The sequence below is a fragment of the Dicentrarchus labrax genome, unplaced genomic scaffold (assembly GCF_905237075.1).
Source record: "Dicentrarchus labrax unplaced genomic scaffold, dlabrax2021, whole genome shotgun sequence".
Classification (NCBI taxonomy): domain Eukaryota; kingdom Metazoa; phylum Chordata; class Actinopteri; family Moronidae; genus Dicentrarchus; species Dicentrarchus labrax.
The window spans coordinates 12,474,268-12,614,789 of NW_026136716.1; the positions used below are offsets into that span (position 1 = coordinate 12,474,268).

At 42.8% G+C, this 140,522-nt stretch overlaps 3 protein-coding genes across 15 annotated transcripts in view; 1 reads left to right on the forward strand and 2 right to left on the reverse strand.

Moving 5' to 3' along the window:
- Positions 1-927: 927 nt before the first annotated feature.
- Positions 928-54,939, reverse strand: mbnl2 (muscleblind-like splicing regulator 2). 13 transcript variants are annotated; one of them, XM_051428260.1, is made up of 10 exons: positions 54,674-54,936; positions 44,189-45,099; positions 19,918-20,082; positions 18,630-18,833; positions 16,252-16,512; positions 12,878-12,931; positions 12,285-12,435; positions 10,422-10,457; positions 9,137-9,189; positions 928-4,877 (listed from the first exon to the last, which is right to left on the reverse strand). In XM_051428260.1, the coding sequence occupies exons 2-10, from the start codon at positions 44,360-44,362 to the stop codon at positions 4,863-4,865; spliced, it is 1,113 nt and encodes a 370-aa protein (XP_051284220.1). In that variant the 5' UTR covers positions 44,363-45,099; positions 54,674-54,936; the 3' UTR covers positions 928-4,862. The 13 variants fall into 13 exon arrangements, with proteins under 13 accessions (XP_051284220.1, XP_051284215.1, XP_051284214.1 ...); XM_051428255.1 differs by having other exon boundaries at positions 9,137-9,231; positions 54,674-54,935; XM_051428254.1 differs by lacking the exon at positions 9,137-9,189 and having other exon boundaries at positions 18,630-18,830; positions 54,674-54,939.
- A 19,131-nt stretch (positions 54,940-74,070) lies between these two features.
- LOC127378893 (zona pellucida sperm-binding protein 3-like) lies at positions 74,071-80,255 on the reverse strand. Its single transcript, XM_051428244.1, has 11 exons — positions 79,806-80,255; positions 79,611-79,713; positions 79,055-79,173; positions 78,857-78,975; positions 77,867-77,970; positions 76,999-77,176; positions 76,670-76,787; positions 75,354-75,445; positions 75,061-75,155; positions 74,395-74,520; positions 74,071-74,226 (listed from the first exon to the last, which is right to left on the reverse strand). Exons 1-11 carry the CDS (start codon positions 80,223-80,225, stop codon positions 74,099-74,101), a joined length of 1,602 nt encoding a protein of 533 aa, XP_051284204.1. The 5' UTR covers positions 80,226-80,255; the 3' UTR covers positions 74,071-74,098.
- A 30,542-nt stretch (positions 80,256-110,797) lies between these two features.
- Positions 110,798-140,522, forward strand: part of pard3ba (par-3 family cell polarity regulator beta a) — a 156,172-nt gene continuing 126,447 nt past the window's right edge. Inside the window, 3 exon segments of the mRNA XM_051428214.1 lie at positions 110,798-111,280; positions 119,569-119,670; positions 139,200-139,377. Of these exon segments, the coding sequence (XP_051284174.1) occupies positions 111,164-111,280; positions 119,569-119,670; positions 139,200-139,377 (397 nt within the window). The 5' untranslated portion in view covers positions 110,798-111,163.

The following is a 140,522-nucleotide window of genomic DNA, read 5'->3' on the forward strand; positions in this document are numbered from 1 at the left end:
ATGACATTTTACTACCGCTACCACCTGCAGGGTGAGGGGTCATGTGATCAGCTAGCATGACTGCTAGCATTTTTATTCCATGCTAACTACTACAAAATGTGTAACAGAACACTTTGAGGGAGGCTAGATCTTCCATTTGTTTTGTAATGGACCTTTTTCACAGCAGCTGTTTAGACGTGAAATAGTAGGGTAAACAGGTTGACTATATTGCATGTTGGCTTGCTAGAAATGCCCGCAACACTAAATGGAATTTAACTTTACTTAATATAAAGTTGGTTACACCTGTGTTTACCCTAGTATTTCATGTCAAAATGGCCGCTGTGAAAAAGGTCTATTATAATATGGTTTCTAAATAGAGATGGGTGAGTACAGTACTCCCTGCTGTCAACAGAGACATGGCCCTACTTTTTCACACATCAGGGTTGGGTAGTATGTCAACTGTACTACAGCTATTAAAATAGGGGTATTAATGACCCCTCATATAGATATTTTTTCAAAAAATGCTCCACTGCAGTAACAGGAAATGACATACAAAACAACAAATAAGAGTTAGCTTCTCCCAGTCCGAGGCCTTATCATTATGTTTATCATCTGTGGCAATAAATGTCATTCTAGAGACCGACTTTAATAAAAACAGTATAGTTTTTGTGTATTTGGAGAGCTGGTTGTTCTAATTAACCTGTGATCTGCTGTTTATTTACTTCTATGGCAGAGGTTCCCAAAGTGGACTTCAGAGACCAACAGAGGTCTTTGAGGGGGCCCTGAAGAAAGACTAGGGGTCAGAGATAGTTCAGTCAAAGGACGTTTAGCCTTACACAGTTACATTCCTGCAACAAGTTAAAAAGCTAATGTGTCGTTGGGGGTCACTGAAATGAGTCTGGGACACAAACGGGACATTTACATGACACAAATAAGAGCAAAAAACAATTCATTTCATTTTCTTTATTTCTTTCTTTCAATAGATTTTACACTATCTTGCTGGAACCAAAGAAACATTTGACTATAGAAACATAAAATAGCACAAAATATATGCAAAAAGAATACATTGAAAAATGATTACATTAAAACTATAAATCCGATGAGGGTCTTCTTGTCAATTTAACTTTACTTTGTTGGTAGGGCGCACTGCAACCATGATGGCACAGGCAGTCACCGGTCCTAACCTGCAGTCTCCAGTGTAGTGCACTCTGCTGGCTAAAGCTGTGAATTACAAGCTCCGAACAGTTCCATTGTAAGGCAATGGAACAGAAAGATCTCACTACAGATTTGGGAGACGAGAGGTAAAGATCAATGACTGCTCACTCTGTCGCAGTCGCCCGTTTTGGCCTTGTGATGCGCACATTAAAACTTTAAAAAATGGTTTTAGATATAAAGATACATATTTGAAATGAAACTGAGAAGGGATTTGAGAAGAGAGACCCGGTTCAGGTCTCTTGAATAAATTTCTTTAAGAGCTCCTTAAAACATAAAACCTTAAGCACGATGGACTCAAGATAAGGCAAAGTGTTTGGATAAGCTGAGTCTGCTCAGTTGACCAACTGCTCAGAAAGTGCTTACATTTTTCTTTTTACCATCAATCATTGCGAACACATTTTCAAAAAAAGACGTTACACCTCGAGAGGATTCCATACACAAGGGCATTGTGGGTCACCAAATGAGGACATTTTGTGTGTACAGACTTTTTTCTTTTCACTAGAAACATTCAGTACGTTATCATTTAGTAAGAAAGGAAAAATATTGTGTCTCATGCAACATGTTGAATTAAAGTTATTTACTGGTAATATCTGCTTTTGATTGATAAACAGATTTACTGGAGTAGCAGGGGGCAGAAAACCTCGAAACCCTTAAAGGAAATGAAAAACAGATCACATCTTTGAACAATATGAAAAGTGCAATCCTTAACTCTAGTGATACATACGCCTCGAATAAAATGTCTCGGTGTGGAACCTAAAGGTCCTTTGTCGGGGGAAGAGTTGTACATCTGAACTTATTAATTTATAGATTATTTAGTTCTTATATATATATATTTATATATAATCTATGTAACATTGATGACTTTAAATCTATTTAAGTGTTACAGTCACAGCACTATAGAGGCTGTTATTTGCTAATGAAAATATTAGGTCATTGTCATAATCTCAGTGAAGAATAAGAAATGTTCATATCTTCTTTACAATCTACCTTGTGTACAGTGTTCTAGCAAAAAGAAACAAAAAATCAACTTAACAATGTCATTTACAAAAATACCGAACTTTAGTAATTGCAACATTTGGTTGCCACAGCAACAACTTAATATTGTTATGAAATACTATTATACTAGAGTGAAAAGTACATCTTTTTTGAATTTTTCTTCTCTTTTTTTGGTAAAATGTCATCTATACAATAAACATTTTTTTTTCCAACAACACAAGCAACTCTATAACTATGCTCATTACTGCAACACCGTGATCTTTTTAATCAATGAGAAGGCAAGAAAGATCCAGTAGCTTTCTATTGGTGGGTTGACTTTTAAGCCCCACCCCTCAGACGTGTGCGACTTCTCATTCGCTGACCTGACAGGTTAGACCTTGAAATGACCAACCGTGCAGAATGTAGCACAGCTCAATAAATTACATTCATTTCAAAATAGAATAGTTAACAACATTGTTTTTGACTAAAATTTGACCAAGAGTAACATAAGATAAATTACAACAAAATAGAACTTTTACCACCTTCCACAAATATTACATACAAATCATAATGCATGTGAAGACAATCAGAGTGAATGAAACCAAAGTGTGAAACCCAGAGTGGAGCACTCTCGTTCCAAGGTATGATTGTGGATTGTCAATGTTAATCAAGCACCATGAATTTACATCAGAACGTTTGGAATAATGGAAAATAAGATTTAGTATCGTGGGTTAAACCTAGATAAAATGCAAAAAAAACCCCAAAAACTAAAGAGATTTATGACCTTGGCTGAAGGACAAATGATTGTTCTGGGTGGAGGTGGAGATGGTGTGAAGGGTGGGTGGGTTTTTTTGGGGGGCGGTTCAAACATACCTTGATAATAGACACAACACAAATTTTAAATAACTTTGAATACATTTCTAGAACCGTGAATATAAACTCTCAAAATAAGAGACACTTTACATACATTACACAGTTTACAATACATTTTTTTTCCTCACTCACGTTCCTCATGTAAACTACTCAAACCATGGTAAGAAACGATGGTACACCATGAAAGTCACCACACATTCTACAAAGCTATTTTTGATTTGTCGTTTCTTTAACTTCTTTTTGTTTTTCGATAAAGTCACTTGTGATGTTAACGAACCGTCGCTAGAAAAACTGCTTCCAGTAACGGTTCGCAAAAAAATGTGATGTCTTTCCCGAAAAGGTCCGTGTAGCTTCCGACAGCCAGTGTTTTTTGTGTCTGTGACTTTTTAGTGATACACTCTTGGATGCGTGTGTTGTTGATGAGCATTTTTTAGGCACTTCTACAGTTTTTTCTAAAATGGAACAGGATTATCGGTGATAGTAGGGTTGGACAGGACAACCGACGGTCACAGATAGCCCTCCAGTCGAAGTTCAAGTCATCTTTTGCTTGACGGGCATCGTCAAATGCACTGTTTTTTTTTATTTTTTGTTGTTGTTGTTTTTTTTTGTTTTTTTTTGTTTAGTCTTAGCACTTAAGTCCCTCACCCACCGCCTGAAAAACCTCTCCTACCAGGCCTGGTGTTATCATCACCTGCTAGACCTCGCTTCAAGTCCCAGTCTGCCGGCAGACCATCAGTCTCCAGGTACGAACACACATGCACGCACACACACACACACACACACACACACACACACACACACACACAAGGCTTGGTATGTCTGGAACGAACCCTCAAGCTCTGTAAAGCCCTTGGCACAGACCCGAGCCTTTAGGCTTTTCGGTAATGGCCACGACTATCTTCTGTCAACACTGGGCACTGTCTCCCCCAGTCCCGACTACATGCAAAAATCCGTGCACAATCTCTCTCCCCCCGCGCTGCCGCTCCTCCCGAACAAAGAACTGAACCCAGCACCGAAACAAATAAAGGGTGCGTTCCGAGGAGCTTTCGCAATGGCAGGAGAGAAAAACGAAAATAATTTATCGGGGTGTTAAAAAAAAAAAAATGTGGCTCTGTTTTCTGGATTCCGCTGACTTCCTCCAAACTGCGACTTTGGCAAGATGTTTCCCGGGGATGAAAAGTTGGTGGGGGAGGGAGGATAAGCTTCATCATGGCATCTTAACAGCATCTGGGGCAGATGAGGGTCACGGCTGTACCCTTGCAGGGGCCCCGAGGACATTCAACTTTTGTATAGAGAGAAAAAAAAACCGCGAAGACGAAAACCTTCTTGAAAGCGACGAGTGCGTTGGTGTGGTTGTGCACGGGTTTTTTCTGTGACTCTTCCTGTTTTCCACTTCAACGTTAAGCACTGTAGTTTTCACGTAGTGCAAATCGAGCGTCTCTTTTTTTTCCGAACCAAAGGGATGAACGTTGTGCAGCGGTTTTTAGAATAAATATGAAAGAGAGGGGATCCACGGTACTTTGGGAGAACAGGTGTTAAAATGACCTCTATAGTGTGTCTGCTATGTATGTAGTACTATACATAAGAATATTTTTGACTTTTTCATGTTAATAGTTTTTTTTCTAGCAATACATACAGGATATATCTTTTTTTTGTGTGTGTGTTACACCGGCACTGCAGTTCTTATGGTTAAATTGAAGTGTTACACTCTTAGCATGCAGGTTGCTGGACCTCTATGGGAGAGGTAAGGTAGTATTTACACAGGGGCTGTTTTGGGTTTCCTAGTGCAGCTTCGTGACACTCAATTCCCTTCCTGACGCTTACTTCAGGATGATCTGCAAGTAGAGAGACAGAGAGGCACACACAAGAAAGGGAGGGAGAGAACACAAGGAGAGAGAAAGTTTAGTTTACCTGTAGGAGAGAAATTTTATTTACTCACATGAATAATGTAAAGTACTGAATCTGCATTGCCAGGGCTCAGTACACGAGTGTGTGACAACTGATTTTGATTTATTTAAACATATAATAATATTGGTAACAACACGAGTAGATAACACTGATGCTTTTATTGTGTTTGGTGTCTCCTAGAGATCTGGGTCAAACAGTATTTGCCTTTTTCTCTGCCTATTTAAGGCCTCAGTGTGCTTCAGACAAAGTGCTTGTCAGATCATCTAACAACGCCTCAAACCACCTTAAGGACATCGCAATATGTCCACCAATTTAATGTAACTTCCAGAAACAGAAAATCCGACAATCTTTATGTAGCGAGTGGTCAGGTGTGGAGGAGTGAATTTGAAGTTCTGCTCCGGTACGAATCGGCAGATGAGCCGGAAAACGTCTTGTGTTGTGCCGTTTAATTTGGAAAAAATAAAAGCGGACCAAAATGCATCTCTAATGTCCACTGTCCACTTGTCCACACCCAAAGTTGTAGAGAACGGCCTGTAGTAGTCCAATCATCTTCCACTACAAACAAACCACTCCAGAATTCTTTTGTAACCGGACCGAGAACACTTCCTCTAAAAGATCTCGGTGCAGTTGTTTTGGTCCGCACCCGAGTACGATGGCTGTGTTTGTACCAAGGAAGAAAAACAAACCAGAGCCTAATTCAACCAGACTAAATAACATCTCTTTGATTACATTCTTTACGTTACTATTTCAGTCACTAGTTGTGTTTACAGCCAAGTGCCTTTGGTTGGAAACTGTCTGAAAGTTATCCTCTTTTGTACATTGCGTCGAGACTCTGAAGACATGCAAAAGACAGAGTTCTTGGAGAGAGATCAGGTTGGCAGTGGGATGCAGCCGGCAGGAGGCTATAATCTTATTTCCACTGCACGGTATGGCTCGGCTTGACTCTACTCGACTTGTTTTGGGTGCCGGCTACTTGTCTTTGACGATTCTCCCTGAACAATCAGTCTGCGGTGTTTTGACTACAACTATTGCTGATGGACAACCAAAAAAAGACGGTTCCAAGTGAGTCGAGTGGTACTGTGCCATTCGAAACAAACACTTTTGCCTTAAGGCGTTGTTGGACAACACAATTGTACTTTGTTGAAGCATTCTGAGACATTTAGGCATCAGCTGTGTAGCGCAACAACGGTCTCCCAGACTGTTGAGACAATGACAGATATATTTGTCCATGAACAGGACTTTTCTGCCCGTTGTTGTGTTGTGTTCACGCCACCTGTCTTGGTGTTTCGTGCAGATAAGAGCTCCTAATTATTTGCACATAGCATTTGACCCAGGCCTGGTTACCTCTGTGTGTATTCTCTCTTGAGGAGATAAAGACTAATCCAAAACATGACAAAGAGCGAGAGAAAAAGACGAAGAGAAAGAGAGAGAGATTGTCTATTGGGGGGGGAGACAGGTAGAAGAGCTGCTGGCTGCCATCATGTGGTTGCCACTGGCAGCAAGCCGACACAGAACAAAGCTGCATGGTGCTTGTTAATAGACAATAGACAGCCAGCAAAGGACAGAAGCCACTGGTCACATCACACATCACAGAAGGTCACTGCATGTGCAAGAGCGTGTGATGTGCACGGGCTGAGAGGAAAGCCCGCCCGATGGAGCAGTATGGAAATAGGAAAATGTTCCTGGGTGCCAGATGGGTGGGATCAGCCAGATAGGATGGTACACCCCGCCCATCTGGTACCACAGGGGGGGTAAAAAACAAACACAGAGAACTGTTTGCAGGTCCTGTTTGTTTTAGATTTGGCGCAGTAATACTAGCAGCATGTTTCAGGCCAGAACGAGGCAGGAAGAAGACACAGTGGTTGGGTCATTAAATGTGTGTTACAGAATCATGGTGGAGGTCTGAACTGTTTTAAAGATTAACATCAGATTATTATTCTAATTGCACCGGATCTTAGTGACCTAGTCTGTTCATTTGAATAAATGTGATAAGAATAATGACAGGTTCCCTCCACAGGGAGCTGAGAGCTAGAACCCTGGTCCTCTAGCAGAAGAGGTTCTCGATATAACAATCTCTAATTCTATTTAATTTTAACATCGTCCTATCAGTTCAGTAAAGTATGTGGTGTAATGCCATGTTCAGACAGTCGAGGGCGCTCCTACTTCACAGTCTCCAGCGAGAGCAGTGACGTTACCAGAGAGCCCAGCACTGTTAGCACATGGTTTAGATGAGCTGGAACATGGAATGATGTGATTGGTTACTGCGTGTCATGTCACAGTGACAGTTTGGAGGGTCATGAGTTGACCAGACTCTGAACCTCTCTGCAACACCCTGTCCCTAAGTGCGTGTTTATCACTCACTATTTATCTCATTTTATTTACATCTGAGCTCATCAACACATTTGTCTTGCTATGTTTATATCTTCAAGCACGAGATACAGTATCATTTAATTCTCCTCACTGCGTTCTGGCTGAACTGTCTCGGGCCAGGGTATACGTGTAAGAAGGCACGTAACAATTGGGGGAATGCTACTGGCTGAAGCTAATCAGCTAGCATTGGGACTAACTCAGGATTTGCTGCTCACAGTTTGGGACTGAGAGGTTGTTTTTCAGCTGAAACAATGACGTCTGCAGCGTGTGCTCTTAAAGAAAGAAAAAGAAAGGGAAAAGAATCTGGGTGTAATCATACGGTGGGGATGACTGTAGTAAACGAGGCGTGTACTGTATGCAGTACAGCTGGTGATGATACAGTGAGTGTTAACTGTGTCCTAGCTGGAAGGATCTTTATGCAGAGCGGGGAGGGTGTTGGGGTGGGTGGGAGAGAAACAGAGAGGGGGGACAGAAGGAGACAGACAGCGAGGGCTGACGTCAGTGTTTCTCCGGCTCCTTGTCCCACATGCATCTTTAAAGAGCAGCTCTGCTTCCTGCTGCTACTGCTGCTGCATGCCAATTACAGGAAAGAGACGGTGACTCACAGGAAGTACACACACTGCTGGCCTATGAGGGGCAATAAAGCACAAGGTACCGGGGGCCGGATCTTTGGTTAATGATAGAAGGGGAATATCAGAGAAATTAAATTTCTTTTTTATTTTATTTTAAAATGAACCTGTGATTTTTATTTTTTACACCCTGAGCTTCCATTCTCATTTTATTCCCTCCAGATGGGATATAGCAACTGTTTTTAAAAATATTGTTAGACGCTTTAATTCAATAAGAACTAAACACACATGCAAGGAGACTGTATTTCCATAATACTTTTGTACCTGTAGAACACTTCTCATCTGTGTGTCCTCAAGGCACCTCTATACTGAACTACCAGTAAATGATTGCCAGCTGTGTGAGGCCAGAGTGCCAGCATTGTGCTGAAATTTCCAGGTTTAAAATGGGGCACACATGCGTCACTCTGGTATTCAAACCTGGCCCTGCTTCCCTGGCTCCTGCTGACACGCAGCAACAGGAGAGCCGCCGATCAGAAGCCATTTTTAGACAGCTTCTGTGATCATTTTTCCTGTGTCTGTCTCACCCTGACAAGCGCGGCACGTAACTGTTTCCTCACATGATATATCCTCCCTTTTCATCCGACGACCAGGGAAAGGTAAAAAGGTGAAACTGGGGACGAGTAGAAACAGGAGAAAAGGGGGAAAAAAAACAACATCGCAGCTGTGAGTGCTGCAGAAACTGTCTGTATGTATTTGCTTGAATTGTGTGTGTGTGTGTGTGTGTGTGTTTGCATAGCACACAAGCAGTACAAATGATGGCCCCTATTGCAGATGGAGAGGCTTATTTGACAACAACGAGAAAAGTGGAAAATAAAACTTAAAACAGAACATGCAAAACAAAACCAGGAAGAAGTGCAACACAACACAACTACTACTTTGCAAATGTGGGAGCTCTGAAGAAGTGCTGGTTGGGAGTGCCTAATGGAGCTGTGCACGGCGTTTTTACAAGAAATACAATACGGTGCACTTGCTGAGGTAGCCCCCTCAGCTTCAAATTCTCTGGAAAATACCCACTCACGGGCTTTGGTGCCAGCGTGAGTTTGGCCCGGTGCAGGCGGATGGATGGATGGACAGGGGGCTGGGCGTGGGCTAAGGCTCAGCTGCAGGTTATAGCAGCACATTATTAGAAGGCAGTACTTATTCAGAGCTCCAGGGACTGATGAAAGAAAGCTTTAAAAGGAGCAAACCTGATTGGCTGGTGCTGTTGCTGCGTAGGGGACACTTGTGGCAGGAGTTGTTGCTGCAGAGACAGTAGCAGGCGTAGCACTGTACATCATTGGGACTTTGTTTGGAGGGTGGGAAAGGGCAGGTGGGGGGAGGGGAAGGGGGAGGAGGGAGGAGGGAGGAGGAATGGGGGGGGAGGAGGTGGTAGCAATGGACAGGTAGGTGGAGCATTATGGTAACCGTTGTGATGTGTGTGCGTGTGTGTCGACGGTATCGTTTTGTTGTTGTTGTTGTTGTTGTTGTTGTTGTTGTTGATGGTGGTGGTGGTGGTGGAGGTGATGGTGGTGGTGGTGGTGGCGGATGTTACAGAGAGCCAGCAAGCCATCGTTAGGGTTACACCGGCAGATGGCATGCAACCATTCACAATGCAAAGCAAGGAGGACAGAAAGAAAGAAAGAAAAAGAGAGCATGGGAGAAAAAATAACAAAAAAAAACAAGAGGAGAGAAGCTGATTACAATCACAAATAAGGAAATTTATACGGAAAATCAGTTTGCTGTTTTTCCCAGAGAAGTTGAGCGGCACAAGACACCAATTAGAGTGAATTAATCCCATTTTTGGCATCAGGGATGGGAATATTATTTTTCAATCCATGTGGGCTGACAACAGCAGGAAGATGCAAAAAAAAATAAAAAATCCAGCCGGCTACTGTTATATGCTAAAAATCATTATTCCCAGTAATCATTTTTCCATTGTAGGGCCTGCTGGTTAGCCGACTGGGACTTTTTCTAATTCCCATCCCCTTCTAGCGGAGACAAATGCTCCAGCTATAATGCGGCTGAGGTAATTTCTCTGGGAAACTGATTTAAATTTCCTGATCAACACAGCACAGCAAACAGACAGTACGCTATCCTACAGCTAAAGAAACAGATCAGTCTGCAGTATTTAATCCACACTACCATTTCAATTATAAACAGTCATTAGCGAGAAAGTCAGTAGGGAAAACAAGAACTGAAAGTTACAACTCTTTCAGGTGATACAAAATGGAGATTTTTTCCTATCATATCACACAGCCTACAGAAACAGTTTGATGAAAATCAATCCAACACATTTTTTAAAAAGAAGCTTCATCACCGCTGCAGGAGGTGATGCGGCGGAGGGATGACCTTTTGTCTCACCTGCAAGGGCTGCGGATATTGCCCACTCATCCCACTTCAACCCTCCCCCTCTCTTACATATCAAACAGTGTGTGTGTGTGTGTGTGTGTGTGTGTATGTGTGTGAGAGAGCAAAGGGAAGGTCAGGACCTACCAAGACTGCTAGCAGGAGTCATGCACAAGACTGACCCTGTTGTGTACATGCAGAGAAAGACAGAGAGGGAGAGGGAGGGAGACAGAGAGGGAGATAGAGAGAGAGAGAGAGAGAGAGAGAGAGAGAGGAGGAAATAAATGGGTTAATTGAGGGAGGAGAACAACAAGGTTAGACAAGACAAAAAAAAAAGAAGCTAGAAGACTTCACTCAGCTCGGGTGCTACCGTTAACAGTGGTGCTGTCAGGCAGCTATGAATGCAGTTAACAGTAGCAAGCGGAGGAATTCCCTTATTCAGTTACAGCATTAGTGAGAAAATACTCTCTATATGCAGCTACATCTAACACAGAGCAAACTAAGGTATACTGCGGGATACTAAACTGTGGCCAAGTTTAGCATGTTGCAAAGCCGGCTCCTTGAGTTTATTGGTTACTGTTTGCATGATGAGTACTTTATTTACTAAAAATTGTTATCCTTATCTCAGGTCTAAGGACAGAGTGTGTTATTTTTGTATTTGTAGAGGCCACTTGGAAATATTTGTGAAATAAAATTGACTTAGATCTTGCCCATTATCCACTGATCCACAAGCAGCTAAACTCTTCACACTGGATTGAGTCTAAAGATTATTTATATATTCCACCTGTCTACTTCTTCTGCGGCCACAAATCTGCAACTGCAACTACTGTCGTACATTTATAATATATGCTGAGGAAAAAGGATCAAATGAAAACTAAATGAGTAATTTCTAGAAAAGACAGAGAGGACTTAATGACAGAGAGGCTAAAGCTAAGGAGGTGATAGAGCCAACCACCATGCAGTGTCAGTACAGTGATGTGCACAGGCTTTCCATCCAGATCTGAACAATTCATATAAGTGGAGAAACCCCACTCATCTGAAACTTAAACAGATTTGTATAAAAAAAAGATTTGCAAAGATGACTTTAACCCTGGGCTACTTCCCACACACAGATACAGAGGGAGGGAGGGAGGGAGGGATGAGAGGCTGTCAGGCATCTCACACCGCAGGGACACAAAAAGAGCAGGTAGAGAGAAGAGTGAGGGATGGGAGTCTCATCCTCATGACTCAGTGTGGCTACAGGCCACCGTATTAGCTGCAGTTAACTCATTTAGCGGCTGGCCCGAGGGGGCTTAAGCGACTGTTAGTGTCTGTGAGAGGAGTAGACAGAGAGAGCGTTTTGTTTTGGGGGGGAAAACTGAAGAGGAATAAGGGAGCGGACTTGAATTAATTTGGGAAAATTGGAACAAAATTGCTTTTTTAATATTTTTTTTCAATATCGATGTCTGTCAAGGCAGATTTAATACACACTGAAAAGTCTGCGTTTGCTCTAAACTGTAAGTCATTATTTCCTTTAAAGGGCTTATAGTTTTTCTGGTTTCCCTCAAGTTGGAGCCTAGTTACAGAGCCTTTGTGTTGCGAACAACTGGGCTTGTGGCCTTACAGAGACAGGTGTATCATATTCAAGTGGTAATATATCATATCTTTTATTGCTCTGATCAAAGCCTGCACTGGCCTTCCACCTGGCAGCATTTACGTGTTTATATTAGCAGGCACCAGATCAAAGTTCAGGCGTGGTACGGTGGATAGTCGTAACATTAGCAGACGCCTTCACAGCGGGGCTCCTTATGTGCGTCACTCAAATGAATCCCTTTCAAAAGGAACTGAAAGGTACGTAGGTGATCATGAGGGGCGCTCTCACTTTAGCATGAGCAAAAGCTACATTTGTGATGGATAGGAGGTTAGCTGAGCACATTCAGTGAGTGTGTCTGTGTGCTTGCATGCTCCGCATACCTATGAGCGCTTCTATTTGCATCTTTGTGCCGTGTGTTATCGATCGGGAGCTCTTACCTGTGGGAAAGAAAGTGGGCTGCTGGAGCTGTGCGTTGGCCAGCGCCTGCTGGTAGTGCAAAACACTGGGGTTGAACAGGGAGCTTGCTCCGTTGCTCTTCTCAAGTGCTTGTCTCTTTGGTAGGGGCTGGAGGACGCCGTGGGGGAACGCCTATCCACCGAGAACACACACACACACACACACACACGTGCAAACAAAACACAGTAGATTTGAACTGTATACTCACACAAGTCAGCACTGATATTTGTAAATCTGTTATTTGTCTATGCACAGCACAACAAGGCAAACATGGAAACTTGCTGTAACTATCACAAGGACAATGAGAAACTACACCATAGCAAGGCAATCAACAACACATTAAAGAAAATAGTGTGATAGCTGGAATTATTTTAACATTACATTGTAGTTGTTCATTTCATAAATGTACAGTACAATCTAGAATTGCCACTGGTGATCATAAATGATAAATATTTAAACTTTAAAGTGTCTTACAGGGTTTCACAAAAACAAAAGAGCCAACTTAAATTTTGTGAGTGGCTACAGTACAATTAAAGAAGCTACATGCAAAGCAAAAGGTGAAAGGTCAAAGTACCAGGTCTACAGTTGCCTCGAGGGGTCGCTTCATTGCTTTGGCAGTCGACTGAGTCTTTAATTAGCAGGCAGCGAGCACATGATGGCAGTGGGCCAATGGGATTCAAGCGTATTAACATACAGGTAACAGCAAGCAGAGGTGCGTCATGGGGGACAGCATTGCATTGTGGATAGGTGAGAAGGAAAAAAACAAAAACAAAAATAATCTGAATGCAAGTATACCACATACAAAACAATAGGCATGCACATAAACAAAAAATTGTTTTGTTTACTTAAGAAACATTGCTACTTTTTTTTGAATTAGTACAAAAGCAAAAAAAAGCATCTACATTAACCTTTGGTTAAAAAAAGCAAGATTCTATGATGTACTTCAAAACTACTGGGAAAGCATTTAGTAGTAAACGTCAACTATTTCTGAACAAGTAAATCAACTTTTTTTAAATATCTACGCAATAAGAAAATGCAGTATTGTAAACACAGCTGATTCAGACTATCAGTTCTGGGCTGACACTTGATGTGAGATCTGAACACAGGTTCTCTACAGTTTTCAAACAAGTACTACAGTCCTACACACACAGTAATTACACTGCTCCTGGGAGTACTCTACTTGATGGTGTGAGGTGGTTTTGGGTCTGTCTAAACAACAGATTGGGGTGTGAGCGAGCTTTGGTTCAGAGCCCCTCGAATGACGGCCCTCACAACTGGCAGCGAGAACCGGACTCGTTCGTGTAGGCAGGTTTTAAACTACAGATAAACACTATTACTAGCGAGAGGCTGTTGGAGCGCTGTCACCCGTGTGGCAGATACAATAACTAGTCCTAACAATCAAGTGACAAATCCTCATACTAAATCTGCATCGTGAGCGCATGTGGCTTGTTAGTTAGTGTGATCAATGAACTCGGGGGAGGTGACGCAATGTGAGGCAACGTTATAGTTCAATCACAGAATGTGGAGCTCTGTTTATTCTTACATTCCTCCTAGATACGAAAAAATATGTTAAAATCTAGAAGCATGTGTTTACAAATCTAATATTAGTATGAATCCAGCCTAACGAGGTAATAATAAATGGTTTTACTTTGTTAATGTATTTAAAAACCTTACATTTGATGTCACTGCTGAGAGGACAAAAAAAGATGACATGGATGTGATGAGCACAGCACTTAAGGGGGGTCCATGCACAAGCCTCTTGCTTTATGTATGTGGATTTTCTGATAGTATATAACAATGTATATCCTACTAAAGAGCGACAATGCACTGCCGATGCACTGTGGTGTTAACAGACTGGAACACTGTGGTTAGTTCAAATGGAAGATGGTCTAGTAAAGTGACATGGAAAGCAAAGATGACTGCATTCGACTTGCAATGAGGAAGAAGATCACAGCATGGCAAGCAACACATAATGTGGCACAGTCAAACAACATAATCTCAATAACAGGATCTTCTTACTGTAACTGTATCAGTTAATGTGTAACCTTATCTACAGGACACTTTAGCCGATTTGCTTTAGATAAAAAAAAAAAAAGTGAATTATGGATAATGATGTTACCTATTTGCAGCAGTGCAGCAATACAGGTTTTATGGGTCTCTGCTTCAATAAAAGTGCTTCAGCTTAGGCTAAGGGCTAAAAGAAAATTGGATCAAAGGTGCTGACTAAACAACTCATTGTCCTAAGGTTAACCCTGCTCACCCCTTGCACAGCCTGTAACTGCTGATGGTAAATTGGGAATTAGGTCATAAAGTTGATAAACTGGGGCATATGAGGACGGATAAGCTGGTCAGGAGAATGCACTAAGAAGATGAACAAAATCTTTTTGTTTGTCGAAGCATCCTGATGTGGAACTTGTTAAGCTAAGGTACTCGGTGCACAGATAACAGCGCTGACAGGTCAACATCAAGTTATTGGTGTCAGGTTTATTTTATGCGTGTTTCAGTTCCTTGCTGTTTCCCTGCTTCTGTGCAGCTGCGACAATGTACACAAACAAAAACTGACCTGCAGTCACGGCCGCCTTTATCGCCCACACTGTGGACTTATGGAGAAAGGAACAGGGAGAGCAAGCAGCGAATGGAGCCAGCCAATGAGAGAGGGTATGTGCAACGCGTAAAGCATGCCCATGCCATGGAGAGAGAAAAGTCAGTCAGCACACTGGCGCAGTACAAGGTGTTGCGAGTGCAGCAGCCAAAGGACCATTCAAAAGAAAGCCACTCGAGAGCCCGGGGGAGGGTGGGGCACAGCCAGGACACACTGCCAAACCTTTCTCACATCTGTCTGCCTGTCTGCCTGCCTGTGTTTCCATCTGCCTGTCTGTCTTACTGTTTTTGTCTCTTCCTTAGCCTGTTGGGGGACTTTTCTGACTAAAGGCAGAGGAGGGTAAACCCCCACCCCTGTGGCTGCATCCTCATCCATCCCTGATTCAATTTGCACTGATCTGCAGAGAGCCGCACTTATCATTGAGAGCAGGGGGGGAGGTGGGATGGGGAGGGGAGTGAGCCAGCACATTGTCTCTGTATGAACCAAGGGCATTGGAAAATAAAAGCAGACTGCGGTGAGATAATAACAGATTGTTCTTGCGGCATTATACTGATGCGTTTAGGTCTCACTAAAGCCTGTTTATTGTATACAATGGCCTCACTTTGGGGTGACTATTGTTAGTGAATTGCACACTGGAGTCCACTAGAATAAACCAGCAGAGGTGGGTATGTTTTATACAGTAATAAAGCAGCGCTCCACATTTTATGTCACTATGGGTGTCATCATCAACAGCATGTGTTTACATGTTGTGTAAACCAAGATGGTTTGTAATAATGTCACGTGTATTCAGTGAGCCTATGTGTGCTTATGTGTATCTTAACTGGTTCAAAAGAGATCAAGAAAAAACAGCTAATGATTAGACTGTATCATACAAAGTGTTGGGCTGTGTTCGATCAGCTACCGGTTACATTATGTATTCCAATCTTTGCAGGTACCTAGGTTTGTACCAACACCGCTGTGCTAATATAAATGTTTTTTAGAGACTGAATAATACTGTATATACTGGGTTTGCTTACTTTTCCACAACCATAAAACCTCCAATAATAACTTTTTTATCTGTGCCCTACACAATCCTCCCTGGATATTATAAAGAAAGGCTAAGCTCTTATTGGAAAGTCCAAGGTACTCTGTATGTAGGTGCTATAAAATAGCCTTATGTCCCATCCAGACATTACAAGCTCTTCCTCTATAAGTACTCTAAACAAGCAGAAACATTGTGAGATTTGTTTGGTTACTACAAGGACGTGTGTGTGTGTGTGTGTGTGTGTGTGTGTGTGTTTCCTGCTCTACTGCTGTGTAGGAACAGGCTACAGTAGGTAGGTAGATCGGTAGTGCTGTGCTCTCACCATGGCTGCAGCTGTGGCGGCGGCTTGCGCGGCCACAGCTGTCTGGTTGGCCTGGTGTTGGGCGGCCTTGATCTTGGCCTGCAGGTGGGCCGGGGGGTGGAAGTACTTGCACTTCTCGCGGGAGCAGCGGCTCTTGATGTAGTCCATGCAGACGGTGACCGTGTTGTCGCTGGTGTCGATCATCGGGCTGTCGCTCGGGTGGGCGAAGCGGCAGTCGGTCTCCCCACGGGCACAGTTGCCCCGCTGGAACTCGCGGCAGACCTGAGAATGACGCCGCACGAGCAAACACACAGACACACGCACACACAGACACACAGACACACACACACACACACACACACACACACACACACAGATTGATGCATGCAAAAAGAGAAAACAAAGAAATAGACACAGACACACAAACTGTAAATACTTGAACTTTCAGTACATGTAGTCAGAATCACTGTATCCATCACTGTGCATTGGCTGCATTCAATTCCATTTATTTCTTGTCACCCTCTAACTGTAGTGCATGATCAAGCATCCACCACAGTAACTCATGCAGGGATCAAAATCTTGATTAAGATATTAGATTTTTTTAAAAGTATTTGGCATTCTGGTGTCTGACTGTTTTGAAAATGAGAATCTTAATACATATTTTAACACTGCACGTAGAGCCAACAAGCCTTGAGGCCTTTTCACACCAAGTCTGATACTCTTGCGCAAAAATATGTGTGTGCAACTCTCCTGAGAAGTAGCTTAAGTTAATAACTCTGCTCCAACCTTTACTTATATGTTAAAAGATGGTGAAGAAACCACCAAAATGCATAAATCAGGGGAACAAACATCGGAAGGCTGTGCCGTTTTTAGGCTTATCCACAGCATAGGAAGTGGAGCGTAGAAAGGTTTTATTTTATTCTGCTGCACCAGACTCACACCAACCTTTCTTTTTTCTCTTTTTTTAAACACAGACGATAAATTAGTTTTAGACTTGGTGTGAAAAAGCCTTAACGTCTAACTAAACTGCAGTGTGTGCCAAACCCAAATGATTGCGGAATCGGTGAACCAGTCAGTGTTCAACTGTTCAGAGGCCTCGGCGTAATCACAGGGGGATCTGCTTTTGACTTGCACTCTGGGACTGAGACACACAGTGTATGTGCGCACACACATACACGAGGAACGTTTGCACAAATTCACACGCAACGGTAAAAACAAGCACATACACATGTGCAAAAAACACAACAGAGACACACACGTGTGCACACACATGCTGGCTTTGTGTGGGAGTGTATACGTGTCTCAGAGGGATACTGTTTCATTAGAGCCAACTTCATTCAGTTGCTAAGTGATAGCACTCCCGGAGAAAAACACATACAGGCACACACCTACGCATCACCTCCAGGTCTTAGGGAGATTATTGTTTATCTTTATAAGTGTAGTGGAAAAAAAAACTCCCCCTTTTTGCACTGTTTCACAATCTGCAATCTATTCTCATTCAGAGCTGTTTGCCAGGGGGCAGATGGAGTCCCAGTCTAACTGTGGCTGTCTAACAAGTCCCAGTATGTGTTGAGCAAATTCCAATTGGACATAACTGTAATTTCACACTATCTCTTTTTTAATAATCATGTTTCTGATATGGGCCTTAATTATTTCTGTAAGGGGTAACACAATCAGATGTTCCTTAACTTCGCTCAAGGATAATGCAGAGGTAAAAAAAAAACCTATCAAGCAAGCTGATAATGTTATTTCGATGAAAAATTACTTTCAGGAGAGAGAATCATGTGTGCCTTTCAGCCTTTAGTTCAGATCGGGCAAATACAACAACTACACACAAAACCTGGTTGTGTAAACACACGTTTGACGAACCTGAACTGCTTTTTTCACCTTGAATGTGTTTAAGTCATTTATTTCTTGCTTATGAAACAGATTGTGTAAAACTTGCTTATCCTTTCAGGTCCTTCTCTGGGTGCCTTTTGTACCAAAAGAAGTTGGATTTAAAAAGTTAACTCAAAGGCTAAAGATGTGTTTGAATGCTGCTAAGAATCCCCATATAGCTGTATTTTATTTGTTGCTATGCCAACTCTTGTGGTAACCATGGAGGTGGTTAGTATGTTTTCACTCCACAGTATGTAGAGAATCTTTTCAGACGTTACACACGTATTTGCGCCTATTGTATCAAAACCATAATGCCCAGAGGCCTTCCTGTAAAAGCTCTGGAGCTATAAATGATGCTCATTAGCACCACAAATCTATTGCATCTCTTTCACGCCCTTAATCACAGCGAGATGTTACCATTATTATAATTACAATTCATGACCTCTAAGAGAACATTAGCTATGATTAGCTGGCATGCTGGTGTTGTCTGAGAGAGGGAGGACTGTCATTGGGTGGGTCACCTCCAGCTTGTCGGTACGCAGCAGTTTCTGGTTGGAGGAAGAGCCGGCGGTCACGGAGACGGGCGGGCTGCCGGGGACGATGCAAGGGGTGCTGGGCAAGATGTCTGTGGGCACCAGGCCCATGCTGTGGGACATGGGAGTCAGGTAAGGCGTGTAGCTCAAACCTGCGCTGGAGCCCAGGCCCTGGCTGACTGGAAACGTCTGCTGCACATGGAGAGAAAATACAGTTTACCAACAACAACTCCTCTCTGTTGTCATGACTGCTCTTTTCTTGTTTTAGCTACTTTTCACATTCTTAAGTAAAATTCTAGACAGGGACGAAGGCAATGGTTGAGCGGTGAAGATGAATGTGATATATGAAGGGAGGGACAACGGGAAGTGGAGGGTGAAAGGCAGAAAGAGGGTGCAGAGATGGAAAGGAAGGAGAAAAGTTAGAGGAAAGAGACACAAGAGGCAAATAAACGAAAGGCGCAGCTGTGCAGAGAGGTGAGAAAGATGAGAGGCGAGGGGGGGGGGGTGTGACAGGTAGCGAGAGAGAGAGACAGAGCCGGGGGAGCGGAGAGGAATAGGTTTCACAGAAAAGTGGCGAGAGAGGGAAGCGAGGGTAGAAACAAGAGATGAGGGATTTTTTTTTTTTTTTTTTTACCCTCAATGTACCCAGGGAAGATTTTAGCTGAGCAGGCATGTTCTTTTTCAGCTACACCCAGCCTTACACTGATGCAGTTAAACACGTTCACACCTGGCAGCTGCCCAGTGCAACCACAGTCTCCAAGAGAGTACTTTTATGCTTTGCTCAAGGGCATCTCAATAACTATTGTGAGAACAAATTCATGATCTATCTACTCCGAAATGTAATCTGAAAACAGGGTAATCTGAGAGGAAAGATTAAGTGTCTAATAGGAGGCTGTATGGATGCATTGTAACAGAATTCTCATGTTTTCTCAGTGAATCACGCCCTGCTTGTCAGTTAAAGCTTACGCCAGTTGACACTAAAATAAATGTATACTGGCATGAAGGGTAACTTTAGTCAAAGTAATGTAAGCAACATTTAATACCAACTTTTTAAATTAACCAATTAAACAAAAACATGTAAGTAACATAAACTATGTGATATTGCAAAATGTTGAATTCACTTGAACTGCTGTAACTTAATGTGCAAAGATGTTTTAACAGGAGCGAATCCAAACTTTTTACAGTGCAGCACAACAAAAAAGCGTTCACGGCTATTTTCTTAGTGAGTCACGCTGCACCGCCAGTCTATTCCCACAGCAGCGAGGCCAGCACTAACCACAGGTTGCATGGTGGTGCCGGGGATCATGAACTGCATCTGTTGAGCCAACATGGCGGCCGCTGTCTTCTGCTGGATCAGGTTATTTCGCCCGTTGATCTCCAGCTGGGTCTTCAGGTGAGCGGGCGGGTGGAGGTATTTGCAGTTCTCTCGCGTGCAACGGCCCTGAGCGGGAGAAAGTTGGTGGGGAGAGAGAGAGAGAGAGAGAGAGAGAGAGAGAGAGAGAGAGAGAGAGAGAAACACAGACAAGGCTGTTAACAGTCTGAAACCATGGAGTCTCTGATCAACAGAATGAACTGAAAAGCAAGCTTTTGATAATAAACCTGACGATGAAACAGGTTGTGTTACTGCCTGAGGAAATGGCATATATGTGGGCATTTGACTCCAAAACAAGTGCTTGAAGGTAGCATCCATATTCATACTTGGGGAGCGTGTGTCTCCCACATTATGAGAGCTAGGCATTGGGGAGTGCTTGTGACTAGCAGGTAGCTCTCAGCTCTGAGTAGAAACATTGTTGTGAGAGATGATTACCAGCTTCTGACTTGTTAGCTTGTGTAACCCTGGCAGGTCTTGGTCCTGCCTGCGCCCTGCACACACAGACCGGGGGCTCCAGTTTTGATTTTAGTTATCTAGCCATCAGGACTAAACCTCTGTAGCTTTCTGACGGACAGGTCGTCGAGTATTCTCTGTGGAAATGCAAATGCAGGGTTGGCAGGGTCAGGCTTACAGAGACCCTGCTGGAAGAAGGCAATTACACTGTCAAGCCAGAGGCTAATGGCAAACACAATAATCCAATATGGATCCTCATTGCAGTGCTTATTGCGAGGAGAGTGGGTGGAAGAAAAGAGAGAGGTCAGGAGGGAGCAACATAGTGAAGGGTAGGATACAGTAGTGGAGCTGTGGGGAAGATGGAAAGTTAAGGTGGAGCGGTGGAAAAGATGTGGGCAGAGTGGAGTGATATGAATTAGCACAGAGGGGGAAAGGGGAGAACACAGGGAAATGGCCGGCGTGACATGGCACGTCTTGGTGAATGTGAAGGAGGACGAATGGGGAGTAGAGTTAAATTAGAATCAGTCTTAGCGTGAGGGGGTCCAATTCCCCTTAACTCCTCGACACGTAAGAGTCAAATCGCAGCGGCCTGTTTAGCAATGACGTAGAGTCCTTTCTCTCATTTCCTCTCATGAGGAAAGATGACGCGTGGTGATGACTCAGGTTAGTTACTCAATTAAGTTGCACTCTGACAGCAATTTAAGTCCTGAATGAAACATATGAAATGACAACAAGTCACCAGACAGAGCCATTGATCTGGCAATGAACGAGAAGAGCCGGCTTTAACTAGAGCTGGAGGATATATTAACAATATATCAACATCCTGATATGTTTTTTAAAGAACTAGCTTGTTATCAAATAATTCTGTAGAAAAAAACATGGCGGTTGAACATGGCGGCCTCCATAGAGAGGACCCGCTCCCTCTGATTAAAACAGCTCATTCTAAGGTACCTGCCAATAGAGCCTCCTAAATGTTACACACTGGTTATGCTAACAAAAACTGTGATATTTGGTTTTTGCCAGTATTGCCAGGTGAGGTTGAGGTCTGGATGCAAAAAAAAAAACAAAACTTCTTCTTCTTCTCTTATACTATTCTTAGTAAAGCACATAACTGGAACACATCCCATGAGCCGTGATACAAATGAATAAAAGCATGATATGGATTATTTCTGTTAACACAACAGCTTTAAAGCCCAGAGTGTCCCTCATCATGCTACAGGGATTTGAATTAGCTACTAAACCTGTTCAAGTCTACGTAGCCACACTGAGACCTTTGTTAGGTGGGCAGGCAAACAGAGATGAACTTTTAATCAAGCACAGCTCAAGGTATAAGCCCGGCTCTCAGTGTAAATAACAAATAATCTTCAAGTCTCATCAAAGGGAAAACTAATAAAGCCTGGCTATTCGTTTCTTCCAGACAGATATTAAAGACACCCCACAGAGCATCTAACACACTATTTGTGTTGCTACAATTACTTTCCTCTCAATGATTTGAAGCCACCACAAAAGGATATTAAGCCTGTAGACACTATAGGCTTCTTTGTAATTTTTTGTTTTCACATTAAAAAAACACAAAAATAAGAATAAAGATGTTTTGCTTATGAGACATACGCTGGCGGCGCAAGAGTCAGATAACAGGTTCGACATTCACAGAGACCCTGGAGCAGCTCTGTAATGATGAGAGTCACGAGTCAGATGGGACTGACCTCCACACCCTGGAGATAAAGCTGCAGCAAGCCACTGATACCCAGCCCCCCCTTATGGTTCACATGCACAACCTCACACCTGCCCACACATATGCATACTAAATCACACGATCACAACAAGCATCGCCCACACGCACCAGCACAGGCATACATGCACACAGATAAACACACCGCCGCACACCAAACACACACAGATCTGTTAAGCCCTGTCCATACCAGAGGAATAACGTTAGCGCTGAACCCCGCAAACCAAAAACCTCAGAGGTGTCAAAACTAATTGGAGCCTTACAGTATGCACCGCCGCCGACACTGGGAAAAGGTGTGTGTGTGTGTGTGTGTGTGTGTGTGTGTGTGTGTGTGTGTGTATCTATGTGTGTCTCTGCATCCACGAGAGAGGATGCGTAGGCTGGTGTAACAGTGCATGTGTGTGTGCAGGAGAAACTGTGTGGGGGCGGGTGTGACTCTGTGTGAGTGTGAGAGAGGGAGCCGGTGCTGAAGCTGAGCTCTGGACGGCATCCCAAACCGAGTCTGCAGGGAAGCACAGCATCACCATCACGCCCTACGGAGATCACAGACGCAGACGGGCACAGATAAAGACATGTGCACACGGCGCGCGCAAACACACGCCACCACACACCGCTCACTTTGTCAGTCACTGTGGACTTACGAGTAGAGTTAACCCCCCCCCTTTTGCTCCATTCAGTTCATCTACAGCCTGTGAGTGATGTATGCTTTTCGCAATTGCTCATCATTATTCCCCATTTAAAGTGATGGGGTAAATGGCGGTGAAGCTACTTGGGAGAGTGTTTCATAACGCACAGGGGCTGTCGCACTAAGTGCAGGCCTTGGACTCGTAAAAACCTTCTTCTTTCATCCTGTCAAACTTTGTTTGAGAGCCTTATCTCACTGATGTGCTCATGATCTATCACAGCATTGTGTCTGGTCTGCATGAATTAGGTTTGATTTGTCTTCGGGCTTCCTTTTTGTCTAGTTTAGAGGTGGAAGAAGAAAATAAGTTAATTACCTTGGCTGGGGCTGTCATGGTAATGGAATTTCTTTTTAAAAAACTGTGAAAGAATTCAGTGCAGCATTCAACTATATAAACATTCATTATTTGCGGTAAACTGAACGACCTCAAGAGGTCATACACAATATGTGTCAACTAAAGAAGTAGACCTGTGTGTATACTGTACGTCGGGCTAAAGAAAAATACTAGATGCTGTTCTGTTTTGCAAGCTTCCACAGTTGCGCAAATTTTCAACGTGGATGGAAACTGGCCAAGCAGGTTGGCCTCTACGACCCTTCCTCGAGAGACCACACCGACAGCCAAATGATTCTAAATCGAGCTGAACAATTTGGAGGTAAGCAACAGAAATAATTACCATGCACAAATGCACCGTTTGGCAGTATATTGTGTTTACTACTGTTGCCAGGCAGCTCTTGCAGCCATGATGGATAATGACATTCTTCCAGTAATACTCGTTGACTTCTTGCTTATTCAAAGAATATTTTGTTTGCATGCCTCCTTGCATTTTGGAGAATACTGCGATGAGCATGAACACCTCTGTGCATGCTCAACAAAGCTTAACAGTTGAAAAAACAACTTTAAAGTTTTGTACAACTGAAAATGAAAGCGTCAAGGAAATTACTTGGAGCTGCATGTTTATACAAGAGAGATGAATCATACAAATATAGCTGTAATTTCATGTTAGGGCTGCTCGATTATGGAAAAAATCATAATGACGATTATTTGGATCAAAATTGAAATCACAATTATTCAAACGATTATTTTTTTAAACTTCAGAAACATGCTGCATTTATTGGACATTTGTCAAAAACACTTTGCAAGGAAGTCCTCAGTTACACTTTCCTTTCCCCATAAACATTTGTAAGTCTCCACGTTACCTGTTCAAACAAAAACAACGTGACAGGAGAAGACTGCAACTAGTGTCGCAACCACCGGCACAAGTACTAACTTCACATTGTCGCGCGACAGGTCGGGAACGGCGAGTATACCGAGATGTGCAGTGCTTGCTGCGGGGGAGAGACGGAAATACAAATGCGCGAAATACGCAGACTGTGGCTGTGTCCCAATTCAGGGGCTCAGCTTTTTTCTATACAACGTTGCACAACAGAAAATGAAATAAAATCGTTTCCCTCCGATTTTATTAGTTTTGAGATCGTTTGGCCCCAAAATCGTAATCATGATCATATTTCGATTAATTGAGCAGCCTTATTTCATGTATTTCAATTTCAATGTATAAAGCGATTGGTGTTGATAGATGGGAGGATTAGGATTAGGAATAAGGAGAGTTAGGTGAAATAAATAGGAGGGTTAATGAGTCAAAGGTGAGTAGGCGCAATCTTGAAACATCCAGTTTTCATCATAGATTTGTGGTGCTACAGGTGCAGATGAAGAGGTGAAATCCGATCCAGGATGTCTGGTTTGAGTAATAGATAGTTTGAAGATGCCAAATGAGACAATAAGACACTAAGACACTACAGAGTGCTTTATAATACTATGAAACAGGATTTTATTGGCGAGGAGTCTGACCTTCACATTACTACCTGTGTTGGGCACGCACAATGCAGCATTTTTAGACATTTTAATGTTGATGTAAAAATGTCACTTTCCACACATACAGCGTTATTCACAGTCTTTTACTAGCTTAGACTCCTGGAAGTCTCAATGCCTAGTAGTGAAGAGGATATGGATTTGCTATAAATATGGTTAAAGGACATCAAAATGGCTGATATCCTTTGGGGGTGTTAAAGCATTAGGTTGAACACAAAAGAGGAGATCAGTTCATTTAGAGGAATTTTTGCTGGAAATATGAGGTCAGGTAGTAAGGCTATATTCTGGGCTAATCCTTTCCTGGAAAAGACTTCCAATGCATTTGCAGCTGTCATCAAGTAACAATGTTGATTTAAAAAAAAAAAAAAAAAAACGCACACCCCCACACAAACATTATGATGCTTTCATTAAAGTCAGGGAGGTGTTAATTTATTAGTACTGTGCACAGCAGTTAAAAAGCTTTCACCCACATCACGTCTCTCTGATTAGCTCTAAGTAAGGGTGAAAATCTAACATCTGCTTTATGGGAGAAGTAATTCTTACTTTAATAAAACATGATAAGGCCAATTGCAAGAAGTGCGTAGTGAAGGTCCTACATAGCAATTACAGTACATTTGGAGTGTGCGACTAATACTGATGATCATCAATGAGGGGTCCAGGCTGCAGTTTGCCACACTTGGGAATTCTAAGCACATAAGATGAGGTAAGCTTTTGTGGAAAAGGCGGCACTGCATCACAAAAAGAAATAAATAAAAAGTAGGAGGAGTGCTTATGGCTGTTGGGTGAGGTGGTCCACCGATGTGACAATGACGGTGCTAAAAAGCAGCTGATGACAATGCTGTGCCATCATCTGGTTTCAGACCTTTATCTTTTTGAGAGGGTGGCAGACACACGCAAACACACAGACACCCACACGGAGAGACGCACACTGTGCCTTCTGTCTAAGCCACCCACTCGGAGCAGAGCAGAAATCCATTCATCGCGGGCATTGCCTCCGAGCAGCCGTCTATGAAAAGGATCTTTGAAAGCACCAAGGCACCTCTGTGATTCACGCGCCAGCCACCGGTGTGTAGCCATAGCTACACGGTGAAATTATACCTTTCAGCAGGGTCGCTCACATGGCAACCTCCCATTGTAGGCTGCGCCGTTGCCCTTGTGTGTGTATGAAATGCTATGATCCATGCTTTGGGATGCACTAATAGCTGCTTTGATTCAGATTGGATAATTATCTCCTTGCGTCGCGGTGAAAAGCGAACAATGAAGGAGGGATCAAAGATAGATTATCGGTTGTTTTCACTTGAAACAGATCCTCCATCCAAGAGACGTTACTGCTGGCATGTTTGTTCAAATCCCCGCAGCCATCGCCAGCAAGACGGCACTTATTGTTTGCCAAGTTTCCATACAGTAGTAATGTCAATAAAAATGGGTTCCGTATTAGGGTTGATCCAGGGGGGAATGGGATAAAGGCAACTAATTTCATAAATAGAGGAGGATTACACTAACCTCACCCTCTGAAGCTCCTCCAATTGTTTTTTACTTCTTGTAATTAGGGCCAATTAATTACTTCTGGAAATGCACTCTGGCATAAAACGCTATATTAGCTGGTGGTACTTTAATTTAACCTTACTCTATTCAGTCATTTATTAAGTAAATTGACATTCATTCGCCATTTCTAGCCTCTCAAATGTTAGAATTTGCAGCTTTTCTCTTTTTTTTTATCACTGTAAGCTGAAAATATTTGCAGTTTGGGCTGTTGGTTGAATAAAACTTGAAGACGTCAACTTAGGCATTAAAACATTCCTGATTGGAATTCTCTGTGTTTTTTGACATTCGAATACAAAAAAATAGATAGATCAATCCAGAAAACTGTCTACAGATGAATCATAATTAACATATTTGTTACTTGCAAAACCATCTATCCTGGTTGGAAAATTCATTTTTCTCAGCATTCCACCGATCACACTCCAAATCAGAAAAGGGGCACACAATGTTCAGTCGATAAACCTTTAGCGAAGGGAAAGAGAAAAAACAAGGCAAACTCACTGGCATGAGAGCACAAAACACAAAAAAAACAATTCACCCAAACAGTGACAGAGCGCTGGGTAGGGTACACTTCTCCTCCCCTAAAACAACATTTATTATTGTGCTGCAGAAACGGCTAGAAAACTGAAAAACACTTGCAGGGAAAACATTCATCCTCTGACCTTATACGTTTTGAACTGCGAGTGACCCACTTCTCTGTCGTACTTCTGCTTACCACTAATGAAGTTTTACAGTGTTCGGCTTTCAATGTCTGGATGTCTTTCCACTGTCAGCAGGCAACATTTTAAGAATGAGTTTGTTAATAATGTTAACCAGACACAGAGAGACAAGGGCTATCCCTCGTGAGACAGCTGCACCCTGTGAGAGCCTGATTCAGGGCTGAGAAAGCTGTGATATTTCCCTTAAAGCAAGGAAAATCTGACAGAGGGAAAAACTAAAAGCATTTTTCCTGTAATTCCTATGATAAATACTACTGCAAATACACCAAGACAGTCGATACACTCAAACAAGAGCCATTATAAAACTACAACTCCTTACGGAACTGGCCCAGAGTCTGAGAAACCCAATCAACCCCCTCAGAATATTGCCCATTTACAGCGAGCACTGGCCAAAATGCTCCATGTATAACTGGCATGAGCATCCCCTGCCTGGGCTTTATGCTGCCATCTTCATCAGTGGCAGAAACCCTTTCCCCCGACCCCCTCCACCTCCTCCATCAGCCCGGCTGAATGGTCAGAGTGATGACTGTTGTGTGTCTGTGGGTGGCACAGACACAGAGGGCCAGTCTTCCACCCCCTCGGCAGAATAGCGCTTCAGTTGTGGGCCCCTCCGTTCACCACTGTAACATTTGCATTTCGCCCTCAATGGGAGCTCTATCCTCAGGCAGAGGACACAGAGAGCGGCTGCCTATAGACTGCAGCCGACAGAAGAGCTGTAAATGTCCTCGTAAAGGCGACTGGAGACGCGCCTTTAGACTACATGTCTGTGGTTCCAATCGCCCCTTAACAGGGAATCTAGAGCCTTGGTGATTATCCGAGATGGATACACTCGAAATTAGCTTTTCTTTCCCACATCAACACTTCAAACCAAGAAACAATATCGATGAATGCTGAATCTTGGGAATCTGGGATGAGCTCATGTGTGCGTGCGTTTCTCTATTAACTCCCCTTCTCCACCAGCAGCACAGAGAAGCTGGGTAGGCTTTACATATCCTGGCCCTCATCATGATGTCTTCCTGATGCTTGCGCAGCACACAGCGACATGATCAATGGCAGTGTGACTGGCAGTATTGGCGGACTACAGTCCAGAAAAAAAAAAACAATCAGGGATGAAGATCATGGGAAAAACAGCTTAAAAGATGTAGGGTCAGCACAAGCCGGGCAGTTGTGACGGCTGAATGCACCATGAAGGCTGTGGAGGCAGCGGCACAGGGAAGGTTGGAAAAATGGGCTGTGAAATGAGAGTGAAGCAGGATGGTGAAAATACTCCCCAAAGGGACAGACTTCCATTAAAATACCCACAGAGGCAACTGGTGAGGTCTTGTTTATAGAGGTTTGGCTGGCACAGTGTATTTTTGGATGGCTCTACCCTTCAGAGAAACTGTAACAAGTCTTCTTCCCCTCGTTTATCCGATTGTCCTTCTCAGCGCGAGAGGAGGAGGGCCGCTGTGAGAAACTGACACTAATTTTTCTGACATGAAGCCTGTGATATGTGTAATCCCCTTAGAGCATAGCCGAGGAACCTGTTGTATCCCCACTGACCAGCGAAGGCGGGGGGGGGACGGAGTTGGTCGGCGCTCACTCTTTCTCCTTGTCTCTCAATGTTCCCTCGTCTCTTTTTCTTTTCGTTCTCCCTCAATGTCTTGTCCTCGCAGTGTGGCATCTACGTCCTGCCATTAGTGCTACGTCGTATGCATTGTTGGGGAGTGTCCGCGGCTCATGCTCATCCATCGCCTGGGTTTTGTTTACAGACATTTGTGGCTATAAATATCAAAATAAAAGCTTTTCTTGGCTTGCAACAGCTACTGGAACTGATCCTGGAGTGATCGCTTCCAGGAAGTTATGCCTCAGACGAAACATAAATGTTGGCTTTCCCTTTTTCAACCTCGTTCCCCCTCTTTGCTTTCCCTCTGTCTGTTTTGGCTCAGTCGAAACGTTTTAGTTTGAACCCCAAACTTGCAGCGCATTTTGTCCTTCTCCAGGGCATCAATGCGAAAAAAAGACTTCTTGTTCGTAATGTCTGCCTTTCTTACTCTCCCTTCTCACTTTGCTGCAAAAGAGTCTCTTTTCCGGGGGCACTAACAGCTGGTTATGGGTCAGCCTGGAATAAGTTCACAAGGAAACCACTTCTGTGAAAGCCCCCAGCTATAAGACACCGACAGGACAGGCACTGCAGTGCTCAAAAGGCTGCGAAAAAGCGGACCCGGTGATCCTAGCGCCCGGTAGAGTAGCGAGGCGCTGGATGCACATGGACAGGGCTTCCCTTCATCCTCCAGCTCGGAGAATGCTCTCTCTTAAGGATCCTGTTTTGTTTTTATGTGCTCTAATGGATCCGTTTGGACTAATGGATCTGTTTGAAGCGGTGAGGCTCCAGGACACCAGGAAACACTGAAAATCCATTATGAAATGATAGCCAGAGGCTTTTTGCTTACATTTGGGCTGGTAAAGGAGAACACGGATAAGAACAAGTCTTTTAAATGTAAAACCTTAGAGGTACGCCGGATCCCAAATCCTTTTTAGCCCTGATTATGTTGTCATCAGGTTTATTTGGCCTGGCTATTAAGAGTACAGTACAATTAGTGATAATGTCAGTGGATGCAAACAAGAAAATTCTCTTAGTGCAAAGGACAGAGACAGGGTGATTTAGAAACAACAGTCTGGGTTCTTTTTTCACGTCTAACACACACAAGCACACATAAGACTGTGTTGCCTCAGCAGTAATTAAGTGCCTTTGTTTCACCAGCTGTAATCCTACAGATGGAGGAGTAGTACTGCTGCTGACGCCCGAGATTACCCTAGGAGAGAGAAGGAGAGCTAGGAAGAGACAGACAAAGGAGGAGAGTGGGATAAAGGTGAGAAACAAAATGTTTGCCCCTAAAGTAAACACTCCCAGCTCCATCTAAAGATGTGTAATAAAGGCTGTATGTGCTCATCACACTCGTCCGCGCCCCAAGCATCTTAAGCAACTGAACGTGTCCGTTTATCGCACTTCGGCTGACACCATTTTAACATTTCATCAGTCTCTCCTTTGGCCCACATTGTTTCCTTGTAAGCCACTGTGTCCATCAGCTGAAAATCACATGCTAGTGTTGTCACTATGCAGCACTGGCACTGCAGCTGGTGATCAGCTAGCTCAAACTGCAGCTCAGGCGGTCCTAGAAAATGTGAGAGCTGGTTGTGATAATTAGAACTGCACTATTTGTAGATGTTACACCGAGGCCATGATGTTGGCATTGGTACTTAATACACGGCTGATTGCATGTAAAAGAATAAAGATTTATTCTTCTTTGCAATAGCCTCAATCAAAACAAAAAGGTCCACTGCAATCAATTGAGATGGCAAGAAGTGATTTTCTATATAAGTGTGCTTAAATTGTCTGCAGGGTATAAACAATATTCCTTTAAGAGCTGTGAAATACACTTGTGCAGGTTATGAAACAAGTTTTTGTTTATCTGTCACAGCGGCTGAAGGATTTCAACAAAGGAGCTTTCATGTAGTCGTGCAGTAAAAAAAAAAAAAAAAAGGCACAGGCAATTTAAAAGGACCAGCCACAAATTAAGGTTATCAGCTTTCAGGTGGTATCTACCCACACTGGATCTGTGTGTATGATTGCTGGGAAGGTTATGGTATGGCTGCAGAGGCACCTGCAGAGTCCAGGTCCCCGCTGCTAATCCAGCTGGAGGCTGAAGCCCTGCTTCAGTTAATCTGATCATCTGTGACCTGCTGAGACATGAAACCCACCCTCCAGAGCTCCTCTAATCTGCACACACACACATATCCACATAAACACATAGAGGGGACGCAGGCATGTAGCTGACAGGTACACACTTATGCCAGCGTGCGCTCGCTCACATGCATATAGCTCATTTGAAGTGAAGCAACTGGCTCACTCCACCGCACATGCACACTTGTACAAATACACACCCTGAAGAAAGACTCAGCTATGACAATGCCACCTCTCAGTCTGTTGATAGGTGAGTCAGAGCTAAAAGACTGAGGCATTAGCCTGCTTTCGACAAGCTGTCATTTCCCTATGCTGAGAAGATGGATCATGTCAGCTTTGCGTTGATATGGTGGTCGTCCTCTAGCCGACTGGAACTGGCCACACTAGTGAAACATTTCATAGAAATAGGTTACATGATGTTGATGCCCCAGTTTGAGAAGAACTGTGCCACAGCCCCAAGAGGAAACAGCAGAAAGCTAGTAGGCCTTATTTTAATTTACTAATTTTACATTTGTTAACAGACACCTCAATTCCAATCACGCTGTGGCGATCAAAGCTGCCACTACCGCTGCGTTCTAAAAATAACACGAGATCCACTGCAAATGCTAATGAGAGAAATTAAACAAACAATGCGAGAAAATAAAAAAAAGCTAGCCTACATCTTCTTTCCCCCCCACTGACACTATCGACCGCGTGTCAGAGCGTGTTGAGGAGTTGTGTAAATCCATAAAACAGATAAAGGAGGATAATGAGATGGAAGGGAGAGAGCAGATCTATTCATCAAAGCCTCTTTCTAACACACTCAGCAGATAGGGGCAGGAATGTTGTATGGCTGCTTACTCTCCAGTTTGGAGATTAAAGCTTTGGTTGCTGACAAAAAAAAAAAGTTGAGGGCTATAGGTTTATGATTCGAAGTACAGAGAAACTGGAGATCCCATTAACTTGAGTAAGAATGGAGAGGCACACAAGTATCTTCTATCACATTCCCATCACATTCAAACTTATACAAACGGTACGCTACAATGGCATATTCCTTATTATTTTTACTTTTGACAGTTATACATTTTATAAACTCCAATACTGTACAGATATTCCATCAGTTTTTTTCATTTTAGTCCAGTTATCCAGGTTGTGTGCAGAGTAAAAAACGTTTCTCTAGCTGATTCCTCCTTTTAAGTGAGAAATTGTAACTTAACGTGTATAAAATCTTCTTTTTTGTTAAAATGGAGCTTATAAAATTGGTATAAAAAGCTCAGGAACGAATATCGAAGTCGAGGTATCAGTACTGGTACCGGTATCGGAAATATCTGAACAAGATCCAGCCCTAAGGTTTTCCTAAAATGATCAATACACTGAATCGTAACCCCTGTATCTGATAATAAATGTGAAACCACAGGTGCACCGTGTGTCTACAGTTTTCAGGTTTGTGCAATTTCATATGTTCAACCAAAGGGGAATAAGGTGCAGCATCGCCTGGATCGGCACATTGTTTGTTGGTTGTGATGATGAGGCCTCTGAGGATGCTCTCTCCCGTGGGCTGGGCAGACTCTAAGCCCACATGGAGATGATGAAAACAGTCCTCATAAGGCTGAGAACACTATGGTAGAGAGGGCTGAATGAGTACTTATACTGGGTAGGTAATAAGTGCCCTTTTGCTCAAAGAGGTGAGATCAATAAACCAGGGTACAGTGACTCAAACAGCCTTTGAGCTGCAAGGTGTGTTTTATCTTTAAATCGTCGGATGCAGGTAAACATATTGATCGCGGTATTCACCCATGTCATCACCCTCTTCTTCTTCCTGTTTTCTTCAAGGTGAGCCTTGGGTCTGTGGAGTGAATGAGTCCAAACAGAGAGCGAGAGGCTGAGTGAATCCAACTCAGAGCTCGAGAAACGCAAACAGAATGGGATTAGAGAGTCGTTTTCAAAGGCAACATCTGTTTGTTTATCAACCATGAAATGCCTTTTTTGGTAAAAAGAAACCAGGAATAAATTGCTACCAGTACAGTGTGTGCCTGAGCCGTGCAATCATTAAACCTGCCTGATGCTCTTCCGAGCATGAATGTTTTAATGGTTTGCAACAGCAAATGTGGTGCCAGTTTATACCCCCCGCTGGTATCACTTCTCTTTCCCTGTCATCCTCCTCACCCTCCTTCATTCCCTCACCCACCATGGGTTCACCCTACTCTGTGACGGTGCGAGGCGCTGCCAATTAGTGTTCTCCACCTGTCGCTGCGGGTCACTGGTGCAGGCATCTGCTGGGTGTGAAATTGGCCATCTCACTTTCGTCCATGAACTTTGCATGGCCCCCCTGTCGGCCCAAAACGCGCACGCACGCACACACAGAGGAACAGATATGCTTCTATGACCTGAAGTTGACCTTTATGGTATGGCCACCCACCCTACGTGGTAGGGGCGAGGGGGAAGAGTGTGATACAAATAATACCTCCAGCTTGGACTGGGTATTAAAAATCTATCCCTACTAGAATAGGACACATTACCATGCATGTTTGAGGTATCAAAAGAGATTCAAAAGCTTTGACAGCTTGTATTCTTATTCTTTGTAGCAACATACCCACGGTCCCTGAAATCAGAAATAAACTTGGTGGCTACAACGTTATTATTCCCAATAGAACTGATTGGCCAAAACTACAATAAAACCAGATTTATGCTTTAATAATAGACATCAAGTTTTACTGTTGTTATGGGAATTTATAGTGAGCTCAGCTGAACAATAGAGGCACCAATAAAGCATCATTTAAGAACCGGTATCAAATCTGAATTAGGAGAGGGTGTATTGGTATGAAAACATTCACAACAATACCCAGCTCTCCCTCTAACTAGACAGCTTTAAGCCTTTCATTCACTAATACGCAAGAGTCATTTACACCGACTCCAAGACTTTCATCCAGGCAAGCTCTATCAAATTACCCCAATTTGGAGCAGCCGCACTCTCCCCTATTAAGCTTGATGTTTCTGAGGAAAGTTAGATTGGCCTTGAATAAATTGTCTACAGTAACCTGATGCCGGTGTCCGCAACAGCAGGTTTGTTTTTGGGTAATCAGCCATTTTAGACCAGGCGGAGGCACGCCTACATTATGATGACTCAATGAAATGAGCGAAGTCATTACGCGTATGGTGAGCGCGCTAAATTTAAAGTTAGCGTGCGGGATGAAAGCCACAGCTAGTTCAGAGATGGTGGTCTCCATTTAGCTCATCAGTAACTGCAGCAGTGCAGACAGCATAGGGAGCGCTTCACAAGAACTGATGGCAGGCTCCAGTCCATCACTGCCACTCGTGAAGCCTGAATAAGATGTGAGTCAGAACAAGAACACTCCATTGTCGCTTAAATATGCTTTATAGAAGGCAGGCCCATGTCAATCACTGTCAGCGCAGTCTATACTCACTTTATTAACGCAGAATGATTCTGACATGCCAACATATAGGCAGAAACGCTGGCTGCACTGGCACATGGGACTTGAGTGTCATGCTGCGCCTGTTTGACACAGACCACTAGTCATTTAGACAAAAAAGTGGAAGGAACCCATCATGGTGTAGGGCCCCAAAAGAAGGCATTTCTGTTGCCTCATTAGACGGAGCCAATTAAGAAGATCTCTGTCTCATTATAAAGGCTGGCCCCTGGGAGACAGCTGGGCCTGTCTGTCTAACAGTTTGTAGCTCCCTAGGTGTGTGTGTGTGTGTGTGTGTGTGTGTGTGTGTGTGTGAGCTGAGGTTGGCTGGGTGGGAATTGTGGAGCATCTTAGCACTGTGTCTTTGTAAGTTTGTCCATTTTATAATCAGAGGAGAATTAAAAGGAGCCTGGGGGGACCAGTGAAACACATTTCCTGAGCAACGATTAATTTCTGTTTAATACGGGCCACAGCAAACGCCATATGCTTCAGTATACCTGCAATACGGGGGAACATACTGTGGCTAGCAGTAGGCATCTTTGGCCTTTCCAGGAAATAAAAAGAAACCCCACTAGGCTGAAGCTATGGATTTTTCAAGGATGATACACATTTTTAAATGGAACCGCATGAGAACAAAGCAGACAAATAAAACGCTACTCTCAGTAGGAATTAGACTGGGACAACCTGAGTCTGTCTCCGATGAGTGATGATGAAACGACGTATCAATAATTAATGACACCGATACTAAAGGTCAAGCGCGCAGCAAGCCTCCTGCCCTGACTCGCCATAGATCTGCCTTCAGCTTTACTGCAGAGGTGCTCACAACAGCATCGACTACTGCAGCAGTGAGGGAGTTTGAGTCCAGCTGGCTTTGAAATAACCAAATGTGAGGATGGCATTGATTCTGCAGTGCTGATTTAAGTTGCTGTATTTTTTTTTTTTTTTTTTGCAGAGAGAAAAAAAGGAAATGCAGAGAATCTAGTACTTTATCACTGCACTGTGGGCAGCAGAGAGAGATGGAAAAAGAGGATGAGTCAGAGGCAGTGGGTGGATTGAGACCAGGTGAGACACTGGTACAGCAGATGGGCAGATTTTCAGTGCTCAGTCTCTCCATCATGTTGCAGGCGGCTCACTGGGTGACGAACACCTACTATTCAATCTGACATGACCAACGGTAGTGCCATACATTCTCTGTTTTATAGAGAAGATGTAATGGAGTTCAAGTTCTAGTACACCGAGCAGAGTGGTGTAGAGAGTAGGGAGGTCACCCTACATATGTGAGGCCTGAGTCGCATTATAAAACTGCAACTGTGTCTCTGAGCGATACATTGAAAGCCTGAATACAAAGGCCTGCTGTTCAATAACTAATGTTCTTACTTGAACGATGTGAGTCACTTTGATATTATTATTAGTAGTATGGGAGAAGTAACACATACTTTTCAACATATAAAAGGAATTATTTTATTTTTTGACGCTGCTCTATTTCCTATTTCTGATGTCTGGAATATTCTCGCTTGATATGAGACACAAAACTGCCTTCACATGTACCACTTACCCAGCTATTCTCAGTTGTCTCTGCATTTTATTTTTAGTTTGGCTGCCCACATTAAAGGGCAACATCTTTACCAAAATTCCTGTTTCTAGAGGACAAGATTTGCTACAGGATCTTCAGACAAAAATAGAGAGTATACAGTAGCACTGCATATTACCCATTTCCTGTAATGTCTGAATATCCTGAGAATACTAGCGTCTATAGTCGGCTTCGTCCAGTTCTGCAGCTAGACCCAGAGGGAAACAGTGAAATATAGGGATCGCAGCACTCACACACACACACACACACACACACACACACAGATGTGGGTCAGCGCAGTGGCCCAATTAAAATGCCAGCGTGTACCCTACTGTATCAACTCCTCTGATCAACAACAGCGCAATGCTGTAAGTATGTAGCGACATCAATAACCTTTGTAAATATTTATCCCAAATAAAGCTGAATTATACAAACTGATGACACTAACATGCAAATGTTACATTACGGGAAGACGGAAAATCAAGATAAGGTGAAATAGACATGGAAGACTTACGTGTTGATATAATCGAGACATGACCTGTGAATGACTGATAAGGAATAATAAATACTGAATGTGAAAGGGAAAGTTTGAAAGAGAAAGAATAAGAACCACTACCAGTAATAAACAACGTTCTATATGGCTCAAGTGCATCTATTACAAACCATGTTGTCACACTGGTTTATCACTGAGTTTAATGGTGATCCAAATGCTTTTCTTTACACAAAAAAAATTCCAGTGAGCCCTTCACTACATAGGTTTCACTGACTAACTGGACCTGGGTCATGAGACATTAACAGTGAGCTGATCTGACTTCCTCCTCTCTTATCTCCTCCAATCTTGGGAACTTTTTTTTTCTTCAGATCAGCTCGACTGGGGCTGTGGAGCGTAGGGGGTGAAATCACATGGATCAAATGAAATTTGGCATGGTTTACACTGGGAAGACAGCTAGTGTGCGTGCATGCGTCTGCGTACGAGGAGGCCTGTTTAAGGAACGGTAGCGGTGGGGGTCTCCTACGGGCTCATCAAAGCAATGCCGGGTCCACTGCAGCCCCACGTTAAGCTCAAGTCAGTGCCTCATTGTGTCTGTGTGAATGACCCTGGGGGAACACCAACTCCCGCTGGGCTGCGTGCATTCCCCCTCCACATGTTTGCTCTGCCCAGGGTGTGGCCCAGTTCGAGAGGATTACGCTGAGGAATGCAGCCGAGCCCATCTTTTAAAACAAGAGAGGCGAGGGGGGCTGAGGCCATGGGCATAAAGTTCATGTTCACTGAAGCTTCATAAAGATCCCCAAAAACATGCAAATGCAATAAGCCCAGAGGGAGGAAGTTACAGTTAAGTCAGAGGAATCTCTAAACTTAAAAAAAAAAAAAGTTTATCGTTTAAATTTCACTGTCTGGTTTGTCTGGATCGGTAGCTATGGAGTAAAAGATTAAATCAAGGTCATAGGCACTTTCCTACTGAATCTTAATAACGATCTTTGATAATCGGTTGAAAAATGTTGCTCTGCTTCCCTGCCTGGCTAGACCCGTCACCTACTTCTTCACTCAGGTTGAATCACTTCCCTTCCTTTTATTCTCCCAGCCATTCAAAAATTAACACCTTCCCTTCTCGCCATGTTCCCTCGCTTCTTTATTTACCGGTCTCAGCCATCCCACGCCCCCCCTCCCCCCAAACTCCCCCAAAAAACAACCACTTGTGCTCTTTTGAAGCAGAGTCCGGATTAAGATGTTCTTACCAAGTGAGGGAAACCAGGGCACCTCACCCCCAGGGGGGCTGCGGCGAGTCTGTGACACAAATGAGAAAACACACCGCACACCTGAAAGTAGCTTCTATTGTTTCTCCTGCTTCGCCACTTTCTTTTGGAAAACCGCAACTTGACGAAACATGATAGTGCCAGGATGCACCAGACTATCCCCCACCTCTGAGACTATTGAAGCTCAGTCAGGCGTGCAGGTCACCTGGTAAAAATCTGACTGATAGAAAAGAGAATCTTAACAGACCTCGTTATCAGGCATCTGATCTCTGCTATGTAAAGGCTTGAGGACCTTGTGTTTTACAAAGATGGCACCCTGACACGTCCAAAAACACTTTGCAGTACAGAAAAATAGCTATTCAAATGACAATCTCTCCATGAGCTGCTTATTTTCGGTCCTATTTTCTGCTTCATTTAAAATCTGCCTACGTGTGTTATGTCATATTTGTGCAATGACAGGCGGTTGAAAACATAAATTGAGACAAACGCCCTGGACATTGGCAGTTTTTTTTTTTTTACTGCAGAGGGAAGAAATACAACCCAGTCAGCACGGTCGGAGACAGCACTGAAGGGAAAGAAGTGGAAAAGCAGAGAAATAAGCATCAACAAAAAGCTACTGTTCAAGGCACGGCCAATGTGACATCATCACATGACTGGTGTGATTGCATTTACTCCATTAAGGTAGGTATTCTCGCTCATTTCCTACGCCGCCCCCCACCACCACCACCACTGTGTCATGGTTCCCATGGTCAAAGTGCAACAAGTATCAAAGAGCTTAAAGGTCCAGTGTGTTCAGTGTGGTCCACATTTGAGATGGGACAAACCAAACACTGGCTCTAGATTGGGCCTTTCAGATTTTTTGGCGGCCACCGTAGTTTCTCCTACACGCTTGGAAGGAAGAGCAGTGTTCAGTAGGTTGCAATGTGCAATTTGACCGTCCTTTAAAGGAAATGGCTTCAACCATAACATCATTTCTGATGCTGCCTGTATTGATTATCTATCACCTTCTTCAGTTAATGATGTTAAAAGTTGCGAGGAAGGAGTGTTTGGCCCAGATATGACTGATATTTCAAACTCTCTCAGTGGAACAGATTGAGACTTTCAGAGGATTTAAAGAGCTGACCTGTGGCGGGCTCCATAGCCATGTTAAAAATCTAACGTGAATGAAAAACTGCTGACACATCTGAACATTTCCCATTTCCACTCATGTGGAGGTCACAACAGTCAAATTTTCCTGCCATGTCTCAATGGAAATGGATGATACCTAGTAAACAATGTCGTGTTCACCAGCTGAATGTGAATACAGTTGTAGTGAAGTGATTGATTTTACTTTTGGTTCAAATGATGTGCAGCAACATTTTAATGGTGAGATATTAGTTATTACACATGCCTTCACAGAACTGAGCTGTAGCAGCAGTGTCGTAACCATATGGCTTTATCATGTCCGTCTGTTTGATTAACTAACGGTGATGTATCTCCACATGTTTAAATCATCTAGGGAAAATTTTGTGTTACCACACTGTTTAAACACCTACGATTTGCATTCTAACTAGATATTTAAATGCCACATTCTGCCTGGCAGCCACCAAACCTGTCTGCACATGTTTAGTTTGCATGTAATTTTCCTAATTCAAAAGATACAGCAGATACAAAACTCAAATGTATGGGAAAGTCACAAAATAAACATGGCAGCACTTCTGATTTGGACTACTCTGGATTCAAAGAGCTGAACTGTTACAGGCTCAAACGTGTATGAATGAAAAAAACTGTTGGCATTTCTGAACATTTCCCACTGCTGCTCCTGTGGAGGAGGTCACCAAATTTTCATGTCATCTCTCGTTGGAAATGGATGATACCTGGTAAGCTATATCATGTCTACTAACCAATGCTGTATTCACACAGCTTTAGCTGGACAGAGATAAAGCAGCGTGTCCTATTTTGAGCGATGACAAATGCAGCATAGAGATACTATTTCTAAAGCAGACAGTGTAGAGCAGGAGGACAAAAAATAGTCCCCTAGACATTACACTATAGAAATGCTGAGAGCAGCGGAGTGGAGTCGGGACGAGGCAAGCTTTATAACTGAGAGAGCAGGAGCAAACCTAGCAGGAAGGATGATTCCTCATCGTCACTCGTCACATGCAAAGCTCACTAACAGAAAATGCAAAAGAGCTTGCTGTTGTCTTCCCAGGTCGTTCCTCTGCCTCAGATGAATGGAACTTGTTATAGTGGCCACCGTTGATGATCCCAAACCCCCGCTACACCCGTCCCTATCCTTTCCATGTGTCAGCCCCTGCGCCTGGTCTGGTGACCTCACTGCCTGATCAGAAATCTGAAAGGCCCGGTTGTGCTCCAGGGCAATCATCAATAAGGACACACACACACACACACACACACACACACACACACACACACACACACACACACACACACACACACACACACACACAGGAGCACTAACTGAATTATGTTATCAAATGTAATTTATACCCAGCAAAAATACATCAGGTACTTTTCTCTATTTCTTGCCACAAGCAGTGACAGCAACCTATCTGACTATTCCCACTGCACTGTGTTTAAAATTAATAATACCTTTTAAAAGCTGCGTTGCAGAAGATGATTGCCGAGAGCTTGCCAGTCACACACACCAATAATTTACTTATTATCATCTGAAAGAACGTTTTTCAAATGTGGCGCAGCCTAAACATCCAGTAAATCCTGGGCCAAATGATGTCAAATATATCTAAAATAACCCTTGGTGCAAAAAAAAATTCTATTTGGGAATAGGCTGCAAAATTTGAGAGGAAATTTAGTCGCGTTCACTACGAAGGAGACATTGTCATCGCAGGAGGCTTTTTACCAACTCTGAAAACAAGAACCAGAGCAGTCAAATTCTCCACTGAGTTGGCATGCTTGCATACCGCTGCCTGACAAGTGCAACAACAGAGTTACACCTCCTACTCTACTCCTCTCCTGAGCCGTACCTTTCATGTGTTTATGAAAAGGACCCTTCTGATCATCGGCCAAGTCACGCCTGGCAGCACACCACCCTGGCATGATAACCCTATCAGATGAGAAGACCCAGCAAGACGATACGGGCGTAATGGGGTGGAAATCAGCCTGCCGTGGAGCGAAACACATTTCCTAATGCATAATAAAGCATTCATTCTCTTAGCTGTCACGAGGAAAGTCTTTGGGAGAGAGGGGGCGAGTTGGAGTTAAAAAGTACAGAGAATCCTGTATTCTCGTTCTGTCACTGGGTTGTATGGTGAAAAGAGGGGGAGAGCGAGAGAGAAAGAGAAAGAGTGGCTGCAATTAGAGACAGAGCTGTCTGTACATTTATCTATTTAGTTGCACTAGGCTTTTAGCTGATGGGCTTTCCCAGAGCAGCCTAAAATGACAGCAGCAAAATTCCTAGATTAACAACATTATAATAGAGGTAGGGTCACAGCCATGGAGCCCAGACAGTAGATATAACACATATTCCCGTGTTCCTAGGATGCTTTTGTGATGCACAGGATATTAGAACAAAGAAAGAGCCATGCAGGAGCAATATCCTCAAAAGCCTCTATATCCGTACCCCATCCTGTACCGACTGGATGCCATGACACTTCACATCAAGGCACACTGCTAAGCTAGGTGCCTGGCTTAAGAGGGAAATGGAGAAATGTCTACTATACACAGTGCACTTTAAAAGAGTGTGCTGCCTGCCACTGCACACCACAGCTCACCAGGCTAGCCTTTCGCACAAGGACCTGATGTCCATATATTACATCAAGTCATCCACACATCCGGCAGCAGCTAAGGAGATGAAATGGACGATGATGACGGATGAGGCTGACAACAGCTGACAGGTTGCCATGGTGATGCACTGGAGGCTAGCAGGGACCCTCTTTTCAAATCCTTCAAAGGAGTGTCAAAACACCTTGTGTCAGACAAGGGAGATGACCCCGTTGCCCTCTGAGATCCAGAGATACAAAGAGTTAGATTAAAAGGATGGAGCAGACCTATAGCCCACACTACCAGTAATGACAGAAGTACTCATATAGAGGCTTTTGAGCGTAATAATGAGAGAGCACTCCTCATAGTGAGATGCCTCGTTCATGTTATCGGAGAACTGAGGTTACAGGACAAGTAACCTCAAATTCTTCTAGGCTTGACAGCTGCCTCTGAGAGACATCTTGAGTGCACACTGCATGTGTAAGCTTTCCTATCGCTCTGTACAGTGAAGTACAGATAATGCATGAATTGCCAATGGACTGCCTCAAAGCCACTCTTTGTAGAGGAAAGGTCATTGAGAATCGTCTAAATGAGAGGTGGCACTAATATGAGGTTGAGCACTCCGGTCATTTAGTTTCCTCAGTCAGGGATGACTGGTCTGTGTTTTCAAGTAACAGCAAAATCATTTCATGTGCAAGGGATCCATGTCAGGCCTTCCCTCGCATGGTGCAGCGACAAATCGATCCCGATTGGCCATCAGCTGTTCGCTCATTAAACCATAACGGCATGACAGCTCGCAAAACCTGGCAGCTGGGACGGAATGTCACTCAGTGACTGACTGCGAGCAATAACTCAGCGAGCCTTACCATGAGCTAAGTCTTAGCCAAGAAAACAGCTGATAGCACCGTAAAGGCGGCTTGTTTTCAGTGTCAAATAAATAATTGACATGAGCAGCTTGTAATGAAGAGGGCTTTTACACACTCGGAAGATCTTGATGTATTTCAAGAATGAAAAACTTGGAAATGTGGAAAGCTTGCTGTGCATTTCAGGAGGGCACATAGGGTCCAAATTTAACTTTTTGACTCAAAGGGAGTGGTAGATGGAAAAATACACTGAGCAAGCACATTTTTTCCAGGCCAAAATACTGAATTCATGGTATGTTTTTATTAGTGTATAATCACCTGGAAATAAAAATTTGTATTTTTCACTACCTTGCCTCTGTTTGTATCTACAGAGGCCGCCATGTTGAATCACCATTTTTTTTTTTACAATAGCCCAGAATGGACAAACACAAACACTGGCTTTAGATATGGCGCTGCACTGCAACTTCACTGCTAGATGCTACTGAACCCTACATACTGGTCCTTTAAATGTACTTAGGGATCAAACATAAAAGTCAGTTTTAAGGTTTTGTAAATCATTGTTTGTTAATCATTTTAATTAACTTAAACCTTCTCTTAAGACACATCCACACCTCTTCTTTGCGCGGCCCATGAAGCAGCAGACCAGTAGCAAGTGAGTAGCTGATGTGCTGTACAGTAAACGAGGAGTGTTCGAGAACGAGGACAGAAGTAGCACGCCTGTAAATGACACCAAAACGTGGTAGAGACTCAGCATATTTTTTTCTTACATGGCTATTTTGGTACATTTAAACGGCAGTGTTTATTCCGAGATTTACTCGCCAAACGGAAAGTCAGGTGTTCATTTCGGAAACTGCTTGCAAACCACAATTCTTTAGGTGACGCAAAATGCACCACATCAGAAGAATCTCCCCTCTCTCTCTCTCTCTCTCTCTCTCTTGTGCTGACCTTGAACACAACCTTGAACAATGTGACATGCCCTCCCCACACACTGCATTGCTGTGTATATGAAATACAGCTACAGTTCACACAAAAAGGCAAACTCCTCATAGCCCCAGTGTTCTGCTCTAGTTTCTTTAGCTATTTATCATTGTCACAGCTGTGTTTTGTTTTTTTTTTTTGTTTCTTTTCCACACAGCTTGAAAATATTGGGCTACTTTTGGATGCAGTCATCTTATTTGCAGCATGTGGGGGCTTGTGTGAAGCGACCTCATTATAATTGGGGAGACTTTCAAAGTGTCTGGTGTTAAGCTAGTTTACCACAATTTTACCACTATAAAATAGCAAAACATAACAGTGACATAATGTTTGATAAGGGGGTCAATAAATGAGCTAAATCCTTCAACATGGAATAACAATTCTAACAAAAGAAATCTAATTTAAAATCAAAATTCTATCTCAATTTGACAAAAAATGGATCTGTGAGAACCAAACATTACAAAACAAGCTCTGGCTGTTTATGTTGTTTATTGGTTGTGTGCAACAGCTGACATGCACCCAGAAATAGAAGCCCTGGAATGACTTAAGGCGATCAGATGTTCGCTCACAAGTATAAATGATGGACAGGGCATGGTAACATTAGAAGAACTTACCGTATAAAAAAACCAAACACACACACACACACACACACACACACACACACACACACACACACACACACACACACACACTTGTGGTGACAGTGAACATGACAACAGACCTCTCTGGCCTTTAGCTGCATAGGTCAGGCTGGTCTGCTAACTGCAGCACAGCATGGAGACCTGACACACATGCTAATTTGAGCAGACAACCTACACCCACCGACCATTAGGAACCACAAAGCTGTAACATTTTACGTCAGATGCTGTAATGGTACTGCAGAGATGTAATCCAATTATTCATATTTGCTTTACCTCCTTTGACAGTTCCATGAGGTTGTGTAAAGAGAGATAAATTAACGAGAAGAAGCCATTATGATTTCTGCAGTGTTCCCTGTATGCCACGCATTCATGACAACAAATTAACCTAAAGAAAAGGTCTAAATAGGTAAAGATTTTTTTATCTGTCTGTATCCAATGCTGTGGAGAAAAAAAGGATAGAATGAAAGTAGAAAAATTCCTAAAATCCCAACAGCAGTTCTACACCTTGTATTTAAAAGTCCTTACCTTTAACGAATCAAAACAGGCGATCACCCTCCCATTCTCCACCTGGCAGCTTTTGGGTGGGTGGGCAAATTTGCATTCCTCATCACTGCGCGAACAAGTCCCTCTCTGAAACTGCCGGCACACTTCCAGGGTCAGCCATTTTGTGTCCCGTATCGAGGCAATGTTTAGAGCCATGTCAGCAGCGCTGGCTGTGGATCTGGGGTGGAGTGGAGCCACTTGGTTTAAGGAGGAGGCTATCCTCTGAGGAGTTGTTTCAGAGTGTTCCAGTAAAAAAATAAAACGCAACAACAACTAAAACTGAGGGAACATGCAGCTATAAATGATCTGCTTCAGGTCAGTGGATGAGGTCGTCCTTGCGGACAGGAAAGTAGAGGTAATGGACTGGCAAAGTCTCTGTGACCGGAGCATGGGACTGCGCTGCTGTTGTGGAGTTTGTCAGTCAAACAGCTAATGGTTCATCAATCAGTAAGTCTCAGGTGCAGACCTCTGACAAGGCAGAGGGGGCATGCTCGGAGCCAAGCCTTACTGGTTGTACCAATGTCCCCAAAATGTCCTTTGTATGAGTGATGATTATCTGTGCAAGGGTGGATGGCGGGGAGCAAAAGTGATGCTATTTTGAGGTGCAATGGCACAGTTTAGGACACAAAGTTTGTGGCTTTCTGTTGTTTAAAGGTCCTCAGTACCTACTCTCTCTGAGCTTTGGCACCTTGGTCAGCAGTGCAGTAGCTTCACCTCTTCACTTGAGGTGTATTCACACTGAGCACAGGTAAGGACAAACCAGCTGGTCAGGGGTGTTCGCCTCTGAGCTACGTCCTGTCACGACTGCAGAGGGAAAGAGCTGAAGCTCTTCAGAAACGCCCTGGACTCTTCAAGTAGGGATGTTGTCTCACAAGGCACTTTCTGTCAGTGATCTGAAATGGAGAACAGACAGAGGTAGGTAGAAAGAGAGACACACAAAACAAACAGGGTGAGGTTATTTTCAGAGTGAGAAAAGGGCTTGCTTAATATGATGGCCAACTATTTATCTAATGGGCTTCAACGGGCGTTAACAGTGTTTGTGCATGCATGTCAAGCTGATTTGTATGCATACTGCCCCAGAGGGGTGTTAGCTATAAAGGGTACAGGGCTGATGAACTGGAGAAAAGGCAGTTGTGAAGTTATTCAGAAGCCACTTGAGTTTAAGTCCCCCAATCACTGCTGTGTGCCATTGTACGGGGTGACTACAAGCCCACTGGCACTCCAACATATTGCATACAAAGCGGTGAATGGCAAAAGCCTCTGTGCTATGAGACAGTGGACAAGAGCATCGAGTCAGAGTGGAGATAGAAAAAATAAAAGCCCCAGGGTTCAACCCGCCCAGTACAGCCATGCACGGCGGGACGGTGCAGCCAATAGAAAACCGTGCAGCGCAGCACTATTCCGGGCAGCCGTCCAGCAGCCACAGAGGGGCCGAGACAGATGCATATGCCAGTGCTAGACACGATTATGACGCTGCCCAGTGTCCTGCAATATTCACTGTTCTCCCGCTGTCCAAATTAGATGCCGGCTCATTGACACTGGCCTGTCAATTTACATTCATGGGGGCAATGTGTGTGTGCGCTCCCCCACCCACCCTCCACCTCGTCCTGTAAAGGCACCAGTCTCAGTCTCCGTTTGTTGTCTAAGGAGAGAAGGGAGACAATTGGGGGAGCGACAATCTGAGGAAGTGACCTTTAGCATGAGTGTACGAAATCCATTACTAAGCTACTGCACAGGGAGCTCTTTGCTTGGTACATCTGGAAATGTTTTTCTGTTAACTGGGGGGGGAGGGGGCTGAGGACACCAGACCGAGGGAGGAGAAGGGTTGTAAAACCAACAACTCTGGTTAAAGATTCCCCCCTTTGCTGTTCCAAATATATAAACTTGTCTACTGAAAACAGACAGGAGCAAACATCAAGAAAATGTTAGTGTGAGAATAATATCTTAAACAACCTCTGAAGGCATATGGCAAGCTCCACTTGGTGTTAATGAAGGCGAGTTGAGACTTGTACTCTAACCATCTATGCTACTGTTAAGGGAAGAAGAAATCCCTTCACAAATTCCCTTCATGGACAGTAGAAACCCTTAGACACTTGGCACACAGATACAGGTCTAGTCAGATTTAGGTAAGGGACAGTGCATTTCTCCTGCTGTACTCTAGACCTAAACACCAACATTGGTCTTGCTCTCTGTAATTGCAAACTTCTGAATTCTGTTTGTAGTTTTGTTTGAAGTCTGAAATATTGAAGAGAGAAAGCCAAAATAACCATAAGGATAAGACCTATGCATTCAAAATGATAAATAGCTTACGAAAAGAAAAAAATCTCCCTTGATTTTTTTCTTTGTTGGTCACAAAGACAGGTAGATTTTCCTTTAATAAAGCTGCAGCAGAAAAGATGCTTCCCCTTGAAATTGCCCACCAACACTATACTGTTCCGATGAATCCAGACCATTGTCTAGCTAATCATATTGTCCCACTTTAGTGCTGATCATGTGAAATGAGATGAGGAGCTTCCGCGCCCGATCGTACTGACGCCCAAGCTCCACTCTCCAAGGCAGGATTTAATTTCACACCATCTCCCCAGGGAGAGAGCCAATCGCTGCAGAAGAGAAAGTCAGGTAAGAATCATGTCAGATCTGACCTTTAACAATTAATCCCTTCTTATTTTTAGAAGCTATAAGAAGTCTGTGATCAAGCTAACCTACTTTGTCAGAATGTGTGAAGGGACGATGGCGCCGTGTCTCTGAGAAATGACTTGGCCTCAAATCATGGAGCAAGTTTTGCTAAAGTGGTTAGGGAACTCAGCCATCAGTCTGATTTTTTTTTTAATTTTTGGTGGAAAAAGCAGAGGTTTACTGCACTGCAAGCTTTCATAAAAATCGAGTAGGCCGACAGTGTGGATAAGGATTGTTTAAGGTCATCTGGAGAGCTCACGTGGGACTCAACGGGGCAACATTCAAACAATGTTTGTCATGAGAGATATTCAAAACAAATGGTGCGGACTGAAGATCAGAAGGACCCTTATGTAGGCAATGGTACGATAAAAATCATGCAGGAACATGACCCACTGTATGTTTGTGCAATGTGACAGGGGAATTTAACTGCTCAAGCAACTGTTAGTCACTTATTATGTGTGCCATTATGTGCAAAATCTGCATTGACACAAGGGTTGAATTAAAGGTCCAGTGTGTAGCATTTGTATCATTATATGAGCCTCGACAGATGTCGCAAAACACCTTTAAAGGAGATTGCCATGTTTAACCGCCTTCTACAGTAGCCCAGAACAGACAATCCAAACACTGGCTCTAGATAAGGCTATTTGCATTTTTCTCGAGTCTCTCCTTTGTGGGAGGGGAGGGTGAAGCGAGGGTTAGACAGTTTAAATAGAAAAGTAGCCAGTTACAACTTTGAGAATCAATTCAATCTTTTCTAATTATATCATATCATAACATATTACGACGTTTCCTTCAGGTAGCCTCTCTTTTGCAGAGACGACTGAGCCCTCTTACACTTTAAAAACGTACCAAAGCCCCTAATCGAAGGCAAACTAGGGGGAAAACTGTGACCTCTGTCGTATAAAAACATCAGATCATAAGAGCATGAGAAACTCAAACACACGAGTGAATTGCTCCGGCTGAGGTCAGAGGCAGTGCACGCAGTTTTGGTTTTGTCTGGTTTGACGTTTTCTTGGACGCCGTGCCTCTGGCTTGGCTTATGCTAGCTTAGCTTCTGCTGGTGCATTACACCTACAGTACATGCAGCCTGGTTAAGTTAACGCCGGGCTTTGGCGGCCGCGCATCAAGCACAATACTATTGATATAAGGGGAGTGAAGGACAGATGGTCAGCAGGTAGCAAGGGACCACACAGCAGCCAATGTTTTGACCTCAGAGATTAGCCCTCCTGTACAACTTCATGGCTGAACCAGGTTCTACAGTTTCTGAGTCCTACGAGGGACAAAAATGTGGAGAAATATACACAGAAATATATTGTGTTTCAAGTTACTGTAATGTAATTTGTCATAATTTTCATACCAGGTGCTCTGGGTGTGAGAGGTTGGACCACATTTTAAATAAAATCTGAAGAGCCCAGTCCTGCACCTCAGTTTACATCCTGTTTATCTTACGTTCCTGAGTCCCTGCAAGAAGGCTTTGTCCCCTCCGTGTCCTCAGTACAAACAGTGGACAGACAGGGTGACCTGATAAAGCAGGGCAGAGATGTGAAGAAAAGCACCACAGTACTAGACTTTATGGATTACTGACGCTTACTAAGGCCAGCTGGCAGGGGCATTATCTTGGTCAGTCTGCTTAATTGAATGAGAGTCAGCGGGACTGGGGCGTCTCGAGTGAAAGTCATTGGCTTGACCTCTGAATACCACGTATGTAACCCATTAGTCTGGTATCTGTGCGCTCTGGCTGTGCGGTGCAGTTTATCTTAGCTGCTTGTATTTGTTCAGCAGAGATGATAAGCTACCTGGTTTCCATTGGTCGTGAGCCTTGTGACAACATTTACTGTGGCATCAGCCAGGTGTTGCCAGCAAAATAAAGTAGACATACAAATGACTGAGACAGGCAAGCGCAAGAGCTGGGTACCTGAGTGGCTGCATTTCCATTTATTACCATTTTATGCTGGCAGAGCACCGTTCTATGGTCATTTGCATGGCCAAGAGGAACAAGTGGTCAATGTTTTTCAAGGCTGTGGAGAGAGGGCCTCATTGTGGAGGGGGAAATAGGAAAATGTTCAGTTTCCAGTGAGTAATGGAAAATGAGTGAGCCTTATAGCGCAGGTTTTATCAAAATGTCCTCTATCCCTAACAACCCTAACCTTGCTTCCAGTGTGACATCACCAGCGTGTTGCCTTGCGAAATGTTCCTTTGCAGCTTCCAGAGAGGATCAGAGCCGGGCTATAACCTGCAGCCTAATTCGTATTTAATACTATGGATGCTATGATGCTTATGAAATTGTCTTTGGCATAAGCTATGGCTCCTCGAGTTCAATATTATCAAGTACCATTAGCGATAAGGACGGGTGAGTGAGCTCAGCAGAGGCTATACCAGCACTAAGCTACTGTTTGGAGGCAACACAAGAAGCATTTCACAGAGTCAGCAGAAAGGTGTGCCCCATATCATAATAGCCTTAGCTAAACCACGGTGACCCAAATGGCCCTGCTCATGATGATATGGGCTTTTCTCTCCTGATCAGTGGCCCATTTCGTAACACAGAACAGATGTACCTTTTCCATCATTTGGTACGTTTTTTATGAGCACGTCAAGGGAGTGTTTTAGTGTCTGGGATTGATATCAACCCCTGCACTCAGTAAACAGACGTGTTTACTGCTTAACCACAGGACCCAGGCAAGTCATCAGCTAATTACAGTATAGTTGGCTGCCAGAGGTGAACAGTGCCGTTCAGATAAACATGATGATTAACAGGATACCCGAGCTCACTTCATCTAAAAGTCTAATGTGAAAATTGTACTTGCACTGTCTACTTTAACTGTTTTTGATAAGTTCCACCAACACTTTATATATCCCCGAATCAAGGACAGAAAATACTAGGTTAGATTAAAGCTCTAGTACATTGAAATATCAAGAGAAACACATCAAATGAATGGAAATCTTAATCCTTCAAATTACAGCACTTGAAAACATAAGAGCTGAATGATTCAGCAAACTCACCCTCGTGTCACAGAGCAATCAGACTCCCTCTTTCATGCAGAAGATGTCTGAAAAACCTACCAACCACTAAATCCTTTTAATACCAACTCGAGGTGCAATTTGCATGAAGAGTCAATTCAGAGAGGGGGGATTTCTGGCTGACAGGGTCTTGCAGTAAGGGCTTGGTGCTTGTCTGAGACTTATCCCATTATTTTCTCAACAGGAAGGGCTGGACTGATGTTCCTTTATAGAAAACACCCACTTCCCCTTGATCCGCGGCCAGACGTATGACACCACCCTCGCTTTTTCCATGCAGGCGATGGTGTCCACTACTCGATCGCGCCAGGCCAGGCGTCTAGCGCGCAGCTAAATCTAGATGGACAGCGGAAAGCTAGGGACACGTCAACCATGCCCCATCTAACTCAAAAGGTTAATTATGATGTGGGCCTTATTAGAACTGTGAAGTTCCAGCTTAATCGGGGCCATAAGCTATTTGTGTCCACATGCGTAAAGAGTGTCGGAACATCAGACCCCATGTTTGCCTTTGCCCTGGTTATTTGGAAAATTTGCACACCGAGATTTACGAGGAAAAACTTTGTGGGAGCCGCACAAAGCACGCAGTGACAGCGCAGATGCCACACAACACGACAAGTTGTTCTCTAGGGAGCGAAAAATACGTAGCCCATGTGGCAAAAAGAGCTCCTGACATTTGCACTGAGGAAGGGGCAAGTCAACTGCTGTGATAATAATGCCTATCCCTCAGGAGTCGGAAGAGAAAGTCCATTACAGTGCTGCAAACTGCAGTAAGGGAAGTTACTGCGTGGCTGCAAGCTCCCAGGGCGTCCTGCGCGTTTATCCCACACTCTCTACATTTTCTTCCCCTTTCGTCCCTCGTTTTCAGCCACGCACTCTTTCTCTCGCACAGATAAAACATTCCCTCTCCTCCCTCCTCCCCACCCAGACTGGTATGCAGCACACTGCAGCAAAACTCCTGAAGAAAAACCTTTAAAAAAAGAAAAAAAAGAAAAGAAAAGCCAGCCAATATGACGGATCTTTCCCACCTCGTTTCACTGGGTCCCGCCGCTCTGCTTGTGTGCCTCTGTCTGTCTGCTGTCCCGAACACAGGAGGCAGCCGGTGCTTCTATGACACGGAGCTACAGTACAGCTCTCCCTTCAGCCTCAGCGACTGGAGTTAATGACCATGTGAACTGTTGTCATTCCTCGCGAGCTGCCGAGTGCTGCAGCCGGAGGTCCATGCCTAGACAGGGATTTTCTCTCGATGTCTCTCTCTCTTTCTCTCTCCCTCTCTCTCTCTCTCTCTCTTTCTCAGCCACGGAGCAAGCGAGCGAGCGAGGCAGGCGGGCAGGCAGGAAGCAGAAGAGTGTCTACTCCAACTATCTGGCTGAAACACTTCCAGCCAAACCCCCCCCACACACACACACACACACACACACACACACACACATACACACACCCCTAAAGCCAGCCCCTTCCTGCCCACCAGCCTGTGGCAAGGCCCTGCCCCTTAACAGCTCCAGCCAATAGAAGGACAGCTGCTCTGAATCACAGCTTTCTGTCCCTCTCGATTGGAAGATAGTAGACTAAATGATGGGCTGAAAACTGTGCTTACAGTAACAACCACTGAATGCTGATCTTGAAAGGTATTTCCCCAATTTCATGCCCTGCTCGACAAGCTATCACATTACCTATTGGTCGTCCGTCCTTCTGGTGATTATATTTCAGCTCTAATCAGCACCACGTGAAATGTTTTCTAACAACAATATCAAGTCTACACTTATTTCACATTCAACAAAGCAATACCAGTGAGCAATGACCAAACAGTCGCTGCAGTCACATCAGCGGCCCTGTCCTTGTCTATGTTCTATCATCACATTTAACACCATCCCCCCAGGAAACAAGAGCACTGCACTTACTCCCCCCCTCCCGACTCTCCTCTACCTCCCCCTCAGCATCCGTCCTCTAAAGTCATCTACCCCGCCATCCAGACACTCCTCTCCTCCCCATCTCTTACACGTTTTTTTCTTCCACCACCCACCCTCCCCCCCTCCCCGCCATCCCTCACCTGTGTTTTCCCCATTTCTCAACGCTATCTTTCAAGCTCTGTTTCAGTCTAATTCCTTAGTTTACTGGACCGGAAAATTGCACAGTAGTGAACATTTCTGTTATTGTTGTTGCATCAGAATTTGCTTGGGGAAAAAGAAAAAGAGATTGGTGGTGACTGGGATTTGAAAGCCTCGATGTGTCTCCTCCCCCCGCCCCGTCCTCTCTCCCACCCCTCCGCCCAGCTGATGACATGCTGGTTGGCATCATATGAGCCGTGAAACCCGAGCGTCACAGAACTGATGACTCAGAGATCCAGCTTCATGACTTTTCGATCCAGATTCAATAGAACAGCTGTACCGTCTGTCTCTCCCTCTCTCTCTGCCTCTGTCTCATACAAAGGTTGTGAATGACGCGGCAGCCTGGGCGTTTCGTTGACATCAATGAGGTGAAACATGCTTTATAGTTCCATGATAAACAAACCTATTTACTGTCTGATTATGCTTTAATAGCTCTATATAATCTGATGCTCCACGGGCAATAGATTTGTCAAAAGGTTTTGGGGAGATGAGGGTTGGAGGGATTAATCTCCCTCGCATGAAAAATTGTCTACCTCAGCAAATGACACTGAATACTGACGTCACCTTAGGCATCAGGGCACCTGTAATCAAATAATACAGACAAGCGTTCCTCTCTTTACATGAGGCATGAACAGGGAGGGGGAATGTCAGCCTTTGTCATAAGCAAAAGTGTCACCTTACAGCTTCCGTAAATGTAGCCTCACTGTGCTATAACACAGATGCAAGACCTTTGAGGAGCAGGAATGGATCTAGACGGCAGCAACTGTATATTACTGCGGCATGAAACTTGACTCCTGTGTCCAGAAATACATTTTTTAAAAAAACTCTCAAAATGTTATGATGTTATGATTCATCCAGAATAACAGCAGTCCTACAGCCTGATCAACCAGTGCTGATGGATGAAGCCTATCAATTTCTCATTTGGCTGCAACCGACTTCTCAATAACCACATTAGCGAATAACTGTCAATAGCTGTATAACAAGCCTTTGCTTGTAGCTAATTTCCACCGGCAGACCTCAGATAGCCTACCTCCTAAATAGATTTGTCCGACAGGAAAACAAACAAAAGCCTGGCAGACAAACAAGCCGAGCCACTTCCTTCCCACATGGTATCCCCCTCCCCTCTTATTATCCCTGTCCTGTTTGACCCCAAACGGCTTGGCTCGCTCACACACACGACCAGATTCTGTGGCCCAAAGCGGCTTCGTTTTCAAATACAAAAGCAGTATTCTGAAACAATGGCTAATTACAGCAAATGAAGACCGATGGGTTAAAAGTGTGTTTGTTGCCCAGCACAGTATTCTGTGTTATTACTACTGGTTTAACACGACACAGAGAGAGAGAAAAAAAACAGGGCTCAGAAATAGGGCACCGAAGACAGATCAATGAAAAGGCAGCTGTCTTTTTCTATTATTAGCCGTAATCAAATATCAAGCGGCAGTGAGTTGTGCTTCCTTCCGCTTGAAACCCATTCTGGTAAGTCTGTCACACACACACAAGTCCACATGATGATTGAGAATAAACAAGTGCCTAATGGATGCGTAGGCAAGCGGTCAACCAGTGTCTTTTGGAGCCAGTTCAAGACTGTGTGCATTGAGACTGTGTTCAAGGTTTAAAAAATGGATGAAGATCAACCCAGGAAGTACGGCGTTCACTGCATTAAAATTCTGGCTGGGGACCAAACACAGTCTATTTTCTGGAGGTTAATCTGATGCTAATATGATCCCATACATTGGCCAATTTTTCATACAGCTGATTATACCAAGCTCTTTCCTAACAATCCTAGTGGTGGTGCAAAGTATCATTGCTCTAACAGCCTTAATGAACGCCACATATTCCATAAAAATGGCAAGCCGAAGACCTCTTTACGCTGTAATACTGATAGCTCGCTGTGTCGTGCTTCCATCGGTGCAATTCTGCTCTGAGATGTCAGTTTGCATTTTCAGAAGGACCAATTACTGTACACGACCCAGCAACTCGCCTGATCACAACTTATTAACCTTACCCAGGTGTACAGGCTCCTGCTCAGCCAACCTGCAGTAGATTAAAATGTGCCTCCACTTACGTCTCATTAGAACTGCTTTATTTCCCCTTGTACACAGCAATTAAATCTAACAATCCATTAATCAGGGTGCCATTACATGTATTGTGTTTCTTACATTTGCATTTCAAAGTAAGAACATACAATATTAGTTAGCTGTACACTGGAATAAGGCTGGAACAATGATGGCAACACTGCTTAATACTGGTGACTATCATACATGCAATCAATAATTAATGAGTTATTATCAAACCTATTCCCTTGTGACTTCACTGTGGTCATTATGGCTTCTCCACTAATAGCAAACAGCATATCCCAGAAAGCATTACATCGCAGGAGAGCCACGCAGGGACCACTGCGACGTAATGCTGATTTAATCTTTGTTTCTTCTGGAGCTGCTTCCACTAGTTTTCATCAGCTATTTGAGCAAAGATAACAGTGTGGGCTAGCATAGCAATCCAGACATCAACGCGTAGTGTTTATGATACTGGAGTGGCATCACTAGAGCCATTTGTATCCACCTCTACTGCCCATAGAGCGGCTATATTCACCATAACGCCGTAACAAGTGTGTAAAGAAATGCCAGAGCCAAGGGGTGCTAGCTGCTGGAGCTAACTACCTGCAGCTTACCTGATGACGAACCTGTCACATCCAGCTGCACTTCAGCCGCCGCCGCTTCTCGAGAGCGCTATTTCGGTTGGCACGGGACCCAAGGCTCGGAACAGGACGGCAAAAAAAAAAACTGCTCTTCGACTGACACTTCTCACTATTTCCTCACGGCAGCAAACTTTTTCGCTTTCGAAGTATATTTCAGTGAAAGGCAGAAGTAAGCTATCACTCGCTACACGCTAGCTCGCTAACTACTTTTAAGGCTAGGGTAGGAAGCAACAAGCGATTTTGACAGTTCGATGAAATGTTGAATGTGCTTCGCCAGGGGGTTAGTACTAAGGTCTAAACATTAATAACGCCTTTGTGAGCGACTACATAAGATACCATGCACTGCAACTAAACGAAAAATCGTGTTTAATTGTAATGTACTGCTATATTTCGTTTGATTTAAACACGGAAATCTACTTCTATTCGATAAACAACGCAATTCCCACCCTACAGTGAAGGTGGTACAGTCCAGAGGAACCAAGGGGAAGGGAGGGAGGGGGTTGTTACCTAGGAAACAACAGTGAATCTCCCTGGGGGAAAAGATGTGGCCACTGATTTATGAACCAGTGCCTGTCTGTCTGTCAAAATAGCCTGCCGTCGACAAGATGAAAACATTAAAGACATTTTATAAAACCTACAGCAATTTATTCTCTTGCATTTACGGTAGCAGTACCCATAAGTTCTGACACTTTATTTGATTAATGTACAGTAGCCTCTAAGGCAGCCTTATTTCCTAGATAACATTTAAAAAAAATATATGTTTTATTATTTTAATCCAGGGCTATGGATTTCATTGATTTTGCTTAAATAATTTTCCTCAATAAATCTAGATTTCTGTTGTCACACAATCACCCAAAAAGGATGCGTCTTACTTGGTTTAACGATCAGGATATGGTGATGTATTGACTTCTATGTTGTTATTACTGCCTCAAGCCTGTTACAAGAAATCTAATGGCAGAAAGGTTTTTGATTTTTTTTTTTTTTTTTAGCTTATCACAGACTGTAAATCAGCAGTTAGTCACCACTTGATGCTTTGCAGAGAAGCATGCACATCCCCAGCGTTCTGCAGCCTAATTGCATACAGCTGGCTGGATTTAGCAGTCTGTGACACACAGAGACCCGTTGTCAGCAAGAAGCGCAACGAGTCAACAAGGAGCAAGTCACAAATATCCCCGGAATGAGCAGAGAGGCACAAATTTAGCCCCACTGACTGCTGCCCACGCCATGTGCTGCCTATTGAGCGCATGAACAATGAACATAGCCATCACAGACTGCTCTGTCAGGGTCAAGGCCTGCTTCAGTGGAATACTACTGGGAATGAAGGCATCACAGTTTGTCAGGACATAGGCCTTTGGCAGTGTCAGGGATGAAGACGCTATTACTCAGCAGTGGAAACAACAGTTGTTTGAAACGCAAGGCTCAATTTAATATCTATCACGTTGAAATTCAAAGACAGGGAATTGATCTGGGGGTCAGACTGGTGATAACTGCTGACATATGTTCTTGCCACTGACATTTGACACGCAGCACACCTGTGGTTCAAGTTCATGTTTACTAAACATAATCTCAGGCAGACCAATGGTGAATGTCTGAAAGAGACATTTCCCCTTATTTATGACGTTATTTCAGGCTTTTCATGTGCTTTCCGGCATTTAATTGAAAAATGTCAAAGCCATTAGTCGTTTTTTTTTTAAATCTGTCCATATGGCATGTTTTCCATCCAAATATAGCAAGTGGAAAAATAAAATAGAACACATCCAAGGCAGCACTACTATGGGGAAAAACTGTATTTTTAAGACGTAAGTGATTATGAAAAACTGCTCACATAGGTCAAGCTCATCCCCCAAGGCCTAACGTATTGATCTCAATGCAGAGGAGGCATTTGTAAAAACGCTGCTGCGGGCATACTTCTCTAAAAGTCCCTGAACGCCCACACACTTGCAAACAAACTCGCAAGCACACACTGGGCTCGCGCTCATAAAAACACACAAATACATACAGTACAAGCTGCAGAAAACACCAATTTAACAAGACTTTATCCGTCTCGTTGGAAATGAAGTTTGAGGTTCTGATGTAGGCGTAGGGTTGAAACATTTGTGTGATGTCTCCCTCCCTGTTTTATGTAAGGCATTGCAATTAAGTCAGAAGACTGTGTTTTGAATTCTTATTTAGAACAAATCCCTCGTCTTCTGCAAAGTCAATATCACCGGAGTCATAAAAACTCTTAAAATGAGTTGAACTGTATACCGAGCAAATACAGCTGTCTCACCTCAACAGGGGCGTAGCACGAAATTCTGGACCCTCTGCATCTACAACATTTCATTCTAGTGTTTTTGCAGCCCCCCCCAACATGTACACTCAGTAATCTCCCCCCAGTCCTCACCCCTGCACCTCAATGGTAAAGTAGAAGAAAACACAATTTTATGGCTGAATAAAATGCTTATCACTGGTTAAGATGCACCTGAGACACTAACATACACATTCAAGCATAAAATTCACAAATGCGCAAAAAAAAAAAAAAAAGGCACCAGAGCAAGTACCTGTGTGTGTGTGTTGGGCTCATTAATGGGTTTTGACTCTACATTTGTTGCAGTAGCAGTCTGTAAAGTGGACCTAGGGATCAACTGAGGGGGCGTCAGGCAGAAAAACAACCGCAGCATCTACAGAACAGCACTGTTAGTTCCTCTCAAACACAGAATGAAGAGATCACAGTAGGAAACGGTTTGCCGCCCGCAGACAGAAGACAGTAAACAGACACTCAGACGGACAAATACATGAACACATAGACACACACTCACACACTAGGGCCAAAGCTGGCTCTAAGGTCCTTCTGCATACACACATGATGCACGCCCACACACACCTACACACGGTGGGCAAAGCCCTCACGTCAGTCACAGTATTGATCTTGGAAATCTCTGTGCACTAAATGAGAACACACCTGATTATGAAAGCTTTTAACCCAAATGCCTAATGCAGCGCAGGTTTAATGGAAAGAGCTTATGGCTGACACAAAGCTCAGAAAGAGAGTGTGTGTGTCTGTGTGTGCGCGTGTGTGTGTGCGCACTTTCATTGTGAGTTAGTCAATTTGATTGATTGTGCAGCGACCACCTGGGCATTTTACTCCCACTATGACTTTGATGAGCATTTTACTAATCACAAGGCCTAAGTAATGATGGATTGAAGATGTTTCCCGCTGTCATTAAACAAACTGATCCCCAAATGCGGGCACACTGCACCAGGAGAGCTTATTCAAAACGCTGAGAGGATCCATTTTGAGGCAGGCTCATTTGTCCACTGAGAAAAGACTAGTTATGCATCACCATAAATCAACTGCTGCAGCTACGTGTTCATAGTGCTTCATCCATTCCTCCAGGATCCATCTCAGCATAACTGAAGATACTGTACACTCTGTACTGAATCATATGTGAGCCAATTCAAAAGAAACAAAAAAAAATTGACTCACTTCCTTAGTATGCTGCAATTGTTTAATAATTCACAAGTTCTTCAGATGTACAGTAGGTCTACAGTCATGGAAGAAGTATTCATATCCTTTAGGTGAAAGCAGCAATACTGCAATGTAAAAATACTCCATTACAATGAAGGTCCTAAATTCAATTTTACTTAAGTGTCCTGCAAAGAGTTGGTCATGAACTCAACTCAATTTAATATTGATGCCCCTATATGACCTACATAAACAAACAAAGCTATTCCAATAGCCTTTCAATAGTTCTTCTTAAAGCATACCAACGAGTTGGATTCAGTCGGATTCCCCTTGAAATCAATGAAAGCCCCTTGTAAGGGCTTTAAGAAAAAGTAGAAATTCTGCAATGTGTAAATACAGTCCACTAAAGCATACAATTTTACTTCAAGACAAGTATGTCAGTAGTATCATCTTCCGAAATGTGGTTGAAATTAATAGAAAAGGCTAGTAAGTGAACTTTGAGTTAAAGGAATAGTTTGAGATAGTTTCGGAAATGCGGCCTGTTAGCTTTGTTTGTTAGCATAAAGAATGCCAATAGGGAAACAGTTTGTTCAGTTCAGTTCTAAACATATTTTGTTTGTTTAATCAATACAACAACTGAGGTGTAGAAAACGACAACTTGTATTTTTATGGGGGATTAAAGGGGTCAACCTCTTGGTGACGACAAGTCAAGGAATTAGCATAACTCCTGGCAAGAAAGCCAATGAGAGTCCCCGAAAAAATTAAACTATTCTTCGTATATTTTATTTTGTCCAACTACTACCGTATTTTCAAGACAAAAATAATATGTATCATAAAAGCCTCAGGTAATGTACCCTTATCCTGAAATTGTACTTAATTTATAGTTGTGTTCCTAGCCACCTGATGAATGTCAGTTCATCACAATTCACTCTCCTTTGCTCTGTTTTGGTTTCCATCATCTTCTGAATATATATCTAACACTTGAGCAGCTAAATGTTCCAATATGTCTGTCTGACATTGGCTGCTGCACAGATAGCATACAGTGTTTATTCAGTATGCTACCTTTATGCAGTTTTTGGAACAGGAAGGTGAGGCGAGGGGGTTATAATCTGCAGCTTGCCATTAAATCTGACTCACTGGTCCTTTAAGTTGCAAAAACATCAAAACACTTTTCTGAACGACATTAAAACGCTCCGGAGAGCTGAGGGGAAGTGAGGAGTTGAGCGATGACTCTCCGTGAGTTCATCACTATAAATGACCCCTTTCACGTTACACACAGTCATTGGATCCATTGTTAATATAAAAATATTGATTAGTGCAGCTTTAAGTACACTGGATATAGCCCACTTAGTTGCTTTCCACCACTGGTTTTCTGAACAGAGTGGCTCATATTTAAAACTTCAACCCTGGCAGGTAGATCCATAACATATACCGATGATAGATGCTCCATTTGTGTGAGTTCATTACCAAAATACAATTTGTATATTTTAGGAAAAACATACATTACTCATTGTCTCAGAAATACGTGTATAAAAGCAGACTTTTGTGAACCAAGGACCTAAGTTAAAAGCTTTGAATTACGTATATTAATTTCTACTATTAATCTCAGTTGTCACTGCTTTTTCAAATAGATGCTACCTCAGTAACTCACAGGAATAATTTAAGCTAATATTGAACCACTTCATCATTATTCAGCCCAACAGAGTAAAGATTTGCCTTCATTTTTACGGCAGCTGTCTCACATTTTAAGTGTTTCATAACTGCGAGATCTTGTCCCACAGTAGAGTCCATCCAATAATGAATGATGGCATTTCAGAAAAGAAAACAGACTCGCAGTAATTGTGAGAGATGAAAATCTTGGAAATGTCGGGAGAAATGGCATATTACCATGACAACACAGCTATTGTCTTGTCAAGGTTGCAGCGTGTGGAGTTCAGAGGGAACAAAACAAGACCCTCACTGTTGCTCTCCTTCAGGAATAATGGCAATAAATCGTCTACTCTCTACAAGCCATTATTCACCACCAAAATTGAATTTACTTGTTCCCTGAAATTACACGACCAAAAATCAATGTGGCATCATCAGCCCCCTCCTCTACACTCCAAAGTGCTTCCAAATACAGTAAGGGAATTTATATTATTCATGAGCTCCAGGTTCACACAAGGCCAGCAGCTCGGCCCAGACTCCTTAATGGCTGAACCGCCCTTCATCACAGCCGAACCCGCCCTGTGATCCCGACTTGGCAGTCACTTAGCCCAAAGGATTGAGACTCCTTTGAAATATTCAATAATGCATTAAGGATCAGAGAGAAGTCAGCTAATTATGTTCACAGACACACATACACTCTCTCTGTTTTTCTCTTACACACACAAACACAGAATGAAGTTGGAGGTTGTAATTAAGTTTTTTGCACTCTGACAAACTGTAACGATGTTGGGATTTTTGTGAATGAAAAATGAATGAGTGTTTGGATTTTGCCTGCGATTATGTGTTTTTCTGTGCCTGTCTGCCAGCGTGTACGTCGAGGATGTTACATGTACGGTAACAGCAGCGAAAATGTTGGCGTGTATGTGTTTCCCACAGTATAAGAGACAATAATAACCTATCTCAAGGCGACCCATCAGCTTGAAATATTGATGCTCCTGCTGCAAGGCTGCTGGCTGCCGCAGCAGGGTACAAGGACACTTCCAATGCCTCATACTGTAGAGCAGGCAAGCCCCTCCATTAGCAAAGAGATGCTGCCCTCCTGTACTGTGTAACCATGGAAGTCCCGCCACCATCTAGGTCTGAACCTGTCTGGTTCAACAGATATTTTCCATTTTAATAAAATAGTCTAAATTTTTAGCTTCAAGTGTACTTGAAGGTTTCATGAATATAGCGTTAAACTGTGACTAAAATTGAAAGATTTTGCCTTTTCATTGCATTTTTATAGGCTTATGGTGTGTTCAAGTGTTCTGTATTGCACACTGTCACACATGCACACAAACACAGTGTTGCCGTGTCCATGTCCCCAGTCAATGTGACACTAAATCAACTGATAATGTCTATTTGTTTCCCCTGCAGACATGTATTCAGACATGCATACAAATAGTGAAGCACAGTGAAGCTCAAACATCCAGCTGTAGGTACACATGATTTTTGTGTAAGGGTGAATAAATTCATATTTGTACCACTGAAATTATTCTGTTGTGTGACTGTTTAAGTCATCTTTTACATCCCGTTTTGTACTTTGGGAATATAAACAGTTTTTCCTGAATGTTGAAACACTAAAATCAGGCCTGAATCACAGTAGCCCCCTGGGCGGCCCTGAGGCAAAAATGATCTGTGAGCCAATGTTGTCCCACTTTCTGCTTATGTATTAGTTAGTAAATAGTTCTTGGTAATGTGACTAATCACTAATAAATAAAAGCACATTGTATACTGAAATAATAAAAGGCCAAAATTATGCAGGTGTTGCCTATCACATCTCACTTTATTAATGTGCTTTAGTGGTGCATGTAGTATTGAAAAACAAGTTTGTAATTAATTAAATTATTAGAAACTAACAACCCTGGAGGCTTTTGAGCGGTTTCCCAATTGGTAATCTCGCCTTGATTCAAAACCACCAGGGTTAAACTTGTGTTTTGTATGTTTCATATGTCAGACTCACTGTGAATACATGAATACTATTTCTCTTTATTTGCTGTCTTTAGTTACATCCAGGTCATGTGCTGTGACCTGAACACAAGTGCCTGGTAAATACAATGCTGTCCTGGGATAAGTCACAGTTGACTGACAGAATGCAGCAACACAACACAACTGGATCTGATCCCGATTTCCAGGTTGATTTGACTCACAGTTTACCTCATTTGAACCCACAAAACTGTTTTATAACTGGTAAAATAAACACCTTTAGTTATTTAAATTCCCTCCAACTGCATGCAAAACATAAGTGAAATAATTAGTCTTATCTTTGAGAATGAAGTATCATGAAGTAAGGATTTTAAATTTTGCAATTTTCTTGTGAAGTCTGGCTTGGAAAGCAGCTTCTTAAAGGAATGACAACATGACCAGACACATTCTCATTCACGCTCCAATTTTATTTCCAGCCATTCACATCTTCTCTCTCTGTTTCTGCTCTCCATCCTGCTCCGTGGATCAAACAGGCATTCAAACATTACTTCTGCTGCTAAATGAATTGCGCGCGCCATATTTTCTCTGTAATTATCGATTTCTAAGTGGCCTTGCAAGCATCATCAGTCAGAGCCTCCTTCAAGTACAGCAATTATTATATTACTGTAACCATGGTGATTTATTTGCTGTGTGATTTGCAGTGGAAGTGTATTTATGGATGAGAGTGGGCGGAGGATCAGCGAGTGTGTGTTGTGAGCCAGTGGATAAATCAATTAAATACCTTGCCAACACACCCTTGGACACACACATATGCCTTGACCTCTGACCTATATAGGCAGCTATCGTTATTACTATTATTGTTATTAATGTTTATTAAACAAGGACTATGCAAAAAAAACCACATTAATTCTGAGCAAAATACAGATAATATACAATATACAATGTTCTGCAAAATAATAATATGATTGCCATTTCCAGATATTTTATCTGCCAATAAAAGCTTCATTATTCTGCTATATTGTCTGTTTTTATTCTGTTAAAGGACCAGTGTGTAGAATTTAGTGGCATCTAGCAGGTGTAGATTACAACCAACTGAATACGGCTCGCCTTATAAGGGTGTACAAGAAACTACGGTGGCTTTAAAACTCACCAAAAAAGAGCAAAATGCAAAATTACCTAGTGCCAGTGGTTGGTTTGTCCGTTATGGGCTACTGTAGAAACATGGCAGTTCAACATGGCGGACTCCGCCAGAAATGGGTCTTGCTCCCCCTGTTTATAGAAACAGCTCATTCTAAGGTAACAAAAACACAACCATTATTATTTTCAGGTGATTATACACTAATGAAAACATAGCTATGAATATTATATTCTATTTCTACTAGGCCCTCATAAATGTTACACACCTTTAAATGTTCTATATCAGTGGTACAAAAAGCTGTCATCCATTGAAGTCCAATAATGGATTAACTGCTCCATCTAGTGGCCCATGGCTGGTACAGCAAAATGGACCTGTAGATCTTTTCAACCACAGCACACGGTAATAATGCCTGATTAAAAACAGAGAAGACTTAAATGTTACAAGAATCAATTATTTCCAAGAGCTGTAGGGGTCAAGCTTATATTCACTACATTCACGGGGGGGTGAAAAGTACCTCTATTTCATTCTAACATATTAAACAATGATTGCAGGAATTCAATTTGTTTTAATGTAAGGTTGTACGACAAAAATGTTACTCACAAGCTCCACACTGGTGTCAACCACACAAAAGCTGATCCACATGTGGGCTTGGATCCAGTCCCAAAACATCAAACACCTTCTCAAAACATAAAAATGTTTCTGCCATCCATCTAAAGAGGTCTAGAAGAGAGCAAGGAGTTCTGGCCTCCCTCCAAGAACCAGGAAAAACTGTTCCTCCTCAGTTGCAAGACCATCTTACTTTTTGTTGGAAACAAATCATACTTATACCTGCTTCCTGGAAACAAAATGGCATTGCACAGCTAAAACAGCAGCTTCAAAGCTTCAAGATGCCTGACAGATGTAAATGTCACTGGAAACAATCATCAGGCTCTAGACTCTGTTGTACTTCAACAACGTAATCTAGCAACATCAGGCAGTTATACCTCACAAATGATAACCTTTACATTCCAGTTAATTGCTCTCTCAAATTGACAGACTCTTGTCTTTGATGAACACTAGGGTTCATAGGATTAAATAGGAGTGCATCAAATGCACTGTGGGATGAACCTGCAGTGTATTGTTTGTAACATTTTTGCATAATTGAAATATGATATATTGTTAGTAAAGGTGCTATGCCTTTATCAGTCCCCCCAGGAAATTCTCAGGCTTTTTTAGGGATTTTTTGCAACCTAAAATGTCCAATTTAACGATACCTGTTACATATTTTTAGGCATTTTTTGCAATGAAATTTCAGGAGAAAGTGAAAATTTAAAAAATAGTTGAGATTTATTTGTATAATTCATTAAACATCTGAGGTAACTTGGTCCATCTTGCATACCAACATATTATTTTGCATTGCATTATATCACAATGAATCGAATTGTATTTAATCATTGGTAATTGCTTCATATGTATCTTTAATGTATCAGAGTTTTAGCAGTGTCAATAATAGCATTATATACTGACAAACCAAAAAAGAAGAAAACCAAAGAAGACAGTTTCAACATGTTACGTACATGGAGCATTTCCTCATCTAAACTTAGGGTCTCAGGATAAAAGATAAGGGTTGTCACATGTTGGGCAGTTAAGCCCTCTTGGGCCAACTCTACAACTAACACTGACTTTACTTGACCTGATATTGAATCAGATGAATCTATATTATGCTCAAATAACCCATCTGACCACCTCTGTGAGAATTTCTGGTTTCACATATACAGTCTTCATGGTCAGTGGTCATTAAAGGGCTCCTCCAGTGATTTAGTATTGCACTTCCATAAAGTTGGGGGCTCACTAGAGACAGATTAAACAAAGAATGGTCACAATTAAAGCAGCAGAGGCCGATATATCCTCACTTGTTTTCGCTAGCATGGGTCAAACTCCCATAATGTAATTCAGTAGCATCTTTCATTACAGCAGGGGTGCCTAAACTCTTTACCTTGGAGGGCCAAAATTGAAACTTTATGGTGGGCTATGGACCAAAAACAAACACCTATTTTTTCCAACCAGCTGGCCCCACTTGATAACCTTAACAGGGTTATTTTTCTCAAACTTTGGAAAGCTCTTGGAAAGTAGAGCCACAGAAGATATTATACAGCTGTGTACCAGGCTGAGTAGCACTCCTCATAAGTGCCCCTTTAAGAGGCTGTCCTGTAATCTGGATCTTAGCTTTCATGACTTTTCAAAAACATTTCTGCAAAGCTTCTGTCTGTAAATTTAATGAACCGGCGGCTTTCAGGGCCCCTGGGTGTCTGGAGCCTCGTCTTTAAAATTAACCTGCCATAAAAAAGAAACACATAAAAACAAAAGCACAATGCCAAATATTAAACAACATGAGCCCTCCTAACCCACGCACCCCTTACATTTCATAAAGTGTCCTATACCCTAGACTGCCACAGGAGGGTAGCAGAGCAAAGGGAATGGCTTCCATCTTGCACAGTCACAGTGAAACTCCTCATTCACTGACTCCCTTTGAGCTCCCAAGTGTGTGTGTAGAATTGAAAGTGTGGTCACTTAAAGTCCCCCTCCATTTAAAAATAAAGTTTCTCTTCTTGCTCCTACAGCTGGATGTTTGATCTTCACTGTGCAGAATGATTTATGTGTAGAGTTTGACACTAGAAGGATGTTTTCCCATTTATCTACTGAAAGTGGAAAGTTTCTCTGTGCTCATTGAAAATCTGATTTTAAGGGGCGGGGTCAACGAGTATGATTTGTGACATCGCAAATGGTTTGGAAGTCAATCCCGGTCCTGTATCCTGTGTGATGTAAAAAAAATGAGGCCACGAGTGCACATACACTGAGAATTTTAGGTAGAAGGAGTTATTTTTAAGGATTTTAATCTGGAAATTATTATTCTTTAGAAAGAAAAAAAAAACATTATTTAACACACATTATTGATCAAAGCTGACTATTTGTATATGTTGTAACACATTTATGGAGGTGATCTTTAAAAGAGCATAGCAAATCCAGCAAGGTTAAAAAGAATCTCCTCATATCCTTCAAAATACTTTATCTAATTTGACTGAGCATGCCTGATAATCCATGCATGTCCCTTTAAGCCGTTTACTGACTTCTGTTGGCTGCAGGTGGCAATGTTGCGCTGCAAGAAAGCTGAACGACATACTGTATTGTTTGCCTTTTCTGGGTTTTTTGGTTTCTTTTGTTCTTTTGATGAACTGAAAAACCTGTTGAATGGAGACTTTATGGAGGCATCAAAGGCTAACAAACTCTTCTTGACAAACTGGTCTTGCTCTGTGTAGACTAGAAATCATGTTAGCAAAATAGCAGTCATTATCCAACAGAGACATAGGACATGCAGGCACTGTAGTGTATCTAATTTCATTTCTAAGCCACACAGAATCTTTTTGTAGTATTTACAGATAAAAAGCTAAATCCAAGGCTCTACAATACACAAAAACATTATAAATTATAAACAAGATCTAGGTTTTTGAAATTGGGCTATAGATAAAACCAGGGTCCTCTGTTCACAGCAGCTACAGGTGTCAAAACAGACTGAAAAAAGCACACGGGTGTGATATAGGAAGGCAATGGCGTAGAGACGAGTAATGGCAAATATATCTCGCAAACAGGTTTAAAGGCTGACAATGTGGAAAATCCTGTTTTCTTTCCTCCTAACCTGGAAATTTCTGCAGCGTTGCGGATTTATCAACCGCTGAAAGATATAGGCCCAGCGCCGAAGATAAGCAGGAAAGAGGGATCATGTATGGATGGTGTGGCGGGGACGCATACGTCTCACGCACATGGAGGGAAAACGACTCTCCGGGGATTGAAAACCAGGAGGATGGATTGGAGAGAAAAACAGGATTCTGTCTCTGTATGAGGCAAAGGCAAACCAAAATAGAGGTGCTGACAGCTTCCTCCATCCAGACCCGGTGGGAGCGCTTATCCAGTTTTGCGTTGTGAGATAAGAGAGGGGATTTATTTATTCAGGTTGATAGCTCTGGCGCACTTTGAATGATAAAGGAGCATGTTTGTGTGCCGTGTGTGTTCATCCACTTTCAGTGTGCCAATCAGGATTAAAGGTCGTGGTCTATAGGACAAATATGTGTATATTTGAATCCATAAATGAGAGGTGTGAGTTTCTTTATTTTCCTCATCCCTTTTGTCTGCGGCCTTGCTCCTGTTTGGTGTACCTGAGAGCTGTGATCAAACATCGTTCAGCACATTCCCATTACAGAGAATGCGAGAAACACCAGGAGGAAAAAAAAAAAACCCACATCAAACATGAAGGCCAGAATATTTTCATCTATTGTCTACCGAAAAAACCCACATCTAAAGCGGGAATAAACGGAAGGGGGGCCTTTTGTTGTGGTTATCCTCCTGGTGGTTTAAAGGAAGGAGTTAGGTTCAGTATGGGATGGATCTGATGTTATTTCAGGGAGAAAAGACATCTGTTCCGCTGTAAGTCATATCCGCGTTAACTTCCCTGGTGCAGATGCTTCCCAGCATGGTGATTTATTTATCTCGTACGGTGGGTGTTTGGGCCGGAGAGGTTCTGCGCAGTGCTGTTGGCACAGCTGATGAGAAGCCATGGGAACACAGGCCTCCAAGAAAGACTTTATTTTCATTTTGGGAGCTGTTGCATTTGGCTCATGTGGCACATCTACATACGGTTAAGAGAAATGCTATTTTGCAACAGCATAACTTGGAAGAACTGCAACTTTAAGAAAAGGTTTCAGTGAATTAATCCTTCCTGCGCTCTTTGTTTTGCAGTCTTCAGCTCTGAAAGGTCGTCCAGAGGTAGAACATTGACATCTTAAGATCTGCAGGAGGGATGCTGTGTTGTTATGAATCATATTCTATGCACAAAGGCAAAAATATCAAGGTTTATAACCCTTCTTAAGGGAACAAATCAATGGATTCCGGGATTTTTTAAAGCTTGCTCGAGATTTGTTCTCCTCTCTCATCCATTAGCCACACAACAAGAAGCACATTCTATTACGTTTATTTTACACCTACATGAAGGGCTGGACAATATGGCTGAAATCAGTATCACAATATCAAAGGAAACCTCCACCAATTTTACACATAAAGGTCACTCAGCTTGTGAAAACAGTTGTATAATGTCAGCTATGGTTGTGGAGGAGCTTAGAGAAATCTGTGAAAATAACCCCCGATGACGTCATTCAGTCCGAAGCTACATCATAACAGCAAGCTTGAGTTACAAAGCGGGGGTGTGGGGTGTTTATCAGACAGAGGTCCACTTTTTTCCCACAGTCTCACTACCATCTCATGGTCTTCATCCTGTTATATAAGTTATATAATCATATATATATTTAGCGGACCTTGTGTGTGACATTATGCATATAATAATTTTGGGAAAACGTTACACTTAATGCTAGCAATGGGACCTTATAATTTCCAAGACTGAACTTTTCATGTTAATGCTTTTGGTTGCATTGTGGGAAATGTAGGATCCAAGCTAGGGGCTGAGAGTCAGATTATCTTGTCCTTTACTGCAGATATTTTAATTCTTGATTTTTCTGTTTTTTCTTGATTTTTTGTCTCTTGTGAGTCCCACAACTTTATGGAAGTGCAATAATAAATCACTGGAGAGTCCCTTTAATCCAATATGGATGTCACAATATTGCAAGAATCATTTGTAAAATAATCCAAATAAATTGAAAAATAAAAAAATAAAATAAAATAACCTTAACTCAAGGTCTATGTACTGCTGATGAAGACTGTGAGATTCAGTTGAAAGAACAAAAAAAGCTAGTAAGTGGACCATGACTTGACTCAGTGCTTAATGCAGTTAGTTGGGTTCCGCTGTTACGCATCAAATCAAATAAAAGTTTTCATTTAATAGTTTTTGATTCATTCCGACAAAAGAATTCAGAAATACAATAATAACATGTTCCATCATCATGATATAATCACTAACTGAATAAAGTTTCTAAATGATAATATTGAATTACTGACCAGCCCTACTTAAATGGTAGATTGGTGACTTTTGCCACATGGAGCAATATAATGATTCCCGGAAAGCAAGTTATATACATCTTGTGACTCAGTAAAACCCAACTATCTTGTTCTCAATCAACATTTATGCTGGGAACCAAACAAAGGTCTGTCTGTCAGCTCCATAGGTGGCCACATGAGACCCTTAGAACTTGGATGAAAAACAAATCTCACAATGGCATCAAGTGGAAAACAGTGGAGATCAGAGGGAGCATGGCAGCCCCCATCGGGGATGTTTAGGGATGCTGTATAGAAGGGGTTGAAGGCGTGGCCCCTGCAGGTCAAGCCACCGCCTTCCTCTCACCTCCTCTGGGAGGGACCCCAGGGTCTGTTACAACAGGAAGAGACTGAAGGTCAAAGCACAGACCTATTGTCTTCCTGCCTGTGTGACAGACGCCTGTCTATCTCATTTTACTGTCTAAAAAAACACAACTCATACACACCTCAACATATAGGTTGAAAATGAGAAGGATGAGGCAGATGGGTTAAAGGGATTTATCTTCATGCTAATAGGATCACAAAAACAATGCTAACATGTCTAATGCGTAGCAGCTATAATGTTTACCATGTTCACTGTGCTTAGCATGTTAGCAGGCCAACATTTGCCTATTACCACAAGTACAGCTGAGGATGATAGGAATGTCATTAGCTTTTTTTTTGTCAAAAACGAAGTGTTGGATAAATTATATTTGACCTGATGCGATGGATGAAAAGTCAAGGGACAACCAAACGATTCGTCCCCGCCTATCTAATTTTTCTGAAGTTACAGCATTTCAGTCTGGGATTAAATGACCAGCCCTCCTCCAGACCTTCTGCAAGCTTGGTTTTCTTGGCAGAAAAGTTTAACCAGGTTATAATGTCATGCAATGGCACCATATTAGTCCGTTAAATACATACAAGCACACATTCACGGTAGATTCCTGTGTCTCTTCAAACTGTTTACTATCACAAAGAAAGAGGATGTCTTTCCAGAGATGAAAAATCCTGTTTCACAGTATTATAAACCTCCTTGCAGTATTTTGGCATCTGATAAACCTTCAAACTAATGGATGTATTACCCAATACCAGTGCTGGATGTGAAACTGCAGGACGGAGTCCAAAACAAATCTCCCTACAGGGACATTAAAAATATATCCAATCGTATCAAACTGGCCGTGCTTAAAAAAAGATGATGTGATGTGTGTATACAAACCGTTTGATTGCTCATTGTGTGTGTAATGCTACTCTCTGCAGTGTGTGTTTATGTGCGGGTGTATGTGTCTAACAGCACCCTCCCTGAAGAGAAGAAAATATGTATATATTTTATGTTTGAATTGTATAAAAGTGGATCCAATCGAAAAATATAGGTAATATATGTAGGTGCTTAAGTGATATAGAAACATGGATGACAAACCGGCAGGAATATATTTGACTGAAAACCAGCAGGGGTTGATGGTACTCAGTCAGACAAGCAGACAGATCTACAGCCCTCCAATCACCGTCACTCTGCAGTCTATTATCTCTCCCCAGTAAAGCCCTCAGCACCACAACTTCAGAGGCATTTCCTCCCTGTGAAAGACACACGTGGCCTCCGCGATAAGATAAACCGCAGAGAATAAAGACATGGCAAAGCGAGGCCTCTTTAAGCTTCTCCAGCCAAACAATTCAAACGTCTATTTCACCAGATAAGGTCGCGCCGACAGACTGCCCCACCCCTGAAACCTAAGAGACACACACTCGTCCCTTTGTGCCCTGATAAAGGAGACCGTTGGATGCATGTAATCAGCATATTATTGATAGTCTTAATGAGAAAGGCTCTGAGTCACTGAAGCCATTAGCCGGGATAAAAGAGGCTTAATTGTTTTGTGTGTGCGTGCGGGTGCATGAGTGTGTGTTTTATGGCGCGCACATGTGCCTGGGCTAAGACCAGGCTAATTAAAACCATTTCCTTCGTTAGCAACTTTTTTCCCCCTTAATTAAGAGGGTTAATTATGGGCCTGGACAGAGGTCGCGTGCATGTTTGTGTGCACGTGCATTCTCTCGAGCAGCCGCAGATGTAATACTGCAACGTGTATCAGAGGCGTATAATAACACAATGAGCATTCATGGCTGAAATTAAACAGCCTTTGATATTTATTTAAATTCAAATAGGGAGTGAATATTTTGAGTCAGTCATAAATGATAGAGTTGTCTGCCTTGAATTTCAAAGGCGGAGAGTAATAACACAGCACCTTTGATAATGGTCACCTCTGTCTGTCTTTGTTGGGAAAAGAAAAACACACTACAGTTGAAAATAACTGCAGTTTTCATGTCTCGAGGAGGAATCCACATGTTGTGGTTTCTCGTCAAAAGTGCCAACCAACACGTCTGGCGTTAATGCCGACTTGTGTCATCACCACCGATAGTGTGGTACGAGTGGACGTCTGCAGCATACCAATGGTGTGGAACAATATTCCCCAGCACGCTCCATCTACAGCAATAATATCGTTATGGCTGCCAGACATGAGAGGACTCTCCCTGCCTGCCACTGGACACACACCATTACTTTTGATGGCCCGTGTGTGTGTGTGTGTGTGTGCTTGTGCCCTCAGGGTCACGCATCCTGTTGACGAAAATGGCTGATTCAGGACTCTCTGCCATTTTGCCTGTCAACTTGGGTCCGTGCCGCCATAACCGTTAGACATCTGTGGGCGGGCAAGCATCTCCGCTATGATGATGATGATGATGATGATGATGATGACGATCCTCTGAGGCCATAACAAGACATTAACACCTTTTACACTCTGTTGACTCTACCCAAAGCCGCAGGCGAGTTTTGTATGTAAAAAAAAATTTTAAAATCACACTTTTCTTAGCAGCATGCATCGGAATCTCAGGGTGTAATGGAGAAAAACTACTAAATGAGACACTGTAGACATACCACATTTGCAAAAGGTTTTGGTGCACAGTAAGCAGGAGCGTAGCTAGGATTTCTTGGTATCATTTCTTCAAATATTTGCATCTAGCTGTTTCTTCCAATATGTGCAGTTGCCTGAGGTTGCTTTAAAGCTGCACTAATCAATATTTTTACAGTAACAGTGGGTCAAATAACTATGTGTAGTCTGGAAGGGGTTGCTGGTTGTGATAAAACCCACAGAGAATTACCAGCTCCGCAGTGAGTTTTAGCATCTGTTAGTCTTTTATTGTCTTGGTTTTGCCCATAGACTGTAGCGTCTGTGACGTCAGTGTGGTTGCCATCTTGGCAGACTCCCGGCTGATCCCAAAATGGCCAAATATGTGGAGCGTGGGTGGAGTGACGGCACCCACCTGTCACTCAAAGCGGCAATGCTCTTAATTATGCATAACTTTAAGCTAAATACTTTATAATAGGGGCTGACTCACTGTTGTAGCCAGGAAACGCAGGTTTTGGCACCGCCGCACAGACTTCATTTCTCGGCCACGGAGGCCGCCGCTTGGTTTCACCACCTGCAACTTTAATGTTTTGGTTTCAGAGAAAATCCCGGATAAAACCCACTGCACCCTACCTGCAGCACCAAACTAAAAAAAGACAAAATTAGCAACTGGTGGTGAACATGATGGAGTGTTTAGCTGCTACACACAACTCCTAATGAATGCTAATGTTGCTCCCTGCCTGCTGCTGTTTGCTAACACGTTCACCATGTCAACTTTACTGTGTAAGCTGACATCAGTGTTGCCTTTATAGCTTGTTCTGCTGCACCCAAGTGGCCAAAATAATCAATTAATGCAGATTTAAATTGTCAAACGTGTTCACCTGCAGAGGGAATCTCACGTCCTCATACTGCAAGAGTAAAACACATAACGGCCAATCATTTATTTCTCTTTGTTGTACTCTATTCTTTCTCCCTCTCTCTAAAAATCCCAATAATAATATAATCCCCACATCCTGATTATCTTTTTAGGGAGAGGCTTGTGGGTGTGTGTCTGTCATTGCGCCTCTGAATGTGTGCTTTGCCTGTCGCTGTCATGCTTCCTGCTGGTGCATCGTTAGGTATGGCTTTTTATTAGCCCCTGGTGTGTTGGAGATGGGAGGGGGTCAGCATCGCTCCGGCAGTAAACTAGCGCTGCCGTCAGCCCTGCACACGGGAACAAACACCCCATTAAACCAAGGCCTTCACATATTACTGTAATAAAAGCCCCTGCTCTCGCCTTTATGGGCTTTTTAATTATGTCTATTCGTCTTCCTGGGCTTGTGAGCAACAGTTCATGATGAGCCCCATTTCACGAGTACTCCGCCACTGGCAGAAAGCTGGAGGGGGTGAATTAAAGGGAAAAGCTGAAAATGGCCTGAGGCTAAAATATGACTATTGTTAGTGGGATGGTACTTTATGTTTTACCTCACAGCACGGAGCCAATGGCGGCACTTTTCATTTCATTTTTTGAAGGTTTTCTTTGTTTTAGATGTGGATTAGAATAAGGACGGGAAAATCTCACGCTGCTCAAGTGAATTACATGGCAGCTCAGTAGTAATGGTGTGTATTAAATTATCTCCCTGAGATCGGAGCAATGGCTGGACCAGCTGCAGGCACCCTAAAAATTAACCATACAAATCATCCATGTGTGAATTCAGCATTAAAGGCCAGCAGCTTGGCTCATTTCATACCTTGTACACTGCCTTTCTTGTCTTGTATATTCACCCAATATGTGCTTATAAAAAAGGTCACTCGCTGGCCACCACCTGGGCCCCCACATTTAAAAATGTTCCAGACACGCCCCTGCACATTATGAAAACCTTAACCATATACAGCAAGCTATTTATTTCTTGCATCATGCCTCAAAAGAAAAAAAAAAAAAAAAAAAAAAAAGCAGCAGAAAACCCTTAAAGCAAGATGATTGATAGAGCAATATACAGTGCCTCAGCATACATTTTATGGCCAGGTCATTTTCTGCAAGGCTGGACACTACAACTTAACCCCTTTTAACCCCGGAAAACCTATAACACTAACACAGAATACGCTGCAGAGGCACCTGACTAACATACTGTACAGATTCAACCAAATGAAGTAATCTCCTGCAGAGAAACTGTGCAAGTTTAACTCCAAAATACAATTCTCAGAAGAAAACTGAGACATCAAGATGGCTGATTTAAGTTTTAATTTATTAGCTAGAGAGAATTAATCTTTTGTCTCGGTTCAAGAGATGAAAAAGCAAAAATGAGGCTTGGTTTTAAATGTTTTATTGTCTTAAATTAGGTACAAACAGCGTGTGCAGTGGGTTTGCGTAATCCGCTGCAAATGATGGCACCCATGAAAACTAGCAACACCACAGCCAGGGCTGCACCCGCTCCGTACAGCAGGGCTATCGATGAATAGGATGCTGAGGACGGAGAGCGGAAGACAAGCGTTATTGGTTCCATTAGTTACAGCATTTAGTAATTAAGAGATGACGGCAGCAAAGGTAGGTGCAGGAAAAAAAAATTAAAATGCATTTTTCCCCCAGTTGTGCGTTGCCCCATGTGTGAAAACCGCCGATGCCCTTCCTAACCTGCTCGAGTCGCTTCACACGTTCGGAGCAGAGACGGCTCAGACAGCTCCTCTTCCAGGACGTTCTCCTCCAGCAGGATTGGGCCCAGAGCAGCTGTCCCCTCCCACTGCAGACCTAGAGGAAGCTCTGCAAGTCCAATATTGGGGGAGAATGGAGCAGGGGGGAGAAAAACAAACAAACAATCTAAGCGCATTTAGCCAGCTGATTCAACCATTCACGACACGACTGATTGGTTGGACAATTAAAAGGGATCAGCTCAGAATCAATCCTCTAAAGATGCATAAACAGCATGTGTGCCAAACGAGAGCAAGTTAGCTTGTCTAAATATGGGTGGATCTTCTGCTTGTTTGTTAGTCTGTGGCTGATTATATTTCCCTCCTTGTTGCAAGCAATCATTTGGGTTCATTTTAAGTACGACAGGGTGAGGGGCTTGCTGCTTCAGAACCCAAAGACAGTCTCAAACCGGTTGCATATAGCCTTCAGGCAGATCTAAAAATGCCAAATGGACAAAAATTCCTTTTTGTGATATCCTGCCAAAATATTGTAAAAGTTTTTTTTTTTTTATGACAGCACTAGAGAATGTACCAGAATATCTCCCCTGGGTCAGTATCAAGTGTTCAGGATTCATCCCCATGTGTAATGTAGTGTCACTTCTGTAGACTGTACCAGCATCTGTCGCGAGGCCTCTCTTCTGTCTCTGCTCTCCGCAGCTGGTCTCACAGCAGCCACACACCTTATTGTCTCCGCCTGATGCCACCCATCTGTCCAGAGCCAAAAATGTAACTCTTACAGCAGCTGAATAAATCTTTCTATAGCATTAGTCATGGTCAAAGGAAATACTTAAACTTTTGCTTGTTACAGTATTGGGGGGGGGGGGCTGAACATAAAAGAAATAAAAGTAGTTAACTAATGTAAGGTGACTGGTTAAGTATGACTGAATTACCTTTGAGGGAACAAACCTTTTAGCTTCAATCAAGAATGAACACACTTTGTGTTGCGAGTCGATGGGAACAGAGACTGCTGTTGCTTTCAGGCGACATGTGATGTAGAGCTACGAGGAAGTTAAAGAACATTAAACAAAGACATTGATATTCAGTGTTAAACATGCATTATTGCTGCTCCAAATGTTGCAGACCGCATCTCCACCAATTCAAATCTTTCCAGTACGTTCTCATTAGTAGATCCAACAAGAAATCATTTTGAAATCTTAAGTATGGAAACTTGGACTACAGGGGTGTAAGAATATAATATAGTAGCAATATTTTTTGCTTTGTCAAATTGTATAGATTCTCAAAAAATAGTTTCCATTTTTGCATTTAAAACCCCCAACCGCTGGATAGCAGGGTTGTAAACGTACACTAAGGGCTTTGACGCTTCTGGTTGAATATGCATAAAATGTATGCATCTTATTGCCAGATTCTTGCCGATACACAGCTCTACTCACACCAGATCAAACCCCGTTGTTTGGATATAAAAACCTTGTGTCCTAAACTGGCAGCAGAAGATTTTACCAAGCCACCCATTCCCTGCTGAAAAGTGATTCTACACCTCCAGAAATTTAAGATATTCAAGCTTAAATTATTCAGCCTGGCAATCTATTGCTGTAGGGCGAGTCCATGATCTGCTGCTGAAAATACAGTGCGCACATTGCCCCTTCTCTCAGGGTCTGATGTATTCTTATGTAACCATGACGTGTACCCCAGTGAGTTTTTTGTTTTCTTTTAAATAAACTGAGGTTTTTAATGGATTATCAAGCAGACTGTTGCATTTGGGAGTAGCGTTTCCTGTTTGGCAAAATGATCAAAGTTAATTTTAATGTTAAGGTTCATCCAAAGCTCTAATTGCACAGATGCACGAAAAGGGTTTTTCTGAGTTGACACTGGCTTCGATTTGTGGCAATGCTCCATTCTGGCTTCTCCACGCTACATTATAGTTCCTCAGTTTAAGGTTACCGGAGAGGCCGTTCATTCCCTCAGCTGGAAAGTATTTGAACTCAGCACAGATAGCAACTGAGGGCATTACGCCCTTCAAACAACACTCAGTAACGTGTACTTTACGTGCCAACTTAGCATGTAAAAAAAATAAATAGTTGAGCAACACCTTGGCTGGCACAAGTTAGCTTCTCACATCCAGACACACCTCTCGACAGTCTTCTGAGTGCTTGAGTAGAAAATGCCGGGATGAAAAACTGCCTCAAAAGTCAAATGTCTGACTAGATGATACATGATCAGTAGTTCTAAACTGTATAAACATGTCTCGTACTCGCTGTACTTACTGAATTCCTGTGATCTTGGTGGAACCTGAAGGCTTTCAGCTGGAAGTGAAGTTTATCCTCCTGGCTCCTCTGCATGAAGTAAGACTTGGCTCCTGTCAGCTTAGCATCATTTAAACACCTTATATGGAAAAATACAGGCACAGGATTTATATTCCTAAACACAAAAAGGTCCGGCCGTTCCAACTCCTCACAGGACAATAAATGCTCCAAACAGATACGACGTGATATGCAACTGTACCTTTCAAACCTAAATCTTGATTATTATGACTAGCTGACTCCTTCGGACAAACACCACCACCTCTGTTTCTATTCAATCCACAGCTTCTCACCCGTGGTTGGTGATGAAGGGGTATCTGGGTTGAGAGCTGGGGTCGGGGTCGGTGGTGGCCACACAGCTGTCCACGTAGACCCTCACCGGAATATGGTGACCCTGGAGGACGGCCGCTTCGATGTGCATCACGTCACCAAGGAAGTAGATGTTGGAAGGCCTCTGTGACTGCCAGTCCTCTAATCAAATACAGATGGAAAAAATAAAAAAAAAAAAAAACAAAGTGGAGAAGCAATGCAGGGGCCATCAATCTGATTAGATGAAACTTAAATGATGCCTCTGGGGGGAGAGTGGGTCAGTGCAGCGGCAGTGAATAGGATATAGGTACTGTAACAATAAGAGAAAAGTACTTTAAAGAGGCAATAAATGAATTACACATGTAGCATCATCATTAACCTGGATAAGAAACAGATGAGGGTCTGTGCCTGCAAAAACTGGTTTAAAACTATCATTTCCTTCCTAGCGATAAGTAAATCACAGGAAACGGTTTGAGGTCGTGTTGGGCCAACCTTTAAACACGAACAACAAGTTGGTGCCGTCACTATCTACATGTGTAGCTTGGAATTAATTAGAAAAACATAATCAGCTGTTTATTGATCCCCTTTATTGTGCGAGTGACCCCGTTGGGTCGCCTGCAGCCTACAAGGCATGTAATTTCAGCTCATCACCATGCATCAAAAGTCCCCCCCCCCCCACTTATCAAGTCACAGCTCGGCATCTTAAGCAGTCACGGAGAAGTCTGCGAGGCCTTGAGTGATTGCAATTAAAGCTGTTCGCTGGGGAAATTAGCCAAACCGTCTGCCGCAAATCAAAGTTTTTAAACTGCAGAACATCAACTCTAAGTTTGTCGTTTCTCGATGTGTCCCCACCTGTCACGAGGCGTAGGGAGAAGTGCAGCTGCTGTTCCGCCAACATGTTGAAGGCGACCGGCTTCCAGGTAGGCCCGACAGCGTTGCTGCTCACATAATGCCTCCTGCGAGGACAATTAAAAAGGAAGGACGGGCATTTCACTAGAGAAGAGGCTCATCGAGGAAGAAGAATGTGTTCCTCACGCACGAGGAAAGACAGGACAGAAGAAAACAGAACACAGGAAGGTAAATATGACATAACAGGTTCTGCAGGGTTCACCAAGTTATATTCAAGGCTTAAGACCTTTAAAAAAAAAAAAAAAAAAAAACTTGTTTGATGGTCTTACTGGCCAAAAGTATGAAGTAAAACCAGTAGAGATAAGGGCTATGAATTTTTTATAATTATTATATCACTTTTCAGTACTTCCCTAATGATGTAATTAGTAAAATAAAGCAATCTGGACCCAGACAAGACGCAAGAAATGGATAGATGGATTAGATGGATGAATTAAAACATTATGTGCAGGATTCAGTGGCATTTAGCGATGAAGTTACAGATTGAAACCATTTGAATACAGCGCCGCCTGCCAAGTGTTTAGGAGAAACTATGGTGGCCACGAATCTCGCAAAAGGCCCCATGTAGAGCCAGTGTTTGCTTTGTCTGTTCTGGGCTACAGTAGAAACATGGCGGCCTCCATAGAAGTGGGCCTGCTCTCTCTGAAGACACAAACGTTAAAAAGGTAAAGAAGACACAACTTTTCTTTTCAGGGGATTATTCAATAATCAAAAAATACCTAACACCTAATATAATATTAAATTTCTGACAATACAATGAATAGAATAAATGTTACACAATGGACCTTTAATAGGGGGGCTTACACTAATACTTTTTTTTTTTGGAAACTAAACCCTTCAAGACCTGCAGCTACTCTAAATAATCTGTGCTGACAGCAGGGCTAGAATTAGACTTGGCAGAGTTAAAGAGGGAAAACTAAATTATGGAGGCTTTACCTTCGATAGCGGCATTCTATTACCACCTGAGTAGGGTTAGTCTTCAAAACAACAGTGTTGCCAATGGGTGTTGGGGAGTACATCAGAGAAAAGGAGTAGATGAGGGCATCTTCAGTCATCTGCAGGACACACAGAACAGTTGGTGACTTTAAATATACAAGAGTACATGGGCACTAACGGAGGCAGAGAGCCACACACCGTCATCGTGCTGCCGCAGCCCTGTAACTCCGTCTGGAACTGCAGGATGTGGTCAGCGGTGTCTAGCACAGCGCAGCCTCCTAAGGTCAGATCACCCGGGTGGATCAACTGACCATTTCCTACACAAAGTACAAAGAGGAAAAGGCGCAGCTTAAATCAGGACCATTACCAAAGGCCATTTCTTTTCCTGGTCCAGTCAATAACACTCACAGCAAGTAGAGGTTCAGCCACAGGACAAATAAAAAGGTTTCTTAATGCGTCACTGTAAAGTCAGCATTTGAGCACTGAACTGGCCATGAAGAATGCTCCTTCTCGGAGTGAAGAAATAAGAGGAAACATAATATTGATTGCCGAGCCCATAGTCTGTGCCATCTGCAGTAATCAGCACTGAGTGTCCCATCTTCACCGCTCCATTCAGTTTTCCAATTCGGGCCTCTAACCTGACCCTTTCTTTTTCAGACATCAGAGCAGAAGGCAAGTTAAATGGACCTGTGCCGGTGCCACTGCGGACAGAAAAACAGAGGATCAATTCAAACAAGTAACCGGCAGTCATTACCCAAGAAGTTCTGTTTGACCTCTACGGTGACCTCTCGTTCGCCACAGTGCGCTGCCACGCTGGCCGCTGGCACAGGCAACCACTGCTCATGCTTCACCAGCACCTAGAACATCATTCAGACTTAGTTACACTGAACTTAAAAATGGTGCAGAAGATCAAAAAGGCATGCGTGGAAGTCCTGAAGATAAAAAGTACCTTTGGTTCCTGCTTGAGAGATGGGTTCAAATCTGGGCCTTGACCTGGCAATTTTAACAACTCTTGAGCTTGGACAGTTTCCCTCGGCTCCAGCTGCTCTGAGGTCGGCTTTCTGGCCCCCGATCCCTGTAGGTTTTGAGAAGTTTGCTTTTCAGCAGCTGGGTTCCTGAGCTGATAGATCTTGAGCCGGTAGCTGACAAGATATCGGACCAGGGGATCACTGTGCTCCGTCAGGTTTGACCAATGATTTGTTATCTGCTGTGCTCTTGGCAGCTGTAAGCTTCTTGTCACTTGTTCTTGTGAGATCTGGTTCAGAGTCTCATTGGTGCTGACGTTTAACCAGTTTTGTGTGGCAGCACAAACATTTCCAAGTGAGAGGAGAAGCACAAACCCTAACAAAACTGCCTCCCTGAACCCCATCACAACTTATCCCACAAAAACCAGAGCGCTGCTGCTTTTGTCTTTTGACCAGAGCTAAGTTATGGGAGCTTGGCTCAGGCCCCACCTGCTCCTAATGACTTGATTGGATTCCAGCCTGCAGGATTCAATCTTTGAAGCTTTCCTTTCCTCTCTTCTTTTTCACTAAATAGAACTGCAGATTGGATGATGGCTGCTTTACTCCAAATGTCATATTTACAGCATTTAGTCAGCCTAAAACCTGTATTTATGTCAAAGACTCATTTTATAGAGGAAATGTAATTGTGCATTTTTCTATTGAGGCTAAAACTTTGGAAAAAGCTAAAATATTGCGCATTCTTTTAATGTTTTAAAGGCAAACACTGCCGTCTGCCAAATCTCCACATGTCATGATGGTAATGAACAAAGACTTTTATAAACAGAAACAAGGCTGACCCTAACAGTGAGTGCCTTTCACTGCCCCCATGAGGCAAATCAATCAATGCTTTCAGGGAGTTGGAACCCCAGGTTTTTTTGCGCCACAGTGGTCTTGAATGTCAAGGCGATGCGGTCAGCAGTCTGCAGAGTTCAGCAGACTCGCTCATAAAACCGAGATTTACGACCATCTTCCGCGAGGCTTCACAAATGTCACCACCACCAAATGTATGCGTGTGTGTGTGTGTGACAGGAAGCAGGGGGGCGTGTCCTGAACCTGTGCCAACAGACGTCAATCACACGCTGACATACCTGTTGTAAATCTTGCACAGGTGAGACGTTCAGTAATGGCAGCACAGAAATGTTTTAGGGTCTGCCTAAACTCTTGATTTCCCCATACAGAACTCCACTTAAATTTCTTTAAGTTTAGAAAATATAGTTTTCTGTACTATAAGATACTTTATATATTCTACATGTACTTGTTCTGGCACTGAAGTTACAGTATGTGATACCGTTGGGTGAAATAGCCAAGATTTACGGCTGCCCTATCACATTAAATGTAAATATTCTAGAAATGATGTGGGTCATTTTATACACTTCTGTCTGATATAATTGTATTGTTTTATACATTTGGCTCTCCACTAGAATTTGAACAAATCCCATGAAAAGACCAAAAACAATAGCAGATAGATAGATAGATAGATAGATAGATAGATAGATAGATAGATAGATAGATAGATAGATAGATAGTCCTGTTTAAAATACAGTTGACAAAATTAACTTTCCTATCAAAATCTCTGACTGAATACTGGTATATGGAAAACATGGCGACTTTTTCCTCTTTGGCTCAGTTTGGATTAAAATAGTTGTTTAATTTTATTACCATTTATGATCCATTATACAGAAATATACATACACTCTAAAAACACCAAAACCAACTTTTTCCAGTAAGAGCGTCTGGATATAACCCATAATAAGATTAAATTTAAAGAAACTCCTGTTCTAATGGCTAAATAAGTTTAAATCACATCCTTTTGATACAGACACACTAATCTAGGCTGACCTACAGGAATACATTACAGCTCTTCCTCTCTGTCAGGATCTCCCCGCAGACTCCCCAACAGAGAGGCTGCTATTGTCAGGAACTGGCTTTTATCTTCTGCTGATCAGCGGCAAAACAAAGAGACGAGGGTGTGTGTGTGTGTGTGTGTGTGTGTGTGTGTGTGTGTGTGTGTGTGTGTTAGTTCAGGGGGCTGGAGTGAAATCAGTCCACCCCTGCCAGTCAGGCCCCCTCTGCTGCCGATCTCTAACTTGGTTAGCTGCCTCTAATTTGGCCCCCGGAGGGCCCTAATGTGGCCCCCATGGGGGCTTCTGAAAGGGGCCTGGCAGATTCTACCTCTACAGACACACACACACACACACCACACACACACACACACACACACACACACACACACACTGCTTCCACTCCCATCAGCTTCTGTTTCCAATAATCCTGCTGCATTTTGAGACAGGATGATGCAGGTAAATATCCTCTATTTAGACAATAAACACACACACACACGCATCCTCCTCACACACACACACACACACACACACACATCCATCTACCAGATGGAAAATTGTCAACCAGGATGGCGCAGCGAGGACGCAGATGCTCAGTGACAGTAACACACACACACACACGCGTCCCTCGTCACGTTTTTGCTGACAGCACAAAGTCATAGAAACAGCTCGATTTGGCCCGCGCTGCACTGCACCATACGGATAACGGTTATGGAGGCTCATTAAAAGCATGTAGTGGGAGATGGATTAGTTATAGCCTGCTGCTGTGGTGGGCGAGCAGCGTTCAAGATCAGCGGATTTCTATGCGTTTTGTCAGCGGATGGATTTGCGTGGGAAACGGAGATATTTCTGAGGGAAATCTTGCCTTCCAACATGTACTGGCATGTGTTTTTTTAAGATGCTGGCATCAGTTACGGTGCCACCGCTTGAAAAACTATCTTGGTACGTTGGCAATTTTCAAAAGGGAGCAAATGTGTGGATCTGTCAGGAGTGGATGGAAGATGGAATGTGTGCGCAAAGAGAGAGAAAGAGAGGAAGTGCGAGGGTGAGAAGTGAGAATGAGGGAAGAAAAAGTCACAGTATGAGGGGGAGGGAAGAGAAAGTGAAAACAAAGGAGGGAAAGTAGAAAAATATGGTTGGGGTCAGTGAACCTCGGGGTGAGGGATAACAGACAGCGGCGCGGGCTGGTGCTCGGCCCCCGTCCCGGTGGGAGCAACATGAAACAACAGCATGCTGGGCTCTGATTCACGGGCCATCAGCGGCCTTTTCCAACACACATTCTGTCGAGTAAACACACACACACACACACACACACACACACACACACACACATGCATACAGGCACTAGTCCATATACAGAGGAGAACACACACATACACACACAAGCCTGAGAGCTAATGGAGTGTTATTAAAAACATGCATCACACCACGTCACCTTCACCGACCACACACCAAGCCACACACACTCATGCATTGCACTCCAGTGGGATAATGATGTCCCAGCACTGCAATAACAGCTGATGTATCATTCAACAGAAAGCCACAGTGACACGGCGAGGCCACGGTGACACAAACACACTCCTACCAGTCTGGCGGTGAGTTTTGACAAAAAAAAAAAAAACCTCCACACTGGGCTGACCTCATTTTTATCACAACATCCATGACATTTCTCATGGAGGGATCGCCGTCTCGCTCAATAGCCCGTGGACGGCCTTTTGTCGCCGCATAAAGGTCTTCAGCATGGGTTGATTGACAGGTGTCATCGCCCCATGTAGAGAATCAGGAGCTGACCTTTAGCCTCCGGCCCCGCCCTACGTCACAGGCTCCGAAGTTTCTCCCAAGGGAGCGACTTTCCATTTGCTGTGTTATCTGATCTGATATGTGGAAGAGCTAATCTGATGATATTTAGTTTGTTAGCCTTGTACTCTTTCCATTTGTTTCATTACAAACCCTCAGGTGTATCCAAAGAGTTACACGGATATTTCAGACTTTATACTCTTTGCTCCACTTGGATAATTAACATCTATTGTGTGATAATGTCTACTTAAAAGTGCATGAAGCTGGAATACCAATCTGGTCTAAGTGTTTATAGTGCAATACACTAAATGAATGAATGAAGTGATGTAAATAAATAAATAAAGAGGAAAAATGTGAATGTTAAAAAAGAGAGGAAAAAATATAGAAAGGGCATTATGTTTGCCTTTTTAGACTATCTAATCTAATATAAATATAACATAATATAGCCACTTATCACATTGGCTGAATTAGGCCTGAGTGACTCCATTCAGCCGGGAGGGCCACAAAATGTGGTTTAAAGCTCCAGAAACAACAAGTAACTTTGACCTTTTGTTATTTTTTTCGGTCAAACTTCATAAATCTGTTTTCTGTTTTGCACGAAGGAAGCAATTACACTTTCAGCAAGAGTCTCAAGCTGCATGACAACTTCCTAAGCCACCCCACCCACATGTGCACATTTTTTTTATGAAATCTGACTGGCAAACTTTTTTTATTTCGCTTTTTTTCCCTTTTCTAGTAATGGTACAATTTTCTAGCCATGCTTTAAACATAAGAATGATGTGATTATATATCATATTTAAATACCCACTACTCTGTGGTAATATGTGTTTTGCTTATTGTTACTTTACTTGGATGTTTGAACTGTGCAGAATGATGTATGTACAGAGTTTGGAAGGATGTTTCCACATTCATCAGCCCGAAGCGGAAAGTGTCACATTAAATCTTAAAGAGTTTAACACAGATACATATGAGCACAAGTTTTGTGACATCGCAACTAGTTTCAAAGTCAGTCATGGCCGTACCAGACAGAAATTACAATTCAAAGGTAGAATATTTTTTATATATCTTAAAGAATGCCTGGAGTGCATTTTTTAAAGTTGTAAGCAGCATTACTCCACTAAACATGCAAAGCAGTGTGCTAGGTACGAGGGAGAGCAGAGGCAAATACAAGCTCAGCTTTAAAATGTGCATAGCCTAAAGCTGATGGTTGCAAAAATGCTTTTTTTTTTTTTTTTTAAATGGCTCCCTTAGGAGAGACCAACCTGACCAGTGCCAGGTCATTTGAGTTTTAGAGCCCCTTTTTGTAAAGGTAAAAATCTATGCCCGGGGTTTTAAAGGTGGATCTAAAAACTTTGTAGATTGCTCCTTCATGGTATAGAGTCACCTCACATTCACAAAGGTTACAATGAATTTCAAAGGAGACCCAGTCACAGGGAGAAAAGGTGTCAAATCTGATCAAAATGTCCATTAAAACATCTCAAACCACTCCAGCCATCACTGTTACGCCAATAAATCCCTAAATACGTTACTTTGGGTGCAGCTTCCGCGCTATTAAGAGGCAATTGCACAACACAAAAGTGGTTATTTAGCTATTACGTTGAGAAAGTAAGATCATACGTTTTAATATGTTGTGACACATTTCCTGTGACTCTAGGTTACCACGCAGCATAATCTGCTTCTATTGCCTCCTCACAGCTCTGCATCTGTGTTATAAATAGCAGTATTTGAGTGATCTGATGAGCTTCAAACTGTTCTGAGACATATTTGCTGTTGTTTTTTGCCTTTTGGAATTGACTGCTGTGAAGTTGACTTTACTTCATTAAGGAGCAAGCTTTTCAGGTCGGATCCTTAAATATTCCTTTAAAATATCCAGATCCATTGCACTGTTATGCATTTTCAGAGAGAAATCTATAAACGATACACTGAAAGAATTTTTGTGAAACGGATCACATCAAAAATGTTAAGTAAAACTAACCCATTTTTGTAAGTAAAAACCTTTCTCAATCAAATAGCTTTAGAAATTTTAGGTGACACTGACTTCATTTTGTAATTTTTTATTTGTACTGTCAAAAAACAAAAGAAAACACCTCATAAAAAGTACCTAATCAAGAATGTTTTTAACTTACAAAATTGAGTTTGTGTTACTGTGTTATTGTTGTCATCCATTTCAACATTTTTTTTTAGTTAAAATAACTGATCACATTACAGTGTAATGGACTTAGCACATATCAACCTCCTCTGGGTGCAGTTTCCCCATGAAGCCCCCTCCACTCAGAAATCTGTTTTTTATCTTATTCCTACAGTTTCATGTTTGAATGTCACTGTGCAGAATGATGTATGTGCAGGGCTTGACACTAGAAGAATGTTTTCACATTCATCTGCTGAAAGTGGAAAGTTTCTCTGTGCTCATTGAATGATTTTTAAGGGGTGGGGCCTACAAGCTTGATTTGTGACATCACAAATAGTTTGGAGGCCAATCCTGGTCCAGTATGCAACTTGTGTTACTAGTTCTCAGTGTATGTGCCACCAGTGCACATGTACTGAGAATGGACTCAGTGAAGTAGGAGACATCTTGTGTCCAACAGGAACATGCCTGGAGGGGGTCTTTAAAACTGGGCTGCCACTTTAATGGCTCTAAGGCCTGCTGTAGAATAAAATATATGAATTATGCCTGTATATGACCTGTAGGAGATGACAGGAAACAAATGATCTGAGCACATTAACATAACATATGGTGATGGCTTTTAACTGAAGTGCTTTACAGTGTCGTTTGAACGTGGGTGGCCCCCACTGGGAATCAAACAGTGTTGGTGGCATGCTCCACTCCTGACCTCACTGACATTGTTTTATTCCAATGTTTATGTCCTCCCGGTGCATTTTTAAATAGTAGCTGTGACAGCTATTGTAGAAAAGGACATAAAAGGTGTGTTTGTGCGCGCTTGGGAACCTGTCTTCCTTACATGGGCATATAAGACTGTATGTACACGCCGTCACACACTCACATATCAAAGTCTCGCAGCTCTCTCGTCGCTTGAATCTCTCCCAGTTATGCTGCAATTCAAGCCTTTTGTTTAATAAACAATTTGTCAGTGATGTATTGAGCGCCAGCTCTAATTTGATTGTCTGTGAAATGTGTGTGGAGGTGGCTGCCTGCTCTCCCCTCTCTCTCCGTCTCTCTTTCGGCAGAAGCAACAGTGATATTCTACCCTTTCTTTCCCCTGCAGGTGTGTGTTTGTGTGCGCATGTGCATTTGAGCGTGTGTCTGTGTGTGCAGGGATGAGGATGGAGGAGCAATCCTTAAGGGTTTGCAATTACATCTAAATGGCATAATCGGACATGATGGATGGCTATTGCCTTTCCACAATGTCTAGACCTCAGCTCCACCAGCGCAACAAGGTTATTGGAGAGTGGGAAATGATGAAAGATTTAATAGTTTTGTTCTGCTTTGCTCCGACCCAACTCCCTTTTTCTCCCTTGAAGTCCCCCTGTGGTGACCTCAACAACATTTGGACATTTTCATCACAGACAAATTAGCCAGTTTTCTGGGCAAAATGGGCTGAATGACTTAATTCTGCCATTTTGTGGCAAATTGGGACAGGTTTAGGATGGAAATGTAATGTCTTGTTTTCTTTGTTTTGTGGTTTAATCGTCTTTCTTACCTCTAAACCGTAAAGAATGCAAGAATTAACTTTGTGTTGCAAACATATAAAACATTAACCAGACTAATGCGGCTATCAAAAGCCTGAAAAAAGACAGTGCTGGGCTAAAATGACCCATTGCTTGTCTTAGTTGGTATTCTTGAGTTTCTTCTTCATCAATAGGTGGCACTGTGGGACCAAAAGTCCACTGCACGGCACACACTTACAGCAGCTCAGAGAAACCACAAGTACAACCTCAGAAGCACAGGGTGGTAAAATGAGGTGTTGTTCTGGTTCTTGAAGTTCGGCTCTTCCTTATCCCCGCTTAGTGCTCCTCAGCACAGAGCCAGAGGAGACAGCGTGACCCGGTTCGTTCCAACCCCAACAGCCCGAGCAGCAGGGAAGGCCGTGAAGATGCCAAAAGGATCAATTTAGGATCTGAGGTAAGATGTGAAACGGACAGAATAATTGGGAGATTTCACTCTGGCAATCGCTTCCTTTGGCTCACCGGGTGCTTTAAGTGAGACAAGAGCAGTTAAAACATGAGATGGTGATTGAGTGCAGTGTCTGTAAAGTAGATTCACAGGCAGGACTTGTCAACAAGGGGTAAATCAAAAGAGAGAGGTACAGTGCTTTGTCAGCCGTACCTCCTAATTACCCAGATGGCCCGTGTGTGTGCGTGGCAAAAAGTGGAAAAGCGGCCGGTGAATGTGAAGGTTGTCACACACTGAAAACAGACGTCTTCCTCACAGAGGCGACGATGAATGAGGTCAGTGAGGAGCTGTCGCCACTCAGAACAACGAAAGGGAGGAAGGTAGGAGATGTGTTGGGAAAGCGACAACCCCATGCTCTTGTGCTTCCTGTCAAATGAATCTTTGATTGTGCTTGTTCATCTCGGCACTGTGACATCACCAAGCTGGTGCCAGCGCCCGGCTTTCCCATGAGAGCCTCATTACCCACAATCCCAGAGGTTGACTCCGATGTTATCGTCACCTGAAACGCCGCCATTTCTCTCTCTCCCGCCCCTCCTTCTCCTCCCTGTCTTTCCGCTCTGCTGATCAGGCGGGCGAAGCTGTCGCTCGGGAGCATCACACAGATGTTTGGCAAGGAAAAAAAAAAAGAAAGAAAGCAAACAACTCAAAAATAGACATGATCCCCGGTAGAAATACACATTTCATGTCCTGGGTGAGGCTGTTGTTGTTGTCACTGCTGATGTGTAAAACAGAAGAGAAGAGAAGAGATGGAGGCACGCCTCGCCAGAGTCAGACTCTCATTCTCATCTGATCAACAGGCCCCTCGTGCAGCTGAGCCCACCCCGAACAACTTGAAATGAGCTTGAACTCGAACTTGCTCCAACTGCCTCCTACCGGCAGGCCGGCCGGGTTCATCACCGCCCTTTGATCAGATCTGTATTTTTCCAGACACGACTGTCATCCACTTGATTTAGCAGGGCCGCAGAGCTGAGAAAGACTCGAGGAGGCAGCGTGTGTGCGGATGGGAAGGAGGCGGCCTCATTGCCTCCATCTGATTGTCCCTTCGTTTCTGCTGCCGTGGCAGCTGAGCTCAACAAAGGCGCTGCAAGGAGGAAGTTGTCCTCAGGGCAATTGTTGTGGCCATGTGCAAAAAGCAACATTTCACACAGTTACACTTCTCCCCCCCTCCAACCACCGCTGTCTGACCAGCTCTCTGCTGATATTTCTTGTATTTTTCTTAAAGGTTCCTTTAGCATTAAAAACCAGCGGCTCCCCCTCTGCAGCCATTAAAATGCAAACACCCACGCCAATGTGATCATTGAAAACACGGCAGAAACAAACGACTTTGTGAAATAGCCGCCGGCAGAGAAATCATTCTTGCCCTAATGTCGGCGGCTCGCAGCTCTGACAGTGAAAAACAGAGCGGAGAAGAAAAGTAGTTTCACCACCCCCCCTCAACTCTCCCTGTGACATTCGGAGAGATATTTACCTTGTAAAGATCTTGACATTTCGCTGCGCGCTCTAATAACATCCTGAAATATGAATAAGAGTGCAGAGAGTGGAGAGGAGCCCCGCAGAGCTTTTGTTAACAGGTATTGATTGATACTGAGGGGGAAGGAAGGAAGGAAGGAGCGGGAGGGGGCCAACGGGGAGCCACTCTTTACTGATCATCTGTTAACCTTGTCAAAAGATCTCGCCTGCTACCTCAAACTGGCCGGGGGCGTCCTTGGTGGTCATCAGAGAGCCTAAGATTTCCTTATCAAAGCGAAAATCCGGCCTAAAGCATAATTCACATGTTAGTCAGAGGCTGTTGGACGGTGGAATCGATATGTGGATGCGGCAACTAGCAGCAGCGGTGACGTTATGGTTGCGAGACACGAAACAAGTGACTGAAATCTTTAAAAGAAAAGGCTGATGCTTCCTCGCCTGCACAGGTCAACCGCTTTAAAGGCCGTTTGATTCTTTAAACAACAAGGGACTCATTACCGCAATACAAAAATGGGATTTCTTATGCTTATATAAGACCTTTATATTGACGTGGTGAGACTTGTTATGCAATCATCCCCCATGTGTGGTCTTATCAGCAGCCGTTTTATGTTGTGGTGATTCGACATACACTTTGATTATAGGTTTTCACTGTAAATCTGTCTTCAAAGCAAACCAAATGGCCCCGTTACAGAGCAACATCTTCAGCTGAATTGAGCTAAATTGAATCGGTCGAGTTTATCGGAGAGCCAGACGCCACTGAACTGGGGCTGCAGTTTCTGATCACATAGAGAGGTCAGACCAGGACTTGACAGATCTTTGTCAACCTAGAACAGAACAAATGAGGAATATTAAATCAGTTATAACTTGAAAATAGAGTTTTATACTTTTATACCTTATTTTTGTAAACCTCTTTAATATGGGAAGATAGCTCTGTGTGCTCACTGACATTTGACTTTAGATTTTTTATCTTTCACAAGGAAAGCACAGCTGAGCTTTGAGCTAAATACTAACTTGCTTACATGGACAATGGTAACATACCAATGTTCAGCAGGTGGATTCTGTACATAGGATTAGATTGTTACAATGCCATTCTTTGGTCTTAACCGTCAAGATCTGTTCCTTTTTATTATAATTTTTCAGACATTTTTACAAAAACCATTACAATGGACAGTGATATAGCAGAAGTTCCACTTCTTTATGTATTTCAAAGTGTTTGACATTGATTACAGTCCAGCAACGGCTTCTGCTCAGGTACGGTAACACCACTTGGACAAACCACAGACCATACTGGAACTGGGTAGTAATAATAATGGCAATTTGTTAGGTTATTTATTGATTGTGATTATATTTACTGATGATTATTTTGGACAATGGCCCATGGTTGTCTGGTAGCATAGCAATTCTATATAAGTACATATTATTTTGTATCAATATATTGGGGTGGATAATATTTAACTACTATATATTTATATTATCACACACATCTCCTCCGATGTATATTATAATTACTGCCTTCTAGCATGCTAACATTAGCAATAAGATAAAGCAAAGTAGCAGATAATAAAACATCCTGATGATGGTGTAAGATACTGTGAAACAGGGCCAGGGCTCCTCTTAATAATTCCCCGAAAATATGGTTTGTGAAGTTTCTGGGTGGTCGCTAGAGTATTGACAATATGCTATTTTTGTCATGCATCTTTCTGTATCTTCATCATCATGGATCGTGCGTTGGCTATTCTTGATGCACGATTCATGCATGAGGGTGATCTAATTCCCTTTAATATAGATACAGGCATGCATGTTATTCTTCTATTCTATCACTATTGAAGCGAACTTCACTCACTTTAAAGCTCCAGTGTGTAACATTTAGGAGGATCTATTGGCAGAAATGGACAATAAAATGCATAGCTATGTGTTCATTAGTGTATTATCAACTGAATGTAGGAATCGCCTTCCATGGAGTCCACCCTGTTGAACCACCATGTTTCTACAGTAGCCCAGGAAAGACAAACCAGACAGGGGAGTTTGCATTTTTTGTGCATTGTTGCAATCTGCAACTACACCACTAGATGCCACTAAATCCTACACACTGAACCTTTAACGCAAACATCAGAAAATGACAAACTTTCGCTATACACTGCTCTGGGCTTCATGAATGTTTTGTACCAGTCTGGAAGAACTGCACAAACCTGCACCTGAATACACAAACCTGGAAAGAGTTTACAGCTAGAAACTTAAATGAACACGCTTAATATTCTATATGACAAGTATAAATGAGATCATTCAGTGTTTTGCTCAAGGACACTTCAGAGCAGCAGATTCCTGCTGCAGTCTGAGTGCAGGGCTTTAAGTAAGACACACTGCAGCCCAACTGTAAGAGCTGATCTTTATGATTGCTGCGATCAAGAAGAACCTCGGGGAATTGAAAATGAGTGCATACATTACTGCTTTTTATTCAAAACCTCCAGGAGCTCAAGATGACTGCATACATTAATATATTTTATTTTAATGACATGTAATTTGTTGCACACAGTAGCTCTGGCTAATTTCTCCTTCCATGATACTAAAAAGCAGTTTAAGGTAATTACAAGAGATTGTTTTTAATGGAAGATAAATGGCTTACTGCAGGCTGCAGCTGAATCAATACTTTACTACAGTTCGAAACAGTGCTGCATCATTTGCTGAAATTACCACCATTGATTGGTCGCCATCAGTCATTTTAATTTAATTTTAAATGACTGTAAGGAAGGATGGAAAACAGACTGGGACATTTCTTTGTTTGACAGTATATTGCTTTTCTTCCGAAGGATATTAAAGAGGAGCTGCAGAAGAAACAAAGTAAATTTCCTCCCTGAAGCAACACTGAACAAACCCGAGTAATGAGCGAGCTTCAATTTTGCTTTATTCACTGTAATGTAATGACAACAGCGTTTGTTTTTCTTGTTTTCTCTGAAGTCTTGTCAAGTCTGATTTACTGTACTGCAGTCAAACGTGTCAGAAACCGTCTTAATTAACAGATGAGTCCGCTCAAGCGAACAACTTCTGCATAGCTCATTATCTGTCAAAAGTTCCAGCATATGGGCTAAAAACTGTGAGAGTGGGACGTCGGGCAGAAGGTCAAACACTCAAGTCAAACGCTGTGCTAATGAGCCTGAATCATGCCACTGACCACCCACGCGCTGTTGACTCTCAAGCGCTTATTGATTTTTCTGCTCTGGACAAGATGTTCCTCCTCTGACCACTCCACGACCTTCCGCACTCATCTTTTCCTTGATCCTTCTCCTGTCTTTTAATGTTTTCGCCGACCTTTTTTCTTCTCTCCGTTTCAACCCTAAACTTTCTCAGACATGACAAGTCTTTGATTTTGTGAGTTCTGCTCTCTCTCGGGGCGTGACTGCCGGAGTCAGAGAGGATATCAGATAACAGAAAAAGCTGCTGATTCAGTCCTTGGCACCAACAGTGTGTTCAGACTAGGATCACCTGGAGGGCAGCTGGTCTTAGAGCAGTGCTGCTGAAGTAATCAAGGAATACACGGATTGTTCCTCTGGAGCCCCAGCTGATACTCTGAACTGTGACCTCCAATGAAATGCATATTTGTGGGACTGTGCGTTCCTTACAGCGCCCAGTGGAGGACACTGACATTAACAAAAAGACGGCAGGTAAAACTACACAGCCCAATCTCTTTAAAATGAATACGACGCAGCTTGACTCAGAAGTGCAACTGTAATGACCTGCAATGACTCATGCTGGTGCTGCAGTATTTCCCACCTATAGTTATTGGTAATACACAGATTTCCCCCCGGGGATCAATAAAGTATTTCTGATTCTGATACCTCATACAAAGCATGCCCTCATAACCTTTAGAGTGCCTGCGCCAAATTATTGAATTTAAAGCTGCACTAATCAATATTTTTCATTATTTATACATATGTGTAATGTGAAAGGGGTCGCTCATAGTAATGACCAGAATCCAACAGTTAACAAAGCTCTGCAGAGCCTTTTTTAGCTTCTTTTAGCTTATTGTTTTGGTACTGTACGCTAAATGCTAGGGATGAGCAAGTACACCATTATCTGTGCTGTACTGTGTCAACTTAAGCCTGAACTTGATATTGATTGGATCAGAAGTTGCTATATTTATTAGAAAACTATTAACAGAACAGCTTCAGAATTGAGCTGTTTTTGATCACAAGAGTGAGAGAGCTATTTAGGGAACATGTTTTCTGAAATAAAAGTTGCTATATTTATTGGTTATTAGAAAACAGATATTTACACATTTTACTCTGATGTGACACGTACTTGTAAAGAATTATCTCTAGCCTACCAGAAATGAAAAAAACGAAGCCAGCGACTAACTGTTGAACACAGAGGAGCAGCTAGCAGCTTTAACTGAGTGAACAGATATGCCAGTGATCAACACTTCATTCTTTTGTTATCTGAAGCTATTAAAAGGAGGTTTGACATCATGATTGACAGCTGAGGCATGCTCACGACTGAGTCAACCGGGCGTATGGGCGGGATCTCGCTACTGCGGCAACAACCCCGATCACAACTGAGCAGAATATCCGGGATATTTTGGCTTCATTTTTGTGGGAACAGTGGGAGGAAGCGGAGACGTCCATCTTTTATGTATAAATTTAAAGAGACCATCTAGAGTGAACTATAATAATAGAACTATAATGGAAGTCCTATACATTGTTATATATTGTACATGAATATATTTTTGTAAATACTAACTTTGTCAACTCACCATGACATTACCTGTCACTGGACCTTGTGTGTGTGTGTGTGTGTGTGTGTGTGTGTGTGTGTGTGTGTGTGCAGGTTCAGTGTTGCTGTGACAGCCTGATTTACAGGCCATTGGTGTGTTTAATGGAGCCGATGAAGCAATGATCGCTCATCCAATGCTTTCTCGCCTTCTACCCTTTCTGCCTGGGCCTGATACTACCATCCAACACACACACACACACACACACACACACACACACACACACACACACACACACACACACTCGGCGTCTATGTGATGCAAGAAGGTGGTCACACATACACCCCAAAGTCTACCCACACACATGCACGCACACACAAATCCTGCTTTATAGGGGATAATCCAATGACAGCCAATTTGCTGGAGGGATATACTTTTTTTTTTATTCCATTCTTTATTTATCCATCGCTTCTGCTTTTACAAGGCAATTTGTTAGGTGGCCAGCTGGAGGAGGGAAGTATTAACCTAGACTTCCATTACCATGCCTCCCCCCCCTCCTCCATCCCCTGCTTCCCCTCGCCCGCTCATCCTTTTAAGATTAAGCTGGCCCCCCAAAAAAGGGGGTCCAGTGTAATCATGAAAGTGTCACATTTCAGCTGAGAGAGGAGGGAATAGTGGCTTCAGGGTCACTCTAAAATTCTCCACTCTTCACTCTCACTTTTATTCTCTTTTCTCCCCCCTTTCTCTCTCTCTCTACCTCGTCCACCCACCCACGCTCGATCCACTTCTTTATTTCCCTCCCCACCTCACCCGTTCCTCGCTCCTTCTTTATTTTTTTCAATCTCTATCACTCCTCTTTGCTCTTGTTACCCCTCTCGTCTTTCCCTTGATTTTGTCCCCTCTTTCTTTCTTTCTTTCTGTCTTCCCTCCCATTCCTCTCCAGTCTCGTTATGCCTCCACCTCCTCTCCCTCCCTCCCTCTCTCTCTGACAGTGGTTCAATAAGCAGTGCCTCCAGAGTGGTCTTGCTCAGTCAGTGGCCAATTACCCAGTCACACTGCCTGTCCTCTGGGACGGACAGGATTAGCAGGATCTGTCGTCTGAACAGACACACATACACACACACACTCACACACAAATACACACACTCTCAGTCTTGGACACCTGTCATTTAGACATGGACAGACAACCTGTGGGTTCTTTTTTGTCCGCGGTTTAAAAAAAAGAAGAAAAAAAAGCTCAGGCTCTACCATCTTTTCCTCCAACAGGCAATTTGACAGGCCAGTGAAGAGAGGCACAGAGAGGCAGTGGAGAGGAGGAAATGTATGCTGTATCAAATGCATAAAAGCACAGTACAAGCTCCACTGGTGCAGGTGGTCAGTGTGCGGTGCACTGAGGGATCAGACCCCACCTGGAGCAGGTTTTTTGCTTAAGGGCAGCCAGCTCAGTGCAACTCGGATTTGCAACTTGATGGCCGCAGCAGTGCAGCCAGTGAGAGCAGCGACAGAAACTTAATGTCACTCACTTCTGCTTCCCCCAAGGCTCAGCTTCTTCCTTGTTGTAAGCATTTCACTTCTGCACAGCCTTCTCGTTGTTGGGATGTCAGCTGTACATGCTTGTGTATAATAATACTGACCAACAAAGGTTTTTTCTGCTGTTTCTGTTCGGCTGAGTAGGAAACAGTGGAACAGGAGTAGGAATCTATTTTGTTTAAAGGGTCATTTCACTCAAATTGCAAAGAAATTGATATTGCCTACGTGTGCTGTGGTGCAGCAGAGAAAGCAAAAGGAACACAGAAAATAGGATTTTATCATTTATTTTGAGAGATCTAAACATTAAATAGCCAGACCCTTCAACACAACGGTTGCTTGTCAAGTACCAATATATTCTAAGAACGGGGACCAAATCTTATAAAATAACTTAATCTTATACTTCCTGTAGACCTGTATGTCCATTATACAATAACCTTGTGCAACCCAGCTAGAGTTGGAGGTTTGCTATCAACTTATACAACAATATATTTACATAGAAAAGTCCAAACCATCCATCCCGACCTCTTTCTCTACTGCTGCTAACATAATGTTCTTGTATGGCACGAATGCAGTTTACAGTGATAACAGCGGCAGATTTACCACTTCAAATTTGTAGTAATTTGTTAAACAATGGGTTCTTCCATTTCATACAGAAACAAACAAAAGATTCTCATTAGTCGAAATTGTCGCTGGCAAATCAGTGACACTGGAAAACCATAACTCTCCCGAACGAGAGACCTAAATGAGACAGCAGGCTCTTCCAGCTCTGGTTTGTCATTTGACTTCACAATACTGGCAACACTGCTATAACTTTCCACATGGAATCTGACACTTTAGGAATCACGTTCCGCACGTATTAAGATGTAGGCCTAATTAGAGTGTATTTGACAGTAATTACTGTATTTGGTTCACTTAAATACAAGTGGAGAAAGTTGCATCCTGGTCCATAGATCCTGTGCCAGATAGTTTGGGATGAATACAGCCCTAGCGTCTAGCTATGGAGAGTGTTTTGGTTTAGGAATTTCATTCCACAAAAACTATCTGGATGATCAGATATGTAGTATTTTTGTTTTTTATTTTGGTGAATGACGACAATGGGAGATAGAAAGGCTATATCTCAATTTGATCTAAAAGGAGACTTCGTCTTTAAATGATAGTCCATGCTTTTGTGGTCGATAAAATACCTAAACTGTTAGGCACAAGCCCATTCTTCAGCCCAGATACAATCACTGTCCCATCTCCAGTATGAACCAGAGCTTTAGCCAGGGCTTACACATTATTCATGCACCTAAACCCTCCCAAAACTAACACTTGTGTGATTATTGTAACATTTTGTTTCCAGCAGAGAGGAATTGTCAGCTTGGCTAACCCACACAGATCAACCGGTGGGTCCATCTTTCAAGCACATGGTGCACAGCCAAGCTTTGTTCAAACCCACTGAACCTCATTCTGAATTCTAGTCAAGATCCTGAAGTTTCACCAAACATGTCAGGCTGAATTACAGTGAAATGTGTGTGATACACACACAAGACATGGAGAATTTTCCATTTTAGCAGCCGTGTGCATGTAAGTCTCCTGGGTTTCAATATTTCACTAAGCTTTTTGTGATATGCAGCACGTCCACAATATGTTTTTTTAACTTTGAAGGGAAACCGAAGACTATTTTCAGTCCACGGTCAAAAGCCTATCGAGCTTGTCCGGACCCTGTCAAGACAGTTTGGCGCTGAAGACATGGTTGGTGACTTCTCATCTTCCTTAGGTCAAGGTCAGAGCTTGTCCTCTCTGGGCCTGGTCACCTCAGTCCTGTGGATCCACTGGTTCTGGGACTGTCAGCACTTTCTGCAATGATTAAGGGAGCTAAATGATGACAGCAGCATGATCTGGCTTACAGAAGCATGAGGGAGGAAGTCATCCCCAAAGGTAATGTCCTGACTTTTACTATAGTCAGGGGCGGATCTAAAGAAATATGGTGAGAAGGTGGCATGTAGACTTTAAGGCAGGAATATATGCTGATTTCATTTTCATGCAATCACGTATATCAATATTTTCTAGGAGGGTCTCCCCAAATTAAGATATTTTAACTAAAAAACATAACATTATTTTTACATTGGACTTCAGGATACTGGTCCTTTAATAAACACGAGAAACCAATGTTTGGTTTGTTCGTTCGAGGCTACTGTAGAAACATGACGATTCAACACAGCAGCCTCCATGGAAGGTGACCAATGTAGATAGAAGTTTCGATTTCCAGATGATTATACACCAATGAAAACACAGTTAAGCAAATTATATTCCATTTCGGATGGTAGAGCCTCCTAAATGTTACACACTGGACCTTTAAGCCTTCTCAGTCCAGAATGTGGCATTTAAGATGTTGTATTTAAAATTAATCTAAATAATGTGCATTTCACACCAAAGTGGGGAGCTGCTGCAGACTTTAGGTCTTTGGGTTTTTTATTCATATTTTTGCCATCATTCCTGTAGGATGTCATACATTTTCACTCTCAGGTTAGCTGTAGAGATACAGGATGGAGACTATGCTCAACATGCATGTGAAGCTGACAGAACAATGACGTAAAACGTCACGTTTCTTGACTTTGAACCTCGACTCTAGCGCCTCACTAATTGTACGTCTTTCTGAATTAAAGACACAAAGATGTCAAAATGAAGAAACTCTTCAGAGATTTGTCTCTCCATCCCTTTTCTGTCTGCCCTCCCAGAACGAAGCAACCCAAAACGTCTGAGTCACTTGGTCGCCAACAAACCCTCCAGGATTTTTTTTCTTTTCCCCCTCTCTCTGACTGTTCGCTGACACGGTGGGAAATGAGGCTGGAAATGATCTGAGGGAGAAGAGCTGGATTCCTTCCTCTGTTTCAAAATCCCTCCTCCGCGGACTCTTTTGAACTCGCCGGCGTCCAAGGCCCAGCTTATCCAGCCACTTCAAAGACGCTGGAGACCGCGTGTTACATCAGGGCTGCAGTGACCACTGACGCGCTCCCTACACGAGTGGAAACATAGAGGAATGTCGTCTAATCTCAGCCCTGCAGAGAGAGGCTTTCAAGTAAGGCCTGGCGTTTTCCTTCGAAGGAGAAAAAATACTTGCAGGGTTTTCCAGCAGGTAAGTGGCACCCAGCCTTTTGTCGCCTCAAGGATCCTATCGAGAGGTCTTACAAATCCCTAAGCTTCACCTAACTCCGGTGGATATGTTTAGGGATTTTTGTGTGTGTGTAGGGTGGAATTCATGCATCTTTTTGTGTAAAAGTATGATCATACTAAAACTAAACTAAACTGTGCCTCTACTGTCTGAATTTTATTTCCAATTGAGCTTCTGAATCAAATGAATTTAAAGTTAACTGCACCCATCTCGGGTCCACACAATGGCTTAAGGATATTAAGCCGACTGAAAGATGGGATCAATATTAGCCTTTTCTACTATTATGGGACTTAAAGTGTACTTTCACTGAAGTCCTCACTTTTAAATCACTCTGTCACTGAGTGAAAAAGGCCCAACAGACATATCTGACAACCTCTCATCTATAAAATCAGTTTATTGCTCACAAGAAGAGGAAAAAAAGCAGTGCTCTTTAGAGCAGAGAATGGGAGCCAAGCAGCCTCCAAATTACTATCATTCCCTACCTCTCCTCCAGAAAAGCTCTTTTTGATATTGACTGAATCAAAGAGGCGTCTCTGAGTAATTAAGTGAATTATGGTTCGGCAGAATTGTAGACTTGGTTGAGAAACTTCGCTGTATGGATTCCTCTCTAATTACAAAGGAGAGCTGGTCAGAAATAGCTCTTTCTTTCATGCTCAACCTTGGTGTAGTCTAGATGAGGCAGCTGTAAGCCTGGACTTAACCCCCGCCATCGACCTGCGAGAGAGCGCCAAGAGTTTATTTCCATGCTCTGGCTGCTTTACTCGATCCATATGTATACTGCTCCTTGGGAAAGCGTAGTTTGGATTTAGCGAGATGAGAAAAAGGCGATACAAGACAGTGTATTGTTGAATTAATGGGGATACATGGGCCTGGGATGAGGGGAAATTGATAGTCACAAGGTAGCGCGGCCTTGACTTTAGGAAAAGAGGCAGGGCTGTATTTGGGATTTTAGGAATACTGATGTCCCGCAAGGAAGCCGTCCTCTCTCCCCACACTGCTGGTAAAATACTCAACCATTTACTGACTTACTTATTTTTGTCTGCCTAAGTCTATAACTGAAATCTTCCAATTATTAACCCTGTCTCTTAGAAACGATGTTTATATACAACTAATTATAGCTGTGGGTGTGGTATTTTACCCCCTACAGTATCAGCTCATAGCAACTAAAGCATGACTCACCTTTTTATGGTCATGTATGTATTAAAGTGACATGAAGCACAAGACAGGACTTGTTTACTTTTTTAATATTTAACCAAATACACAATCTTTCCCTAGCCTTAACCAAATTTTAAAAGAAAAAAGAAAAAGAAAAAGTGCCAGTGCACATATTCCAGGCAGCAATTATGTTTCCTTTATAATATATTTGGAAAAAGAAATCTTTAGCATATAAAGGCAAGGATGTAGGTTTGGTTTCACAGGTATGGGGGAAACAATAAACTAAAATAATATATATATATATATATATCCTGCATTAATCCACATACTCAAAAAAAAATTAAATATTGCATATATTTAACAAAACAAAGGCTATATTATTATAGTCACAGTTAGATGTAAATGAAGCAGATAAAAAGCTACGTTGAAACTAGCTACTGTGCTTTCTCTAAATAATGGTAGTAAAAAATTGTTTTTATTGAAAAAAATAAAATCATATTTAGTTTCTGTGATAGAGACCGATAGTATAGTGTAATATAGAAAGTATCTCAGGCTGTAGGCCATATAAATTGCTTGTGGAAGCAGCTTATTACGACCCATATTTATGTTTATTGCTAGTGGCCGTAGTAATTGTGATAGGAGCAAAGTTAGGTCATGCTAGTATAACAGCGACAAAATTAACGTAGGGAGGGGGTCGGAGTGGATGGATGGGTCAAACGCACCCAGACATCCACCCAGCAGACTGCTGACCGTGTCCAGTATGAAACCAAAAGTGAACGCTGATTTATGACATAACACAGCCTACTTAACTTAAGCCACGTCATGTATGTAACGTTACTGAATTCACTGCATTTCCCAACCCTAACCAAACTGCAATGCTAAACTGCACCAACAAGTATGGTTTTATCAACTAGATTCCAGTTACAAAATCTACCTGTGCAATAAAGGATGACAAAAATCTTTAATGTAAACTCCCTGCCAGGTTAAACCCCCAAATTTCCCACAAAAGCACAAAAAACCTTAACCTCAGTGTCCTCAGTGGAAGCTTCAGCGCTGAAAAGAAGGTTCATGATGAGATTATTTGCAAAAGTAATCAAACACTGTCTCAAGACATTAAACAAACCCATTGACTGATTTATTCAGCACAAATTCACTTTTTAATTGAATCAATATGTTCATTTTTGGATTCACTTCTGCTCCATTAAAGGTTTGCAGCATATGAGCCTCTTTGGTATTAAATAATACTTCTACCCCAGAATCAGGAAATGCAGTATGTAAATTGCCACCCCCCCGCCCCCTCCCAAAAAAACAAAAAAAAGCAGGGCGCCAATCAACTAGCACGGTCGCCATAGCAACAGTTCTCCCAAATCAAATGGTGGAGCAGCTAGCTATGTAGCTGCTGCTGGGTGGTGTCTGTCAAAAGCACACAGTCATTACCTGTACCCTCGTCCCTTTGTATCACAGGCAATCACAGTCTATTCACAGTCTGCAGAAAGCAGGGTGCCTTTTCTCTCCCAGAAAGTGATCGAGCCTGGATTTTGAAAGAAACGCAGCGTGATGCTTTTCCCCGAGACAAGTTCAGACCACTTTCTCCTCCTTCCACCTCCTACTTGTCATTGATCGGGGCTCCTTTCACCGCACCGAGCGCCTCGCCGCTACGGAATCAGGTCCAGGCTGGTCAAGTGAATAACACCCTCTGTCTCGCAATCATGCACTGCAAGCGAGCCTGCTCCGTAATGACGGCAGAGGCACCCTCATCACCAAAATCTTCACTCACGGAGAAAGATTCGAATTAAGGGCGTTTAGGTTAAAAAGAGCTTCATCACTACCTTCATCACTGCTAGCTGGAGGGGGAAAAAAGTAATTTCTCCACTCCCTGATCCTTCATCTTTGCCCAAAAGCAAGAAGCAGTGCAAAAGTTCCAATAACGGGTATAACAGGGTGATGGAGCTCAATCTTTTCGACTGAGACATTTTTCTCAATGTGTCATTTCTGCCTTGTTGAACCGCTCCTCGGTCGGACACTTATTTTTTCAGTCGCCAGCACAGCCTCAGTCGGCATGATGGGAACATCTTGTTGATGCTCAAAGCCAGGGTTTTCTCTCCGACCCGATTCTGCATGCATATCAAAGTCGGATCAATCTGGGATTGTGTGATGAACTAATTATGCAGTAATTGTTCTGGTCTAGACCACTGATCCATTGTACGAGAGCAGCTCTTTGTGTCTTTCCAGTGCTGATTGAGAACGATAATTGGGTTTTTTGATTGGCAGAGGGGCAATTTTGATCTTCCCTTTCTTCTTTGCCCCTGCACATGTACACGCGGAAACACACCCTCCTCCCTTCCCACACTCCCATCCAGCTCACCCTCTATTCATCCTCTATTGAATGCCAGAGACAAATCCATCTTGCGAGCCAACTGTAAGCTGGTATGGAAACCTTTAGACAGGTTACCATGGGTTAAGTGATGAGGCAGGACTGCTATGCATTTGCAATTAGTGCATTTGCATAACTTAATTGAGAGTGTTTGGTCGTTGATTGTCATTAGTTGTCCCATCTCCATGCAGGGAGGAGTTGCGGTGACGGCCCCCTCGCACACCTACCCCCACGACAGAGCAGTTGACAGGCAGCTCAGCGTGTCAAGGGTTTCATTTTTCTTTTTCCCTCTCTTCTGCTGACTTAACCTTACTGTGTTCTTCTCAATATGAGCCCAGTCAAAATCGCCATTAACCCAGAATCCCCCACGACTTGACCGGGGGGGGGGGGGTCACGCAACAGCAACAGAACTGGGCCGCATCCTTTTGAAGCCAGGTTAGCCAAAACAAACGTCTGACCCTGCTGGAATGGTAATGATACCCCATAATGAGGTGGTGTTATTACAGTAAAGCCTCTCTCAACTTTTTGACTCTTTGACCTTTGACCTCTGAGGCCACAACCAATCAGACTTGTAATAAAATCCAGAATGTTTCCTTGCAGTGGTGTCGCCGACCAAAGCTTTTGTTATGGGCAAAAAGGACGAGTTTAAAGGGTCAGTACACCCAAATCTCAGAAATAGAAATCTGCCACCTGCCTTATGGAATTTCATTTTTGGTGCTCAGACATTGAAAAACATCCATTGTCAGTAGTTGAATTTGAATTACAAAGGTGCCAGTACTCTAAACCAGTTGCCTGTGTACTGTAGCAGTGCACAATACTGATTAATTTGTAACACCCCCTGTAGGCATATATTAACCTTTTAAACTTCATATTTTAGCCAAGATCTTGTCATTCAGACATCGCCTCTTGCTAAAGTGCGTGTTGTCCAATAAAATGTAACGCAGATGTTTCTTACAGCTAAAACACAGACACTGTGTAGAAAGCACAAAACATTAGTAAGCTGCTCTGATTTGATTTGCGGATGATTATGATAGCCACGGTGGACAGAGAGGGTCACATTAAAACACAGCGATCTAAACCAGGGCCAACACTGCGATTCCAAATTACCAGCCAATCCCAAAATGTACCCACATTTGGTGCTTGGCGGGTGTTCATTTCGGACCCTGCCTGTAGGGCTCTTTACAGACCATTTACGGACAGAGGACTTGGGTGTTCTCCATACCAGCGAGTACTGGCTCAAGTCACTCACTGACCCCCACCTTCTAGAAAAGTTTTTCAAAAATGGACACATATTAAGCAGATTAAACGGTCAACACAGCCTGATTCCTGACATTAGGATGAACTGGCCCTTTAAGAGCAGAAACACATAAACTATAGTACGTAATTCTGCTTTGTACAGTAGGTGACTGCGGTAATAGCTGTTGAGAAATGCTGCAAATAGAAATGTGCGCTTGGTCAAATTACCGGGTTGAATAAGTGCAGAAGAAGTTAAAAGCCGCGTAGATGAGCCGCAGGATGTCAGTCAAATCGAAAAGAATGACATCACTGGGACATTTATGAGCTGCAGACGGAAGAAAAAGGTGCCATTTTAGAGCCATTAAACTATCTGTAGCCTCACCACGCGGCCCCCCTCACCTCTGCTCTCGCTTTCATTTCTCCTGTAAGCACTTAAGTCTCGCTCGGCCCCCCTCCTCACTTCACCTTTCCCAACCGTTGCCACTGACTTGTTTGCTTTTGTAGCAAATGTAGCCCCATAATTGTCCAAATCAATGTTTAGCAGTCTCTCTCGCTGTGATTAGGCAGAAAATGAGGTTATGCAGCAGTTGCCATGGTTTCAAGGCGGCGGATTTCTAAAAAAGATCTCCTGCGAAGCCAGAGACTGACACGGTATAATGAACTTAAATTAAAGCAACTTTTGTCTCAATGTAGATTTTAATTACCCGCCGATTGTCTCTGACAGAAGGAACGAGGAGAGAGGAAAACGGGGAGAGAACAGGCGAGGGGGGTGAAAGAAGGGGTGGAAAACAGGGTTTATGTGCCAGAGCGCTAATTTGATCCATTAAGGGATGTGTGTGTGTGCGAGAGAGTGTGTGATGTGCTACCTGCCTGGTGAATATAAAGTCTCATTCTCACCCATCAAGGAGCATGGTGCAAAGGGCGAGAGTCGTGTCTTGTTAAACTCCAGGCTTCAGCTGAGAAAAATCTAATTAGTGTAATTAGGCGTGTGCAACAGTCAAAGATGGAGTGACTTCTCCTTTGTGGCTTCCTCGCAGAGAAAAGTGAGAAAATATGTTTCTTCCTCGAAAAGAGTGTGAAAATATGTGCAAACGCGTTGATGTAATCGACAATTCCACATCCTACCTCTGGCTGCCATCGCCCGTAGCCTGATTCCTTCCTTCTTAACCTGCTCTATGATCTTTTATGCCGCTGATGACATAATAACTCATTCCTGGTTTATTTCCAATGGAGCTGCTCCAGAAGTGAATGATTAACTGAAAACCTTACTCATCCGCTTGCATAACAAGATACATTCAGTCAGCCTCTGGCACTTCAACAACAGCTCTCCTGGAGTGTTCCATCAAAGAAAAGGATGCATTTCTTCAAATAAATGCGTGGCATTTAACAGCTGAGGCTTTTGTATGCTCACTCCCAAAATATCACACACACTGCAGAAGTAAGATCACAGATGTTTCTGATGTGTTGAAGGGATGGTGACATGCAACTTGTTGTTGTGGTGTCTAGTTTGCATTTCGGGAATCTAACTAGGGCTCTTATTTTGAGCGACTTTCAATGTGTGCAACGCTAGAACAGGACTTCCTGGTTAAACAGCATTCCAAAATTTCTAAAGAATGTTTTACAAAAAACTAAATATTATCTATAAGTAGTGAACAGGAGCTTCCAGGTTTCTGAAGTGAGGCCAATGCGGAAGTGCCTTAAACCTGCATTCTTTCTAATCGCCAGCAGGGGGCAGCTCCAGTGGTTGCAAAATAACCTGCAATTGTATTCAACCTATGGGGAAAATGAACCTACTTCTCACTTGTATTATTACCTCAGTAAACAGTTTCCTAATGAGTTTATGGTCTCAATCTCTAGTTCCAAATCTTTTTCCATACAGCTTATTCATTTTGTAAATTATGGTCCTATTTAGACAGCACCTCCAGGAAGTGGCAATGTTGCCATCAAAACTATTGACAATTACTGCAATTTTATTCTCACTGGAACAAGTTGCTGTCGATTTTTAATTAATTATATGGAAGAAGAAAAACGCCTAAAAACATAGCAACATGCATTGCACTTGTTTTTAGAAAAGCTGCCATGAAATCAGACATTTTAGGCCTCAAAAATCTGGATTGAGATGACAAAGCAAGGTATGCTTTGTGATTGACAAGTCATTCTCAGGGAGTCCGTCCAGTGAAACACGAAACTCAAAAGGACAAACTAGGTAGTGCTGATCAAATATGAATCAAGCTTCTGTTTTCACATTGCCTATTTCTCTCCTCAGATCTTTTCAGAAACATATTTAAGTGCACTGTTTATCTGTAATAAGAGAACGTGTGTGACCAGGCCAGCCGTCATTGTTTCCTGCTACAGATGAGCAGAAAACCAAGTGCAGCCAATGAGCGCAGCGAACTCGAGGCCTCAGAATGATACTCCACAAACCAATAGGGTTACATCACAGTGGGTTCATGCCTGCCTACAATGCACATTTTGTTAGGTTCCTGTCTTTCTGTGGACTTTACAAACATTCCACTTGGAATGAGTCCAGCTGCACTCTACATAATAAAACCCTGATATGTTCTTCACAAAAGCCTTGCTTTATCTCACACTGGAGGCCCTTATGCATAAAAGGTGGATATCCTATGTGGGGAGGTTTTATAAGAAATCCAGTTGAATGTTTTCAAGTGATACATGCTCGGACTAAAATTATGACTTTGATGTGTTTTATTGTAAATGCCACAAGCAGAGTTGAAATATACGGGAACTGCAAGTCATAGCCAGCCATATAAACCTACAGTACAGGAAGTTAGACATAGGCCAGCTGAAAACCACTTCAGCCACAATCCCCGGGGATAAACTAATGATATCAAATGGTGCGAGAGTTTTTAAAGCCCTCATGGTTGTGTTCTGTGTTAAACATGGTGCCTTGCGGGGGGGCGTTGCAGACAGGTCAGAAACTCAGCTGAACTGAGTCTGACCTGCCGTTAGTTCTGCTAGGTGGAGTTATTTCCTGGGTCACTTGTCCAATATGAAGGGGTTAAAGAGATCACTTCCAGCAGACTGCAGACATATTCCCCCAATAGTGATTAAGGTGATTACACTACATCGACTGGAACTGCGTACATCTGCCTACAATCTGTAGCATACTTGTAGAGCGGCACTAGACAGTATGTATATATCTAAGCTGGAAATACAGTACAGTCTATATTCACCATGGTGGTTTATAGGACTGAAGAACATCAAAGAATCCAACTTTCTCTTCCACTTACAATTCTGCACACTCCCTCTACCGTACCTGCAGTCTTTAAAAAAATGTCCACAAGGAAGTGGACTGCTTCACAAAGTTGTAGAAGTGTAATAAGCTCCAAAGTACAATATGCATCTCTGTCCATAGATCATGGCGCCTGATGATAGCTGTTTTGCTGTGAATAACTGTGATTATTCCAGACAACAATTCGGGCAACTTTGGAAACACTTGTAATTCACAAGCGAGCGCCTTTAGCTATTCGATTTGAGCTTTTCAGCAGTCGCACACAAAAGAAATGCAATTTTGCAGCATGAATATTATACCTGAGGTCTGAAATGAAATCCTCATGCTGAATGAAAGTCATATTTTGTGATTGCGAACGCTATCTCTGCTGCTCTACTTGCGCAGCTACACACACACACACACACACACACACACACACACACACACACACACACACGCATACATACATACACACAGAAAGCGAGGGCAGGTTTTTATGAGTAATCCTTGCTACTGATTCAGGGCCTGTAATTGTAAGCGGCGCAGCAGGAAGTGAAGCAAGTCTCAGCTATTGACCAGCTTCGGTCTCACACTGAGCTAAAACACAGGGGTGGTGGCACTGCCGCTGAGAACATGTCAATTTTGCTCTTTAGAAAAGGGGCACTGCTTGAAGACTGAAAGCAAATCAACATGGCTATCGACCCAGACAACCCAACCCTGTAAATTGCACTCAGAGAGACGAACAAAACAACAAAAACCATCTCTGGGCTTTTATTGATGGCCAACACTTTGGCTAGCTCGCCTTACTTCCAGACGAGGATTAGATTGAAAAGGCTTGATAGACTGTTCAAACACATACAGTATGCACTTTGTAACGGCAGTTTAGCTCACGGACAACCAGAGCTGTTTCAATTTCGATGAACAAAAAACTTGCCACTTTGGCATCATCTATTGCTCAACATCAGGTGAAGGTGTGGTAAAGAGCATACCTCTCTATTCACAAAGGAAGTGACATCGTAGTGTTGTGCAAACACTGCTGCGAGGCACTGTTGTCAAACTCGTCCGCTCTCAGGTCAGACAACAGCTCTTTTCTTCCTTACGTGGGAGTAGATAACATCATTCTGACTGCATGTGTGCTGTGTTTTGTCATTCTGTTCTTTACACTTGTGACAGTGTGTGGGCATACTGAGGGCCTCCGTCACACAGTCCAAAACACACTGTGTTGTTCTTCTCTAACATAAATGGGAACTGTGCAGATAGGATCCACCTTGAACAAACAGAAATGCTTCTCTATGAGGAAATCCCACATGTACTGGCTGGGATATTTTGTGTTTCTACATGAATGGGTGCTATAGCTGCTCAGCATGTACAAGTTCTTTGCAATAAAAGCATTCTGATACATATTTGTGGTAAAATGTTCAAAACTCAAGGTTGACTTATGAGCTTTCTACGAACATGAGACCAAAATTGATCACTTGGGAGGGGTCATATTCAATGCCAAAGACCATCCTTGTACAGAGACACTTGACCCATACACAGGTCAGAAGAAAGGCCGTGTTATATGGTCAAAAGCTCTGGAAAAAGCAGGTAAGTGAATTAAGCTTAAGTGTATGTTTTATGTAACATTCAGAAAGTTTTGATGATGAAGAAGAAATGCATTATGGCCATTCGCTGGGGAGGAAACGTTCTTGTGCACAGGCTGTGACAAAATTAAACCAAAAAAAAGACAAAATGTGTCATTTGAAGCATGAAAGAACACTGCTGATACAAGACTTCAAGACTTTGCTTCTTCTGGATAAAAAAACAAACTGCAAAACAACAAAAAATGGAAAAAAGAAAGAACATTAGAGTGCATTTGTCAGGATGTCTGATGCCATATAACTGCAACGCCTCCAGTTCAATTGTGGCTGGGGACCTTTGATGCATTTCCTGTCTGTCCCTCTACAGTCATTATAAAATAAAGGCAAAATGCCCCAAAAACAATCTAATAAAAAGTGCACAGGTGGGTCAAAAAAACAACCTGAGTGCAATAAAAGTGCACTGTGTTCTTGTGCGGAGTCCTGATTGTGAATGGAGGAGCACTCCATCCACAATCAGGACTCACCAACATCAACCAAAATATTGTTACAGTCTACACCTGCTGTTACAAAGACTACATTTAGGTCACAGAAGTGTGCAGTTTTATGGTGCCACTTTACATGATTTCTGGGTGATGAAGTCCTCCAAACTTCCCAAATTCCAACCAGCCAATCTCTCATTGCCACTTACAGCTGCAGAAGTACAAAGTTGCTGAGTGCAGCTGTGAGGAAGTGACTTGGAAAACGCCTTTTTTTGAATGTACCGACAGGCGAGTGTGGAAAGTTCACCAGCGAGGGGTTTAACCATAGACAGCCGTGGCAGAGCCTTTCATCGACCGACAGTTTGAAGTGTCTGCGTGAAGCAGGGTGTCATCCTGGGATAAAGAAAAATTTAAAGAACGGGACGGATGTTGCTTTATGTGTCAAATAAAACACTAACTCCACACAGCGTTATCTGTCTCTTTGCCAGCTTTCAGGGTTTTAGTAATGTTGTATGGAAACACACACATGTTCCACTGCTGACTGAGTACGACTGCAGCCAAGTGCTGGCAACAACAGGCGACTGATGAGTCAGCAGCTGCCATAATCGCACTGGGGGAACATAAACAGCATCATATACTCTCAGTGGCTCTGCAAACACAGTGTTAAACCAGGTATGAAATTATGTTCTCTTTTAAAAATCAGAGCCCAGGGATTATGGACGATGGACGCAGTCACTGTAGGATTTGCTAATTAGGTATCATCTCTTTCTTTCTGTCTCTCTTTCCATCTCTCTATTTGCTTTCTTTCTTCATACCTTGCTCTCTCGCCCCCCAACCCTCACCTTGTTTATTGGCGATGAGAGGAGTGAGACGAAACAAGAGGCAAAAGAGGGCCTTCAACGTTCCTTTCTGTACATTTCGGATGAATTACAGTGGCAGTGGAAATAATTGCTTGTCCCAATTATGACTCCATCTGCCGTGGTTGGCTTTCTGATTTGATGGGGAAGAAATTCCCGAGAGCGATACCAAACAATGCGCGGGAATAAGGCACAGGAGCGCGTCAGTGGCCATTAATATCCATAAAGGCAATTTCACAACACACCTAATGACATAAAATGACAGACAATAACGGTTAGGTAATTAGTTTGTGTGATGTGTGTGTGTGTGTACAGGGGGATTAGAGTAAGGAGGTAGGCTAATATATGTCTCTGCAAACACATGTGGACAGCTTACCTAATAGTCGGTCTGTGTGTCTGATAAAATAATATGACTTTACAGGAGTGTGCAGACACAAAATATGGTGTGTGGGAAATGATTTCAATAACTTTTTCAAGTAAGTTTTTTCAGGGTCAGCTCTTGTCAAAATGTCCTGAAGGCTTCTAATATACATTTCCAATTAAAAATGTGATTTTGGATCAACTCTATCAGACCCAGTAAAAGTAGGACTTCTCATTTATGTTAAACTATGACCTAATAAAATTCCTATATTAATATTTGATTGTTTTTACAGATGCAGGAAGATGGAGGAAGTTTTAGCCATTGCACATACTGTTGAGTAGTTTAATCTAAACCAATGTATCCTATTTTATAAGCTGATTATAGGTTGTGTGTGTAAAATATTCACCTGTGACGTAGCTTGTAACAATAGCAGGAAAATAAGTTATTGAGTAAATGTACTTAACTATTTGATATGTTTCTAATATAAAATTCCCATTTAAATAAGAAAGTCATATTTTGGAGCATATTTACTTTTACTCCTCTAAAATTTCTATATAACTGAGTGCGTTTTGTACTGTGTTTTTTTTGTGTTGTAGTAAAAATATATATACTGTGTATGAGCCAAACTGTGACTTCATGGTCACTTTATATATATAATATCTATACGGTATTTAAAACATGTCACCCCCCTAAATTAATGAATTAAAAAGGGTTTAAAGTTTTATTTATGCTCTTATTTTTATATGTAAATTCAGTGTCATCATATTTACTAAAATATATAACCACAAAAACTACTGACTGGAGGAATAAAGGCAAAAGTATGTTAGTTTGATTGTAATGAAAAATGTGTTATTGGAGGGGATCAGTGTCTAACATTTGCTTGTCTTAAAAACTTTATCAAACATTTAAAAACTTTTCTAACAGTTTGAAATGTTTGATAAAGGCGTACATATTAATTAAGCAGTAAACTCAAATTCCCATTATGAAGTCCCATTAGAGTGGGAGCGCAGTGTCAGTGGGAATGTAGTTTCCTGGAGTGCCAGAGTCGCTGTGATTTCTTCCGGGTTCCTCGCGCACTTTGTTTTGTTTGGGTGTATCAGCTCAACATGACAGAAACTCCCCGCGTGCGGCTCTAGAAACTGCTTTTCTCCAACTTAAATGTCGGCTCGGCTTCAAAATAAGATGTTTTCTGGGTTTTGACACACCACTGTAGCTCGGTAACGGCGGACAAGCGACTTGAACGTGACTTCCTCCTCAACCGAGACACCTGTTGCTCCAGTTTCGACGGACAGGTGCAACTTTCTCCGCGTCCAACCGGGAGCAGCTCCGGACTCGAGACACTACCGACACTTGGATACATTTTATTTTATTTTTTAAAACCCACACAAGAATTTACAGCTACTATGAAAGTGACAGTGACTTTCGGGGGCACGGCCGTGGTGGTTCCCTGTAAAGCTGGATGGACCGTCCGGGATTTAACCGACCAAGCCACGCGGAGATACCGCAGGATATTGGAGCAGGTAAACACTCAACACCGCCACGAGCTGTTTCACTCCTCGGGGCCACTCTCCCCACACCGTGTTCGTGTAATTGTGGCCACAGAAAACGCTTCTTTCCGCTCATTCAACTCATTTTGTGACAACTAACTCCCACAACTTGGCACAGATGTGGGTCACGTGACAGGTTTGTGGTTATGACGTTCACAATATTAGAGCTAATATGATGTTAGCTGCTAGCTCAAATCAGGTAAGAACTCATTCTTTGCATTGAGATAATGATTTATTTTGTGACTAAAATTGAATAGAATTTGTTTTACTTAACATTTACATGTCAAGCAAGTACAAACCTCATTCGTAAAGAGTTTCACTTCCATGAAAGGTCTTTTTGTTGCTAGCTTATACTGTGGCCGGAGTGGTTACAAGTGGGAAGCCAGGCACTTCTCATCCTATTATCCTCATACTTCCTCTCCTAATGTGTCTTTCACAGAATAAACTACAAAAATAAAACATGTTCTCTTTTGGAGGAAACCTCCTTTTTTATATAGAAGGATTAAGCCACCTTTAAACAGCTAATGCTTTTATTTTGGTGGTGCAAATCTGTCAACAGAAGTGGTAAAGTTAAAATTTAGTCTAGCCTAATAATCATTTTACAGTTTTTTGATGTTCAGCAATCACAGAGGATGCCCAACTTGCCTCAATAGACCAGAATGCAATGCAGGTGCAGCAGGACATTTTGAAATATGAGTAAGGAGTGTCACATTACACAACTGGAACTCTGGTTGCCCTCTGGGTCAATGCATAACACATCTGGAACGTACTGTCAATACTCCTTTTTTCACAGCAGCCATTTTGACATGACGCTCAGCACATTAAGGCTCTGTTCCATTTAGTAACTAACTTCGTACCTGCTCTGATGGGAGTCATCAAAGTCTTTCTGGGAAATGTAGGAGCAGACAGTTTTGAGGGGAAGTGCAGACGCTAAAATGCAACACATCTTCACCAAAATACCTCCTGGCGTGCACCGAACATCCCAAACCAAGCAGATATGGTTGTATAAGACTTTGAGAAACACTGATGTAGAGTGTTGTTTTCCACTTGTGTAGTTTCGAATGTCCCCACATAAACACAAAGAAATGAGCCCCATCTATCTGCTCCCTGATGTTGCAATCACTTGAACATAAATCATTCTGCCGAACTGACCTTTTTATTAATCAGCAGCTTTGTATGTGCATGCTGTCCCGGCGTGATAGGGTGCTGATGTGTGTTTCGTCTGTGCGAGGGTGTGAGCTGTGCTGGCTGCGTCCTCGGCTGTCTACCTGTACAATGGCTCCCTGTTTAAGCTCCGGTATCTCAACGGGCAGGTGGAAGTTTACTGTTTGATGTCCTCAATGTGGCTGCAGTCGGGGATGTGCGCTGCGGACAGGAGGCTTTGTCCCGTGAGTGATTGGGGATTAGGATTGGTGACAGGCCCTGGTCTTATCGGTTGGCTGGTCCCCCCCCCCCACCCACCCATCAGCCCGCCCACGCGCCGTCCCCCTCGGCGAGGCGAGAGGCTGGTTTGTGGAGATGCGAGAGGCCGCGTAAGCAGGGATGGAAGGAGCGATTGGGTGGCTGGACGGCTGGATGGATTGCTTCCACTCACTGAGGGAGCACACACACACCTTGACGGCCACACACACACACACACACACGCACACGCACAGAGGAGCTCATCTAGCTCTGTGTCCCCTGAGCTGTCACGTCTCTGCTTCACTGACAGCCACAGCCATGCCCACTCTGCCCAGCGGTCCCTGTTGATTTTCAACGAGACACGCCGCTGTGCACAAGCTGAAGTAGGCTAAACGCGAGTATGTATGTGATTAGAATGCACCGGTCCCTTGATTGCTTTTCACAGGGCATTTTTAATTAGGGGAGCCATTGCTAGACGCTGATTCAGCAGTCTGTTGCCTTCTCTTAATAGAGGCAGATCATCACAAAGGACAGTCCGGCTCCATATCTGCCAGGGAGGACCGAACAGATCTGACCGGATGTGCCGGCTGCTCCTGCCAGCAGATCCCACTTAGCGCCCACATTAACCGCACATTTCTCCACTCCCCGGCCTCACGGCTGACAGCAGGGACAGTGTCAAAAACCAGGGTTTAATCACCGAGGGGTTTGAGTGTGTGTTGGTTTATAGCCATGTGCAGGGTGAACAGGATTCTGCAGTGTCTCACCGTGCTTTGCAGTAATGGCATGTAGACCTTCTTAATTAGCAGTTTATTTTAACGCGAGCTCGGCTGTGACTCTGTACGTGTTCGGCTGCTTTCATCTCCACTGTTGATGAAACAGTTGTGTTAACCGACAAAGCCTTTAACTAACTGCATACAGAAAATTACTGCTCATTATACAGTGTAATTTGTAAAATATGAGTGTGCGTGCTATCATGAGGGTGACAAAAGATTTTCCCATACAGTTTTTTTCTCTCCACACAATATTCAATCACTGCTATTGTGGCATGTGATTAAGAAAGTGGGAGTTGTGTAAAGATTTGCACCTAAGGTGTTAAGATTGTTATAGTAGATATATTTGTTCAATTTCAAATGAAATCTTAACTTAACCTCCATCCGTCATCCATATAATTACTAAGAAAAACTAGGTTTGGTTTGTGGAAGATTATGGCCTATTTTTCCTAAAAATCTCTACAACTACAACTATTTTCTGTTAGAAAGTTGTTGTGAATGAATTTTGACTAATTTCAGCCCTCTTCCTGTAGACTGTGGTGAAGTCCACAGTTGCAGGAGTCTTGATAACAGCTGACTGTATTAGTAGAGGACTATAGCCTGGGGGACCGGCATGTGGACTGCGAGTGTTGTGCGTTCTCAGGGGAAACAGCCAGGTACTGTAGCTGTCTCACTCTGTCTCATGGTCTGTCTGTGCAGGTTCAGTTCAGATTACAGCCCCTATACTGCACTGACACCTGACAGAGCACTAAACAAGCTGAAAGCACTTTTCTTTCTCATGTATGTAGGAGGGAGAGGAGTCGTCCAGTGTGGGTTGGTATGTGCGTCAGAACTCAGCTATGCAGAAGGCATTTTTAAAGTTTAATGTAGCTATTCAAACCTCGCTGTTTGTCTTCCTTTGGGTGTTGCAGGCTGGCTGTCAAATGTGTTCAGGGAGAGGGTCTGCATTCATCAAACTACTGTAACGTGTATTGTGTTAACACTATTGATCTCTGAAGGGAAATACTCCCCCAGTTCAAATAACTGTATAGCTACAGAGCAGCATAGTGACGCTAGACGGTGTTTAGCCGGAGGGCACTGTTAGCAGGACAGACGCCCACGCCCATATGACTTAAGACTTGGGCATCCCAGACATCCTGAGATCAAGAAGCAGAGGTGCATCTGTATCAGTTCTCAGTTACAGAGACGTGAAAGCACAGAATCTTTATTTAAACTGAAATGCCACCCTGTCTGATTTCAGCGTGTGCCAGTGTGCAGCTGCAAGGTTCCTCAACTTTAGGAGTATGCCGTATTAAGTGTCGTAATCTTTAAACTGTTTCAGTAAAAGCGCTGACAAATAATAGGCCTTTAGTTTAGGGTTAGCGTTGCTATTAGCAGGAGGTAAATATTCCAACACCTTTAATCTAAATGTTTGATAAAATGAGACCACACTGTAACATATTTTATTTCCATTAAAAAGTTAACAGAATTCTGGTCAAAATTCGATATGAACTAAATTTAGGGACCCTTATCACAAATGTTTAGTGAATGTTTTTAACTCTCAGATATCACATGTGTTGGCCAGGCTCTCCTACACATGATTTGATAGGGGTTTGAATTGTTTTCAAATGAATGCATAAGTAAAGCAAGTAAAACTCTTTTATAAAGCCATTTTTTAAAGAAAAGATTCTTCAATGTGAATATTTCTGTTCTATTCGTGACATTTTATGGACCAACTAACTAATCAATTAATTGAGGAAATGATCAACAGATTAATGGATAATAAAAATAATGATTAGCTATTGGCAGATTGGATTATTGCACCCCTACTTAGTATATTTGTGTTGGTGGTTTTGGCCCTGATAGAATGTAGACGAAGGTCAAGTCTCCATCTCTCTTCCATTCTCTGTCCTCGCACCGATGGATCCGACTCAGAGACAGCTCCTCATCGACGTGTTCATTAAAGACTTTCTCTTTCAGTCACGGCTAAATCCACACCGTCCTCCTGCAGCTGTGTAATTACATATTCTTCTGAGGATCAAAGTGTGAAAGAGCACCCCCAACTCCACCGCCACCGCCGCCGCTGCAGCCCCGCTGAATTTAGCTTCACTAATCGCCCCCGACGCTTCACCGTTCTCGAGTGGTGTCATGTTTGCTCACCAGAGAGGGGGGGAAGAGGGAGAAGAAGGAGAGATATCACTTTAAATGGTGTGTCGGGGGGGGGGCTTAATGGTGTAATTTGCAGGGAATTTACTCTTCTACCTGTCACGGTAATTCTCCTCAGCTGTTGACTGACTGACTCCCGACTCCTTTTGTTTTTTATTTCACGGGAAGAGTTGAGGATACAAAGGGGAATTACCAGGGATTGACAATAAGGGACTTCAGAAGAGTTTTTTTTCTTTCTTATTCCCCCTCTTTCCTCTCTATAGATTACTTCCCTTCTGAAGTGTCATACATTCCTCCCTGGCCTTTTCATCACCAGCCAGAAAAGAGAGGAAAGTGTGTTTCCTCGGGTCTTGTGAGTTCTGGCTGAGGAAACAGAAGCGCGAGTACGCCAGGTGTGCTTAAACACTGCCTGCAGAGGTGACGCTAATTAACACTCAGGCATTGTTGTGCTCTAATCCACCGATGTGAATTAATACTTCTCCCCCGAAAATAACACTAATGCCTCTCATTTCATTAAGGTGCGTGTCTTAATGCCGATGATGTGATGTCACTGCAAAAAAAAGAGCCAATTACCGTCCTTCCCTCCTTTGCTGTTGCTGTCACACACACACACACACACACACACATACTCTCTCTCACACATTAACAGTGTCACTGAGAGGCAGAGGAATGCCGGCAGTCGTTCAGGTTGGACCAGTTTTTCTGGCGCGGCGTGAGCCCCGGCGCTTTGGCTGCTTTCAACATCTCCATCCAACATGTGCTGCCACGTAGTAAACATTTTTAAATCCACAAATTAATATTTCTGGTTTCAAGCACCGTATAAGCTCACAATGAGTCTAATTAAATCATTTCCTATCATTAACTGAGCTTTGTTGGTTTCAACTCAGGTCAAGTTGAATTGGCAATGCAGTACCATTTCTCCCTGTTTTACATCTGGTATTAGCATTTAATCTATCACATGTCCTGAATACCATTTTTTGGGGGGCTCCGGAGCATCAGTAGTAATCAATAGTGAATACTTGAACTGTCGGCGGGGGGTGAGGGGTGGTATTTTTACTGAAAGGCCAACGGCATCCACAATTGATTAACTAGTAGACAGTCTCCCCTCGCTCCACCCCTCCCGTACAGTCTACTGACAATCACACAGGGAAAGATAGAGACACGTTCTCTGGTATTACATTAGAATACCCCAACACAGCGGATATTTATAAGCATGGAATATAATATCCATAGTGACGTTTCCATTAGTGTATAATCGCATGAAAATAAGAATTGTTGTGTTTTCATTACCTTAGAATGAGATGTTTTTAGTCCACCATGTTGAACCGGCATTTTTCTACAGTAGCCCAGAAAAGCCAAACCAAACACCGGCTCTAGTTAGGGCCTTGGAAGATTTTTTTTGGAGACTTCTTATCTGTCTTTACATACAGTATGTGTCTCAGATGAGTTTATCTTTACATAACTTTCAACCACATCTCACAGTCCATCTGTTGATGAAGACCGTGGCAGTATTCGAAAGCCGCCTACTATACTAGCAGTAAGAACTGATTTTCCAAAATGTAGCATGTAGTATGCAGTATGCAAACAAAAGCAAAATCTCCAGTATGCATCGAACCAGTTTACCTCGCCAACTGTATCCCACAATGCAAAGCACCAGAACAATCACAACAAACAGTCAGGCAGGTGAGATGCAGTTAAACACTCAAGTTACCATTTCCAAGGTCTGTAATCATCATCATCATCATCATCATCATCATCATCATCATCACATCACAATCATCACAATCATAATCATCTCACTCGTACTGCAATGTTGGTACAACTTGATGTTTTTTACAGCGACGGGATGCTCGGCGCTCTTGAATCAGACTGCCTGTGCGTTTGCCGTCGCATTGTGCGACCACCGCAGTGTATTTCTGTGTGCTAGTTGTAGTTGCAGATTGCTCGCTCCATCTCTCTCAGCTCTGGCGCTGGTATTATGGGCACTTCTGAAGAAAGGGAGGTTCTGGCTTTATTCCTGTGATTGAAATCCCAGGCCCTCCCAACCATTTGTTTTAAGAGAATGGACTTGGCCCATTGTGAAAGGCAGACACCCTCTTTTTTTTTTTTTTTTTTGTGCCCTGTAATTCACATTCGGATGCAGCGGAGCAAGAAGGAGCCCATTCACAACGAGGGCTCGGTGATACAGCAGAAGCCACTCGCTGGGTCTCAGCCAAACTCATTCCAGCCTCCGAGGCTTACAGCCTATAGCTGTTAATTTAGCTGGTAATGTAGTCTTGTGTTGCTCTTGACAGATTGCTTATTGGTATGGGCAGTTCCTAATGGGCCATTTTCTACTGCACACATTGTTGGAAACGATAAGGCTTGTCAACGATTTCTTATTTTTAGTTTAGAAATGACTTTTAATAGAAACTGTGGGGAAAAAAATAGCAGCAGATATTTATTTAACAAGGCTAAATTTAGGAGGTTGGAATTACAGTTCGTTTTATTTCGTATTCATAATTTATCCTCAGCCTCATCTTAAATTGTTCACAGATGCATTTTCTCTTGGAGATCTGCATAGCATCGCCACAATAGACTGTGTGTATACCGAGTCACAAAAAGGGGAAGATGCTATTGTTTCGCCTACTTCTCTGTTTATTCTGATGTGTAAATAGCACACAGATGTCAGATTGCAGCTTAGTTTTAGTGTTGTCAATGGCTGAAGCATCGGGCTCTGTGTAGTTCCTGCCCTGCGGGGCGTGTTCACTCTGACCTCTGTCTTCATGGTGACAGTGAAACTGGCCTGGAATGCGCCCACCACCACCACCACCGTTTCCCACAGACCAGCAAAACTGGAAAGGTTCCTGTCCTCCCTGACTTCAGTTTCACATTCTTCTGTACAAATTGTAAACCTGGTGTTGTGCGTGTACACCTGTTCCCACTGTAGATGCCAAACAAACATTGAAACCTGCTGTTATGTCTGGATATATGTCTGATTATTATGTTGACTGACTGTCTATGTCACATTTGTTGCTGTAAACAAAGCATTCATAGTGGTTGAAAATGGCCAAGTTATTTTATTGTCATACTTTATACTGAAACAGTGGCTAAAGTCTTTAAACATAGGTCTGTAAAAGGGAGAAAAGTCTGAGTAAAGTACATATATGGGATATATTACATTTTAGCTGTTAGAGCAAATACCAATATATTTTTTACATATGATATAGCCCTATATTAAAGGGACAGATACCTCCAGTATAAAAAGTATAGCAACATTTTTTGATACTTGACAATTGTATATGCTTTCACAATAATCTGATCCCTTCCCACCATTAAAATAGTATAAATTCAAGGGAGCAAATGTGGGATATAGTTCTTTCTACAGATCTTACAGGGGAAAATGCTGCCAAACTTCCCCAGTAAGAAGCTTTGTTATGAGGCCATTGTCAGTTAATGTACACACAACTTGGATGTTTTCTATATTTGGCCTGTCACCCCTCTGACAGTTTTTGTGAGCATTGTTCCATAAATGTAGCTATTGTATCTCCATGAAGAAGTTTGTGTTTATGTTTATGTCCCACAGTTTGCATATGTCTGCACTGTGTGTGCGTGTGTGCGTGTGTGCGTGCGTGCGCGCGTGCGCCCACTGTTGCACTACAGTGACAGCTAATTAGCCCCTTCAGGACTTCCTGGCATTTTATGTTTCTGGAGCCTTTTGTTTTTTTCATCTGTAATTAACAAAGATTTTCAGAAATGTGTATGTTTTGGTGACATTAGGATTGACCCCACTTCTGGTGTTTGCTCTAATTAATTAGAGTGTGACCAGTTTAAGGTGGACATTTGAACCAGCCTTAAAGCTGATAGGTTGGTTAAATGCCAACACAGATATCATTGGCTGTTGTAGCTATTCTCCTATCCTTAATGAATTTCTATTTTTTCACTATCTGGTGTCTTTGTGTCCAGCATGGGGAGACTGAAGTGAAGACCCACCACTTGGAGTACCTCGAAGGAGGGATCCTGGACATGGACGACCTGCTGAGTGATCTAGTGGAAGACAGAGACAAGGTGAGGATGATTGTTTGTTTGTTTACTTCCATTTGGTTTATCTAGGCTTGCACACTTTTGTTCTACCCTTCTCCCCATCCACCCTTCAACACATCAGACACGTTGACATGCGATTGACAGCAGTTTCTCATGGTTGCACAGCTTTAGCGTGACAAAATGAGCTTTGATGCAAATGGCAAGCTTTTTATGATTGTTCTTACCTGGTTGGAGGTACAGTGAATTACAGCAGAGCATCCATCAGTCTTAGCCGCGCTTAAAGTCTGGTAGCGGATTTATTTTGACTCCCTTCGTAAAGTATCCAGCCTGGCAGGATGACAGGGTGTCCAATAAACAAGGTATTTGTAAATCCAAACCTTGGTTAGCTTGTCACTGGTTGTTTTTCCTGCTATGGTTCTGACCAAGTAAATAAAACTCTGATTGGATTAGTCTGCATCTTAATTCACGCCACGCTCAGTGCTCGGTGAGGAAGTGAACTTGTTTCCTCCTCTCGTCTCCCCCAAAACCTCCTTCCCACCTGTTTCTTCAGAAAGAGAGTTAGGAGTGGTGACGGCGCCGTGTGATTTAGCTGTCATGTTCATTTTTACTGAGAGAGATGAAAGGCCACCATTTTAGATTTTAAACAAATCAGCCATGTGCAGAGGGAAGTTCTCCCAAACAGCAGTGATGTAACGTCACAGAATTGGGTGTTCACACACACACACACACACACACACACACACACACACACACACACACACACACACACACACACAGTGGCCCAATTTCTATAAAGAGCACATTTCATTCCTCTTGCTAATTTCCCTTAATGCATTCCTAAGATGTGCTAATAAACTGCCCGAAATCCATATTCATAAGCCCCGGGCCCAGACGAATGATGAATTATCAACACTTAGTCAGCAAGAAGGCCAAATGAAATGGAAATGGAATATTCAGCCGACCCGTACCACGCAGTAACAATTGGTGTTTTAAGCTGCATGAACAATAGAGTGTGTGTGTAGGTGTGTGTGTCTGTGTGTGTGTACGTGCGTGTGTGTGTGTGTGTGTATGTGCGTGTGTGTGTCATATGCATGTAGAACTGCAAGTTTGGCAAAATACTCTGTGAAAAAGGGGACACAACTAAATAATAGATGTGTAAACTCAATGGGAATCTTCAACAGAGGAGGGGAAAAAGTTTTTTTGCAATCAGAGAACAGAGGCTTCATTTTCCAGGATGATGGAATTCTAATCATAAGATCTGCGTCTTATTTGTGCATAAGAGTGTGAGTCATAGATTTTAATGACTCATTTTCCTCAACCTAAACCTGCTTTCTCTCAGCGTTCCTCAAGAGTGACGATGAAGTGTCACAGATCAAATCCCGCTCTTGCATTTGATCAAATTCGCGCACTAACAAGTTACCCTGGCGTCGGCTCTCTTTTCCCGACTGCTTTTGTGATTACAAGCTCTGCTGAGCAAACGCTTCACTAGAACTTGCACCGTGCAGGAACTGTCCTATTTACCTTTTGTTTCTTTACTCTCTCAGCTTTTTACCTAATTCTCCAAACGCCCTCCCCCTGCTTTTCATCTCGCTTTCTCATTTTATCCTTTTGTTTTTTGCTGCTGATGAAAAGATAGCAGACGGAATAGGACGAGCGCCCGTGATCCTCGCAACGTGCCAGTCATCCGACTTATCTGCGGGCTTCCAAACAGCGTTGGCTCTCATAGATTAATGAGCCATGCCTGGCATTCTTGATTAGTCTGACTTCCTTTTGTTTGTCTACGTTTTTATTACCATGCCGCAGCCGACAGATTCTATCTTTAGTGCTTTTCTTTTTTGTTCTGTTATTGTGGCCGGCGCTGTTTCACCATCAATCATACAGGAGTGGTCCCATTGTGAGGGCCCTCCACTGCACAGCATGGGCCCTGTGTTAGCCGCGGATGCTAATGAGAGATAATGGTTAGCTATTTGTACGCCTTGTGGTTAGCTTAGCCGCGAGTCCAGACCTCTTTATCTGGGCCAGCCCCCGACCATTATTCAACACACACACACACATACACGCACACACACACACACCTCTGCCACCGAGCCACAGGCAGGCGTGTAGCGTAGCATGTTAGCATTAGCGTGTACGGAAGGTGCGCCACTGGTGGTTGATGAGGGCGGAGATGAGGGGGCGGCTGTGATTTGATTACAGCTCTGCCCCCTGCATCTGCGACATGTGCGCACACACGCACACACCCACACGCACGCACTCTCCGTTCATTAGCACCCCATCTCGAGACACCGGCCACCAGCCTCCTCATGAATATTTATATCAGTCTGATGAATGTGAAGAAGGCCATGGGGTGGTGGCTTAGGTGTGACCACATATACACAGTACACACTCGCAGGCACAAAAGATCACAGTATAAAGAGAGCACTGCAGGTCACGGTTCAGTCAATTATACTCTATGAAGCTCTCTTCTTCTTTGACCCTTCACTGTGGGTGTGTTACGCGTGTGTGTATGTGTGTGCGCGTGTGTGCCCTGCAGCTCTCGGATGACAGTTGGAGGCATGGCGGTTGGAGTCATTGACCCGTCAGATTCCCCGCTACTTTGTTAATGGCGAAGAGAAGTGGGCAGACATTACAGCTTTTTCGATCTCTTCCTCTTTTGTCACACTGTTTTGGTCAAATCGCAGTAGTTTAGAGACTAGTTAACCGGCTCTTTATCCTCTTTATCTACCACCAGTCCGTCAACCATTATTGTCAGTGTTAGGCGTATCGTTGTGCAACGTTGTGATGAAATATCAGGATTTGTCAAGTATTAATTCTGCCAAAAACTGACATTTCCAATCTGTTGTTTTACCTTTCTTTCCATTCCTCTTTATTTCCCCATCTCGCCCTCGCTCCTCCATCCCTCCCCTCTCCCTCCTTCAGATGCTGTTATTAACAGATGTAGAGCCTTACCTTTGCACATTTGCCCATTTACCGCTACCAGAACTGTCATTCTCTCCCATTCACAGTCCTTTGGGTGCATTAGCCTCGGCCATTACTCGCATACGTCTCCACGGTACACAGGAGCTGTCAGACAAGCTGTCCAATGCCAGCATGCCATTAACATAGTAGCTATACACCAGGTTTCAGCTGGTGAGCCCTCCCATATACAGCATAGATACCGTATACATGACTGCTGCTGTTTCCTGTGTTCATTGGAGAGATTTCTTGTCAAGCGAACAGAGCACTTGGTTCAGAATGCTGCTGGGTGCGACATAAATTAAACTTTATACCGACGCTGCTTGATTAGAAGACCCTCTCATCATTCCTCGCCGTCACCCACATGCAGCTGAAATTTGAATGTTCAACATGTGTGAGTGTCCTCTCTTGTCACGCCGATCTCCTCCAGAGTGGGAATTAAACTCAGGGAGCATAACGTCTCCTCATAAGTGGACTGTCACTCCTCATTCCATGTGCACAGACACACATACACATTACCCCACACGGACCTTGTTTTTGAGGGGGGAAAAAAAACCTAAAAATCTCCACCTTCCATCCCATGCAGCCAAATGAGAAATCTAATTTCATGGGAAATTTAATGAAAAAAAAAAACTGGAATGATTTTCTCCATCTCTCTTTAATTAGCCCGTTGTAATCACTGCGCCTGCAAGGCGGCCATGAACTTCCTGTGCAGTCTCTGGTTGCTGGAATGTAAATGGTAAGGGTGCATATCCCAGCTGATCTCCCTCTGAAATGTCAGTGCTTGATTACCAGCCCATCTCCCATCATCCATCTCTTCTGCCTGCATGTCACAGTGGAGGACGCAGTGCTAGAGAAATCGGTCGGTCACATGGAAATGTGTTATGATATTCAAAGTAGGTGGTCATGAGCATCTTTCATATCCTGTAAAGAGAAAATGACACCTCTTTGAATAACGACCCTCTTTAATTGGACACCATGTAAGGAAACCTTTACTCACTTCATTTTACAAATTGAACAGATGTACATGAAAGTGCTGTATTTATTACAAATGTTCAATAATGGAGGGTTATGATTTCCACTAATTAGACTTCTTATACTAAATATATCTGATATTGTTTAAACTACAGCTGCAAAATTGCACTCTAGTACAGCCAGTAATATTTTTGGCCAGAGTTATAACATTTCTATTATAAAAATGATTCCATAGATTTCCTCAGACACTGTCTGTACCACACCCTGTGGAGTTTTTGACCAGCAGTGGTGCTATGGAGCAGTGTTTTGAAGAGTGGGTGCCTGTTTTGTTTGCATCTCTTGCCACGCTCACATGAGGAGGACGACAGCTGGCATTGTATACTCACAATCTTATGGGCGCCAAGAGACATATATAGAAAGGCGGCAGCAAATTGCAAGGAAGAAGAAAACGGCCAGCCATAATGCTCTTTGCTACTGGCCAAACTGTGTCTGTAGCACTGTGCATCAAAAACTGGAATGTCTGGTCAAATACACACAATTGTATTTACTAATTGTTGATTTGATTTTAATTTGACATTTTGCATTTCCGAACAGAACAATACATTTCAAACTCCTGCTAGGTGATGTCAACATAGATCTATACAATCAGGTTTTATAAATATTAATATAAATTGGCTTTGCAAATAGTTTGTTAAAAAGGAAATGCATTCATCATTTTTGTTTGGCCTCAAAGACATTGACAGGAAACACTTGATCTATACACAACTGTATATGTTTACAATAACCTAAGCCTGCATCTCAATGCAAATTTAGATCAGTCCAGTATATTTACAGGCCAAATGTGGACATACGACATTGTGAAGTCCAGTGTGGAGCTTCACACCTCAAAACTCACAAACTCACAATGAAATGAAATAATTCTGCTGTAGATTTTACTTCCTCCAGTTCCAGGAGAACTCTCCTGTGAGTTATGTCAAGTGATTTGCCTGAAGTTATTTATTACATGTCAGATGTCAGCGCCTCTGACAGGCGACAATAAGGCATTACTTAAAACGTGCTAACCCGCTGGAGAAAAAAGTTTAGTGAATGGGACGTGATTGCGAGGCCCAGACTTGCTGATTAGCCTTTGACGCTCTGTGACATCTCGCTCCCTCACCTCCATTCCCCTCATTCACCGTGGCGGCAAACCCGTGCTTGATTGGCATCTGAATAGTCAAATAACTCTGTACGCCTTCTGAATGGCCAGTGATGAGCGGGAGCATGAGGTTCAAGTGCGCTGATTAGAAAATGGCACGGCAAGGCATTTTATTTTGTGTGGCACATGTCATACATGAAGGCTATTCATAGTGTTTTATATAATGCATTAAACTATAAAAAAAATGAAAGGAGGAAAAGTTAAGAACAGAGACATAAGATGGTTCAAGAGTATTTAAGGATCAGTTAAAGGCAGGATGATCCAATAATCACCATCTATACCCTTTTCACATTCTAATGATGATCCATACATCCTTACCTGCGTTCAGCACCATGTCTGTCTGAAACATTTGGTATTCGTAAAGGAACATACAATCTATACAATGAATCAGCTGCAAATCACCTGCAGCCAGCCATTATGTTCCTTCTGTTGCTCAGTTCATTTTATTCTTGCCTTTTCTCAAAAAGAACATTTGGTAGCCATCACTGCTGAAGCCTGCAGGCTCCAGACATGTTAAGCATTCTAGATTTGATTGTCTGAAACTAAATTGCATCATGGGAAATGGTGATTTTAACTGTTCGGTTTTCCCAGTCTTTGCTCTCGTATTTTCTTTCTGTGAAATCATATTTCTAAATGTTTGTCTGTTTTGCAAGACCACCATATATTATATTTCCAATTCATTATTTCAAAGTTACAGGACTGTTTGTGGATTTGAGTCCCATTAACTGTATGATGAAGGTCATGTAGACCAAGAAGTTGTACCTAAGTATACCAGTGTTTTTGTTTTAGGATTTGTAAGATTGGATCGGATGAGGTGTCTGTTGCTTGATCCACCCCTTGTATTTATTCTGCGTTCTCTTAAACTTCAGCAATATATGAATATATTCAAATCTCCAGTAAACATATAGCATATTGAATAAAGTTAGATTATCTCTGTGTCACACTGTTGCCTGCAGATCAGATCAGATCAGATCAGACTCGAGCGGTTGAATGTTTTGCCCGGCGGGATTCGGTCACTTGAGCTGATTTGATCATATCTCATCAGCTTCGACCTTGATTCAATCCCCCCCCCCCATCCGAGCACCACAACAGCTCTTCATCTGATTATATTCAATTAACAATACCCCCTACACACACACACACATTCGCCAAACCCCGTTTGATTGTAATTACGATGAGAGAACTCAAGGAACACTTAAGGAGAAAGAATTCTTGCTGTGCCCGTCTGCTTTTCATTTAACTGCACGCGCGTTGACTTTTCTCTTAAAGTTGCACTTTGGAATTTTAATTCCTGTTTTAGATGATCCATTGCTCTACCTTTTGACTTTGAATGATGGCACCTCTCCAAAGCGATTTGTCAGTTCACTGAAGCAGGAGACTGGGATTCAGTCAGGATAAGGCCCGTTTCTGTTTTCTTTGCGTAGGTGTGTGTGACTTATAGAGGCTACGCTAGGTCATCACACCCTCAGATCTTGTCCTTCGGTGCCTCTCCTTCTGTTAATCACACAGCCTCTGTGTTGCCCTCTGTGTCACCATCACACCACCCATTAGCTCCTAATGGAGTGAGACGGTCAGGCTGTAACCTGACCTGCCTGCGCCTGCTGCGGTCTGGCAGGAGGAAACCTGGAGGGGGCGGGCGGCCGTGCTGAGGCCAGAGGGGGCACCGCGCTCTGTGGACTCACTTTTGCTAATGGTACGTGCACCTAATCGGCGTGGTAGGAGATGATGAGGCATGAAGAGGTGGAAGAGGCGGTCTGTGTCACAGTCTGTGTTTCGAATTATGCGTGCTGAAGCTATCACCCCAAAACAACTGAGATGAAATATGAGTATTAGTTAGGAAAACAGTCACTTTCAAGTTCAGATTCAGTCACATTGATGTTATTGTGAAGCTGCAGCTAGTGTTGTGTTTGTTGTCAGTATTAGCTTTAACAGTTAGCAGTGATTTTGGCACAGGAGCCTGCAGAGGAGCTAATCACATCCAGCTAATGATCTATTATAGATCATCTTGTTTACAGCAAATCTACTCTCTGACCTAACCAGCCTCACCCCATCTGTCTTCCTACATGACATTGCCCCAGACTACCGTATATATATATATGTGTGTGTGTGTGCGTGTGTGTGTGTGTGTCTCTGCTTGCAGAGTCTCCACTCACTCCAACTGCTAATAACTCAAATCAGCAGAAAGTCACACTCCTGAGAGGGTGCGTGTGTGTTTGTGTAGCAGTGTGTGCTATCACAGCAACCAGAGGATAAATGCTTGTAATACTGAATCCAGCTCATTTATGTTAAGTATTTAATGATTCCTGGTGCAATTACACAGCTGAAACCACATCTGTGTCCATTGTGCACACACACACACACACACACACACACACACACACACACACACACACACACACACTATTATTGTTATTATTCATTTTTCCTGCCTCTCATCCTTATCACCTAACTGATTGGCCTAATGAATGGTGCTCTGCGGTCGGTAATGTGTCTGAATAGGCCACTCCAATCATTAGCCAGCCTACGTCTGACATTGGAGGGATGTATGGAAAGGAGGAGGGATTGTTTTACTCGCATGAGTAGAGTTTTAGTTTGAAATGGATCTCATATCTACTCTTAGAAAAGCCAAATGATTGTTAATACTTTTTAACAGTCAGTAACAAGTAAATTGTCCGTGCTAGTAAAGAACCAACAAAAGCTGTTTTACAAAAAAGATTGATTAGTGGTTATAAAACCAGAAAATAGTAGGGCTTCCCCATAAACTTGAATTTTAGTAAACTATGATGATGATGATCATGTTAGAGGAAGTCTTAAAGAGGAAATACAATACAATATACAATATTAGAAATCATAGACAAGCAGCAGAGCAGGAAGCTGGAACAAGCTATGTTCTGATGAATTGTAATAATGAATCAGTTATTCAGATTGTTGTGAATCATTTAGTGATTGTATACTATCATTTGGTTCATTTTCTTCCCTTTTTTTCCTATAATGAATATTTTTAAATTAGCAATGGATCACATGACCACTTGTATGTGAAAGGAGTCAAAGGAGACAAAAAAGTCAGTTTTGGTTTTTATATTTTGGTTATTTTTTGTGTTAATTTTGTGACATTTGTAGTTTCCCTGTTAAATTAAATTCATAACAATTAAAGTTATGATTTCTATCTGTAGTAAAAGATATTACGATGTTATAAATCTGATGAAGCCACAGAAGGAAAAAAGAATGTTGATAATTAATTTTCTAATGGATTAATCAACTAATACTTTCAGCTCTACATAAGTGTCTATTGAGCACTGATTGTTAATTAGAAGCTGATATACTCTGAGTTAATGAGCTGAGTGTCCTTCGTTAAATGCTTTATAAGATTATAGTAGAGTAGTCCTGCTGTACACATTATATGTCTATTGTCAGTGTGAAAAGGTTCGCATTCAGTGGGAGCTGCAGCCCCCTCATGCTCATATATAAGGATAGATGGTGCTGTCAGGGGGTGTTTTGTCCTTGTGAGGCTTGCGAACATGTAATGTATCACAAATCCTACTTTTCCCTTCCAGGCGTTGATGTTGAGTCAATAACTATCTAATAAGGCGTGTTGGAAAGAACACATATGTTGATGGGTGTAAGAAAAATCTGCAGGTGAGGCTTTTTTTTTCTTCCCAAGCACCTTCAGGCTGTGAGTGATGTTGGCTCTCCATGGCAACGGAAAGTACTTAATGTCAGTAATGTATAGCTCATATACAGTTTGCGTGCGTGTGTGCGTGTGTGTGTATGTGTATGTGTGTACATATATATAGACTCACCTGCAGTGAAACCAGAATGTTTAACCTTAAAGAAGTAATCTGAGCTGAGAAATACATCAAGGCATAGCACTTTTAGGTCATGGAAGCACTCAGAAATGGAAAACCACAAGGAAATCATTTACATCACTGGCCACAGTGGAAAAGCAGTTAATTATTAATAATTTAATGAATAATAATAATAAAAAGTACACATTTCCTCTTTAAAGCGTCCTCAACATCACTTCAAAGCTCTGTCTGCACAAAGAGGAAGGCGACAGGCAGAGAGAAAGAGGGTGACGTATGGTATAAAAGTCTAATGTCGAGGGAGGGCAGATGGAGTGAAGAGGAGGAGGAGGAGGACGAAGAGGGGGTGGGAGGGGCAGCCTGTGGAGGAGAGAGCCACAGGTGAGAGGGCGCCAGCCTCGCAGCTCTGAGGTAATCACTCCTTCTATTTCTCTGTCAGATCCCGGGAGGGAGGGATGGAGGGATGGAGGGATGGAGGAGGAGGAGGAGGAGGAGGAGGAGGTGGAGGAGGAGGAGGAGGAGGTTGGAGGGGAGCAGCTGGCTTTGCGACGGCCACAGGGAAAAGAGAGCTGATTATTAGACTCATGGCTCTGAGTTTTGAGGACTGGAGCTGGAACATGTGTGAGATTTCGCTCCGTGTCGGTGTGTATGTGGGAATGTGTGTTTGCGCGTGTTTATGCACATTTATGAGAAAGAGGTTATGACTTCCCGCATGCCAGGGGAGTACACACGGTTCCTGTGTGTGTGTGTGTGTGTGTGTGTGTGTGTGTGTGTGTGTGTGTGTGTGTGTGTGTGTGTGTGTGTGTGTGTGTGTGTGTGTGTGTGTGTGTGTGTGTGTGTGTGTGTGTGTGTGTGTGTGTGTGTGTGTGTGTGTGTGTGTCATGTCCACAGATGCGGAACAGGACCAGTGTAACCACCACTGATGTGTTTGCACTGCGGGAATGATGAACGAGCCGGGTGGATATTTGTGTTGCCGGCCTGAGAAATATGAGGCCTGGAGCTCCCCTGTCACCCACATCCCTTGCTCCTTCGCTCCCCCTCCCTCCCTCCTCCTCCTCTCTCTCGGCCTCTCGGGCATGTGTGATTTATGAAGAGTTTACCCTCTCCCTTTATGAGTGTGCATAAATAATAATGTGACTTGTCACTGTGCATAGCCGGCACTGCAATACCTCAGCTGGTGGCTCGCTTTTTCTGTGTGTCTGTGTGTCTGTGTGTCTGTGTCTGTGTCTGTGTGTGTGTATATACTCTCAGTTGGCACACACGTGCTCCATCACTGTGGCTGATGGGACAGATGTGAGTGTGTGGTCGCATAGAGGGAGTGAGAGAATAACTTTTTACCTGTGCCTGAACAATAAACTGTTATTAATGCAGATTGACATTTCTTTTCTCCCTTTTCTCTAAAACTCTTGCTTTGAAGCTTTATTTTTGTTGATGTGTGTTTGTGTGTGGTCATTTTCGGGTGAAGGAGGAAATGGGTTGAAGTTTTCCTCTAAATATATACCTCTTTTGCTGGGAAAACCGGGATCCCTCGCCATAAAGGCAATAAACACAGAACTGTTAATAATTAATCATAGATCTTTGTTACAGTCTTTGAGGTGGATATACAATTGTTTGTTGTGCCAAATATTAGATTCTAGTGTCTCGTTTTCACCCGTTGGATGTTGCTCTGCACTGATTTGTCAATAGAGGTCTGTACGTCTCATTGAGACACTTTTAACTGGCTAGATTTGCACTCTATTACAAATATTGTACAGAATAATATGCAGTCCATAGCAGGAAACAGTATTACAGATAAACAGTACACAAAACATTTTAAGTGAGAAATAGGAAACATAGTGAAAGAATCTTAATTAATATTTCATCACAAGGTAGCCACACCCTAAAGCATACCCTGCTATATTGTTTATTTTACTCTAAATGGGACCATAATTTACTAAATGAACATCATGCTGTATGGAAGAAGACTTCAAACTAGAGATTGAGACCATAAACTCATCAGGAAACTGTTTACTGACTCGTTAATAAATAGAGTGATAAGTTGGCTAATTTCTCCATGAGAATTCATACTATCAGACTTTTTTTGGAGCCAATGGAGCTGCCCCCTGCTGGCCAGTGCATGTTTAAAACACTTACCTTAAAGTTAGTATGGCAGTTTTTTAAATTATTATTTGGGTTTTTATTGCCTGCATTAGAAAGAAGCAGCTGATGATAGACTGGAAAGGGGTCACTGCAGCAAGGACTCAGCTTTTGTGCACAAAATAAGTTAATGTGTAACTTTAAATTTGCATTCACTATCTATCTGTTGGACAAAATATTTGGTGTGTCACCTTGCAAAATATCGCACCCAAAACCCCCTACCACCAGAAACTGCAGCCAAAGAAATGACAGCAGAGTCTCCTGACACTGGACATGGTTTCCCTCCAGTTCTTGTTATTTTGTGGAAGTCGTGTTCGATCTGGGTCACCATTTGCTAAATTTGCATGAATGCAAATGCTCAGACCACTGCACCAGCAGACTGAGGAATTTTACTTTGGTGCGTTAGCGTTTAGATCCGTCTGTCAGAAGCATCAAAGAGACGTTATGTTCAATGTGGAAGCACTAGCTGCTATTTGGAACTGCTGGCGCCTCTTCAAACAGAAAGAAGGAAACATTTAGAGGTTCAAGTAGTGATGTCTCTGTGTATGATTCATTATTTTGAGAGAGTCCCTTACCACAGGCTTGACAAGTTGGATTGTGCATCTGTTTGTGTGCTTCACTTCATGAGTGGGAGTCAGTGTGTGTCTCTTCACCAGCATTTGTGTCTTTGTGGTTGCTTCTCTAATCTTACACATTGCCTGCATGTGCAGTTATTTTGGTGACTGTGTGTGTGTGTGTGTGTGCGCGCAGGCCCAGAGCCAGGTGTGTGTGTTCCTGAGAGGTAATCCCCCACATCTGGTAGTGTGCTGTATAGATTCAGGCTGGAATAGAAGCAGGATTAGCCCTGCTCTCACCGGTAATACAACCAATTTTCTAGTTGTTTAAATAACACAGGCCAAACATTCCTCTGATGGCCCCTGTAGTGCCCTGGAAATGTGTGTATGTGTGTGCGTGTATGTGTGTGTTATTGTTGGTTGAGTATATAGTTTGTGCCCTTGAACGTGGATTCATTTTTTTGTACATGCTCGAGTGCATGTAAGTATATCTTTGTGTGTGTTGTTTCAATGCAGTCCACTTTGTGCTGCGTGTGTACTGCGTAGGTGCATCCCCCAGTATTATTATGAATCTACACTAAATCACTGCAAACACTGAAGAGTGCCTTACGTGAAAAATATCAATCATTTGCTGTCTGTGGTGTGTTTTTGTAATCCTGTGAATTACTGACCAAACACAAACAATGTTATATCCGCGCCAGACATTTCCAAGCAGCATTAATGGAGTTAGAGAGCAATTATCCTAACTATTGATGGTTTTGATCTCAGTATTTCACAAAGAGCAAGTGTTTGTTTTTTTTTAACAAAATTATCTTTTTGCCAGTGTTAATAAATCAATCAGTAGACCTGAATCCAGTGCAGCCCTGTGCCTATTATTAGAGAGACGTTTAAGGGCCATAAACGTTGCTAGTATCTGAATGTACTGTTGCTGGAGCTTTAGCTTCATTTACTGCTGGAGACTCTAAGATTATGTCTTCTGTATTTTTTTTTTACCTTCTACAATTTAAAAACATACACCATTTAAATACCTTTAGGCCAACAAAAACAACTTTATAAAGAACTAGGGCTAGGTATCTGTATTGATGACTATACAGGAGTGTAATTCACGGAACATAATTGTTTTTCATTTACCATAACTTATATCAGTACTCAGTACTAATTACTATGTTATTACAGGAGTACTTGTGTAGTCATTGCTACATTATATTAAACAAGTACTGAATGCTCATGGGTCTGACCACACCCGTCTTGGAACTTGGCCTTCATTTTGATCTCAGCTACACACCTGTACAGTTACGTGCACAGTTGTGACGCCATTGCAGACACACAATCTGTCCACAAAGATGTATAAACACCTGCCAAAGTACTGAGTGTGGTAGCTCTCGCTCCTGTAGTTGTCTCAAGGACCATATTTTGCCATGATGACACAGACACGGACACCCAAGGTGAAAACAGTATCAGCAACACACTGTGGTGGCTGCTATATAAAGCTGAGAAACCCAGGTGTTTAATACCAACACTTTTATAGTGCTTTCGGTTGGTACTCAGAATGTATTGACGCTTGATAGCAAGCACAATAAAAGGACTCTGGTTCTTCACCTGTTTTCCTGCAGGTTTTCCAGGCTGAACTCTCACTAGAACAAATGAGCACCATCTTAATTTGTTCCAGTTCTCATAATATATCCATGCTCTACCCCAAAGCTAGAGCTAACAGCTCCATGTTAGCTTTCATGGGTGCGGTACATAGGCATTCTGGGAAATGCAGTTATTCATTCAGTGAAATAGAAATTTCTCCTGGTATGAACTGAACATGACACATTGATAATATACTGAACAATGGTGTAAAAATCTTAGGTAATACAGCCAGCAGCTGAGAGCTCAGCATCACTTTTCTGTCAACTCCAAGAAGAGTGTCACTAATTACAATTAACTGCTAAAACGGCAAATAACTGTCTACGCCTTTGTGTCAAATTGATTGCTATTTCTCACATGATGCCATGGATATCAAGAGCCAAATTTGAGGGCGAGTCACTTCAACCCCTCTGTACCTGCGCACTGTCAATATTCATCACGCTTCACAACCATGGAGAAACCCATTCTCCACACATCGCGTCTGCTCTTTGTTGAACAGCATCTAATTCATACACTGAGGGGAAATTTCTGATACCGTCGGCGAACACTCACGCTTTCCAGTCTCTTCACACCTCAGCCGCTTGAAATTCAGAGAATGAAAAACAACACCGGATGCACAAATGCACGGCAAAGAGCCACGGCTCACGGAGAAAGCGCTCGGTTCTCGTGCACAGTTGAGCTGTAGACTGCAGCTTGAATCCTCGCAGCTGTGGTGCCTTCAGAAACACGCACACCAAGTGGGATCGTCAGGTAGTGAAGGCCTTCATTTTCTGCAGTCAAGACACTGAGAGTGGGACGTTTATTCTCTGTGATTCAGATTTTAGAGCTTGAAAAAGCACAAGTCTAAAATAGTCTGTAAACCTGTACTTAAGTGGAAAAAGTGTGCGAGGCAGAAGCTGTGTGTGTGTGTGTGTGTGTGTGTGTGTGCGTGTGCGCGTGTGCGCGTGCGCTGTATTTATGAGTGTGTGTGAGATGATTGGGTTACCATACTACTGTCAGGATGCTGCGCGCTCCTTCTGAATTATGCATCTCTCGTTCAAAGAAAGAATGAAGAATAGCGTGAGAGGGAGAAAACTGAGGAGGGGGGGGGCAAGTCGTAAGATAAATGACAACAGCACAAAAGCAGAGCATCTCAATAGACTGACCCGCACGCACGCACGCACACACACACACACACACACACACACACACACACACACACACACACACACACACACACGCAGTGCTAGACAGCGACTAGAGAGGAGAAGAAAAATGGGTTGATTAGTACCAGCGAATGAAAAAGGGAAGTGTGTATGTTTGTTTGTGAGTGTGTTGTGTGTGTGGTGTGTGTGTGTGTGTGTGTGTGTGTGTGTGTGTGTGTGTGTGTGTGTGTGTGTGTGTTGCTGATGCTTATGTAAAAGCTATAAGCTTGATGTGGTACCAGCATGCAGTAGTGTTTGACTAAAGCAAGGTGGCACTGTTTATCCTCTAACTGTAAAAAGTGTGTGTGTGTCTGACATTGTGTCCACATATTGTCTAATCCATTTGTGTTTTTGTGATGTGTGTGTGTTTTTTATTTTTATTTTTTTTAATAATGGCATTATACAGTGCGTGAACATCCCTGATTGCATGTGTGTGTGTGTCTGTGTGTGTCCATGCTGAACATACAATTTTCCTGTATGTCCTGTCAGGACGTGCTGCAATTGGCTAATTAATTCTTAGCAAGTACATCAATTATTAAAAACACTCAACTGTTCCATCTGTGAGTTGCAACATGTAAACACCATCTATTGTTTACAGCAGCTGGGATAATTTCATATCCCGGCTGTTAAAAATTCAAACGACGAGACCATCAGACGCACGCAGACTCTGCGTCTGATTGGTCGCCGGCTCTGACTGCCCGTGCGAGAGCAATCTCAGTAATAGTGATGATAATAATGTTTAAGGTTATCTTACCCTCTCGTGACAGGGAGGTCAAAGGTCAGGCTTGGCTATACGCAGCAGCCTTGAAGCTGGTAGGGGGTCAGTGTCAGCAGGGTGGAAGGCGCTTTTCATATGAAGATGCTCGCTATCACTACAGTATGTAAACAGTATGTGATCTCGGGGTGTATTACTCATGCAGTTTGACTATGATCATTTGTTATGTGATGTATTTTCTCTCAGATAACAGACCTTTTCCGACATGCCATAGCAGGAAGAGCTCATTATGGAGGATGCAAGTAGTGTGGGGGAAAAAAAAAAAACATAACTCAAGGTCATCTTACTTTTTCTAATTTCAACCACTATTCCTAGCCATACCCATAATCCTTCTAAAAAAGAAAAAAAAAACCCATTTATCTAGGGCTGGGCGATAGAGCTAAAGATTTATCACGCTAAAATGTTTCATTTCAGCTCTATCAATAATCATTGACCATCTTTAATGCCGTTTTCTTTCTTTTTTTAACTAAAGACCACTTTATGTATCAGTGTTCAGTCATACGGTATTGTTGGCGAGTACCTCTCCATTGTTGACTGCCTGTGGATTGTTTGTTGAGATGTAACACATGTAGGTTGTGACTGACTCCAAAGGGTGAAAGCAGCTGTGGTGATTCACTCGTAGCACGCTCCATTATCAAGGAATGTAATGGCTGTTTATGAGGCCGGGCGTGTTCGTTATGTGCTATCATAGTGGTTTAAAAGAAACTATCGCTGTTCTGTTGAACATTGCTGATACATATTGCTTTTGTTTTATCGCCCAGGCGTTTTCCTGTTTTTATTTGTATGTCGCTCATTGTTTGAACAACTTTCCCATTGTGAGCATAATCCTCCTGAATGAGCGTGCCGAGCTCCATCAGCTGTTCTCAAAGAGTTGTTGACATTCTTGGAAATGTAGTCTTTTACCTCCATTTCTGCAGTCATTTAAATCTACTCTGGCAAAGTAGATAGCCATTTGATAGGTCAAAAAAAAAAGAAAATTACACAACTTCATAGTAAAATAACTTTTTACAATCTGAATAAGAGCCTTGGTTAGTCAAAATAAAGCTAAATGATAACGTTTTCATGTATTAAAGGATGTGTGTGGGTGGGTGTATGCTTGCCTTTCTATAAAATTGACTAAATAAGTGTTTATTTGTCTGCCAGAGGCAACATATATTGCAACATTTTATAACTCTGTGCTCCAGGCAGTGTGTATGGGAATCCGCACTGACACAGTGTTTATCTCCCTGCGTCACGCATGATATTGTAGACGACTTTCATGTATGTCATGATAATCGCTTTGGCTCTGCAACACACACACACACACACACACACACACGCACACACACACACACAGTCCTCCCAGCCAGTCCTCCCAGCCAGTCTGGTCACGTTGGATACACACGCTGCGTCGTGATTTACAGACGATCATAACATGACAATATAAAGGGTTCAGCCATTTGTATTTGCCACGGGTATCAGTGTGTGTTTGTGAGCGTGTGCCTGTTTGTGTGTGTGTGTGTGTGTGTTATGGAAATGAGACAAAGGGGTCACATTATTCAGCAGTAGTTGACATGCAGGCTCCCCAGGTCCATATCAATATCCCCCCGCAGACGCAGCAGGAAAAATAAGGCGATTTGTTTCCTAGAATACTAATCACAGTCAGGAGGGACCGAGAGGAACCTGTGTGTTAAGTAAAAACGCTGTGTGAAACCATTCAAGGTGTTGTTCTTCATCCTGGGGCACAGGGTCCTCCAAAAGAGCATGTTGGTGCTGCATTCGAAGGACCGAATTTCAAACCGCTGTGCTGCTTTGGAAAAATACGTGTTTCCCAAAGTTTCCGTGCACTTTGCAATATTTATGCCTGTAGTCCCTTCTGCAAGGAGCGGCTGACTGATGGCTTGAATATAATCTGTAATGAGATGTCCAAAACCAGCTCCTTTAGCAGCTATTCACTAACAACAGGACAAATCGTACAATATGAAAGGGTAGGTTCACTCAAATTACAGAAAAACCAAAGCGTTTTGTCTCCTCCCCGTAGTGATATATAGCCTTGCAGATACGTTTAGCTTTAGTTTATTAGACTGTAGAAACTTTTCCCCCTCCACACCTTTCTTTTTTTTTTTGTAGTAGCTGTATTAGCAGCTTTGGATTCAAACTCCAGCTTATCAGAAAGTGACTGTTTGCTCAAGTAATGGAGTCAGGGACGATTTTGCCATCAGCATTTCTCACCTCAGTTTGACCCTCGTCAGCACCCATCAGCTGTCAGCTATGTTGGCACCCTGCTAGTTCATTTTGTGCTCATTCTGGCGGCCCCTGTGTACACAAGCTGTAGTGTTTCCGCCACCTTGTTTGATTGATTTCAAGGGGAATCCGATTAATCCGCATTAAGAATAACCACATAGAAATAGCCAATCTTCTCACTGGGGGTCTTGTTTGTTTGTGTAGCTCATATAGAGGCATCAGTGTTAAATTAAGGCTGTTTTCATAACCAGTTAAAAAACTACTTGTTGTACATTTAAAGGTTATGGGTTACAAAGCATGTGATTAATGGAAATAGCTCATCGAGACTGAAATGCGGTGCCCCAGAAGGTCCATATTTCTATACTTCAGCTTGTTCCAAATGAAGCAATACATGATTCATGTTGTTGATACTTTGTGTTTGATTGAGTGATGAGTGGAAGCAGCAGGGCGGCCTTCATCAGCATCGCTCCCTGCATGTGTCAGCCATAAAAAATAAACTCCCCGAAAAGCAAATCATCATCACCCCTCCACACATTAAAAGAAGTTGTTGTTGTTGTTCGGAAACGAATAAATCGTTTTTGAGGGGTAGCTCGGCGCTCGTGTCTCCGTACGTGCACGCCATTGGTGTGTGTGTATGTGTGTGCGCGCGCGCCCGCACATCGCATTACGCTCCGAGACTTCTGCCTTGATTGATGCTGTCAGCGAGTTTGGAGAAAGAGACGGAGGCTCGGGAGGGAAGAAGATAAGGAGAGAAAAGAGGAAAACAGATAAAGAAGAGAGAAAGAGCTCAAGAAGCATCCATCAAGCGGCGCAATCAGATTGTTTTCCTGGCGTTCTGTCTTTTCTTTTCTTCTTCTCTGCATCTGCCAACCCCTCAATTCCTCATCTTTTTTCTCACTCACTCTCTCTAATGCTCTCTCTCTCTCTCTCTCTCTCTCACACACACACACACACACACACACACACACACACACACACACACACACACACACACACACACACACACACACACACACACACACACACAAAGGCAGTAGACGAATCTCCTTTGCATGGCGTCGACCAGGTGCCATGAGGATATTGAATCACGGAGGTTGAGGTGAGAGGCGGCGTCACAGCGTGATGGATGATACATATTTTGCCGCCTCCTCCTTGCTTATTGTTTACACACGTAAACACACCACACACACACACACACACACACACACACACACACACAGCCTCCGTGCTCCTTTGTTGTTAATTGACGTCCTCCACTCGTCTGTTGTTTTATTTCCATCCCTCGTTCCATTGCGGTTATTGCTTTTCATTAAGTGGTCATTTCCTTCGCCTGCACCGTCTAATGAGAGCGTCACGCCGCCACGCACCCATTTATCAAACCACGTAGCCTACGATGGCACAGTCCCGCAGTCAGCACACACACACACACGTTCCCCTTCGCTCTATCTGCCATCATGTCCCTGTCTCAATTAGGATTGTTTGTCGTTCCTCTGCCCTCCATCCCCTGTTCATTTGGCCGCCCCTGTCTCTTCCCGCCATCTCATTGTGGCAGCCGTGTCATTGTGTTTGACAGCTTCTCATTCTCGTGTCAGATCTCATTTGACTGCTAATTTCATACATACACACCTCGCCTCGCCGTGTGTGTTTGTGTGTGTGTGTGTGTGTGTGTACCTCAGAACTGGCCTCTGCACAATCGGCGGTCAGATTCTTTTTCTTCCCCCTTTGTTCAAAGAAGAAGAAAGTTGTTAGGCAGCAGAAGTGGCATCAGCCGGCGTGTTATGCACTGTAAGAGGTTTGAGAGCGAATGAGCTGTGAATCCAGCTCTGTTTGCTTGCCTACACACACACATCTGCACACTTGGCAGAATGAAGCAGGTTGCTTCCCCACTGTTGGCAAGATGAATCACATAAAAGCCTCACTGTGATCATGGCACAGCGGAGACGCTATATAACCTGGCTGCGTGTTTTCCAGCTTGTTCATATGCCAGGAATCTCATTGTTTATACTGTCATGCTCATCTGGAGGAAAGCTTGTTCATTTGAGAGCGTGTTGCACATTATGTTTTAATATTTAAGAGTATTTAGGACACAGTTTGAGCCTGGCTTGTTTGTGTCTCTTCCAGCTGGTGGCCGTGTTCGACGAAGCCCAGCTGGGGAGGGCGGACAGTCCCAGAGAGATCATGTCCAACGGCTTCTCCAGCGACGCCCCCAGCCCCGAACTCCTCCACTACCATCCCCACCTGCAGTACCAGGAGCCAACCAGAGGAGAGATTGAAGTCAACGAGGCCATCCTCAAAGCCAGTATGTCTGATCTGCTGTAAATGCTTTCTTGTTTTTTTGTTTTTCAGCCCAAGGTGTTCGCTTCATCTCATGAAAAATACATTTATCCCTCAGTTAGAGCTGATTTTAATTCATTAGAATTAAAAGTCCCGGTTCTGGGTGCAGTTTGAAATGTAAATCTCAAACACTGAAGCAATGCTCAATCAACACTTTGGCAATTTTTGTGCATGTGAGAAAGTGTATCATGGTGAGACAGCAGGAGGTGCGCGTGTGTGTCTGTAGGTGTGTGACTGTATGCGAAAGAGAGTCAGAAAGTACATTAATGGAACAGCTGGAAGCTTTACTGTATAAAGAGTAACGTGATGGCGTGTGAAAACAGATGCGGTGTTGACGCGGCGTTCGCTCCTGTCGTCCTCACTTTAACGTTCTGTACTTAGTTTCTTCTTGTCTTCACACGTTGCTCACACCGAGAGCCACAAAGGCAGCGAATCAGGGGCTTTTTATATATATATATTGACTATCTGCTAGTCTCTGCTCCTTCCAGCTTATCTCTGTACGTCAGACCATTTACTGACAGCGGCTGAACTACACTTCCACTGCTTTATATTCAGCCGTGAAGTCACATTTTCGCACGGGGAAGTCTATTAAGGTATTTGACTGAACAACATGATGATCATGATATTAATAAGAGCCACGCTGCTCCTTCATTTTGTCTTTGTCACTTTGTTATTCTCATACTGACAAAAGCGTCCCTCTGTGCGCCATTAAGGTGATGGATATACTCCGACTCTGCTTCTGAAATTGTAAATATCTTGATAAATTAATGCTTAACTCATTATTCAGTCGTCACTTTATAATATGACCAAGCGAATCCGGGGCTGATGTGCATGTAGCCAGTGACTCTCATAACCAAACTTATTCTAAGCCTCCTGTCGTTCACTATATGTCATGCAACGTAGCGCCGCCCAGCCAGTCACAATCTGTCTGATATGGAGTGCAGTTAGATCTCAGGTAAGACAGCAAGCAGACAGACAGAATAGAGTGGTGATGCTGATCAAATATGACAGCTAACGCAATTCAGTACAAGTTCAAAATATGATCAGAATGATGTCATTTCTCTCGCTTAATTGTAAACAAAGAGTGACATGCCAGTGGATTTATAAATG

Coding starts and splice junctions, on each gene's coding strand:
- mbnl2 (XM_051428252.1), bottom strand. CDS start 44,362: ATGGCTCTAAACATTGCCTCGATACGGGACACAAAATGGCTGACCCTG. Junction 12,932..16,251: donor CCGCCACAGCTGCAGCCATG/GTGAGAGCACAG, acceptor TGCTAATTAAAG/ACTCAGTCGACTGCCAAAGC. Junction 12,436..12,877: donor TCGAGGCAACTGTAGACCTG/GTACTTTGACCT, acceptor CTCGGTGGATAG/GCGTTCCCCCACGGCGTCCT.
- LOC127378893 (XM_051428244.1), bottom strand. CDS start 80,225: ATGGGGTTCAGGGAGGCAGTTTTGTTAGGGTTTGTGCTTCTCCTCTCA. Junction 77,971..78,856: donor ATAGAATGCCGCTATCGAAG/GTAAAGCCTCCA, acceptor TTGTCCTCGCAG/GAGGCATTATGTGAGCAGCA. Junction 75,446..76,669: donor ACCAAGATCACAGGAATTCA/GTAAGTACAGCG, acceptor ACTTCCTCGTAG/CTCTACATCACATGTCGCCT.